This window comes from Tenrec ecaudatus, chromosome 5, assembly GCF_050624435.1.
Source record: "Tenrec ecaudatus isolate mTenEca1 chromosome 5, mTenEca1.hap1, whole genome shotgun sequence".
Classification (NCBI taxonomy): Eukaryota; Metazoa; Chordata; class Mammalia; order Afrosoricida; family Tenrecidae; genus Tenrec; species Tenrec ecaudatus.
In genome coordinates, this window is record NC_134534.1 from 16,975,337 (window position 1) to 17,119,515 (window position 144,179).

A 144,179-nucleotide genomic window follows, 5' to 3' on the forward strand; every position below is an offset into this window, starting at 1 on the left:
CCCTCATCTGTCTGGGAACTGCACAATTACTTCAAAGGCAAGTCTTACCTAGCCAGGTATGCACTGGTGCTAAACTTATTTCCCTTTTCAAATGGAGACATAAGCACTATTGATTAAAACACATATTGCAAAGAAATGTTTTAAAATTCTACTTATTTAAAATTTTTTCACTGATTCCATATCCCTGGTCCTAATATTACAATTATATTACAATTATTTTATAAGGTATAGTTTTGTTGTCAGCTACTGTTGATTTGGTCCTGACTAAGACACTGCCCTACAGACTGACAATTAGAACTTTGATGGATTGATTTCTGTCCCCCTAGAACAGTGGTTCTCAACCTTCCTAATGCCATGACCCTTTAATACAGTTCCTCATGTTGTAGTGATGCCCAACCATAAAATTATTTTTGTTGCTACTTCATAATTGCAATTTTGCTACTATTATGAATCATAATGTAAATATCTGATATACAGGATGTATTTTCATTGTTACAGACTGAACATAATTAAAGCATAGTCATTCATCACAAAAACAATGTTATTATATATTTTAAAATATTTATTTCTAACTAAAAATAAATGAAATTTTGTCTCGAAGCATGGTAACAGTCTTCATGCCGGGTACTCATAGGTGGGCATTATCTGCATGTGGGTGGACCCACCTAGAGGAGTGGTGTCTTGGTTCCAGAAATCATTGGAAATCTGACCCCTGTGCAAAGGTCATTCATCCCCAAAGGGGTCATGACCCACAGATTGAGAACCACTGCCCTGGAGTAAACACTAAATCTCAGCCTGGGGTGATCATCCTATTTGGGAATTAGCTTTCTGCTATGTTAATGAGACAATACTAGTGTTAGGTGTGTCTCAAGTCAACTTCTGAGATATAAAAGAGTGGATGATGCAAGCAAGCAAGCATTCAAACAAATGGAGGGAAGACATGCACTACAGCATGGTCAGACCTAGGGACTGCAGTTGAGACTATCCAAGGGCCTTCTTCCCCCAGAGCTAAGAGAGCCCTCCTCCAAAGCTGGTGCCCTGCCTTAGTTTTTGAACCTCCTAATTGTGAGAAAAATCCATTTCTGTTGGTTGAAGCCACCTGCCCACTTGTGAAATCTCCATTAAAGTCATACTGGCTAACCGAGACAGGGCCATTGTGCTACTTCAGGCTTTTGTTAACTGCTTTGTGAGAAGTACATCACCAGGCCTTTCCGTTGGGTCTGTTTTTCTTAAAGCTCCACTGAAACTCTTCGAACACTATAAATAGCTCCCCTGACAGAAAAAATGGGGGCTCCTTAAGAGCGCCATTGTTTGGGAATGGAATTTGGGTCCCCACACAGAAGGGATCTATCACCATGCCAGTCTTGCCCCCTTACAAGGCCTAGTTTACATACAGTGAAGTGCGCAAATGTTAAGGACACAATTCAATGACATGGTTACTCATAGGGCTGCTAGCTACAAGTTCAGCAGTTCAAAACCACTGGCTGGTCGGCAGGCTTTCTACTTCTGTAAAGTAACAGTCTCAGAAACCCAGAGGTAATTCTACTCTGTCCAATTGCAGTGAGTGAGAAATTTTTATTGTGGAAGCACTTTTCAGATTTCTATCTTAATAAATTACTCTTCCTTATTTTAGGTATTTCTCAATGGAATTCACTTTGTATTCATTTGTGTCTGGATATTATGCTCACCACAGTCTTTTTTTTGAAACCCATTCATGTCACTGCATACATCAGTAGTCCACTTATTTTCATTGGTGTCTAAGCTTTCATTCTATCATGGCATTAACATTTACTCATGTCTCCTGTTGAATGACATGTTCTTGTTTTCAGTTTGGACCATTATGAATTATGATGCTATAAACATTCCATAATAAGCTTTTTTGGTTAGACTCTGTTTTCATTTAGTTTCCTTGCATGGAATCTAGGAGTGGAATTCCTGGGTCACATTCTTCATGTCCAGTAATTTTCCAAAGAGCTTTTACCACTGGGCACTCGCACCCAAACCATGAGAATCTGCCCTAGTGTTGCCAACATTTGATGTTATAAGTCTTTTTTATTATAGTCATTGGAGTTATTGTCCAGCAATTTCATGCTTTGTTTTTCCTAGATGACTGACCAATGATGCTTATCATTTCATATTCTTTTTGAATTTTTATCAAATTCTCAAGTATTTTCAGTTATTTGTTGGTTATCACTCTTATGTCAGCTGTTCATCTTCATTATAATTTTTCCTAGTACTTTCTTTATGTCTTTTCTAAATAACATTTTTAATATTGATGAAGCATAATGTATATGAAGGAGCCCTGATGACATAATGGTTACGAGTTGGGCTGCTCACCACAAGGTTAGCAGTTTGAAACCAGCAGTCTCTGTACCAGAGAAAGAGGAAGTTTCCTGCTTCTGTAAAGCTCTGCAGGCGGCTCAGAAAACCACTGCTGTTCTATTTTGTTTTACAGGGTTGCTATGAGTCAGAATTAAGTTGATGACAGTGAATTTTAAAAGTTTTTAATGTGTGTATATATATATATATAGTGATTTATTTATATGTTTACAGAAGATATAGTATTACACTTAAAATTTTTTTTAGTATTACACTTTACTAATATAATATTACTAAAGAATCATGGTGGCACAATGGTTAAGCAAACTGTCGCTAACCAAAGGGTTGATAGATTAGATGCATTCAGTGGCTTTGCAGATTTGGTGATCTGCTCTTGTGAAGATTACAGCCTAGAAAACTTTATCGAACAGTTCTAGCCTGTCACATGGAATTACTGTAAGTTGAAAATCAACTTGATAACACCTTCCCACAGTAATATAATTGATAGATAATATCCTACAAAACTTTGTTTTCATAATATCTTTGACATATGCATATATTCTACCTATAGATTTACTTGCATGTGTATCTATCTCAGAAGATCTCTCGTGGACTAATGGTTGGTTGCACATTGGATAGCTAGTCAAAAGGCCGGGTCTTCAAAACTACTCTGTACAATGGTGGTTTCGTACACTCTTGTACAGCCACTCTGGACAAGAACGATGAGGATTTCTACTCCCATAAAGAGTTACAGTCTTGGAAACCTACCATGGCAGTTGTAGTCCTATGAGGCTGCTCTAAGTCAAAATTGGTTTGATGGCAGTGAGTTTGGTGCTTTTAGTTTGGGTTTTGGGTTTGGTGTTTCTGTCTATCTGTCTAATTTTAAAAAAAATCCTTTTTATGGTTAATGTTTTCTGGGTTCCTTCTGTGTAGTCTTTGATTTCAGGGATTCAAAGTTCATCTCCAACATAACTTTCTTAAAAGACTTTTGTTTGGTTACATAAAGGTTTACCATCCAACCTGAATTAATTATTACATAAGATGGGAAGATTGGGCAAAGGCAAATTTTTGTCCCAATCACAATCCAGTTATTCGGACACCATTTGAGAGGACTTTCCTCCTGCTTCCTCACATATAGTGACAATCAGTTGACATCAAAAGTGGCTGCCCCTGGATGCTCTTTCCTTTCACAGTGGTCTGTTGGTCTAGGCTTACACTGAACCACAGTGATTCTGTGACAAGCAGTGAGACCAGATAGAATAAGTCAGGTTTTACAGAAAACCGCTTGAAGGGGAATCGTATCTGACCTCCTCTGGCCTCCTTATAACCACAAGGCAGAGATCAGACATGCTTCCACCCTCCATCCTTCATTCCCTACTCCGACACCAACTTTCTTCCAAAGCTACTCTTCTTCTATGCTTTGACAATTCTTGGCTTGGCCATATTATGGGGGCTTATTAGGAAGTTAACAGGTTACCACAAATGAGGATCTATAAGCAGTAAGGATGCAATCACTGGTCCACAAAACTGCCTGGTCCTTACCTTCGCAGCCACATGGTCCTTTGGCCTCTGCCTCTTTGGGCCAGGAAACCTAAAATCGGGATTTCTCAGGGACTTCGTGGCTCTGCTTTCATTGCTGGTCTGCTGTACTCTCCTCTTGCTTTTCTCCCCGTATGGGAGGGTCAGACTGGCTGCTCTCCCCAACTGTATCTTCAGTGCTGTCCTCTGTAGAGCTGCCATCTAAGGAGTGGACATCATGTCCCTCAAGCTGAGTCTGGCCCTGCAGTCTTCTCTGTGAATGAGCTGCTCTGGGCAGGAATGTCGCCTTCAAGGATTATCACACAGGAATAAGGTTTACTTTCACTTGTCCTTTCCTGTGGAGACATAAACAATACCCTCCCCTTCGATGGATTTGTGCCTTGATCACCCATTGCATCTTTTTCCTTCCCCCACCCCTCTGAGGGGTGGGGCTGAGGGCGGGAGAGAGATCTTTCAGCATAGATACTATCTTTATCTTCTTCTCTGATTATGTATGTATCACTGGTTTTGGCCTGGCTCTTGACAGTGTGTCTGGTCCTCAGTCTGGGAACTGTGAGGCATGTGTAATTGCTCCTATGCCCCTTCTGTTGCTTGAGCTCATCTCAGTGGACTCATGTTGTACTTGTCCTTTTGTGCTTAGCTCTCTTAACTCAGCATAATATCCTCCAACTCTTTCCGTGAGACGGAGTGCTTCATATATTCATCACTTTTTTTAAGGATGTGTAGTACTCCATTGTGTGTATATACCAGAGTTTTAAAATCTATTTGTCTATGGATGGAAACTTGGGCTGTTTCCAATTCTTTGCCATTTTGAACTGCACAGTGATGAACACCGGAGCACATGTCTGGTCAAGGTCTGTTTCTTATTCCTTCTGATTTATGGCCAGTAGTGGAACTGCTGGATCTTAAGGTAACTCAATTTCCATTTGTTTTAGTTATCACTAAATCACTTTCCACAGTGGCCGTCCATATCTGCCAGACCACAAGCAGTGGGTGGAGTTCCTATCTCACCACAACCCTCCAACATTGGTTGCTTTCTGATATTTTGAGTTGGGCTATCTTTGTGGTGTTAGGTGGTATCTCTTTGTTGTTTTGATTTGCATTTCTGGAATGGCTGATAATTAGGAACGTTTTCTCGTGTTTATTGGCCATTTGGGTTTCCTCCTGTTTCAATCTTCTGTTTAGATCTTTTGCCCACCTCCTCATGGGGGGCAATTCTTTTTTTTTTCTTATTGTAAGTTTGAAAGGTTTCATAGATTTTAGTAATAACCTCTTTGTCTGATGTGTCATTGCAAAGTAACTTTTTCCAGTCTGTGGGTTCACTTATTACCCTCTTGATGAAGTCTTTTCATGTACGCAAGTGTTTTATCTTAATATGTCCCACTCGGCTATTTTATCTTCTTCTGGGTGTGTATCCTTCCTTATTTCTGATAGTCCATGATTTCCCTGGTCTAAGATTCTTCACTTTGTTCCAATTTTCTCATTGATGATCCTGATAGCTTGGGGTTGTGCCTTGAGGTTTGTGATCCAGCTTGAATTTGTGCTTGTGTATGGAGTGAGGTACGGGTCTTACTTAATTATTCTTCAGGTAGGTATGTTCAGGTTTTTCCATAGGAATGAATAATAGAATTGTAGGCAAATGGATCCACCAGGGAGCCTGTGTCCGGCCCGGGAGGTAAGCTTTGTGAGATGCTGGAGGCAGGTGCTTTGAAGTTCAGCAGGTCATTTGTCTTCTTGAGAGGCTGGTGCAAGGGGCTGCCTGGTCCAGCCCAGGCCCAAACAGTGAATATAATCACAGACAATCATGACTGCTGAGGGTTCTCTGCTGGTGAAGGAATTATAAAAATAGTAATTGATAATAAAGTAATAAAGTGATATCAGTAGTGTCTTACAACCTCAACCCATGGCTCACCCAATGTGTATCAGTAAATCTTCGATCTTTAAGTAGTTGCTGAGTTTATTCTGCCGACTTCTCCATTTGCTGATGCTCACTGAAGGGGAAATCAGTGTTATCAAAGTATTATGACTTGATTGTTAGTCATCCCCACCCTCCTATATTCATCTTTCTCTACCTATACCTCACAATGCTCTGACTAGCCAACTTGTCAAATGATGATCGCTCCTGGCGATTAGATTAGCATGGATTTTATTTTCCATATTAAGATCATTCTGAGAATGAAGGAAGACAGCATGACTAATAATTCTTTTCAGACAATGAATTTCTTGCATTCTGAGACAATTTCATTTTATAGTTTCAGAATCATGGAGTTTTAGATTACATGAGATTATAAAAGTCCCATACAACCTCATACCTAGAGATAGAACTTAGAGGTCACCAAGTATGGTCATTGAAGTAGGAATTCAAAGCAGAATCACCCTTCATGCTTTTCAAGACTCTCAGCAATGCCTAGGTCCCTTGTCCTTTATAGTGTCAGAATCTTTAGGGGGGCTTTGCGTATTTGCATTTGTTTCTCTCTTCTTAGATTCTCTGTTAGATTCAGTAGCTGGAAAACTCTGGTGGGGAGTGATTGCCTTTTGTGAGTGATTAAATTTGACAGCAGGAATAAAATTTTATTGGGGGAAATTTGTGTGTGTGTGTGTGTGTGTGTGTGTGTGTGTGTGTGGTGTATTTAGAATAACTGTGAGAAAGAGTCTTATTGGGTGTTGGCCAAACTAAGGACTTTATTAGAGGGAACCATTGTTGGATTTCAATGTTCTAGCACCCGAATCTCTTTCTTAGCTGAGAAGAATTCACAATAGTCAGTGGACAATAAAGCTTACCTATAACTACCGAGGTTGAAAATGCTGTAGGAGATTTGTAGATTCAAAGGGCTTTCAATGGCTGATGATTTGGGAAAGTATCTCACTATGCCTGTCTTCTGAGTCACATCTGTGTGGACTCAAATCTCTAACTTTTTGGTTGGCAGCCAAATACATCAACCATCCACACCAGCCAGAGACCTAATTGCATAGGTAAATGATTAACAGGAAAAATATAATGGAGAGAGATTAGATATTAAAAGTACTTAAGTCATAGAGTTGGCCTGTAAGATATGAGGAAAGTAACGCTTGATTGAGGTTAACGTTAATTTTCAATGGGTTATAATAGGCAGAAGCCAAGTGGATTATAGTGTGTATATAATATTCAGTGTCAGATGGAACAGAATATCCCAAGCAAACAGGTATTTAAGAGAAGGTTTCAAAAAAGCCCCATCGAGGAAGGGTTGATAGAGCATAATATGCTACAAAGACACTGGCTAAGTCAGCTGACTTTCAGAGTAAGAGCTACAGTCAATGGGGAAGTGAAGTGCTAAAACTTCAATGAGGCAGAAGGCAAGTCCATAAGGAAATGATAGGGAAGAAGGGAAAGCTGCAGCTCAGTGGGGCTACAGGATTCTCTAAGCTCAGCACATATACACTAATAGTAGTGTTCTACATCCTACAACCCACAAGGTGGATGGAACTGAAGCCAGTCTACGCCAATTGAGATGTGTTCAACACCAGGACAGGACTGACCTTGCAGGTGAAAGATAGTACTGACTAATGCTGAGTGAGTCTGAGAAGGGAAGGTTGACTTTTCAGCTCTACCTATAGTCTTTCAAATGGATTGGAAATGTAATATAGTCTAATGACCATGAACATCTGGATTTGTGATCTATTTCCTGATTGGCTACTGAAGTCTCTATTTCCTGAAGCCTCTGGCTAGGTGTGTAGCGTCCGCCCTCAACATTAGCACCTCAAGAAGTCCCATTAGATGCCAGCTGTTCATGATCTGACAGGACAACATAGTCCGTAGTTTCCCTTGCTTGCTGTCATACATTATACACACCCTTAGCCCAGTGGTTCTCAACCTTCCTAATGCTGTGACCCTTTCATATATTTCCTCATGTTGTGGTGAATCACCAACCATAAAATTATTTTCATTGCTACTTCATTACTGTCATTTTGATACTGTTATGAATTAGGCGACCCTGCGAAAGGGTCGTTCGACCTCCAAAGGGCTTGCGACCCACAGGTTGAGAACCGCTTCCTTAGAGCAAGCTATCTTGGGGAATTATGTTTTTACTTTTAATATTAATATTGTAATTATGGAAATAATTAATGCTCATTGATAATTTTGAGGTGATATTAACCTGTTTAGTATAAAAACATGAAACATTCTCATTTCCATTGGTTAAAAACAAATAGTTACCTGGTGTTCTATAAAGTTCTGAAAGAGAAGAAACTATTTGGCCAGGATATAGATTCCTTCTTTTTAAGGGAGGAATTATCTGACCACAGATTCTTATACGTCTTGAGATGTTTTGGCTTCAGAATATGGACTAGATAAGGGATGTCCCAATCATAGAAAATGACAAACGGTCATTCTGATGTTTCTCCCTCATGCTGTGCCAAACACCTGGCTATAGGAAGAGCTGGAGGAATGAACTTTCCTTTACTAATTTTAACAGGTATTTCTCCGTAGCAGAGTATTTGTTGAACATAAGTCTAATTGCCTTAACATTTCCAACATTGAAATGATTGGGTAAAGGTACTAGATAGTAAAAGAAAAATTACTTAGAGGAAAAAAATGAGAGTGAGTTTTCAAACCATGTAAATGATTAATTCCAAGAAGACAAAGTCCCTTGATGGCTAACTTTGCTTTAAATGTCCCCAAATAACTTGACTTTAGGCTGTAACTCTGCCTAGAGGCAGAGGCTTAAAGGATCTAGTTCACTCTCCAGGGCCCTTTGTGGTTGGGACTTCCATAATTTTCCTTCTCTTTGTCAGATGTGCATTGGTAGAGAATCCTGCTTTATTTGCCCAGATCAGGTGCAGAAAGCAGTTTTTGCCAAACAATTCCTGATGTTAAAACGTTTAAAATCTACTCGGATGCCTGAATTTCTTAGTAGAGGAGACAATTGAATTTTGAGTTTTAATTTTGAAAATAAGGGAAATCTATTCTCAGAAGTATTTTTCATAGCATCAGTTTACTCCAGAAAGTTGTTTACAATCTGATTCCATTCAATTACCTAGGATTTTCAAGTGAAAATATTTTGTTCTAGACACAAGCTGCTTTGAAGAGCAGACAGCTGAATCTTGGTTCACAGGTTGGTTAGGAATATAATGGGATGATCTAGTTATAATGGGTGTGAAGACTGGTTGGGGCAATCATTATGGTTATTAGTTCTAGATAAAGATGAGGGTGATTCACGAGAGCGGATGCATGTCTCAGTAGATGATGTGCATTTTGGACTGGGAAGGAGGAATACGTAATGAGAGGTAGCTCTCCGGGAGAGTAACACTGTCTAGTTATAGGACAGCATAGAAGAACAGGGGCACTCACTACTTGTCTGAGAAGATGGCTGGAGCAACAAATGGATACCAATAAGTATTCAATATAGAATGATCTATGAGTGAAAATATGATAACCCATCAGTGAGAATGATGCAGGGATGCTTTGTGGTTTCTTTGTCCCGGGGTTCTATGACAGAGCTAATGAAGTTTTAATGAAGCAGTGCATTAGGTAACACCAGAAGCATTAATTTAAACAGAAGTTTCATGAAAAAGTGGGTTCAATCCCACTTTTAATAGATAATGGAATTTTCCCCAAGAAGTTTTTGACACCCCTTCATTCACCATGACAGCAATGGTCCTCCATTTCCAATTTCTTTCCATTTCAGGATAAAAGGAGTTCTCCACTATGGAGATGAGGGAACCTCAGGTAATTACCGATTTGACATAAAACCCTAGTACTTGTACGAGTGTGTACAACTGTGATTTCCAGCAGTAGTCTATCACCAAGGCCATCCTTCACAACTACTGACCCTTCTCTGTGTCCATCTTAAGCATTTCCATCACCAGGAATCGTCAACACATTTTGATTGTGTGCCAGACTGTAGAAGGTGATAACTATCTTCAATTTTCTCCATTTGAATAATTGCAGGATCAATCAATCTTCCTTATAGGAATATGGATATGGTCCTGTCGTTGATAGAATTGTACTTCAGGATAGATTTTTAGTTCCTTTTAATATATCTTATTTTTAGTAATTTTATGAGTGGAGCACTTGTGTTTTCAAATAGCTTAAAATATCAAGTAGGAAGGGTTACTGCGTTTTGTATTTTTCACCATTCTCTGAGGCATTGAATGCAGTGTTAGACATGGACATCCAACCCATTTCAATGCTGAATGTGCACATGCTTCTCACACTGTTTCTCTGTGTCACGATTGTTACCATCGTCATTTCTAATGTTTGCAATGGAGATTAGTAGAGAAGATTAAGAACCTCAGGGTATTAGGTCACATAGATGAGTTATCCAATATTAAAATGTGAAACTGTACTACATAGGAAATAGATGTTACCACATATAAAATGTCCAAACATTGACTTGGAGAATGAAAGCAGTTTTCATCAATTTTATTTAGATGAATCATGTATCTGTTGATCCTTGTGTGTACAAGGATTAAGAAACAGGCAGCCTCACCTTTCTCCCCAAAAGTGACTAGTTGGTTTGAACTATTGACCTTGGGCTTATGAGCCCAATATCTAACCCACAGCACCACCAGGGTTCCTTGTCACCATAAAGAGTATTCTTAAGTACGAGTGTAAACTGTAGAATAATTTAGGATTTTATCATTTTAGTTGGGCATCTAAAAACATAATTCAAATTTCTTGGGACCCATTTATTCTTCTGTTTCAGAAAATAGGCACTATGTAAAAGCTTCTGGTTTTTGGATAAGAATGTTGCTGTCACTTGGAGAATAGAAGAGTTCACTGTGAAGTTCACGTCAGTCCTGTGGGAAACTGGTGCTGTCAGTTGAAAAGCAGTTTACAATGTATTACATTTTGGCAGAAAAAGACTTTCAGATGATCATAATAACATTTGAAAAATGGGGATTAAAATGGGAGGTCATCCTTTATGTAAAATTATGAGTTGATAAGATGAGAGAAAAGTTGTAAAGAATTATCTCATCATAAAGTTGTTATATGTTGAGTTAGGTGGTAAGCCTGAGAGAGGTAGTCTGAAAAATACATGAGTAGATATATAGAGAGAGTCAGAAGATGACATAATTATGAAGGTACAAAAAAGGACATTGAGAAGTAGGACTCTCAAAAAATATAAAATGTTACCATTCAAGGCCGCATGGTCTTTTTGTTGGATTGTTAGATGTTGCTAGGTGCCATCAAGTTGGCTCCAGCTCAGTTCCTGTAGGTGGAACAAATGAAACACCTCACAGTTGTTACTTTTGAGCCCATTGTTGCAGCCACTGTATCAACTCAGCTCTTTGAGTGTCTTCTTTTTAGCTTAGGTTCTACTTTACCAAGCACAATGTCTTATTCCAAGGTCTCCTCTCATATAACATGCTCAATGTGTTTGAGATGAAGTCTTGCCATCCTTTCTTCCATGGAGGATGTTAACTGTAATTCTTCCAAGAGACATTTGTTTGTTCTTCTGCCAGTCTGTGTTACTTTTAATACTCTTCACCAGCACCGTAATTCAAATACATTCGTTCTTGGGCAGTCTTCTTTATTCATTGTCCAACTTTCACATGCCTATGAAGTGAATGAAAATACCATAGTTTGGGTCAGACGCACCTTAGTCCTCAAGTGACATCCTTGTTCTTCAACACTTTAAAAAAGATAATATGTGGCAGATTTACCCAATATAACATGTATTAAGGTAATCATTATAACATATGATTTCTTGACGGATGCTTCCATGAACATTGATTATGGATCCAAGTAAAATGAAATCCTTGGCAATTTCAATATTTCCCTAGTTTATTGTGATGCTAAGGAGCCCTGGTGGCTCAGTGGTTATGTGTTGGGATGCTAACTGCAAAGTCAACAGTTCAAAACCAACAGCTAGTCTGCAGCTTAAAGATGAGGCTTTCTATTAGCATAAAGAGTTACAATTTTGTAACCTTACAGGGTCAGTTCTACTCTGTCCTGTAGGGTCACTTTGGATAAGAATCGACATAATGGCAATAAGGCTTTTGTTTTGTTACGATACTGTCATGCTGTTATGATAGTGTCAGACAACACTGTTCAGGTTGTGAGGATTTTGGTTTTGTTTATATTGATTTGAAATCTATATGGCTACACTCCTTGATCTTCAGCAGCAAGTGTTTGAAGTTCTCTTCCTTTTCAGTAAGCAAGATTGTGTTACGTGCATATCATAGCTTGTTAATAAGCTTTCCCCATAGTGATGCTGTTACCTTCTTCATATAATCAAACTTCTCGAATTAATTTTTCCATGTGCAGGTTGAGTAAGTATGATGAAATAAAATAATTCTGATGCACAGTTTCCTGGTTTTAAACCTCACAGTAGCCCCTGATTTTCTTCTGAAAGTATTCCCTTCTCTTGATCATTTTCTGGAATTCTCATTCATCTCAATGTTATCCATAGTTTGTAATGATCAACATATCTGACTCTTTTTTCACCATGAATAAAACATAAGTATTCTTTGCTTTGAGGGAAGAACCATCTGATATCAGCAACAATATCCCTTGTTCCATGATCTCTCCTTAAATCTGGTTTGAGTTTTTCACCACTCCCTGTTGATGCATTGCTGAAATAATTTTTGAATTATCTTCAGCAATATTTTCTTGCATGTGATAGTAATGCTATCTTTAGAATGAGCACAAGTGCGGATCTTTTATGGTTAATTGCTCTGGAAGCTGTCTTCCAGATATCTTGTCAAAGACTCTAGGTTTCCATACTTGTAAGTCCTACTTTCCTCTTTTCAGAAAACAAAAAACAAAACAGAAAAACCCACTCAGTGTCCTCTATCAATTAAAAACATTTGTACCATAACCCACAGTCCATGATAAGCTGTAGGGTTCTGGTTTGCTGACCTCCTGGATCGTTCCAGAACCCCGGGGTGTAGAACGGCCTATTTTGGAAAGCATTGGCATAGACAAATGGGTGCTTCCAGTGCTTCATCGGCTTGTTGAAACATTTCAAGTGACATCTCATGAATTCCTAGAGGTTCCCCCCAACCCCCATTAACTGGTGTGCTTAGTATGGCTTAAACTTCTTCTTTCCTTTGATATCATTGGCTTTTTATCAAAGGCGACCTCTGGAAATCCACCACTTGTCTGTCAGTTTGTAGCACTGTGGGTGCTTATGTGTTGCTATGGTGCTGGAAGTTATGCTGCTGGTATTTCAAATGCCAGCAGAGTCACCCAAAGTGAATAGGTTGCAGTGGGGCTTCCAAATTAAGAACAGAAAACACAAGGGGAATTGACTGCCCACTTTGGAGGAAGTAGCTACTGAAAACCTTATGTATAGCTCTGAAACACTGGCAGATACTGAAGGCCTAATGAATGGGAGGCAAACATTGTTGGACACAGTGCTAGAGGATGGACCCCTTGAATCAGAGAACCCCCAAATGTGACTTGGGAGGAACTGCTTTCTCAGAGAGGAACTCACCTAAGTGATGTGAATTGGTTAAAGCCTATGGAAGTGGAGACTTTGGGGTCTTCATGTGCTTATGGGCACTACTTAAGGTAAGGAGAGACATTTGGAAAAATATGCCAATGATTGGAACTCGGAAAGTGCAAAGTGAGTCTAGGAACATTGAACATCGTCAGAAATAAAAGGGAACATGTAAAGATTGATCTCCTTTGCATTAGTCAGCTGAAATGGATGGGTATTGGCCACATTGAATATGATTTACTATGCTAGGAATAACACCACCAAGAGGAATGACTTTGTATACATTGTCAAAAAAGGACATTGCAAATGTTTTCTGTAATAGATTATATCTCTCCACCCTCGAGGAAATCTAATTAAGACAACTATTATTCAAATGAATGCACTAACCCTAAAAGCAAGCAATGATAAAATTGAAAAACTCTACCAATGACTTAAGAAGGAAATTGATCGAATGTGAAATCAGGATGCATTGATAATTACTTGTGATTACAATGAAAAAGTTGGAAACAAAGAAGGAACAGTAATCGAAAATATGGACTTGGTGATAGAAATGAAGCTGGAGATAACATGATAACATTTTGCAAGACCAAAACTTTTTCATAGTAAATTCTTTTTTTCAAAAAACACAATAGATCACTATAAAATGGATTTCCACGGATGGAATACACAGAAATAAAATTGACTACATAATTGGGAAGGGATGATGGGGAAGTTTAATACCAGCAGCTAAAACCAGACCAGGGGCTGACTGTGGAACAGACCACCAATTACTCTAATGTAAATTCAGGATAAAGCTGAAGAAAATTAAAACAAGTCCACAAGAGCCAACATATATCCTTGAGTCTATCCCACCTGAATTTGAAAACATCTTAAGAACAGATATGATGCATTGAACACTAATGACAGAAGACGTGATGAAGGCATCAAGACCACCAGTCATGAAGAAAGCAAAAGATCATTTAAAAGACGTAAAACAGAGAAAGGACCAAAATGAATTTCAGAATCATAGAGTAGCTAACGAAAATGGAAGAAATGATGAGGTCAAAGGGTTGAGTACAATATTTCAAAGGGCAGCTCAAGAAGACAAAATCAAACCTTATAATGAAATGTGCCAAGAACTAGTGTTAGAAATTCAAAATAGAAGAGCAGGTTTAGCATATCTTAATAGAAGAGCAGGTTTAGCATATCTTAAACGGAAGGGAAAAATGAAGCCTTGCGTTTCAACATTGAAAGAATCTATGGCAAAAGTATTAAAGGATGCAGGAAGGAAATATCAGACAATGAAAAGAATATACAGTCACTGTATCAAGAGCAGCTAGTCATCATTCAACCATCGCAGGAGGCAGCACATAAGCAAGAACCAATGGTGCTGAAAGCAGAATTTCAGGCTGCACTGAAGGCATTAGCCAAAAGCAAACTTCCAGGAACGGATGGGATCACAAAGGAAATATTTCAACAAGCTGATGAAGCACTGGGAGCACTCATGGTCTATGCCAGGAAATTTTGAAGACAGCTACTTGACAAACTGACTGGAAGAGATCCATATTTGCACCCATGATAAAGTAGGGTGACCCAATGGAATGCTCAAAGCATAGTATAGTATGTCTGATATTGCAGGCAAGTAAAAATTTGCTTGGATCCAACAACAGTTACATTAGTACACTGACAATGAACTACCAGAGGTTCATGTCAGATTAAGAAGAGGAAGTAGAATAAAGGATATCATTGCTGATGTCAGGTGAATCTTGGCTGAAAGCAGAAAATAGTAACAAGATGTTTACTTGCATTTTATTGACTATGCAAGGTCCTTTGACTGTCTGAACCATAATAAACTATAGAGAATCTATAAATTTAGTGAGAATTCCAGAACACTTCATTATTTGCAAGTGGAACTTGTGCCTGGGTCCAGAAGCAGTTGTGTGAACCGGACAAGTAGACAATGTATGGTTTAACATCAGAAAAGGCATGTGTCAGGGTTATACTCACTCACTATACTTGTTCAGCCTATATTGTAACAAACAATCATAGAAGCTGGATAATATGCAGAAGAGTGTGGCATCAGGATGAGAGGAAGGTTTGCAAACAATCTGGGATATGTAGATGTTACAGACTTGCTTTCTGAACATGGGGAGGATTTGAAGCACTTGCTGATGGAGATCAGGGATTGCCACCTTTGGTATGTATTATGACTCAATGTAAGGAAGATAAAAATCCCCACAGCGACACCAACAGGTAACATCACGTAGATGGAGAAAAGGTTGAAGTTGTTAAGGATTTCATCTTGCTTGGAACCACAATCAATGTTCATGGAAGTAGCAGTCAAGAAATCAAAAGATACATTGCATTAGGTAAATCTGATACTCAAGACCTCTTCAAGTGCTGGAGAACAAGGATATTACTTTGAGGACCAAGGTGTGCCTGACTCAAGCCATGGTATTTTACAGTGCTTCACATGCATGTGAAAGTTAGACATGCCTAAGGAACCCTGTAGAAGAACCAATGTGTTTGAATTGTGGTGTTGGGGAAGAATATTGAAAGTATTTGGGGGGACCAGACAGCCTGGTAAGGAGCTGGAGCAGTGCCAATGAATGACCCATCATCCACTCCAGGTAAGTACAGTGTAGGTCACTTGGCCGGAAGGCACCTCACAACAGTTGGGATAAAATGGTCAGAGAAGAGGGGAGGGATGCTGTGTGCTGAGTGGTAGCTATGTGGATCTAGGGTGGTATCCTACCGATAGGGAGTGGCTCTGTCAGATGGATATGGCTTACTGATGGGAGGGGCAGCGTAGGAGAGGGGAGAGGGAATACTCAAGTTTGGGAAAACATAGGTGCATGTCTGTTGGGGATAGGGGAAGGAGAGCTGACTGTCAGGTGTGGGGTGGGGGGAGACTGAGGAGGCTTTTGGGGTCACTAGGTAGGGAGGGTCTTTAGTGATGTCCAATGGTAAGGCAGAATTGACCTAGGACATATGGGGGTATCCTAGTAACCCGGTTGGGTGCAATGGAATGCTGGGAAATTGAATCCTGAATCTTCTGGGTGCACGTCATACCACTGCAGCTGTAAGACCCCAAACAGGAACTGCACTGGGTGAACTGGACTCTACCCCAGACACACTTATAACCTGACGACGTAAGCTAGAAAACACACAGTGTCTGAGGTATAAGAAGACAGTGGTACCAAGAGCCGTGTACTATTGGCTGGTAAACAAGCAAGGTCTTGGTACATCAACAACTTACATGCTGTTTTAAGATACGTATTGGAGGAGAGGCAAGATGGTGCCCATGTAAGCAGCCCACACTGGGAGTTCCATGGCGATCAGTGAGCCCAGTGTCCAGAAGGACAAGCGGGAGGATTCTGGTAAGTGAAAAAAAAAACCCAAAACACGACACCGTTGAGTGGTTCCTCTGTCCAATAAGCAACCCTCTCCCACATCTACCTTTCCCCAGAACCCTGGAAATCTGCGACCTGATCCCAGGGAGTTCCCAATGCATACCAGCTGTGCTACTTCTGTATGACACGGTGGTCACCAACCACTGATTGCCACCCCCCAGCCTTGTCACCATGCTAGGAGCTAGATGGCTGCCCTGCTGAGTCCCCAACAGCTAGAGCTGGACCATCACACACTCCCCTAGTGGAACGACACCCTTCTCCCGTGGTTCCCCTTTCTCCATGTGACGGCAGTCCCATTTCCAAGCACTGGTCCCTTCCACCACCCACCCAGAGTCCCAGGATCTGACCTGCAATCCACCTGCAGTAAGTTTTATCACCTCTGCCTTCGGGGGCCTTCTGCACCATTGCCTAAGACAGCTCCACCCCTGCGGTAGCTGTGCCCACCATGCCTGTGGGGCGGGCACAATGCCCATCACTTTCCCACCTCTCCTGGCCTGCTGCTCAGAGAGTATATCTTTGGTCCAGAAGGCATCCTTTCCCAACATATAACCTTGTCGTGAAACTCAGGCAATCAGCAACTTGGTCCTTGAGATCCTTGGCCCTAGCCGACCACATTAAGTCAGACCCCACCACGACCACCACCTGCCAATGGGACATCTGTCACTGCATCTGGAGCTCCTCCCCTCCAGCCACCCACAACAGCAGTAGACAGTCACAGGCCAGCCTGGTGCTTCCTGCCTGCAGCAACAGCAGCAGCCCCCACCCTGAACTGCCACCCTGTGGACACTTTCCCCTGGCACCTGCACCAACAGTAGTAGGACTGTTTCCTGCCTTCCCTCAGCAACCCTTCCCATGGGAGCAAGGCCTCCCAACTATTGTCTTATATTAGGTGCCTTAAAAAAAGGCATCAAATCGTGGCCTGACAGCCCAGGCCAACTCAGTCCAGGGGCATACATACAGTGACCAGCCTCACTCCAGTCAATGAGGCCCCTCATCGCCATTGGCAACTGTGTCACTATGTTACCCTGCCAACACAGCAGTCTGACCCACCACTATAGTAGACCACAGGCAGCAGGACTCAAAAACACCCTTACTAGTCACACAGAGTAGGAGCACAGGGCCCCTTGGTCTCCCAGAAACATGGTGCTCAGCTCTATGAAATTGTCATGTAAAACAAGAAAACAGGAAAGACAATTCACAAAAGGAGAGCTAATGATGCTCATAGAAGAATCAAATGTGGATCTGACACAAAAAGAATTCTCAGAAAGCTGCTTGGAGTAATGCAGGAGATTGGGGAAGCAATGCAGAACAAGGACCCAATGATAAAGGAGAGGAAGTCTGTGATAGAGGGGATGAAGTGCATGCACCAAAGGGTAAACAGGAGCAAATAGATGAGGTAACAGAAACTATACACAAGATCACAAGTTTCACGAACAGACTAGAGGAGGCTGATAATTGTATTACTGATCATGAAGAGAATCAGGCAGAACTCAGCAAACAAGAGAAACATTCAAGCTAAATAATAAGAGGCAGCAGAAACCTGAGCTCAATGACAGTTGCTATGAAGAGGAACACTATTAGAATAATAGGTCTACCAGGACAAGACACAATGAAGAAGTTGACAGCTAAATTATCAAGGGAATTTCTGGAAGCAAACTCTCCCATCTTAATGAATGAGAATCAGGCACTCATACAGGAAGCAGCGAGTCTATTTTAGCAAATAGACTAAGCCCCAAAAAGAACTCACCAAGGCATATAATAGTTAAATAATCAAACTTCAAGTAAAAGAGAAAATTTTAAGAGGTGCAAGAGAAAGGAAAATGGTCACATACAAGGGCTCTCAGGTAAGAATATGCTCAAACCTTTCAGCAGAAACCACAAAGATGAGGAGAGAGTGGAGTACCATCTTCCAAAATCAGAAAGAAAATACCAACTGCCCAAGAATTCTCTACCCCGCCAAATGATCTCTTAAGATAGAAGGAGAGATAAAGGTCTTCCAGGACAAGGAAAAATTCAAAGAATATGCCATAAGGCACCAAACCCTGTGGTAGACCCTTGCCGACTCACTATGGTCAGAAGACCAACATCCACCAAGCATAAGCAAGAGACCACTGTATAGCCCAAGTCCATCTGGGAGCCAACATGCCATAACACTTACAAAGATAACATTGCCTCCAAGAGAAAAGAAGGCAAGAATGAAGCCCCACACACAAACACAGCACACTGATATGAAGGGAGATAGGAAAACACCCAACACAGAAGGCACAAGAAGACAGCAATGAATCGACAGATAGTGATAATAACTCTAAATGTCAACAGTCTGAATTCACTAATATAAAAAGCTAATATAAAAAGCTAGCAGATTGGACTGGAAAACATAACCCATCAATCTGTTGTCTGCAAGAAACAAATCTTCAGCTCACAGACAAAAATAGACTGAGTATAAAAGGCTGGCAGAAAATATACCAGGCAAATGGCAACTCTAAAAGAGCAGCAGTTGCAATCCTAATCTCAGACAAATTTGACCTCAAGGTTCAAACCATAAAAGAAAGACAATGAGGGACACTATATAATGCTCAAGGATCAGTAAACCAGGAACCAGTGAGCATAATAAATATATATGTGCCTAATGAGAGAGCCATGAAAGTTGTCAAGTAAGCTATTAAAAAGATGAAAAAAATAAATAACAGATTCAACAATTATAATAGGTGACTTTAATATACCAGTACCAGAGAAAGATAGATCACTGGGAAGGAATCTCAGCAAGGAGGCTACAGAGCTAAATATTACAATTAGGCAACTGAACCTGATAGACATGTATTGAGCTTTCCATTCAAATGCAAAAAAAATCACATTCTTTTCAAGTGCACATGACTCATTTTCGAAAATTGACCACGTACTGGGGCACAAGTCGATCCTGAGTAAATTCAGACACATATAGATTACTCAGATGTCCTTCTTGGAACACCATGCCATAAACCTGGAGATTAATGAAAAGATGAACAGAAAAACAAGGGCAAACAATTGGAGGATGAATAACGATCTTCTGTGACATGAATGGGTACTGGCCCAGTTTAAAGAGGCCCAGATTAGGAAGTTTCTAGAAACATGAGAATACAACATATCAAAATTTATGGTAGCGGTTCTCAACCTGTGGGTTGTTACCTCTTTGGGGTTCGAACGACCCTTTCACTGAGGTAGTAACTAAAATAGTTTTATGTTTGGGGGTTACCACAACATGAGGAACTATACTAAAGAGTTGTGGCATTAGGAAGGTTGAGAACCACTACCTAAAGGGATCCTGCAAAATCAGTTACCAGCATTAGCTTGATATCAATAAGTGCATATATTACAAAGGAAGAGAGACTTATGAGTGATACACTATCACAAAACCTCCAGCAGCCAAGAAAGAGTCAACAGAACCACCCCTCCAATAGCAATAGTAAAGAAATAATAAAAGTCAGGGCAGAGTTAACATTGAGAAGGCAAATGAACAATGCAAACGATTAATGCAGCAAAAAGCTGGTTCCATGAGAGGATCAACAGAATCGAAAGACCGCTGCCAAACCTAAAAGGAAAGAACAAACATCAGTTTCCGGGATGAGGGATAAAATGGGAAATAGCACAGACACCAGCGAGATTAAAATGATAATCACTAAGTACGATGAAAGACAGCATTCTAGTGACTTCAACAGTGTGAAAGACATGGAAAAACAATCCCTCCCTAGATTATCCCAGCTAGAAGTCAAGAACCTCAACAGACTGATATCAAAAGAAGAAATAGATATGGTTACCAAAAGGCTACCAACAAAAATAGCTCCCAAACCAAACAGCTTCACAGGATAATTCTACCAATCATTCAGGGAAGAGCTAACACCCATCCTCCACAAATTATTCCAGAGTGTAGAAAATGATGGCAAACTGATTTTATGAAGCCAGTATAATTTTGAATCCCACAAGGAATAGAGAACCACAGACCACTATTTGTAATGAACATAGACGCAAAAATCCTAAACAACATATTGGCCAAGAGAAAAAATGTATATAAAACATATCATCCACCATGATCAGGTAGGGTTCATCCTACGAATGCAGGGATGGTTTAACATCCTGAAAATCCAGAACTATTATTCGCCACATTGATAAGAAAAAGGATAAGAATCACATGATTATATCAATAGATGCAGAAAAAGCATTTGACAACATCCAACACTCATTCCTAATTAGGACACTCAAGAAGATAGGAATGGAAAGAAAATTCCTCAAGTTTATACAAGGTATCTATAAAAAGCCACCAGCCAACAGCATAGTCAATGGAGAAAACATGAAAACAATACCACTGAAAGGGAGGCCCAAAGAATGTCTCTTGTCCCCACTTATATTAAACATTGAGGTCCGAGGTAACAGCATAAGAAAGCGGAAGTACATTAAAGGTATCCAACTGGGAGAGGAGGAGGTGAAAATATCGCTATTTGCAGATGACATGATTCTGTAAATTGAAAATACCAAAAGCTCCACAACAGAGTACTGGTAGCAATAGAGGAATAAGGAAGAGTGGCAGGATACAAGATCAACAAACAGAAGTCTATCGGTTTGCTATATACATTGGACAAGACCATGAAAAAGGAGATCAAGAAGGCAGTACCCTTCACAATAGCCAAGAACAAACTGAAATATCTAGGGATATATTTAATCAAAACACAACCTAAAGACTTATACAAGGAAAACTACAGGACCCTACTACAGGAAATCAAAAGCAACCTCCACAAATGGAAGAATATCCGATGCATGTGGATTGGAAGACTCAATATACTAAAGATGACAATCTTACCAAAGGCACTTTATAAGTTTAATGCTATGCCGATTCAAATACCAACAACCTTCTTCAAAGAATTGGAAAAACTGACCACCAATTTCATACGGAGAGGGAAGAAGTCCAGAATCAGCAGAAGAACAATGTCGGAGGGCTCGCTTTGCCTGACTTTAAAGCCTGTTACACAGCCACAGTGGTCAAAACAGCATGGTGCTGGCATAATGACAGATACTCAGATCAATGGAAAAGAACAGAAATCCCAGAAATAACATCATCAGCATGTAGACAACTGATCTTTGACAAGTGCTTCAAAAACATCAAGTGAGAGGCAGATACCCACTTTAACAAATGGTGCTGGAAACAATGGATTTCCACATGTAGAAAAATGAAGCAAGATGTTTACCCCACCTCATGCAACAAGAACAAACTCAAGGTACATCACAGACCTAGAAGTAAAAACCCAACTATCTGGACCATCAACAAAGAAATTAGGACAATGTTTTGATATGTATTATATAGTTATCAGTGAAAATATTTCAGGTGATCATTTTCCCCCCAGGAAATGAGTTAGCAAGCAAATTACTGTCTGGAAGCACACAATTACTGAAACTGTCAGTTGCCTGGTTCTAGAATACTAGGTCTGAGTTCATGATCATAGTTTATGTTACTTCATGTGCAATATTGTGCTTATACATCCAGTTATCCGCCTCCCCCCCTATTAATTCAATAATACACAGTCCTTGTAATGTACATGTGTGGGGGCAGAGGAGCAATGACTCTGTGTGGGACAGTGTACTGTAGCTGGGTTCCTACAGTGGCAGAACTGTCAGACCATGTAACTACTCCGGTTCCTTCAGATTACAATGGTCCTTGTTTCAGTGCATCTTCTCACAGTTGAATCTATAATACGTGGCCCACACATTATCAATGACAGATCTCAAGAAAGTGGGCAACTTAACTTAGAAGTAGGAGGTGGACAAATATGCTCGATACAATTGATGTATGGAATGTTATAAGAACTGTAAGAACCCCCAATACAATGATTTAATAAACAAACAAATAAATTAAAATGTAGAGATTAGCTGACCAAAAAAGTAGGAGATGGACAGTTAAGTTTTTTGTGTCTTAATTTAATTAAATCTATAAGGTAAGATTTCTGTTTTTATTCTTCTTGGTAAAAGCAGATGATCTGACCAACCATATACATGTAGGAACATCCACCACTACAGATGTAACATTAACTCTTTCACCTTTTATAATCATCTGGTTTCCCTAATGTCTTCCTTAATACCCTATTAGCTAACTGACCTGCTTCATAGAGCTTATATCATAGGTCTATGTTTCAGTTAATCCTTTGTGATCATCATTAATACTAGTAAAGAGCCTCTTCAGTTAATTATCTAGAAAAACAATAACAATTTTAATTCAGGATCTGGCTCCCAGTATGGAAAGAGAGGGAAATATAATCCTTTACTTAATGTTACTTGAATGTGATTGATTGATGGATAGCTGGAAGGACTGTGCTCGCATAGGTAGGTGCCCAGTAGGTAGGTGTATATTGCTGATTTGAACTTGTACTTGTGTGCTAGTACAACTTCTTCATGATTTTTATGTGCACTGGACTGCTAACCACAAGGTCAAAAGTTTTAAAGTACCGGCCACTGCAGGGGAGACAGCTCAGGCTTCTACTGCCACGAAGGCTTACAGTCTCAGAAAGCCACAGCCACAGCTTGACTCTGCCCAGCCGGGTGACTAGGATTCAGAATCGACTCGATGAAAGTAAGTTTTGTTTTGTTCTTTTTCACATCTACTTTATCATTTGGACTCTCTCCATTCAACAGTTTTGATGGCTCTCCATTCAACATTTGGGTAACTCATTAGAGAACAGATTTTCTCCGGATGAACATAGATAATGCATTTTTCTCCTAAGTATGTTTTAAAAGCCATAGCTTGGAAAACCTCAGGTGAAATTGATTTCTTGGGCAAATTACTTGAGGAAGGGATTCCAAGACCACTTGTTTCTGGAGAAATTTTATTTCTTCCAGATCACCTGGAGCTCACACAAAGTGTAACCTGCCATGCTATCCAGGTTTCAACAGAGACTGATTGCTGTGTTTAGCCAAAAAAACAGAACAATGAAGTACACAAAACTCTTTTATGAGCTATTTATTCACTAGGTCAAGCCATCTGTTTGGTATTATGTGTTTGAATTTTGAGAATGCAATAAAAGCCAAGCAAAATTGAGGAAATTAATTCACCTTAAGAAATTGACCTTACCAACTTTTTCCAGAATAATACTTGCTTATGAGTAAATTACCTTTCATGTTTGTAGCAGGTATACATTTTCTGGTAAGTGTGTGTGTGTGTGTGTGTGTGTGTGTGTGTGTTTTCTCTCTCCAAATGAACTCTTTCAAGAATATATAGGCTGGCATAACTTGAAGTAGCCCTGAGCTACTTCTTGGTTTTTAAATTTTTTAAAAGTTGTTTCAGCTCAACCTAAATTAGGAAATCATTACTTGGAGCAAATATGTGGAACGCAGTACCATCGCACTTTTGATTTAATGAAGGTGCTCACTATTCTCCATGGACATCCTCTGCCTTCTTTGGAAACAAGACTATCCCTGCTAGCATCACTAGCTATCACATCCAGCACAGGCTAGATCCCTATATAAAATAACCATTAAGACCACCCCATAATCTATTCCTGTAAAATCTACAGCCTAGATTAAGGATCTGTGTTACTTTAGAGGTCAAACAGGATTGCTGTGAGTTGAAATAGACTTGACAGAACTCAACAACAACAATGTGTCTACTACTTTTGTCATCTTTTCTCATCATGAGGCACGTATGATACTTTTACATCATTAAACTCATAACTTTTCAATTACTTTTCTTCTTTCATGTACCACTGAAACATTTTAAATATTTCTGTATAGGCTTCACATTTAATGATATTTTAGAGGATCATATCATTTTGGTATCATTTATTGGTGACATGTAAACTCAAGTAATATACATAATTTATTCAATCATTTCCTTGTATTGGGAACCAAGATTTTTTTCTGGCTTTATTACTTCTTTCTGTTATGAACAACATTTTTATACATATGTCTACAGGGAGTTTCTTGACCAAAAACAGACTATTCGGGGGACTTCCGGGAAGATGGCGACGGAGTGACACATACCAGAGGGACTCTGCAGAAACGAGCCCAGGAGGAGCATCATAAAGATAAGTAGGCACAGACCCACGGGGTTTTGAGGGGCTGGGGCTTTTGGCTTACCTCAGTGGAAGCCGGCTGGGCTTGATTTTAGCTTAGCCACTGTATCTGCCAGATCCGGGACCATTTGGAGCCTGTAGTGGGGCTTGGTCTCAACACAGCCAATTTTCCCCTGCCTGCCTCAGGGCAGGGACAGGACCCTTGCAGTTCCACAGGCAAGGTTCGGGGTTCAACTACGTTGTTGCTTCTGTTTACATCTCTGCTCTCTGTTCCCACACAACCTTGGAGGGCTGCGCAGGGGCTCTTTCACGGCACAGCCACAGCTTGCCACGCTGCGTCTGAGCAGGGACTAAGCCCAAACCCTCACAACTCCATGGGCAGGGATCAGGGTTCAGCTACATTGCTGCTTCTGTTAACATCTATGCTCTCTGCCCCCCAACTTCTTTAAGGGCTGCTCAGTGACTTTCTTGCGATTCTTCTAGTGGCTCAGTGGTGGCCTGCCACTGGGGCTTGGGGCAGGGAGTAAGCCCTTGCAGCTCCACAGGCAGGGAGTGGGACTCAGCTACACAGTTGCTTTTGCTTTCCTTGCTTCCCTATATCCCTGCACAGTCTAAACGGTCTTACTTTTTAATTTTTCTCCTCCTCTTTGTCTCTGTCATGTTCTCTCACACTCCAATGTTGACCTACAGAACATTTCCTTTGCCCTAGGGCATTTACACCTGTGCCACACCCAGGTAGGTGAGCTCCACCCTGCATTCTCTCCAGGGAATTCCTGCCTATGTACCTGGGGGCATAAGGTAGCTCAGCCAACACTTATCAACATTACAAGCAATTGAGGAACTTCAGCCAAACCTCTGCAACACCGAGGCAGGCAACCAACCAGCTTACTGTGGCACTCCCCTGATAGGGAAGCCACAGGAGGATAAAATGGTATGTTAATCCCATAGTAAAATCAGCTGTAGGCAGTTTGAAGAAGCATTCCTATAAGTCCCCCAGAGAGAGCCTGGAAAATGGCACCTGGTCCCTCTAAAACAACTCAACGCAAACCGCCATTGGCCCCAATGACCTCAACGAAAAAACAGGAGAAACAAAAGGCAAAGGCAGATGTCCTGAACATAACAACATACATAGAAGGAGCAGACATTGAGATGCCACACAAAGAAATTGTCAGAATGCTGCTTGGAGTCATACAGGATATGAGGGAAACAATACAGAAAAAGGATGAAACGTTAGAGGAGATAAAAGCCATACACCAAAGGGAAATACAGGAGTTTAGGGAGGAGATAACAAAAAACAGCAGCAGAATCATGGTCCTTGAGAATCGATTGGAGGAATCAGAGCCACATCAGTGACTTGGAGGACAGCCAAGCAGACTTTAATAAACGTGAACAAAAATCTAATATGGTCATCAGAGAAGCTGAAGAAAACTTAAGAGCTATGTCTGATGCTATGAAGCAGAACAACATTAGAATTACTGGCTTACCGGAGGAAGAAACAACAAAGAAGTCATCTGCAACAATAGCTAGAGAATTCTTGGAGGAAAACTTTCCCAGCCTAATGAATGAAAACCAGGGAACCATTCAGGAGGCTGAAAGAACACCAGCAAGATTGAACCCCAAGAAGAAGTCACCAAGGCACATAATAGTTAAACTATACAACTTTGAGGAAAAGAAGAAAATCATGAGAGCAGCTAGGGAAAAACAAGCAATCACATATAAAGGTTCCCACATAAGAATATGCTCAGACCTATCAGCAGAAACTATGAAAAAGAGGAGAGAGTGGAGTAACATATTCCAAAAATTGAAGGAAAACAACGCAAATCTAAGAATACTCTACCCAACCAAATTATCGATCAAGATCAATGGAGAATTAAAAATCTTCCCAGACAAGGAAAAACTCAAAGAATACATTAGAACAAACCCAGCCTTACAAAAGATCCTTGCCCACTCAGTATGGGCAGAACAACACTCACCAAGCATAAATAAGAGATTGCCACATAGAACACCCTCATCCAGAGGGCAACAAAGAGAAAACAGACCCCAAGTTAGCAATGGCTTAAGGATGGAAAGAAGTCAAGAATGACACACACACACACACACACACACACACACACACACACACACACACACACCCCACACTGAGAAAGGAAAGTAGGAAAACTGCCAACACAAAAGGTATAAGATGACATCACATAGCCCGCAGATGGAGATAATAACCCTGAAATCAATGGCCTGAACTCAGGCATTAAAAAACGGAGACTAGCAGATTGGCTTAGAAAGCACAACCCATCAATCTGCTGCCTACAGGAGACACATCTCAAGGCTACAGACAAAAATAGGCTGAGAATCAAAGGCTGGAGAAGGACCTACCAAGCAAACAGCAATACAAAAATGCAGGGGTTGCAATCCTAATCTCGGATAAAATTGAACTCAAAGTGTAAACCATAAAAAGAGATAACGAGGGACACTATATAATACTCAAGGGAATCGTAGACAATGAACCACTAAGCATTGTCAACATATATTCCCTGAATGAGAGACCAGCTGAATACGTCAACCAAACACTCCAAAAGATTAAGAACGAAATCACAGACTCGACACTTATAGTGGATGACTTCACCACACCACTCACTGAGAAAGATAGATCACAGGGAAAGAAACTCAACAAGGAGACTAGAGAGCTAAACTCCACAATTAGACCATTTGACCTGATGGATATTTACAGAGCTTTTCATCCAAATACAAAAAATTTCACATTCTTTTCAAGTCCCATGGCACATATTGGAAGATAGACCACATGCTGAGGCATAAGGCAAATCTACATAAATTTAAGCACATCGAAATAATACAGACCTCTCTATCTGACCACTGTGCCATAAGACTGGAAATCAACAAAAGGAAGACAAAGAAAATAAGAGCAAACATTGGAGGATGAATAACTCTCTACTGCAAAAGGAGTGCGTACTGGCACAGATCAGAGATGAAATTAGGAAATTTCTAGAAACCAACAAAAATGAGCACACGAAGTACCAAAACTTATGGGACACAACAAAGGCAGTCATCAGAGGAAGTTTCATAGCAATACATGCACTCTTGAGAAAGGAAGAGAGACTCATGATTGATACACTGGCACAAAATTTACAAAAACTAGAGCAGAGTCAGCAGGACAATCCTACTAATACCAAAAGAAAAGAAATTATAAAAATCAGGGCTGAGATCCAGGAGAGGGAAAATAAGAAAACTATGGAAAAAATTAATATCGCTAAAAGTTGGTTCTTTGAAAGGATAAACAGAATCGATAGACCACTGGCAAACCTAACCTAACAAATCTCAATAGCAAGAATAAGGGATGAAAGAGGGGTGATTACAACAGACCCTAATGAAATCAAAAGGATTGTTACACAGTACTATGAAGGATTGTACTCCAATGAATTAAACAATTTGGAAGACATGGACAAATTCTTGGAAAAACAATCCCTCCCTAGACTATCCTCGGTGGACATCAAGAATCTCAACTGACCCATGGCAATAGAAGAAATAGAAAAGGTCATCAAGGGATTACCAACAAAAAAAATCCCCTGGGCCAGATGGCTTCACTGGGAATTCTACCAAGCATTTAGGGAAGAACTAACACCAATCCTACACAAACTTTTCCAGAACATAGAAAAAGATGGCAAACTCCCGAACTACTTCTATGAATCTAGTATAACTCTGATACCCAAACCGGGCAAGGATCCCACAAGAATTGAGAACTACAGACCAATATCCCTAATGAGCATTGATGCAAAAATCCTTTACAAAATACTTGCCAACAGAATACAAAAGTATATAAAACAAATAATTCACCATGACCAAGAGGGATTCGTACCAGGGATGCAGAGATGGTTCAACATATGAAAGACCATTAGTATTATTCATAACATTGACAATGAAAAACTATAAGAACCACATGATAATATCTATAGACGCAGAAAAAGCATTCGACAACATCCGACACCAATTCCTGTTTAAGACACTTGCAAAGATAGGAATGGAAGGAAAGTTTCTAAAGACAATACACGTTATATATGAAAAACCAACAGCCAACCTAGTAGTCAATGGAGAAAAGACTAACACAATCCCACTGAAAAAGTGGACCAGACAAGGATGCCCCTTGTCCCCACTCCTATTTAATATCGTGCTGGAGGTTTTAGCTAACAGCATAAGACAAAGAGACATCAAAGGTATTTGTCTGGGGAAGGAAGAGGTGAAATGATCATGATTTGAAGATGATATGATTTTAAATATGGAAAATCCCAAAAGTTTGACAAGGGGAGTAGTGGAAGCAATAGAGGAGTTTTGCAGAGTGGCAGGATACAAGATCAACAAACAGAAGTCCATCGGACTGTTATGCACATCAGATAAGACCACAGAAGAAGAGATCAAAAAGGCGGTACCCTTCACAATAGCCAAACACAAATTGAAATATCTAGGGATACACCTGACTGAAAAAACAAAAGATCTATACAGGGAAAACTATAGACCACAATTACAAGAAACTAAGAGCAGCCTCAACAAATGGAAGAATATCCCATGCTCCTGGATTGGAAGACTCAATATAGTTAAGATGTCAGTTCTGCCAAAAGCACTACATAAGTTTAATGCCATCCTGATACAATTCCCTCATCTTTCTTCAAAGAAATGGAAAAACTCATTACCAACTTCATATGGAGAGGGAAGAAGCCCAGAATTAGCAGAGAACTCCTCAAGAAGAAGGACACCGTGGGAGGGCTTGCTTTACCTGACTTTGGCACATACTATGCAGCCACAGTTCTCAAAACTGCATGGTATTGGTACAATGACAGATACTCAGACCAATGGAAAAGAACTGAAAACCCAGAAATAAAGTCATCAGCATACAGACAGCTGATCTTTCCTAAGGGCCCCAAAAATATCAAATGGAAAGCAGATGCCCTATTTAAAAAGTGGTGCTGGAAAAAATGGATATTTACCTGCAGAAAAATGAAGCAAGACCCTTATCTCACTCCATGCACAAGAATAAACTCAAGGTGGATCACAGACCTTGAAGTTAAATCCCAAACTATTAGGGCTATCAATGAGGGAATTGGGACCAACTTGAGAACTTTGGCACCGGGAATACACAGGCTATCAGAAATAGGGAAGGACACACACAGAGGAGGCACAAATTGACAAATGGGATATTCTGAGGATAAGACAGTTGTGTACATCTAAAGAATTCACCAAGAGAATAATAAGAGAGTCCACAGACTGGGAAAACATCTTTAGCAATGACACATCAGACCAAGGCCTTATTACTAAAATCTACAATACTCTGCTAGCTTACAAAAAGAAAAAAAAAAACTAATAGCCCACTTGAGAGGTGGGCAAAGGACTTGAACAGAAATTTCACAGGGGCAGAATTCTGAATGGCCAACAAACATATGAGAAAATGTTCCTGATCTTTAGCAATAAGAGAAATGCAAATTAAAACAACAATGAGGTACCACCTGACACCCTCAAAGGTAGCCCAATTAAAAAAATGAGAAAGCAACAAGTGTTGGAGGGGCTGTGAGGAGACAGGAACTCTCATCCACTGCTGGTGGACCTGTAAGTATGTACAGCCACTATGGAAATCAATCTGGCGATATCTAAAACAGATGGAAATATAATTACCATATGACCCAGTAATCCCCCTATTGGGCATATACCCAGAAGAGGCAAGAAATAAACCAAGGCCAGACATCTGTGCTCCAATGTTCATTGCGTCACAGTTCACAATTACAAGGAGCTGGAAGCAACCCAAATTTCCATCAACTGACACGTGGATTAAGAAACTGTGGTATGTACATACAATGGAGTACTACACATCACTAAAAAGCAGTGACGAACGTGTGAGGCACATAGCGGCTTGGGAAGAACTAGAGGTAATCATGCTAAGCAAAGTAAGTCAGACACAAAAGGACAAGTACAATATGAGCCCACTGAGGTAAGTATTAAAAAAAATGCAAAAGGGGCATAGGGATAAAGCTACTATATACAAACATTTTTTGGGGCGAGGACTGTGTAGTATGGCAGAGACCAGATCAAGTCCAGGGATGCACATGGTAGACAACTGGGGAGAAGGTGGGGAAAGAAAAATAAAGGATGACTATAAGGAAGAAAAGGAGAGCAGGGCCATGGGGCACTAACCCACCCAAGGGGAGGGTATTGTTTATATCTCCACAGGGAAAGAGGGGCCAGACTTCAACCCAGTGCCTCAAGGTGTGAATGCAACATTCTGGCATGGAGTAGGGAACCAGTGGAGAGGACTGGGAGGCTGGTCTCAGCACCAAAAATTAAGTGAATGCCTGCCCCTCCCCCCAGAAGAATTTGTTCCAAAAGATGACATTGATTCTGCAGCTCTGGGAGAGGAACATGTCTGATCAGAGCGCATGGGAGCAGATGAAGGGGGAGGAGGAGAGAGTAGAGCACAGCCTGGCCCACCAGGCCTTGAGGATGATGTTCCTGATTGGAGCAGCCAGTCCACAGAGAGGACAACATGGCTGGCCCCACTTTGGGACATAATGCCCCTCAATGACCCATGGCGCTACAGGGGACAGCACCGGAGACGGTGTGGGAATTGCACCTGACTTGATCCCACCACATCAAGGCGAAGCACTGGGGGAGTGCAGCAGAACAGTGGGGGAATGGGGTGGTGGGGTCCCCAGGGAGTGCTGGGGGTGGACTTTGGGGCCAGGGCATGGTGCCCCAACAGAATGGACCGAAAAACACTCCTAAGGGCCAACGAACTATCCTTGAACGGACTACAAGCTTTTCTTTCTTGATGTGTTTTGTTTTGTTCTTTGTCAGTGGTTTGCTGTTGTTGTTTTATTGTATACTGTTGCTTTGTTTTCCTCTGTCTTGTTTTTGTGCATGTTATTATCTCCACAGGTCTGTCTAAATAAGATAGGCTGGATGAACTATCTGGGGGGAAAACAACGGGACCGACAGTTCCGGGGGGACTTGGGATAAGGAGAGGTGGGGTGGGTAAGGAAGTGGTGTTAACAAACCCAGGGACAAGGGAACAACATGGGATCCAAATTGGTGGTGAGGGGAGAGTGGCAGGCCTGGTAGGGAATGATCAAGGGTAAGGAAACATAATGAAGAGGTATAGCTGTAACCCAGGTGGGGACGGAGCATGCTAGTGGGGCAGGAGAAAGGTCAAGGGAAATAGAGGAAAGAGCTAGGATGCAAAGGGCATTTATAGAGGTCTAGACAAAGACATGTACATGCAAATATAAATGAGGATGGGGAAATAGATCTATGTGCCTCTATTTATTAAGGTGGCGTAAGGACCTTGAGCCTCTACTCAAGCACTCCCTCAATGCATGAATACTTCCTTCTATTAAATTGGCATTCTATGATGCTCACCCTCCCGACACAACCGCTGAAGCCACAGTGAGTGAAAAAACAAATGTGGTGAAGAAAGCTGATGGTGCCTACCTATCAAAAGAGATAGCGTCTGGGGTCTTAAAGGCTTGAAGATAAACAAGTGGCCATCTAGCTCAGAAGCAACAAAGCCCACATGGAAGAACACACCAACCTGAACTAAAAATCATGTCATTGGGTGCACACCACCATGATACGATCGCTGAGGACAAACGGGTGCATAAGCAAATGTGGCGAAGTAAGCTGATGGTGCCCGGTTATCAAAGGAGATAGTGTCTGGGGTCTTAAAGGCTTGAAGGTGAAAAAGCAGCCATGTAGCTCAGAAGCAACAAAGCCCACATGGAAGAGGCCCACCAGCCTGTGTGATTACGAGATGTCGAAAGGATCAGGTATAAGGCATCATAAAAAAAAAATCTTACCATAGTGAATGAAGGGGGAAGTGCATAGTGGAGACCCAAAGCCCATTTGTCGGCCAATGGAGATGCCCTCACCGAGGGTTCAAGAGGAGGAGATGAGTCAGTCAGGGTGCAATGTAGCACCGATTAAGAATACAGCTTTCCTCCAGTTCCTAAATGCTTGCTTCCTCTCCCCCCACACCCCCCTCACTACCATTATCCGAATTCTACCTTGCAAGTCTGAATAGAGCAGAGGTTGCAGATAGGAGCTGAAGGCACAGGGAATCCAGGGTAGATGATACCTTCAGGACCAGGGGTGTGAGGGGTGATGCTGGGAGGGTAGAGGGTGAGTGGGTTGGAAAGGGGGAACCGATTACAAGGATCTACATGTGACCTCCTCCCTGGGGGATGGAAAACAGAAAAGGGGGTGAAGGGAGACACCGGACAGGGAAAGATATGACAAAATAATAATTTATAAATTATCAAGGGCTCATGAGGGAGAGGGGAGCAGGGAGGGAGGGGTAAAAAGAGAACTTGATGCAAAGGGCTTAAGTGTAGAGCAAATGCTTTGAAAAAGATTAGGGCAAAGAATATACAGATGTGCTTTATACAATTGATGTATGTATATGTAATGATTGTGATAAGAGTTATATGAGTCCCTAATAAAATGTTAAAAAAACTATTCTCAGAGGACATAAAAATCAATTGGCACAACAATACACACATACACTCACAAAATTCATCATTATGCTTGATGAGTAGTGGCTGGGGGCTTAAAAGCTTTTGAGCATTAAGTCTGAAAATAAGTTCATCCCATGGCTTAATTTTCAGCCATTCAGTAGACAACTCTGTAAAAGTAGCGATAACACCAGGAAGGTACACACACAGACTAATCAACTATTTGAAATGTAAAATGTCAACATTTACCAAGTTTCAGGACCTTTTACCAAAGTTCAGAAGGGTCAGGAAAGAAGGAGGAATAGAAACAGAAACACCAGGAGGACATAAGATGTTTCATTGTGAGGATAGCAATCAATAGCGTGAAACAAACTGTGTATGAATTGTTGAGTAGAAAACTGATCTGCTCTGTACACCTTCACCCAATTCATTCTAAGAAATTAAGAAACATATACAAACACGCAAGTAGTCATGCGCTAAAACTGTTGGTCTCTCACCATCCAGATCAGAGTGAAGAAAATCAAAGATACGTCCATGGAAACAATTAGTGCAAAGGATTAATAGATCACATCCAAACACCAGCCTCCATCACTGTGAGATCAGAGGAACTACGTGACACCAGGTTACCACTACTGATTACTGTGAAAGGTAATGCATGAAAAATTCTTGATAGAATGTGAGAAATATGTGAACTAAACCTCAAGTTCACAAGCAAATACCAGGTTTACTGCACTACTAGAAGTGAGTGGAGCCCCCGAAATGATGGTCCTTAATTACCCTTCAAGCCTGCAACTCAGCTAACCACTGTGGCTTAGTGTTTTAGCCAACAACAGACAAGTCGATAAGGGGAATGAAAAGAGAGTGATACACTCTTTAGAATCCAATGGCTTGCTTGTTGGATTTCTCGGATTTCCTATGTATAGGAATAGATCACCTGAAAATGTGGTTTTACTTCTTTATCTCCTCTAATCACTAGGGGGGTGAGGAAGGAATTATGTTTCTCTCATTATTAACAGTCGTCTGAGTGCCAGTGCAGTTTGGGTGGGTTCTTTTTGTTCTTGTCCCACTGAAAAACTGCTTGCGATGATTAAAAATGGCCAAACTTAATTTGGCCAGTTGGCATTTCTTGTTCAAATTTTGTTCAGTTTTTCTTTTAATTGGTATTTGATCTACTTTTTATCTTTTTCTTTGAAGCTCAAATTTTCATGATCATCATCCATATGTGTTTTACTTTTTTGGTTTTTATTGTCTGTAGAGGTATGGATTGTCTATCTGCTGACTTTCAAATCTTGTATTGACCACCAGAATGTGTAGAATTTTAATGCTAAGTATTTTCATAATTTTACAGATGCTTAAACTTAAATTTTAAAAATGGCCTTCATACCATATGTAATACAGGTAAACCTAAGACATGGCTTTTAATTTCAAATTCCTTCCAATCTGGATGAGGAAATAATAGCATTTTTAAAATGAAAACTTGGTATGGGATTGGAGCTGGCAGCAAGTAGGCAGCCTATAGAGTTAGGGATCATAGGATTTTGAACACTAGTAGCTCACAATGGTAAGAATGATAACCGAAAACCCAATGCAAAGGTACAGATAAATGGTGAGCAAAAAGTTACACACAATCTGTGATGTAAAGAAAAGATGAAGCTGCCAGTTCACAGCTTTTGAAAAATGTTTTTTCTCTTCTAAGGTTGAATCTCCCCGGTGTTTTTTTCTCTTGGTTCCTGTCTAGCAGTTGTACTGAGTGCTTTCCTATTTATAAGCAGTCAATATTCTGCATCTTTTCCTACAATTATTTATGAGATTTTCTTCATGGCAGCCTGCATATGTGCCTACTTTGAGACCTGGATCGCCCACTTCCTGGCACTATCAAGGACATGGAGAAAAGGTAAGCTTTTTTTTTGGTGAGATGTGAATATATAGGCTTTGTGACTATGTGATGATTTAGCAGATGGATATTGAAACAATATATATATATATAATTTGTTCTTAGGTTCAATATACATATTCATTCTTGTTAGATGCAATGGAGTCTGTCCCATAGAAACCCTATGCACCACAGACCGAGACACTGCCGGTCCTGCACCACCTTCATCATTGTGACTGAATCCATCATTACAGACACTGTATAAATCCATGTCCTTGATAGTCTAGTTGGTTAAGGCTCATACACTCCCTGCTGTCGAGTCAATGCTGACTCAGAGCAAAGCCCCCGTAGGTTTCCAAGATGGTAACTGTTTATCGGAGTAGAAAGCCCAGTCTTTCTGCTGTGAAACTGCTGGTGGTTGCAAACGATCTTGGTTTTTGAATTTTGGTGGTAATCTCTCTAAGATTGAGTCATTCTTCTGGGTATATTCTATATGCTTTGCAACTACAAGTCAGATAAACCAGTTCTTCTGTCTTTCATTTTCACTGTCATCTTTCACATGCATATGAGAAGATGTGGCTTGGGTGAGGCGCATCTTAGTCATCATATCTTTGCTCTATACATCTTTAGAGAGATTTTGTAGCAGATTTTACCACTGCCATCTTCCTTTAAAGTTCTCAATTCTTTCATGGACATTGGTTATTGATTGATCCAAGCAGAATGAAATCTATGATGACTTCAATTTCTCTTTGTTTATCATGATGCTATTTATGAGTCCAGTATTTTTTTGTTTTCTTCATGTGTGATCCCTACTGGAGGCTGAAGACTTTGACCTTCATCATCAAATGCTTTCAAGCAGGTGTCTAATTCATCTCATTTTGAATTTAAAGTCTTATTCTCCTGATAGTCCTGCTTCTGGGATTAGCTGTTCAGTATGCTGATTAAATAAACAAAGTCAGAGGTTACGAGCAGGGTGCACAACTTTTCCTATTGCGAATCGCATGCTCTCACTTTGTTCTCTTCCAATCACTGCTTGTAAGTAGAGTAACTAAAAAGAATAGAAGAAATAATGAAGTAAAATAGTCGAAAAGTTCAAAGGCCAATTCCAGAAGACAAAGTAAAGCATTATTATGAAGTACTCAAGGACTTGGAATTTGAAGAACAAAAAGGAAGAACAGACTTAGTATGTCTCTAGCTGAAAGAAATGAAAAAAATACAAACAAACAAACCTTCAAGCTTCAAGTTGAAATATTAAAGAATTCTTTAGGCAAAATAATAAATGATGCAGGGGCATCAAAATAATATGGAAGGAATAGAGTCACTATTAAAAAACAAGGGAAGAAATAAAAGAAATAAAGAGAACAAGAGGAGCATATGACCAAGAATTCATGAAAGAAGAAGTGCAAGATGTACTGAGGGGATTAGTGAAAAACAAGTCTCCAGGCATTGACAGAATACCAACTGAAATATCTGAACAAACAGATGCCATGGTAGATGTGCTCACTAGTCTAGGCCAAAAATTTAGAAGACAGCTACTTAGTCAACCAGCTGGAAGATATCCGTTCTTGAACCTATTCTAAAGAAAGGTGACCCCAAAGAACAAGATTATTGAACTACATCACAACATCTTTAATGTCGCATGGAAATAACATTTCTTTGAAGAAAATGCAAAATTAGATATAGCAGTACCTCCAGAAAGAGCTGGCAGAAATTTAAGCTGAATACAGAAGAGGGCGTGGCCTGAGAGATTACATTGCTGATGTCACACGGATCTTGGCTGACAGGACAGAAGTCTAGGAAGTTGGTTACTTTTGTTTCATTGACCATGCAAAGACATTCAACTGTGTGCATAACAGCAAGCTATGGATAACATTGGGGAGAATGAGAATCCCAGAATGCTTACTTTTGCACATGTAGAACGTGCACACAGATGAAGAGGTAGGCAATAAGAGGAAGGTGATACTGAATGGTCTAAAATCATGAAAGCAGTATCAGTATTGTGTTATTTCACCATACTTATTCAATCTATATGCTTAGAAAACAAACATGCCATTCGAGAGGAGGAGCCTTGTTTACAACCTGTGATACACAGAAAGTGCTATTTTTATCAGCCCTGGCAGCGGTGTGAGCCTGGAAGTCTACAGATGAGCATCTCCCTCACAGGCTTGAGCCTTTCTGGACTGACCCACTTCCATAACTGTGTGAGTCACTCCTTCCATATCAACTCACGTGTCTCTAGGTGCTATTGAGTTTGCTCTCACTGATCGCACCCTACATGCAACAGAACTGCCGGGTCCTGCACCATCCTCAATAGTTCTTATGTTCGAGGCCCTTGTTGGAATCACTGTGTCAGTGCATCTTGTTGAGTGTCTCCTCTTTTTTTTCCTGCCCCTTCCCTTTACCCAGCATGATGTCCTAGTCTAGGGACTGGTCTCTCCTGACAACATGTCCAAAATGTGTGAGACATACTTCCAAGGATCATTAGAGCTGCACTTTTCCCCATAGAAATATATAAGCTAAAATATCCATATATATCTGAAGCAAATGCACTGAATGCAGTTTGAATGAATTATATGAATGGCCTCAATGTCCAGCTCCAGCTTTCGATATTCATGGGCCTTTCTTCCAGGCTGGTTTGGAGTCCTTATTGAAGGGGCTAAGATTATTTCTCTCCACTTTATTTTTGTGTCTGCCCATCGGTCAGGAGGATATCCGGAAAATAACACATTCTAAGCCATAAAACGGACTTTCAAGCTCCCGTTGCTGTTCACAGTCTGCAACCAGGACATGAAAGCAGAGAGGATCGAACGTGCAGGAACATTTCTACATGCCCCTCTCCAGTACAGTGGAAGGCGAAGGGCACACTAGGATACAATTCCTTACTCATGGAAGAGACCCAAGTTAATGGAGATAATGAAATGGCGGAGTGAAGAAAGATAGGATGTTCTCTCACCTCCACGATGACTGAGTAGACTCTTGAGTTTTGGTCTGAGACGTGAGCATAGCATGAAGTCTGGGTGCTGGAAAGCACACACCTGGAAAGAGGAGGTACTTACAGAGGATCGGCCGAAGCAGAAGACCTGTCATAAAATCAGCCTATGGCTGGATCTGCCTTTGGCAGAATTTACCATCCAACTTTACATTTTGCCAGACTTTTTAGATTAACTAACGGCCCCTTGAAATCTTTTCCCAATTATATGTCTTCAGTAAACCCACTCTGTTCAAATATTTTCTCTGACTCTTGTCTGAATTTTGTCCCTCACACGAGTAGAACAAGAACCAAGGAGTGGAGAGGCTTGAAACTAAGAGTCTCGTCACTGTAACACAAGCACGGTGTCCATCTTCAGGAACTGGTCTTTCCTGACATGATGATGCTAGGCCGTTGTAGCTGTTGCACATGCGCATTGATGCAGGGAGATTTTGCAGCATTACACTGCAGAGCCAGGCTGCATCCATCACTTTCAATGGTATCAGTGTCGTTGTTATCATCCCCGTCAGACCACACAGTTTCAACTGTAGGTAGCTTGGCCGTCTTTGGTTGTGTCCCCTCAAGAACCCTTATCTTTATCTTCTTCTTCACTGAGGAAGACTCCTCCTCTGACTCCTTCAGGCATTTTATGAAGGGTGTGGCTTTGACACGAATTTCTTTAGCAAGTTCTTTTAATTTTTGTATTTAAAGATCATTTGATTGGGGGATCTTAAACAGGTCTTATAACAATCCATACATCAATCGTATCAAGCATATTTGTCCATATATTGCCAGCATCATTTTCTAAACATTTACTTTCTATTTGAGCCCTTGGTATCAGCTCCTCTTCCTGCCCCCCATGACCCCTTGATAAATTATAAATTATTATTATTTTCGTGCCTTACACTGATCGCTGTCTCCCTCCCCCCACAGTTTATGTTGTTCGTCCACCGGGGTGGTGATGGTGGTTATGTGTTGATCCCGGTGATCGGTTCCCTCTTCCACCTGTCGTCTCCCACCTTCCCCCTCCCCTCCTGGTATTGCTACTACTCCCATTCCTGTTCCTGGATTCCCGTGCAGTGAAAGGCAGGACTGATAGTGGGGGATGAGGAAGCCTCAAGGAAACAGAGGGATATGGTGTATTTCATCAGTGCTTTACTGCGCCCTGGTTGACTCATCCCTTCCTTGTGACCCTTCCGTGAGGGGATGTTCCATTGGCTAGAGATGGGTTTGGGGTCTCTGCTCCGAACCTCTTCGCTCTCAACAATATGTTTTTTGTTTGTTTGTTTGCTTGTTTGGGGTCTTCTGATGTCTGTTAACGGATCCCGTCGACACTTCATGATCGCACAGGCTGGCGTGCATCTTCCATCTGGGCTTGTTGTTTCTCTGCTAGATGGCTGCTTGGTTAACTCCAAGCTTGGAGAGTTCGTTTGTGGTCTTTTCTGACCAGCTACAGGTCACCCACATGACTCCTTCCTCCCACAGGTCTGCACCAGACCTTTCCTTCAAGGTGTGCGGGATCTTGGAGAAGAGCTGAGCTTGATGCCTCACCACCACACCCTCCAAACCATGCAGAAGGTACTCGTATCTGGGCCTGATTGTTCTCGTGACAAAATCATAAGACGTTCTGCCTGTGCTTCTTGATTTGTTGCCTTCTCTTCTCATTACAAAGAACCTTAATCAAAACAAGAGGGACCACAGCTTTCACGTCCAGTCTTTGTACTTCAGCAACCATTTGCCAGATGAGTCAATAAGCTGTGCTCAACATCACAACAGTTTCTACGGCATTTTTCCCTAGCAGAACACAAAATCTCATGGCCACACGTGGTTAAATTGGCCATCACAAAAATCGAGGTTTGAGTGAAACTACTTTTTATGAAAAAGTTCACTGTGACCAGAGAGAAACTTCCCAGGCAACACTACTGGGTACTCTAATTCAGAGCAAGTTGCTTGATGATCACCTAGGGAGAAAAATGCATACTATGAATGCCCCACCCAGCAGAGCTTTCAGATGGTGTTTTTTGGTACTCTCTTGTATGTCAAGCATGCCTTGACAGCCATAGGCCTTACAAGAATTATGTATTGTTTGCTGTTTTGGATTGATAGGCAGATCTGTTTCAGGATTCTCTTATTCAGGACAGAGAGCACATTTCAAAAATCATTTTATTGGGGGCTCATACAACTCTTATCACAATCCATATACACATCAGTTGTATGAAGTACATTTATACATTCATTACCCTCATCATTCTCAAAACATTTGCTCTCCATGTGAGCCCCTGGCATCAGCTCCTCATTTCCCCCCTCCCTCCCCGCTCCCCACTCCTTCATGAACTCTTGATAATTTATAAATTATTTTGTCATATCCTACACTGTCCAACGTCTCCCTTCACCCACTTTTCTGTTGTCCATTCCCCAGGGAGGGGGTTATATGTAGATCCTTATAATCGGTTCCCCTTTTCTACCCCACCCTCCTTCTACCCTCCTGGTATTGCCACTGTCACCACTTGTACTAAAGGGATCATCCTCCCTGGATTCCATGTGTTTCCAGTTTCGATCTGAACCAGTGTGCATCCTCTGGTCTAGCCAGATTTGTAAGGTAGAATTGGGATCATGATAGTGGGTGGGGAGGAAGCATTTAGGAACTAGAAGAAAGTTGTATGTTTCATTGTTGCTACCCTGCACCCTGACTGACTCATCTCCTCCCTGAGACCCTTTTGTAAGGGGATGCCCAGTTGCCTACAGATGGGCTTTGGGTCCCCACTCCACACTGCCCCTCATTCACAGTGATATGATTTTTCTTTCTTTGATGCCTGATACCTCATCCCTTTGACACCTCATGATCATGTGGGCTTTGTTGCTTCCGAGCCAGAAGGCCGCTTGTTTACCTTCAAACCTTTAAAATCCCAGATGGAGAGCACATTTTTTAATGACTCTGTCCAACATGTCTTACTGCTTATTCACCTTGTGAGCTCCATTAACAATGTAACGGTCATTCTTAACATGAAACTGGGTCTATACTCCCAGCTCTCAGCCAAAATGTTTGGTGGGATACATTGGAGACCAATTAAATGCCTTACAAGGTCAACCATGTTGACTCTGACTGTCTTGATTCAACTTCCTTTGCTCTCAACTTTAGCAATCAGACGGTAGCATCTTGCAGTGATTGAACTGGTCTGACACATTCTGGTTGAAGTTGACAGACAATTTTGGCTTATAGTGGCCCTCTCAATAAGATGAGGAGATCTTGATTGCAATTTTTCTTTTTTTGGTATCTACTGTCTAGAGAAGAAGGGATTGCAAGCATTCTCAGTCTCTGACATGAAAACATTTTCTCCACTGAGGCTGTAAGCCTCTGGATTGCATGTTATGTTTCTGCAATACAGGTATCAATGGCTGCACAACAGCTCAGTTATTTCAGATAAGCACATAAAGGCAACACTGCTGGCCTGGGATTGGGGTGAAATGAGGCCCAGGGTGCAGGCACAGAGCAGGTGTACAGTGCTGCAAGAGCTCAGGGGGGACCTGCAGACAGAAAGCCTGGAGTCAGGGTGCCCAGCACAACGGCACCACAGTCCTATCTCTGGAATTAAACTTCAAAGACAGATTTGTTTGTTCTTCGGTAGTGTATAACACTTTAGATTTTAATTTTTCAAAAAGATGATAGATAGATAAAAGAGTTTTAATAAGAGATAATGATTAATCCAGGGAAGTTAAACAATGTTTCAGTTGTCTGAATCCTTGGTGATGGGCTACCAGAGGTGAAGTATTAGCTCTTTTGGAATGGATTTGAAGCGGACTTTATTTCTTAAGCCACAAATACTTAGCATTATTTTCTTCATGTGCTTCCTCCACGTCTGCTTCTGATCATCTGCAACAGAAAACGCATGCAGGTAGGTGTTAATCTCTCTTTGTTTAAGTCAGCGCATTAATATAGAGGCAGCAAAAGAGGCCAGCAGATAGCTTCTGGGCTTTACTTCCATGAAGTAAAGGAGTAGCTAGCTGCAACCCAAGGGTTTCAGCTCTAGGTTCTTGGTTCTTTTTGGAACTGTGGCTTTAGGCTTGCGATTTCGCCAGGACATTTTTTTCCCTGCCTTATTCTGATGGTGATATAAATTTTAGTGAACACTGCAAGGCTCCAGGACCTATGAATAAATGTGAATGAATCATTCCACTCTTGACTGCCTTCCTCTATAACCCCTTCTGTATTATTCTCTGCCTTTCGGGTTACTTGAGTAACTTGGTGTTCTTACTAGCCCCTGAGAAGTTTGATCATCAGTTTTGTATCTCAGTACTTTGAAACCTTCTGGTTTATCTGCCTAGAATACCCATCTCCGTCACTCTACTTCCAGTCCCAGTTCCTCGGATATTTACTTACCAGATTAAGAAGGTGCAATCCTTAAATAGCCAAGGATCTCATTGTTCAATCCCATCAAAATACCTTATGCTGTTTATCCACATCACAGAGCAAACATGGTGTAGTTGTTACATTATGACCCTCACCTATTTGGTTAGAGATCTTCAAGAGGGCAAGCGAATAGACTTTTCATGAAAACTCTTTTCTGAGGGATTGGCAGAGTACCTAACTCTGCATGTGAGACATGTTGCCCCGAATGAAGTCAAAATAAATCTTCTCACAAAGACTGGTGACGAATATCACTGTATTGATAAGCTATAGAAAATAAATGTCAATCTTTAAAATATAGTACCTAAATTCATCAATGATTTCTTCCTTTGACTCTGTTTTGCAGGACTTTAAAATCATTTGTTCATGAAAGATTTTAATTCATTCCTTTTGTACTCTTTTCTAGTTCAGAAGACCAGCTCATTTAGCATGGCTTTTGATGAACTTCTGCAGCATGTTGGTGACAGCGGCCGGTTTCAAATTTGGAACATTGTGCTCTGTATACTTTTAAATATTATGTCACGTTCTCATATGTTCGTTGAGAATTTTTCAGCGGCCATTCCTGCTCACCGCTGTTATGTTCAGCTCCTGGACAGCCCCATACCAGAGACCAATGTCACTTTGAATATGACAGCTGAAGTCCTGTTGAGGGTCTCCATCCCGATGGACTCAAATCATAAGCCAGAGCAGTGCCGTCGGTTCCGTCAGACTCAATGGCAGCTCTTAGATGCCAATGTGTCAGCCACCAACATGACTGAGCTGGAGACAGAGCCCTGCTTGGATGGATGGATTTATGATCAAAGTGTTTTCAAGTCTACCATCATAACTGAGGTAATCAATGAATGGCCTACAGTGATGGCCAGAAGTGAATTCAATGTGGATTTAGGATAAATCCACTGGACTTGTGTGAAGGTGTACAAGACATAACCGGAAACTTGCATAAAGCATCGAATTAATAAAAAGAGAATGGGAACTAAGAATGTTGAATATGTAAATGCTTATGTTCCTTGAAGTGCTTTTAGGAGCCTGGGGGCACAAGCAGTTTGCTTTCAGATGCTAACAAAAGGTTAGTGAGTGGAACCCACCTGAGAGAAAGACAGGTGGTCTTCTCCTATAAAAATTCTGGCCCAGAAAAAACAAGAAGCACTTCTCTATGACATTAATGGGTTGCTATGTGTCAGGAACTAACTCAATGGTGGCTGATTATATGTGCTTTAGCATGCAATCGTTTTAATGATTTCAAATGTATGTGGCTACTGGATTAGGTTGTATAAGCCAAGGTACTTAAACTATATAGACCTCAGTTGTCTCATGAAATCTGGAAGATTCATTAGGTCCAGTGTTGACTGTGAACAAGTGAAAGCTATTTATTCAGATTATGAGATTGAGCCTCTGGACTCTAGCTTATAATATTGTATCTGCGTATTTCAGTTTCCTTATTTAAAAATTATGACTCTTAAAAGGGAAAAGAGTTATATCTTAAGTTCTTAGGAAAACTCCACTTTAGTGTTATTTTTGTCATTGTTAAGCCTATCAGATTGTTCCAAATGTACAGCAACCTCATGCACCAGAGAACAAAGCACTGCCGACTCTTATGTCATTCTCATAGCTATGTGTCTGGTCATTATAGAAATCTATGTGTCACTTCAACTTACTGAGGGTCTTCCTCTTTTTCACTGACCTACTACATTAAGCATGATGGCCCTCTCTCAGGGACTGGTACCTTCTGATGGCTCGTCTGAAATACATGAGAGAAAGCCTGCAATCCTCACGTGCAGGGAGCATTCTTGCTGATAGATTTGATCATTCTCCTGGCAGTATATGATGCTTCTAGTATTCTTCAGCAACACTCTGACTCAAAGGACCATTCTTCTTGGTCTTTCTTATTCATTGGCTAGTTTTTTTCCTCTTTCTTTTATCATTTTATTGGGGGTTCGTACAGCTCTTGTCACAAACCATACATACATCCATTGTGGCAAACAATTTGTACATTTGTTGCCATCATCATTCTCAAAATGTTTTCTTTCTACTTGAGCCCTTGATATCAGCTCCTCACTTTACCCCTCCCTCCCCACAGCCCCCTTCCTCATGAACCCTTGATCATTTATAAATTATTATTTTGTCCTATCTTACACGGTCTGATGTTTCCCTTCACCAACTTTTCTGTTGTCCATCCCCCAGGGAGTAGGTTATGTGTAGATCCTTGTAATCAGTTCCCTGGCCTTTCTATATCACACCTTCCCTCCACCCTCCAGGTATCACTACTCTCACCACTGGTCCTAAAGGGATCATTTGTCCTGGAATCCCTGTGTTTCCAGTTCCTAGCTGTACCAATGCACATTCTCTGGTCTAGCCAGATTTATAAGGTAGAATTGGGATCATGATAGTGTGGGTTAGGGATAGGAAGCATTTAAGAACTAGAGGAAAGTTGAATGTTTCATTGTTGATACCCTGCATCCTGATTGGCTCATCTCCTCCCCATGACTCTTCTGTAAGGGGGTGTCCAGTTGCCTATAGATGGGCTTTGGGTCTCCCCTCTGAACTCACCCTCATTTACAACAATATGATTTTTTTGTTCTTTGATGCCCGGTACCTGATCCCTTCAACACCTCGTGGTCACACAGGCTGGTGTGCTTCTTCCATGTGGGCTTTGTTGCTTCTGAGCTACATGGTTGCTTGTTTATCCTCAAGCCTTCAAGACCCCAGGCACTTTATCTTTTGATAGCCGGGCACCATCAGCTTTCTTCACTCCATTTGCTTATGGACACATTTGCCTTCAGTGATCATATTGGGAGGGTAGGCGCCCACTGATATGGTTTTTTGTTCTTCGATGCCTGATACCTGGTCCCTTCTACACCTCGTGGTCACACACGATGGTGTGCTTTGTTGCTTCTGAGCTAGATGGTTGCTTGTTTACCTGCAAGTCTTTAAGACCCCAGACGATATATCTTTTGATAGCCAGACACCATCAGCTTTCTTCACCACATTTGCTTATGCACCCATTTGTCTTCAGGGCTCGTATAATGGAGGTGAGCACACAATATGATTTTTTGTTATTTGATGCCTATTAGCTGATCCCTTCGACACCTCGTGATCACGTAGGATGGTGTGCTTTTCCATGTGGGCTTTGATGCTTCTGAGCTAGATGGTTTCTTGTTAACCTGCAAGCTTTTAAGACCCCAGAAGCTATATCTTTTGATGGGAAGGCACCATCAGCTTTCTTCACCATATTTGCTTATGCACACATTTTGCTTCAGCGATCGTGCTGGGAAGGTGTGCATCGTGGAATGCCAATTTAATAGAACAAAATATTCTTGCATCGAGTAAGTACTTGACTGTCCTTCTGCTGCCTTAATACTAAACCTATAAATATATGTATGTAGATCTATTTCCCCATCACCATAAATATATTTACATATGTACATGCCTGTATTTAGACCTCTATAAATACCTTTTGTCTCCTAGTTTTTCCTCCATGTCCTTTTACTTTCCTCTTGTCCCACTATCATCCTTAGCCTTCATTTGGATTTCAGTAATTTCTCTTGGTTACCTTGCCCTTGCTGAATCCTTACCAGGCCCCTCACATCCTCCTTGCCACTAATTTTGGATCACTTGTTGCTCCCTTGTCTCTGGGTTGGTAAACACCACCTCCTTTCCCCCTTCTGCCCACTCCCATGTCCCCCCAAAACCATGAGTCCCATTGTTTTCTTCTCCAGACTGTTCATCCAGCCTATCTTATCTAGATAGCTCTGCAGAGATAATAATATGCACCAAAAAACAAGGCATAGCAAGACAAAGTGACAAAAGGGAACAAACAATGACAACAACAAAAAAAAGAAAACCAATGACTCAGAGAAGAGTAAATTAATTAAAAAAAAGAAAAAATTAAAAAAAATTTTAAAAAGAAAGAAAAACCTGTAATTAGATCAAGGTCCGATTTTTGACCTCTAGGCATGTCCTCCAGTCAAGTGTGATGGAGTGCCACTCTCTAGCCCCAAAGTCTATCCTTTGCACTCCCTCGGGAACTCCCTGCTCTCTTCCCCCTCTTGCTTTGCTGCACGTGTTTAGTGTTTTTCCTCAGTGTCAGGGGGTCAGACCAGGGCAGTGTTGTCCCCTGTAAGGCCATGGGTCAGTGAGGAATGTCATGTTTCATAGTGGGATAAGCCATATGGTCCACTCTGTGCATTGGCTATTTGTACCGGGGATATCATCCTCCAGGTCAAATGGGCCAGGTTGAGCTCCACTCTCTCTTCCTCCCCCTTGTTTGCTCCCATGTACACTGATCAGACATGTCCCTCTCCCTGAGCTGCAGCTTAAGTGCCATCCTCTAAAGTAAATTCTTCTATGGGAGGGGCAATTGTCCACATAGCTGGTATTAGGACTGAGCCCTCAGGCCACTCCACTGGCTCCCCTCTCCATAATGGCATGCTGCATTCGCATCCTGGAACACTGGATTTAAGTCTGGACCCCCTTACCTTGTGGAGACACAAACAATACCCTCCTCTTGGGTTGGTCAGTGCCCTATTCCTCCGCCACATCTCTCGCTTTTTTTCCTTTCCTCCCCCACCCCCCTTTTTAGTTGACTATGATTTGTTCTGGCCCCTGCCATACTACCTGAACCACACCCCTGGAGTGTTTGAATACAGTACCTTTTTGTCCTGTGCCCCTTTTGCAGTTTTCTTTTTTTATAAACTTACCTCAGCAGACTCATGTTGCACTTGTCCTTTTTGCTTGGCTTACGTCACTTAGCATTATTTCCTCTAGTCCTTCCCATGCAGTGATATGCTTCATGAGTTCATCTCTGCTTTTTAGTGGTGCATAGTACTTCATTGTATGTATGTACCACTGTTTTTTAATCCATTCATCTGCTGATGGGAATTTGGGTTGTTTCCAACTCCTTGCAATTGTGAACTGTGCCACAATGAACATTGGAGGACATATGTCTGGCCGTGGTTTGTTTCTTGTATTTTCTAGGTATATGCCCAAGTAGGGGGATTGCTGGGTCATATGGTAGCTCAATTTCCACCTGTTTTAGAAATCACCAGACCAATTTCCATAGTGGCTATACATACCTACAGGTTCACCAGCAGTGGTTGAAAGTTCCTATCTCACCACAGCCTCTCCAACACTTATTTTCTGATTTTTTGAATTGGGCTATCTTTGAGGGTGTTAGGTGGTATCTCATAGTTGTTTTGATTTGCATTTCTCTTATGGCTAATTATCAGGAACATTTTCTCATATGTTTATTGGCCATTCAGATTTCAGATTCTGTGAAACTTCTGTTCAGGTCCTTTGTCCACCTCCTTAGTGTACAGTTAGTTTTTCTCTTATTGTAAGCTTGCAAAGTAATGTAGATTTTAGTAATAAGGCTTTGGCTGATGTGTCATTGATAAGGATGTTTTCCTAGTCAGTGGGCTCTCGGTGAATTCTTTCAATGTACACAGGTGACTTATCTTCAGCATATCCCACGTGTCTATTTGTGATTCCTCTGTATTTGTATCCTTTTCCTTTTTCTGATAGCCTATGTATTCCCTGTGCAAAGGTTCTCAGGTTTGTCCCAATTTCCTCTTTAATGGCCCTGATTTGGGGGGTTTAACTTCAAGGTCTGTGATCCACCTTGAGTTTATTCTTGTGCATGGAGTGAGGGAAGTGTCTTGCTTAATTTTTCTGCAGGTAGATATTCATTTTTTCCATCACACTTTATTGAAGATTGCATCTGCTTCACATTTGATATTTTGGAGGCCCTTATATTGGCCTGTAGTTCTCAATTCTAGTGGGAATTTTGCCTACTTTAGGTATCAGAGTTATATTAGCTTCCTAGAAAGAGTTTGGGAGTTTTCGTCTTTTTGTATGTTCTGGAAGAATTTGCGTAGGATTGGTGTCAGTTCTTCCCTGAATGCTTGGTAGACATCTCCTGTGAAGCCATCTAGCCCAAGGGATTTTTTTGTTGTTGGTGATCCCTTAATAAACTTGTCTATTTCTTCCATTGCTATGCGTCTGTTGAGGTTCTTAACATCCATCTGGGATAGTCTAGGGAGGGATTGTGTTTCCAAATATTTGTCTATGTCTTCAAAGTTGTTGAATTTGTTAGAGTATAAGCCTTCATAGTACTGTGTAATTATCCTTTTTTTTTCCATTAGGGTCTATTGTAATGTCCCCTGCTTCATCCCTCATCCCTTCAATTGTTGTTTCTTCCTTCCTTTCTTTAGTTAGGTTTGCCAGCTGTCTATCAATTGTTAATTCTTTCAAAGAACCAACTTTAAGCTGCATTAACTTTTCCATAGTTTTCTTTTTCCCCTCTCCTGTATCTCAGCTCTGATTTTTATTATATCTATCCTCTTGCTTTTAGTAGGGTTGTTCTGTTGGCTCTGGTCTAATTGGTGTATATTTTGTGCTGGCATATAATGAGTCTCTCTTCTTTTTTCATTATGCATTTATTGCTATCAGCCATCCTCAGATAAATGCCTTTGTTGTATCCCAAAGGTTTTGGTACATCATCTTTTCATTCTCATTGGTTTCTAAAAACTCCCTGATTTCATCTCTGTTCTGGGTCAATACCCACTCCTTTTACAATAGAGAATTGTTCATCCTCCAATTGTTTGCCCTCTTTTTCTTCACAGTCCTGTTAATTTCCAGCCTTAAGGCACAGTGATCATAAAGAGATGTCTGTATAATCTCTATGTGCTTGAATTTACTTAAGTTTGACTTGTGTCCCAGCATGTGGTCTATTTTTGAATGTGTGCCATGTGGGATTGAAAAGAATGTGATTTTTTTGCATGTGGGTAGAAAGCTCTGGAAATATCTATAAAGTCAAGCCATCCAATTGTGCTATTTAGATCTGTAGCCTCCTTGTTGAGTTTCTTTCCCAGTTATCTGTCTTTTTCAGAGAGTGGTGTATTAAAGTCACCAACTATAATTGTTCAGCCTGTGATTTCATCTTTCATGTTTTGGAGTGCTTGATTTACAAGTTTCGTGGGTCTCTCATTGGGCGCATATATATTTATTATGCTCACTGGTTCTTGGTCTACTGCTCCCTTGAGCATTATAAAGTGCCCCTCCTTTTCTCTTGTTATGGCCTGTATTTTGAGGTCAATTTTGTCAGATATTAAGATCTCTACCTCTGCTTTTTTTTAATTACCATTTGCTTGGAATATTTTCCTCCAGCCTTTAAGTCTTAACCTGTTTTTTGTATGCAAGCTTGAGATGTGTCTCCTGTATGCAACAGATCGATGGGTTATGTTTTCTGAGCTGTTCTATTACCCTCTGTCTTTTAATGCCTGAGTTCAGGCCATTGATATTCAGTGTTATTACATCCATCTGTGGACTCTGTGATGTCATCTTATACCTTTTATGCTGTGTATTTTCCTACCTACCTATCTTATCCGCTTGTCTTGTGTGTGTATGGTTTATGTTTGCTTACTTTCCCCTATTGAGCCAATGCTATCCTGGGGCTGTTTCCTCTTTGTTGCCCTGTGGGTGGAGTTGTTCTATGTGATTATCTCTTATTTGCCCTCAGTGTGTCGATCTTCTGCCCATACTGGATTGGCAAGGATCTTTGGTAGGGCTGGGTTTCTTTTTATGCATTCTTTGAGGTTTTCCTTGTGTGGGAAGACTCTTACTTTTCCATCTATCTGCATAGATAATTTGTCTGGGTAAGTATTCTTGGGTTTGTGTTGTTTTCCTTCATATTTTGGAATATGTTAATTCATTCCTCCCTCTTCTTTATAGTTTCCTCTGATAGGTCTGAACATACTCTAATTGGGGTACCTTTATATATGACTGTTTGCTTTTCCCTAGGTGATTTTATGATCTTCTCCTTTTCCTCATAGTTGGATAATTTGGTAATTATTTGTCTTGGTGACTTCTTCTTGGGAATCAGTCTGGCTGGTGTTGTTTCAGCCTTCTGAATGGTTGCTTGGTTTTCATTTATTAAGCTGGGGACGTTTTTCTCTACGAATTCCCTTGCTATTTTCGCTGTTGATTTCTTTTTGGTGTCTTGTTCTGGTAGTTCAATTATTTTAATATTGTTTCTATTCATAGGATCAGACAAAGCATTCATATTTTCTTCAGCTTCTCTGGTTGTCTTATTTGACTGCTTTTACCATTTACTGAGGTCTGTTTGGTTATCTAGGTCATGGGGATGAGTCTCTGCCTCCTCAAGTCTGTTGGCAAAGTCTGTCAATTTGCCACTGGATTTTGTTATTTAATCCCTTAAGTCTTTTGTTTCCATTTGGTGTGTTGCCTTGATCTCCTCTATCATTTCATCCTTTTCCTGTATTGCTTCCCTCAAATCTTGTATGACTCTAAGCAGTATTCTGAAAATTTCTTTCTTTGCAGGTCATTATCTGCTTCTTATATGCACATCGTTAGGTTCATGATTTCTTCTGGCATTGTCTTCTACTTCTGCTTTTTAGTTGAGGCTGTTGGGACTGGTTGCTGTTTATGTGTTGTTTTAGAAGAACTTGGAGCCATCTTACAGAATCAAAGAGGACTGGGCTCTCCCTTGGGGGACTCATATGACTGCTTTTATGAACTACCTGCCAGTGGCTGTACTGAGAGGTCAGGCTATCATTATGTCTTCCTCTGGTTTCACTCTTACTCTAGCCATCCAGTATTCCATTATGTGGAATGTGAATTGGATAATCCTCTCATGTGACATTGGTTGGGTTGTTTTGGGCTGAGGAGGGCATTGCTTCATTGGCTGATCTGTAAGTAGACCTCATGGTGCTTCAAGCACCTCTGGAGGCCTGTGGTGTTTTCCTCTACAATTGGAGTGCCGAGGAGGGTGTGTGGGTGTACCCTCCTTGGTGCAGAGCACTGTAGCTGGCAGGGGGAATTAGAGAGATTGCCTTGGAGGTTGGGTGGACGTTCCCACAGTAGCATCGAGCCACACCAGTGGTGGGCAGGAGTTTCCCCTAACCACTTTCAGGGTCTTGGGGTTTAGGCTGGAGTTCTCCTGACTGTTTGAAGGGGAGAACCCCTGATGCTTGGTGTATGGAAGAGGACCGGTGTGTAAAGTCAACAAATGTGGGTGGGAGCTCCCCTAGTTGGGCCTTCAGAGTTGCCTCTGGCTGAGGAGAGGTGCTTGGAAGCTGTTAGTGGCTTGTGAAAGGGAAGAAAGGGAGAGGAGAAGAAGAGAGAAGGAAAACAAAACTTGAGCAAAAATGCCAAGCAACCTAACACCAACTCTCACACACACAACTAAAATGCACAGACTAAACAAGGGTGAAAACAACAAAAAAAAAGCAACAACAAAACAGGAGAACTGAATCTGCTGGAACTGTAGCACGAAAGAGAGAAGTGATAGAAGAGGAGAAAAAAATGAAAAAGTGAAAGAAGAACAAAAAGAAATGAAGAAATAAAGAAAATTAAAAAATAGATCAAGAGATAGCTGAACCCCATGCCATGTTGTGTGTAACACTGTCTCATGTTGTGTGCAGTGCTGTCTTCGGGAGCAGGCTGTAGTTCCACCCACTGGGTGGGCAGGGTTGCCCTAGGAAGAGGGTAGGGGTCTGGACACCAGCAGTGGCATGTGGAAGGACAGGGAGAGGAGAGAATCATAAAAGGAGAGAGAGGAGAAGAGAACAAAGAAAGAGAGAATAAAGAAAGTAAAAGAGAAGAAAGAGAAAGAAGGGGAAAAACTCAACTGTGCTCACTACGATTGGTTGTGATGGTAAAGAGAAGAAAGAGAGAATGAAGAAATAAAGAATAAAGATATCGCTGATTCCTGGTTACCTGAAGTGAGGCCTAGAGGGGTTTAAACCTTGCCTCACGATGGCAGGTTGGTGTGCCTTTTTCATGCAGGGACCCAGTGGTGCTGGGTGGAATTTCCCTAGTGGGCGAGATCACCTTACAGGACTGACAGAGGCTTCCTGACAGTGGCATGATGTAGATGGCTGTCACAGCTGCCTCATGTGGTGTGCAGCACTCCCACAGAGGGCTAGGTGGAGTTCCCCTGGTATTTGGAATTATCTCCTCCTGGCAGAGGGTAGTGACCTGAAAGCCAGTAGTGGCATATGATAGGAAAAAGAGGGAGCGAAGAGGAGAAGGATCAAAAAAGAAAAAAAAAAAAAACAGGGAAAATTAAGAGAGAGAATACACAAAACAAACCTGATCCCGTTGAGGCCGACTGTGATGGGAAAGATAGAAGTGCAAGCTAGTAAAGAAGGAAGAAATAGAGTGGTAAGTAAGGAGATAACTGAGACTTTATCACCTGTATGTGGGGCTGGAGGAGTTCCAACTTTTCCTCAAGGCAGAGGGGTGGTGTGCCTGTTTGATGTAGGGTTCCACAGATCCTGGGTGGGATTACTCTCAAAAGCAAGATCACAGCAGCAAGCCAAGCTTCAGTTCAGCACCACGTTATTGAGTGCTGGAGTTCATTAGTACACCTGCCTTGTGCTGTGTGTAGCACTACAGCAGAGGCAGAGGGGTGGAGTGTTCTCACAGCCCCATGTAGGGCTCCAGGACAGGCAAGACCCATATGTGTGTAGAGTCACTGAGAGGGAAGCTGGGCCCACTCTCCTATCTAGACTGCTGGTGTCCTACTAGAGAGCAGAGAATTTTATTTTTCCCCCCTGGCCAGCTAGAATAGAATCAAATTAAACTGTCTCCCTGGCTCTGGGCTCTCATTGTCTAGTTTTGACAGGTATATGAGGCAATCAAAAACACCAGGGTTGGGTTTAAGGCCACTTAGTCTACCCTGATATGTATCTTTCCTGGTTCCAAACCTAACAGTGGCCCCTTTTTCTGTTCCAGTGACTGCCTATGGATTTATATAGAGGTTTCAGATGAGCATAATTCTCTTTTACATTAGTTGTATATATACTGCTGCTTGTACTATTTTATTGATGAATAAGTTATTTCAAATTTAATGTTTTGTTACCAAAAGTATAGTTTTGGGAAATAACCTAGTATGATGCTTCCAGTAGGAGTGGGTTTGGGGGCCTAGACTACTATGGATTCATCTCTTCACACAATGTTTTCACTCTGGGCCAGTTAGTGGAATATCTATGAAACTACCCACACCTTCATTATTCATACTATCTTTAAAAAGGTACTGCATTTATTTAATTTTTAACCTCTGAAAAGTCAAAAATTTAAATTTGGAAATTTAAAGCTAAACTTACTTTTGTTTTCAGATTAAAAATAATCTTATGTCTTCCCGCTCAAAAGGAGACAAAAGGTTGTTAGCAGGGATATATTCTGTCTGTATTAAAAGATCATCATTTACTCTCCCTTTTGGGCAGACCCAGCGGTCTCTGGGAATTCCATCTGTTGTAGATGGATCCTCATTTAGAGTCGTTTCTTTATATGTATGGATTTATAATTCTGTCTTCCTTTTTAATAAGACACACCAATTCCAGCACAACCCATTCACATAGCAAAAGAAAACTTTACTTCTCAGGAGGATTATTTTCACAGGTACAAAGGTTAGGACTTCAATTGAGGCAAGATTTAATTTATAACACAACCCACTCTTATAATTTTTAATACTCTAGTATTATGGAAAAACAATTTCGGTATAAAAAATTCTCCATACTATAATTTATACTCTGCTTACTGATCATTTGGAATGCCTTATTTTAGCCTTCATCTTGCAAATCAAAAGTACTTTACTTTCAAAATTGTTGTCATTATTATGAGCTTAAGATCCTAGTTGGATCTTACAGCTAGTTATTTGACTAAATTTAAAGGAGAAATAAATTGAAATTATCTGATTTGAAGAAGAGAAAAAGGAAATGAACAAAGAAATAATTTTTATTTAAATTATTGCCTTGCTGCAAGAGGGAGGTGGGTAAAAAATGATGGAGTATAAGATATTGGGAGGATTTCAAGAGTTAAGGTTTACAGAAATAAATGCTATTATATACATAATTCTGTTACAGGGGTGGCCTACGAGTAGATGCTGAGAGATATGCAGGCTGGACAAATGTGGGAGGGAAAGTTGGACCATGCCTATGAATATATAAAGATATTATAGAGCAAAGCTGTATGTGTAGGCCTATGTTTGCTGCAAATGTATCCATAAAAGCGGTGAAACATACTGGAAGCAAAATTATAAATACTTCTTAGGTATAACAAAACTCTTTGAAGGAATGACTCATGGACGTGGGGGATGAAGACCATAGTCTTGGGGAACAAGGTCTTTTGACATAAAATAGTTCACAAAGACAATGCTCCTATATCCTGTTCAGGTATGGAGGGTCTGGGGTCTTTAATGATGGTGAGTAGTCATCTAAGATGCAACCATTGGTCTTTATCTACCAAAATGAAAGGAGACTGATGGAAATAGAAAGCCATGGAAACCATAAACACAATTGACTAAAGGACAACAAACATCAGTCTCCATGATGACCCTGAGATCAGAAGTAGATGATGCCTGGATTCCACTACCAAATTCTCTATAAAGGATCACATTAGAAGGTCCTGTGGAGTAGTGGGAGTAGAAAAACATAGAACAAAACGTAGCTATAAAAGACACCCGTCTCACTGTTCAGGTAGCGTAGTGGTATCCTGAGACAATGGTCCTTACCCTTCAGGTCTAGAACTAAACTCAGCCCTGTGCTAAAATAACCAATCATTTAAGAGAAAAATGGCAGCATTTACTCAAGGACACGGTTCAGAGGGTTAAAAAAGAAAGAGGAAACATAGAGGGAGTGTGATACGTACATTGTGGGGATTGTAATCAATGAGTTCACACAAAATGCATATGAATTGTTGAATATAAATAGATATACATGCTAGATGCCTTCCCCCTCACCACCATCCCAGCTTAATTATTACTTTGCTTTGAAATTTTAGGTAACTACTGTAAGCCGCTCTTACTTAGCCCCTGAGAATGTAAGCATCCTCATGATACGAATAACATTTGTCTTGATTAGATCTATATTAACAGATCCTAAAATGATACCTAGAAAATAGCACATAGTAAAATCTATACTGCTGCTAACAGTGTAAAAATACACAAAATAGTCTTTGGTTATTAATTATGATTTCTTAAATGCGATTGCATAAGACTTTGCTTCTTCTTCTTTCTCTTTCAGTGGGACTTAGTGTGTGATTTTCGGTTGATGAAATCCCTTTCACAGGCCATCTACATGACAGGTTTACTTATGAGTGTATTCACTGGAATAGTTTCAGACAGGTAAGTCTAATTTAGTAAACAAGACACTTGCTACGTATCCCCTAAGTATTTATAATGTGAAATATTCTGTGTAAATCCTTATCAAGAGGGATGCACATTAAAGGGAAACTAAGAAATACAGAAGATATGAACCAAATAATAAAGATGAACATGGTTCAAGATAATGTGAAAATTTGGAAGACTAGACTCAATAATACAAATTTATCAGACTTACAACTTGAAATGAACCACAAAAAGACATTGCTAACTTGATTAATCTCAGGTGATCAAACAGGAATAATTAAAAGTGGAGAGGTAAGTGATTCTAAGAAATGGTGAGTAATAAAAGTTGATTGATAAAAAGTGGAATAAAGGGAATAATTAAATACAAGGTAAAGAAGCTGAGATTGTCAAGTGTTCTGAATGCTCATTTATTAATTCTTATGTTTATTATAGTAGGTAAAACAAGCAGAAAGTTTTGAAATTCTATTTCTGTGTAGGTGAGGCTGTTTTAAAGGATATGGCATTCTTAGAATATCAGCACGAGAAAATTGATTTGGTAGCAGTTTGCAAAACAATCTGATAAAGGGACAAAAATATAAGTATGAAGATTGAGAAATTGTTGGCCGATGGGTGTTGACTTGGGTGGAGTGGAAGATGGTAGTCTACAGGAGGGAGAAGGGATATCAGGGAGTGGAAGAGGGTAAGCGGATGGGGGAATGGTGTTGAAGAGTAGTTTAAATTGTTGAATACAAAGTTGATGATCTGAAGTGTAAACCCCAACTAACTCACAATTTAATTTTTTTGTTAAAAAATTAAAAAGGCGGCCTGCAGGGTGCAGGGTCCGCCTCCATTGGTGGTCCACCAATGGAATGTTCTACCAAAGAAAGCAATGTTCAGCTTCAAGTTCATCTACTATTATGCGATTTGAAAGGAATGTTCAGCTTTAAGCATCAACTATTATACTATTTAACTTTTGAAACTTAGACCTGGCCTTTTAATTTTAAAGTAAAAATGTTTTGTCACTCAAAAAAAAAAGAAGTGGAAATTTGTCCGTGTGAATTGGATTAAGGTAATAATATAGAAGATGAAAAAATATGTAAATGACAATGACATCCTCAAGGAAGTAAGTTATTCATTAAATGGACATTGATAGAGGAGAGAACTCTAAAATAGGGCAATATTCAAATCGGTAAAATTAATTTTGTTGGGACAGAAAGGGTAAGGTGGTTTATGCAAATAACAACTTTAATTTATCTAAACATTTTAGTCAAGAAGGACGACAATATTGAAAATGCATAAATAAAACATGTATCCTTTAATTTATGACAGAGAAATAATAAGAAATTACAACGGGGCAATAATGAAGAACTGGCTAAAAGATCTCATATTGAACATGGGGATCCTGATTTTGCCATTACCTGTGAGATATCCATTGTTTTTGTGCTGTGTGGATTATTTATCTTCTTTTTAAAATGGTGTAATTATTACATCTGTATATCAGTTGTTTAGATAGAATGTGATAATGTGGTAAACAAGTTAATTATAAAATATCAAAAGTCAGTGAAAAAGCTGGTAATACAGCTTTGATTAATGATGAAAGGAATAAGATACATAACAATTGGAGAGATAAGAAGGAGAGCTACCATAGGTCATTCATGAGTGGCATTTTGTTCTTTTGTTTTACATAAATGTATGAGGAAGGTATCATAAAAATCAGTTACTGGAAGAGCAAGCTATTCCCAAACTAGATTCTAAATAATCTCCTAAATTAAAGTAACAATAATTTCCTTCCTGGTTAAATATCCCCTAGGGAGTCATCATTTGGGAGACACATTTAGTCACTAAATCACCCAGATATTTTTTCCCCATGAGCTGTAGGACTAGTGCGGCTTGGAGCAGTTGATAAATTATGAATGAAAGTAATTGTCTGAAGTTTAAGATCTTGTCTTACCAAAAATACATTTTGGGGAACTTAACTGAGTAGTATGCTCACACGAAGAGTAGGCTTTGGGGCCTAGACCACCATGGAGTCCTCTTCATAGCTTGTGTTCACACTGGGCTATTTAATGGGAGCCCATATGACACTTTTGTTATTCATGCTTTCTTTAAAATTTACTATTTTTATTTACTTTATGGTACTGGAAAGCTCAAATTGGGGAGTTCAAGGTGCACTGTTTTGCCGCAGCTCTTATTTTCTGGCTCTCAAGTGTCTGCCCGCTCAAAGGCAACCGAGGGACATGACCTAGGAAAGCTGGATGAGTCCAAGAATTGATGCAATGTTCTCTTACGTAACAAATACTTTCTGCGAGGCTAGTTGTCATTGTTGGACTAATTTAGCTGCTTGCATGACAGAGCTGGCCGACGGCCAGTGTTGCTCCTCTCTTGCCTGCTGTCTGGAGCCATTGGTACCTGCTGTTCCTTTGCTCCTACTTTCCCCACTTACTGTGTTTTGAGATTCCTGATGGCAGCTTTTGTGAGCACCATTGAAAACGCCAGCATTGTATTTGGTAAGTTTACTTTCGTCTGTGCCCATGTTGAAATGCAATTTTGAAGACGTCTCTGTGACCCGTGAGTTACTCTCCTGGATTTCCCATAGGTGTTGAATGGAGTAACTCCAAAAGGCGCCCTACCATCGTCGCAGCCGTAGGATTTGCGTGGAGCACAGGCCAGGTGTTGCTGGGTGGACTGGCTTATGTTTTCCCGGATAGGCATATGATCCAGTTGTTCATCTCTGTCCCTTATTTCGTTTGCTTTCTGTTTTTATGGTATGTGGATTTTGCTACTTATCAATATTCACAAGATTGATGCGAACAAAATTTTGGTTATTTCTTCTAAGCAATAGTTTGTCACTAGTCTGTACTTAGGGTAGTCATCTAGCAATACTGAATGAAAACATGCAAGAAAGAAAACTTTGTTTTCTAAGTATACAGCTATGTAGAAAATGTATTAGATCAACTAAATTGATAATTTAATTCTATTAAACCTTTTTTTAGAGGCAAATGATGATGACATATAGAAAATGCTCCAATAATAGCAAACACTATAAAATCTTTAAGTAATGTAAAAAAGTAACTAAGGTCTCTCTCTCTTTTTTGGTAAATCATTTTATTAGGGGCTCATACAACTCTTATCACAATCCATACATACATCAATTTTGTAAGGCACATTTGTATATTCATTGCCCTCATCATTCTCAAAACATCCATTCTCCACCCAAGTCCTGGAATCAGCTCCTCATTTTTCCCCTCCCTCCCGGTTGTCCCCTCCCTCATGAACCCTTGATAATTTATAAACTATTATTTTGTCATGTCTTGCCCTGTCTGATATCTCCCTTCACCCACTTTTCTGTTGTCCGTCCCCCAGGGAGGGGGTCATATGTAGATCCATGTAATCAGTTCCCTTTTTCTAATCCACCCTCCCTTTACCCTTCCAGTATCACCACTGGTCCTGAAGGGATCATCCTCCCTGGATTCCCTGTGTGTCCAGTTCCTATCTGTGCCAGTGTACATCCTCTGGTCTAGCCATATTTGTAAGGTAGAATTGGGATCATGATAGTGGGGGTGGTGGTGTAAGCATTTAGGAACTAAAGGAAAGTTGCATGTTTCATCGTTGTTACATCGCACCCTGACTGCCTCATCTCCATGAGATCCTTCTGTAACGGGATGTCCAGTTGCCTATAAATGGGCTTTGGGTCTCCATTCCGATCTCCCCCTCTCCATTCACAATGACATGATTTTTTTTGTTCTGAAGACTCCTGATCCCTTCAACACCTCGTGGTCGCACAGGCTGGTGTGCTTCCTCCATGTAGGTTTTGTTGCTCTGAGCTAGATGGCCACTTGTTTACCTTTAAGCCGTTAAGACCCAAGACACTATATCTTTTGATAGCCAGGCACCATCACCTTTCTTTGCCACATTTGCTTATGCACCCATTTGTCTTCAGTGATTGTTTCAGAGAGGTGAGCACACGATGATATGATTTTTTGTTCTTTGATGCCTGATAACTGATGCCTGCAGTACCTTGTGATCATGCGGGATGGTGTGCTTCTTCCATGTGGGCTTTGTTGCTTCTGAGCTAGATGGCTGCTTGTTTACCTGCAAGCCTTTAAGACCCCAGATGCTATATACTTTTGATAGTTGGGTGAGCATCATAGAATACTAATTTAATTGAACAAAGTATTCTTACATTGAGGGAAGACTTGAATGGAGGCCCAATATCCATCTGCTACCTTAATAATAAACTTATAAATATATGCACATAGATCTATTTCCCCATCCTCATATATAAATATATTTGCATATGTACATGCCTTTATTTAGACCTCTATAAATGCCTTTTGCCTCCTAGCTCTTTCCTCTAGTTCCTTTGACTTTCCTCTTGTCCCACTATCATGCTCAGTCATTTGGGTTTCAGTAATTCCTCTTGGTTACATTACTCTTGATCATGTCCAGCAGGCCTCCTACACCCTCCTCACCACTGATTTGGATCACTTGTTGTTCTCTTGTCCCTGGGTTTGTTAACACCACTTCCTTTCCCTCCCCTCCCCCTCTTCTATATTCCCCTGGAACTTTCGGTCCCGTTGTTTTCTCCTCCAGATTGTTCATCCAGCCTATCTTATTTAGGCAGACCTGCGGAGATAATAACATGCACAACAACAAGACAGAGCAAAACCAAGCAACGATATACAACAAACCAATGACAAAAACAAAACACAAGAAGAAAGCAAAGCTTGTGGTTAGTTCAAGGACTGTTTGTTGGCCTTTAGGAGTGTTTCCCAGTCCAGTCTGCTTGGGCACCAAGCCCTGGCCCCAAAATCCACCTTCGGCATTCCCTGGGACCTCGCTGCTCCATTCCCTTGCTGTTCTGTTGCACCCCCTTTGTATTTTGCCTGGGTATTGCGGGATCAGATCGGGCGCAATTCCCACACTGTGTCTCCAGTGCTAATTTCTCTCTTTATTTGGAAGTAAAACCCTTTTATCTTTCAGTTTTCTTCTTTTTAATTCATTAACTGAGACCAAGTACTTTTAATGTATGTTTAACTTTTAGGTGCACAAAAAAATAAGTGGAGCATTTCTCTACACACCCCATCTTATGCACACACATATAGACACTTCCCCCTAATATTAGAAGTGTTCATTAATGTGATACATTTGTGATGCATTTGCTTAACCAAAATTGAGATAACTTGATTAGTGAAATGCCATAGAAAATATTAGAGTTTATTTTTTCAGTTGTAGAGTTTTGTGGGGTGGAACAATGTCTGAGGGCAATTTATCTATCATGATTGTATCACTCTAGTTTCAGTGCCCTAAAATTTCCTGATCTTTTCCTTATTCAGTCTTTCCACTGAGAATGTCTGACAATCATGCATCGTTTTACTGGTTCTGTAGCTCTGCTCTATCCAGAATGCACATAGTTGGGCTTAGGTGAGAGGTTTTAGAAGAGTTTATGGGAAAATTCAATTTTTCTTAAACAAAATCAATGCATTTTGTTGTATGCAATATACTATCAACCAAACCTTTGATCAACGCTTTTCTGCACAGCCATGCCTTTAATAGCCAAATATTTTAAGAAGGGGCGGTTGTGTGTCAATTACGTAAGTGAGAAATACTGAGGAACACGGTCCCACAGCTAAAACGACACAGTCATTTCTCCCCAAAGAGCAGAGTCGCTTTAATGCCTCTTTGTTTGAATGATTGCTTTCTTATTCACTGAAAAATTTTGTGAAGCATTAGGAGCAACAGGAGGGGTTGCCACCTTGATTATATCCATACAGGCCATCTCAACTGTGAATTTTTCTATATGTTCTAAGGTGCAATAACCCCTAAAGGCTGTCCTACATCCCTTACATTCATAGGGTTTCTCTCCACTGTGAGTCTTGACATGTCTAGTGAGTGCTGAGAGCTAGCTAAAGGCTTTCCCACTTTTCTTACCATTACCTTTTAACTCCATATGTTCCCCACAAATGCTTGGTGCTTGGTGCTGTTGAGTTTGTTCCAACTCCCAGTGTCCCCGTGTACAACAGGATGAAGCACTGCACAGTCCTGTACCATCCTCGCCATCATGGCTACGCCTGAGGCCACTGTGGCAGCCACTTCGTCACTTTATCTCCTTGAGGATTTTTCTCTTTTTCACTGACCTTCTGCTTTCCCAAGCATGATGTCCTTCTTTAGGAACTGGCCACTGGAGACAACGTATTCAAAATATGTGAGATTAAGTTTTGCTATCCTTGTTTCTAAGGAGCATTATGGTAATATTTCTTTCAAGACTGATTTGTTTGTTCTACTGATAGTTCTCAATAGTTTCAATATTCTTTGCTAGCACTTAATTCAAAGGAATTATTTCTTCTTAAATCTTCCTTATTAGTTGTATAGTTTTTGGGCGCATATGAGCTCACTGGCATCAAGTCAATTTCTACTCCTAGAGACCCAGTGAGACAGTGCTGTTGTTGGTAGGTGCCCTTGAGCTGGTTCCTACTAATAGTGGCCCTGTGCACAACAGAACAAAGCACTGTCTTGTCCTGGGACACCCTCTCAATTGTTCTTATGTGTGAGCCCATTGATACCAGCCAGAGGAAAACAGCTTAATTTAAAATACATGGATTGGGACATGCACACCTGTGTTTCAAAGTGACGTCTTTGCTTTGTAACGCTGCTCCACAACTCACAGCTAAACTCACTGCCATTGCGCTGATTCTGAAAGGAGCCTTCAAGGTAGAGTGAATTATGTGTTGGGCTGCTAACTGAAAGGTCAGGAGCTCAAAACCACTAACCACTTTGTGGGATGAGACTTTCTATTCCCATAGCGTACAGATTTACAGTCGGAAACCCACAGGGGCAGTTCTACTCTGTGCTCAAGGGGTTGCAAAGATTACGAATATGACGTGGCATTCTTGGCTGGTGTAAAACCCAAAGCCACTGTCATTGACTACATTCTGACTCACAGGAGCCCTGTGGCACCAAGCAGGACTGCACCATGGGAATTTTGAGATGGTAAACCTTTACTGAAACCGATGTCCACATCTCACTTCCATCAAGGAGTGGTGGATTTGAACCGCAGACCTGGTAGTTCGCAGCCTCACTCTATCCCAGTGCACCACAAGGGGTACTTATTATATAGAGAACAATTCACAGTTGAGATGGGCAATCCCTTTCTCATGGTTCCAAATCAGAGTAGTCTTCTCATTTCCAAGGTGTAACACGGAAAAGATCAAGGCAGAACTTTGGTAGGAAGAAGTAGATGTAGTGCTCTGTGAAATTCTGAGAGGTTTAAGCATGGGCAAGATGCTTTATTTCCATGAGCTACAGGGCACCTCTCTGCACTGAAATGGGACAATTTCCACATCACAATATATCTGTCTTCTTTTATACAGTGGGAATGTAGAGTCTGCCCGATGGTTGATTGCAACGGGAAAAACAGAACGAGCATTAAAAGAACTCCGGAAAGTTGCCTGGATCAATGGAAAGAAAGATATAGCAGAGAGTCTGACAATTGAGGTAAGAATGGAATTGCTACTGTCCTTTGAATCCTATTCTTGACACTGCCAACACATCAGAAAGTTGAATGAAGCCAGACATCCTTCAGCTGTATGGGAGCGAATGTGGTGGTTCAGTGATAGAGTTCTTACCTTTTATCCCAGAGACCTGGGGTTGATACCCACCCAATGGTGTTCAAGCACAGCCACAAGTCATCCGTATCAGTGGAGACTTACATGTTGGCTAGATTCTGAAGAGGTTTCAGCAGCGCTCTCAGGCTAACACAGACCAGGAAGAAAGGCCTAGTGAACGATTTCTGAATAGTCAGCCAGTGTAAACCTTTGAATCACAATAGACTCATCCCATAAATGAGGTATCTACCTGATTGCAGCTAACAGCAAGGGCAACATTAATATACGTAGCCAAGAAATATAGGAAGGAAGTGAAGAATCAGATCCTGCCTGGTATTAATCCTCTTTGGCTATATCTTGCAAGTGTGCATTTATCATTTTAAGAACATTCCTGGAATTTAAAAAGGATTAAGTAGGAGAATTGCATGTGTCCAGCTGGGTATTCTTGCTGCGTTCCTCTGAGTATAAAAAATAAATGAGTGATCTGTGACCACCTCCAATTAGGCTCATGACTAGTCACTGTTGTAGTCACCTTATGGATTTGTATGGGTTATCCTAACATGTATTAACATGTACTTTTCAGGATCTAAACTTCTAAGTGTAACTCTTTTTTTTTCTTTTAATTTTGGAGATTTTGAGATCCACAATGAAGGAGGAGGAAGAGCCTGTCAGGAAACACTTCACAGCAATGGAGATCATTCTAAATCCTCTCATTCGCAGGACAGTATTTTTCTTCATCATTTTATCGTAAGCGATTTGCTTTTCTGGTCACTCTGTTCCACACACAGAACAGTCATGGGGTTGTGCTAAAGGGTTTGGGAGTGTTAGTGTTAAGGGCATGCCAGGTTTTCCCAAAGTGAGCGCAATGAAAGTTATCCCAAAAAAGAGGAAATATGCTGTTTGAGATCAAATCATTACAATAAGACCAGCTATGTTTCCCAGAAACTAGAGAGAATTCAATTAAGGCAAAAAACAAAAACAAACAGATCATATCAGGACAATATTTCAGTAAGTGGAAGAAAAGGGAAAGACGGGTTTCCAATGAAACGATTAATTTCATTCACATTAAGTAATATCGACAGCATACCCTTTGGATTATATTTCATAAAACTTAAACCACTTTTTGACCACCATTGAACATTATAATATTTAAGTACATCTTGGTACTTAAGTATGCTAAATTATTTAGGATATGATCAGTGTTATTATTATTTTCCAAAGCAATATATTTGGGTATCATTCATAATTAATTAATAAAATTAAATTCTTGAACACATTTGTATGGACATGTATTGTTCCCTCCTCCATGTACTTCCTTAATAAATGTTTAGTGGATGACTTATTATTTTTCTCTACTTTCTCACACAGGTTTTCAACAACTTTAATTCTTGTTGGCCTACTTCTGAATTTGGAGAGTTTGGGGACGAACCTATTCCTGAATCAAGTTCTCCTGGGGGTTGTGGATTTCCCAGTCAGAGTGCTGAGTTATTTTGTAATTCGACATGTCAACCGCCGCCCTTCGATAATGGTTTCCCTGTTTTTATCTGGGAGCCCTATGTTAGTCAATTTATTTGTGCCCAGAGGTGAGATTCCCTTTGATTAAAATATCCTGAAAGATTAATATCATTTCTACCAGGAATTGACAAAAGGATCATTAGCAGTGTTCATACACTGAATAGCCAGTACTTACTTACCCTATATTTCCTCTTCTTCCATTTCCTCCACTCTCTCTTATAGTCCCCAAGATGTTCATTTATTTACCCTTTTGTAAATAGCAGTGTGGGTCATTTTTGGACTTTTGTATTTACTTTTTTTAACTTGCTAACTTACACATTTTAAAATCATTTTATTAGGGTCTCTTACAGCTCTCATAACAATCCATGCATTCATTGTGTCAAGCAAATTTGTACTTATGTTGCCATCATCCTTTTCAAAATATTTTCTCTCTACTTGAGCTCTTCGTATCAGCTTCTCCTTTTGTTCCCCTACCCTCCCTCCCTCATGAACACTTGATAAATTATAAATTATTATTATTAATTTCATATCTTATACCAACCGCTGTCTTCCTTCACCTACTTTTCTGTTCATGCTCCTGGGGGTGGGGGCAGTTATACATTGATCATTGTGATCAGTTCCCCCTTTCTCCCCCCCACCTTCCCCTACCTACATGGTATTGCTACTCCCATTATTGTTCCTGAGGAGTTTATCTGTTCTGGATTCCCTGTGCCTAGAGCTCTTATCTGTACCAGTGTACAAACTTTGGTCTAGCCAGATTTGTAAGGTAGAATTGGGATCATGGTAGTGGGGAGGTGGGGGAGAGGAAGCATTAAAGAACCAGAGGAACGTTATAAGTTCCATTGGTGCTATACTGCACCCTGGCTGGCTCATCTCTTCCTTGTAACCTTTTTGTGAGAGAATGTCCACTTGTCTGCAGATGGGCTTTGGTTCGCTACTTAACCCGTTCACATCTATATGATTGTCTGGGTCTTCTGATGCCTGACACCTAGTCCCATCAACATTTTATGATCACCCAGGTTGGTGTGCTTCTTCCATGTTGGATTCATTGCTTCCTAGCTAGATGGTCACTTGTTTTTCTTCAAGCCTTTAAGACCCCAGATGCTATACCTTTTGATAGGTGGGCACCATCAGCTTTCTTCAGCACATTTGCTCATGCACCCATTTTGTCTTCACTGTTCATGTTGGGAAGGTGAGCATCACAGAATTCCAGGTTATTAGAACACTTGTGTTGAGGGAGGACTTGAGTAGAGGCCCAATATTCATCTGCTACCTTATTATTTAACATATGATATCTATATAGAGCTATGTTCCCACCATTATATATTTTTACATATGTATGTGTCTGTATTTATACCTCTGTAAAAGTCCTTTGCCTCCTAATTCTTTCCTCTATTTCTTTTTACTTTCCTCATGTCCCACTATCCTGTTTGACCTTCATTAGGCTCCCAGTAATTTCTCTAGGCTACATTGCACTTGATCAACCAGGCATCCTACATCCACCAGGCATCCTAAGCCCTCCTTGCCATCAATTTTTGATTGCTTGTTGTTTCCTAGTGCCTGGGTTTGTTGACTCCTCCTTGTCTTCCCCCTGTCCCCCTCTCTCATGTCTCCCCAGAACTGTCGGTCCTGTTGTCTTCTCATTGGAATAGTTTATCATGCCTATCTTATCTAAAGAGACATATCAAAACAAAACAAAACCAATAGTAACAACAAAAAAGAAAAGCCTATAAGTAGTTCCAGGTCTGTCCATTGATCTTTCTGAGTGTTTTCTGGTCAAGCCTGATGGGGTGTCACATCCTGCCTTCACAGTCTATCTTTGGGATTCCTCAGGCACTTGTTGCTTTGCTCCACTTGCTGCTCTGTTGCACGTCCTTCATGTTTCACTCAGGTGTGGTGGGATCACATCAAGTGCAATTCCCACTCCGTGTTTCCAGTGTTGTCCCCCATAACACTGTGAGTCAGAGAGGGGATGCCGTGTCTCATGGTGGGGCCAGCTCTATGGTCCTCTTTGTGCATTGGCTGCTCTGAGCAGGAATATTGTCCTCGGGGCTTCCTAGGCCAGGTTGAGTTCCACTCTCTCTTTCTCTCACCTTCCCTCTTAGTTTGCTCCCGTGTGTTCTGAGCAGATACGCTCTGAGCTGTAGCTTCAGTGTTGTCTTTTGTAGTTCATTCTTCTCGGGGGGGGGGGGTCACATAGCTTGGAATGGGGCTGGCCCTGCAGACCTCTCTATTGTTCAGTGCTTCATGCCAGTATGTTGCTTTCAAGTCTTGGCATGTCAGGTTGAGGTCTGATGCCCCTCTCCCTTTCCTGTGGAGATATAAACAATACCCTCTGCGTGGGTGGGTTAGTGCCCTGTCCCCCAGTACCCAGACCGCCCCCCTTTTTTCTTTTTCCCACCTTTTTTGTTGGCTGCATATGTATCCCTGGGTTGGGTGGTACACCTGCCAGAGTGCCTGGACTGCACCCTAGGGATGTGTACGTCATAGTAGATTTTCCCTTATTCCCCCTGTGCTTTTTTAAGCAAACCTCAGTGTACTTATGTTGTACTTGTCCTTTTGTGTTTGGCTTACTCCACTTAGCATAATTTCCTACAACTCTTCCCATGCAGCGATGTGCTTCATGCATTCATCACTGCTTTTTAGGGATGTGTAGTACTCCACTGTATGTATGCACCATAGTTTTCAATCTATTCATTCACTGATGGAAATTTAGGTTGTTTCTGACTCCTTGAGATTGTAAATTCCTCCACGATGAACATGGGGGAACAGATGTCTGGCCATAGTCTGTTTCTTGCCTCTCCTGGGTATATGGGCAGTAGGGGGATGCTGGGTCATATGGTAGCTCAATTTCCATCTGTTTTAGAAATCGCCAAATCACTTTCCATAATGGTTGCACATACCTACAGGTCCATCAGCAATGGATGAGAGTTACCATCTCACCACAGCCCCTCCAACACTTTCTGAATTTTTAAAATTAGTCTAGCTTATAGGGTGTTAGGTGATATTTCATAGTTGTTTTAATTATCATTTCTTTGATAGCTGAGTATTGGGAATATTTTCTCATATGTTTATTGGACAGTCAGATTTCTGCCCTTGTGAAACTTCTATTCAGGTCCATTGCCCACCTCCTCAATGGGTTATTAGCTTTTTTCTTATTGTAGGATAGCAAAGTATTGTAGATTTTAGTAATAAGGCCTTTGTCTGATGTGTCATTGGTAAAGATGTTTTCCCAGTCTGTAGACTCTCTTATTACTCTCTTGGCAAATCCTTTCTATGTACACATGCGTTTTGTCTTCAGTATATCCCACTTGTTAATTTGTGCCTCTTCTGTGTTTGTGTCCTTCCATATTTTTGATACCCTATGTATTCCCTATGCCAAAGTTCTCAGGTTTGTCCCACTTCCCTCTTTGATGGCCCTAATAGTTTGGGGTTTTATCTCAAGGTCTGTGACCCACTTTGAGTTTATTCTTGTGCATGGAGTGAGGTAAGAGTCTTGTTTCATTTTTCGGCAGGTAGATACCCATTTTTCCCCCAGCACCACTTGTTAAAGAGGACATCTGCTTCCCATTTGATATTTTTGGGGCCCTTATCAAAGATCAGTGGTCTTTATACTGATGACTTTATTTCTGGGTTTTCAGTTCTTTTTCATTGGTCTGAGTATCTGTCATTATACCAGTGCCATACTGTTTTGAGCACTATGGCTGTATAATAGGTGCGAAAGTCAGGTAAAGCAAGCCCTCCAACTTTCCCCTACAGAGTTCTCTGCTGGTTTGGGGCTTCTTCCCTCTCTATATGAAGTTGGTAATCAGTTTCTCCAATTCTTTGAAGAAAGCTGGTGGCATTTGAATTGGGATAGCATTAAACTTAGAGAGTGCCTTGGGCAGGACTGACCATCTTTATTATATTGAGTCTTCTGATCCATGAGTATGAGATTTAATTCCATTTCTGGAGGCCACACTTGGTTTCTTCTCTGAGTGTTCTATAATTTTCCTCCGACAAATTTTTTGGGTTTTTTGGTCAAGTATATCCCTAGAAATTTCCATTTGTGTTTTGCTATTGTGAAGGGCACTACTTTTTTGATCCTCTAGTCCATGGTCTTGTCTGATGTGCATAGCAGCCTGATGGACTTCTGTTTGTTGATCTTGTGTCCTGCTACTGTGCCATATTCTTCTCTCACTTCCAGCACTCCCCTTGTGGAGCTTTTGGTATTTTTTTATATATAAAAAACATTATCTGCAAATAACTACAGTTTCACCTCTTCTTTCCCCAGATGAACCCCTTTGATGTCTTTCTGTTGCCTTATGTTGCTAGCCAGGACCTCCAGTATGATGTTAACTAAGAGTGGGGACAAAGACATTCTTGACTGATCCCCTTTTTCAGTGGGGTTGTTTTGATCGTTTCTCCATTGACTTTTCTCCATGTTGGCAGTTGGTTTTTCACATTACAGCTTGTATTATATTGAGGGATTTTCCTTCCATTCTGGGATAGGTAGGTTTATTGTGACAACCTGGCCAAAAGGAACATGTGAGATTAATAAAGTCACAGTTTGATTGGAGGGCAAAGGGATCAGTGGCTTGGAAAGCCCTGCCCCCCTATGTGTTGCTCTCTGGTGACTGGACCGGCTTGGAGCTGCTTTAGCTTGTCCTCTAAATGAGCCCTCTGTACTGCTGTGTTGACTAAGTAGCTGTTATATTACTTCATGCAGTATATATCTATCCTCTTGTGTGTATACATATATACATACATATACACACATATGTATATATATATATATATATACATATATATATATATATATATATATCATAAGTGTCCTGGTTTTGTTTCTTTAGAGAAGCCTGCCTAACACAATTGATACCGGGAGTGGTTCTAGAGAAACAAGAGAATAAATATGGGATTCTCAAATTGGCTCTCCAGCCTGATTAGGCTTAACAGAACTGATAATGTTGTCTCTCCCCCTAAAAGCTTGGATAAGTTGGCCACTATTACTAGAGAGGGTGTGTTAGTCCATGGTGCAAAGTCTCAAAGCTAATATCCACAGTATCATCACCAATAGATAAATTGCTGGTGAAAAGAGAGGCTCTGAGTGAAAATATCGTGTGTCTGATATTTACCGGCAGTTTTGTCAGGATAAGAAGTCTAGGGAAGCTGGTTAGCTGGTCTTCATGAAAATAGGAAATATGATCAAGCAAAGGGATAATCTCAGAACCTCAAAAGCACGTCTCAAGTGCTGAATAACGGACCTAAAAGCTCTTGCATGTTTTACAAAGGAGAGTCTTCTCTCCTCTAGTAATAGAGCTGACATTGCCGAAAACCAAATCCAGAGTCTCATCACACAAGTAGCTGAATTACAATGTCAGCTGAATGGCAGGTGTAGAACAGTGGCTGATTAAAGTAAGAGCATTAATGGCAAAGAATTGGGACCTTAAAACATGGGATGGGACTATATGGGCTCATGATACGGAAGAGGAGGATATTGAGACCCTTGAGTTGATTGAGCCAGCCCAATCAATAGTTTCACCCCTCCCACTTGAGGAAATTAATCCACTATCAGTAAAACAAGTCTCACTTGAGCATATTAACCAAATTATTCAAGCTGAAATACCAGGCGGGGCTGCATCTGTAGCATTGCCTGGGGGAGATGCCTTGCAAGATATTGCTGAGATCCCCCAGGAAACACCCCCACCACCCATTATTTCCTCTAGACAAATAACTAGAATTAAGTCTAAGAAAGTTCCTAAAGGTGAGGTTCAGATGATGACTCAGGAAGAAGTGCGCTATACTCATAAAGATCTGCTCGAGTTTTATTTATTAGCGGAAGCCTGGGGAATATCCCTGGGAATGGTCACAAAGGGTGTGGGATACTGGTGCAAGGAATGTAGCATTAGACCAGTCTGAGTTTCTTGGTATGGGACCCCTAAGCACAGAGTCTTCCTTTGATGTCTCAGCAAGAGAGGTTAAGAGAGGATTGAACAGCTTATCTGGTTGATTCACTGAAGCATGGGCTGCCAGGTAGCCTAGATTAGACCAACTTGATATACCTGGCCTACCTTGGCACACTGTAGAAGAATGCATCCAAAGGCTTAGAGAAATTGATATGTTGGAATGGATCTATCAGAATAATCCCACAGACCCGAGAAATGAGTGCCCTGAGGAAATACCTTTCATCAAAACCCTAAGGAACAAGTTTGTGAAGTTGGCACCAGCATCTCTGAAGATTCCTGTAATTGCTGTTTTATGTGCACCAGGATTAATTGTAAGAACTTCTCTAAGTGAACTCCACCATTTGCCCACAATGGGCCCCGTGGTGGTAGAGGGCAGGTGTCAGGGTAGACAGAGACAGTGTGGACCTGGTTATCCTAACGGACAGCAAGGTTTCAGTAGTAATCAAAGCAACCTGCCTCGTGTGGAATTATGGCATTAGTTACTTAGTTAGTGTGTCCCTAGGAGTGAAATATGTGGGGAACCTACTAAATATTTATGTCATCTATACAGGAAGAAGAATGTTAGATCAGGAGGATAGCAGAACAGAGTCACGGCCACTCAATCAGTTCCCAGAACTGAGCCAGTTTACAGACCCACAACCCATCAAATAAGGGGGAGGCCAGGTCCCTTTGAAGGAGGACCCTGCTACATCACCGAAGGTCTATACTGTTAGTCTTTCTTCTAGCCTTCCCCAAAGGGACCTGTGGTCTTTCACAAGAACAACTGTTCATTGGGGGAAAGGAAATAATCAAACTTTTGGGGGATTATTGATTTCTGGCTATGAACTGACACTAATTCCAGGAGACCCAAAATGTTTTGAAGGCCTGCCAGTCAGAGTGGGGACATGTGGAGGTCAACTTATCAAGGGAGTTTTAACTCAGATATGCCTCACCATGGGTCCAGTGGGCCCCCAAACCCATCCTGTCATTATCTCCACAGTTCCAGAATACATCACTGGAATAGACATACTTAGTAACTGGCAGAATCCCCAAAATGCATTCCTGAAATGTGAAATAGGGCTCTTATGGCAGGAAAGGCCAAGTGGACACCATTAGAACTGACATTGACCAGGAAAATAGTAAACCAAAAGTGATACTGCATTGCTGGGGGGATTGCAGAGATGAATGCCACCATCAAAGATTTGAAGGATGCAGGGGTGGTGATTCCTACCACATCTCTGTTTAACTCATCTACTTGTCCTATAAAAACAAACAAAACCACACAGAAAAACCCCAGATGTATCCTGGAGAATGATAGGGGATTATTGCAAACTTAACCAGGTGGTGACTCCAATTGCAGCTGCCATTCCAGATGTGATTTCATTGCTTAAGAAAGTTAATAATTTTCTTGGTACTTGGTATGCAGCTATTGATCTGGCCAATGCTTTCTTCTCAAGACCAGTCTTCAAGGACCCCCAGAAACAGTTTGCCTTCAGCTGGCAGGGGCAGCAATGCACTTTCACAACTTTTCCCAGGGGTACATCAACTCTTCCGCCATCTGCCATAATTTAGTCTGAAGGGAACTCTTCCACAAAATGTCATACTCGTCCATTGTACTGATGACATTAAGCTGATTGGTCCCACTAAGGAGGATTTATCAAAGACTCTAGATTCATTCGAACGGCATCTGCGTGCAAGAGGTTGGAAAATCAACCAGGGAAGATTCATGCACCCTTCACCTCAGTAACATTTCTAGGGGTCCAGTGGCGTGAGGCATGTTGAGACATTCCTACTAAAGTGAAGAATAAGCTATTGTATCTACCCTCCTCTCTGAATGGGCAAAGTGTAAAGACAATTGTGTCTCATGTGAACGCTCACCAAAGGGTTATCTCTGAAAAGGAGGACTTTAACAATCAAGTGGATGAGATGACATGTACTGTGGAGAATGGTCCTCCTCTTTCCTCTGCCACTATCCTTGCCCAATGAGCACCTGAACAAAGTGGACATGGTGGGAGGGACGGAGGTTATGCATGGGCACAGCAACATGGACTTCCACTCACTAAGGCTGACTTGGTCACTGCTGAGTGCCCCATCTACCACCAGCAGAAGCCCACATTGAGTCCATCATACAGGACTTTTCCTCAGGGAGATTAACCAGCAAGCTAGTGGCAGGTTGATTATATAGGACCACTTCTGTCATGGAGGGGGCAGCGTTTTGTTCTTACTGGAATAGACAATACTCTGGGTATGGATTTGATTGTGTGCCTTTAAACCAGCTGCCAATATAAAGTGTTCTGTCTCCAATAGCCAGGATTCATGGGTCCAGGAACCTATAGGTGGAAGCTGAAGTGACACCACTCACGATTACTCCTAGTGATCCACTTACAGCATTTTTCCTTGCTGTCCCAGAAACCACATGCTCTTCAGGCCTGGTGGTCCTAATCCTGAAGGAAGGAATAAGCTGCACTCATTCCACTGAACTAGCAGCTGAGAATGTCACCTGGAAACTGTGAGCTCCTCATGCCTTTTAATCCACAGGTCAGGAAGAGTGTCACTGTACTGAGTGATGTGATTGATTCTGATTAACAAGGAGAAATTGGACTGGCGCTATGGAAATGGAGGTATAGAAGAATATGTGTGGAATCCAGGAGATCCTTTAGGCCATCTATTAGTACTATCATGCCCTTTGATTAAAGTAAATGGTAAACTACAGCAACACAATCCTGATAGGCATCTAATGACCCAGACCCCTCAGGAATGAAGGACTGGGTCACCCCACCAGGCAAAGAATGACAGCCAACTAAGGGGCTCGTTCAGGGCAAATGTAATTCAGAATGGGTAGTAGAAGAAGAAGAATGGGTCAGTTATGACCTTGTGATCAATTGTAAAAAAGAAGTTTGTGATTGTCAGTTTATCTTCTTTATATGTGTTTATTGAATATATTTCCTTTGTTTATTTACTATGTACCAGATACAATTAGATTCAGTGTGTTTTAATTTATATATATGATAGATATCTGATGGTAGGTGTAAGTGTCATTTCATTGATGTCTAGCAATTGTATATGGTAAAGAATTGTGTGCAGGTGCGAGGTTGGCAAGGGTGGACTGTTATAGGTTTATTGTGCTAAACTGGCCAATAGGGACATTTGGCATTAATAAGGTTTCAGTTTGATTTCAGGACCAAGAGATAAATGACTCGGCAAGGCCTGCCCCTGGCTCTCCTACTCTCTGGTGATCGGACCAGCATATGGCTGCTTTAGCTAGTCCTCTGCCTCAACCTGTGAGTTATACTACCTATGGGACAGCCATCCCATGGATTGTGGCACTAGACCTTTGAGACCTGCTTCGCTACGCTGCTGGTGTGTACATCACTTGAGCTTGAGGCTTGGCTGGTGGATCCTGTTGTCTTGCATTGCATGAGCTTGATATCCCATATGGGACTGCTTTGCTAAGCTCCTGAGCTGCTGACTGTTAGCCACCAGCCCTGCTGTTTGCTGCCTGTTGGCAGACTCTGCCTGAATTGCCCGTGGGAAGGCTCAGCTGTGTGCTTCCTTGACCTTGGACCCAGTGGCCCTCATGAGTTGAAGGACTTCCAGTATATTAATTATTCCATGGAAGTGAGTTGAACTGAGCTTTCTGTACTGCTGTGTGGATTAATTATCTGTTATATTACTTCATGCTATACATATCCATATATATAATCATAAATGTTCTGGTTTTGTTTCTCTAAATATCCCTGCATAACACACATTCCAATATTCTTGTATGTCTTAAACAGGAATTGGAGGTTGTCAACTGATTTTTCAACATTTGTGATAGATAGTTTTATTGTGCCAACACGGCCAATGAATACATGTGGGATTAATTGAAGGGTGGAGAGATAAATGGCTTGACAAGCCTCGTCTTTTTTGTCTGTTGGTCTTTGATGACAGACCAGTTTGCTGCTACCTTACCTTGTTCTCTGCCTCAATTTGTAAGCTACACTCTCTGTGGGACACCTAACCCATGGACTGTGTTGCTGTAGTTTGAAGTTCCTTCAAGACCTGCTTTGCCATGCTACTGGACTACACATTGCTTGAACTGGAGACTGTCGGACCCTGTCATTTGGCTGACTGTTGGTGACCTGCCTCATTGTTTGCTGCCTGTGGCCAGATAGCCTGAATTGTTCTACAGCGGACTTTACCTGGTGGCCCTTAAGACTTGAAGGACTGCCAGTGTATTAGCTGTCTCACAGAAGTGAGTTGCACTGAACCATTTGCACTGCTTTATTGATTAACTTTATTTCCTATGTTATATATAGCTATATAAATATATATAAACTCATTAGTATCCTGGTTTTGTTTCTCTAGAGAACAGCTATTGATATTATTATGTGGTTCTTATAATTTTTCATTTCAATGTGGTGAATAATGCTAATGGTCTTTCCTATATTGAACCATCCCTGCATTCCTGGAATGAATCCCACTTGGTCATGGTGAATTATTTGTTTTATATACTTTTGTATGCTATTGGTCAGTATTTTGTTAGGGATTTTTGCATTGATGTTCACTAGGAATATTGGTCTGTAGTTCTCAATTCTCTGAGATTCTTGCCTGTTTTAGGTATCAGGGTTATACTAGCTTCATAGAAAGAGTTTGGGAGATTTCCATCTTTTCCTATGCTTTGGAAGAGTTGACGCAGGACTGATGTCAGGTCTTCTATGAATGCTTTATAGCATTCTCCTGTGAAGCCGTCTGGCCTGGTGGATTTTTTGTTTTCTGTTGATATGGGTCTATTTAGATTCTTAATATGCATCTGGGATAGTCTAGGGAGGGATTGTTTTACTCTTTGTCCATGTCTTCCAAGTTGAATTCATTGGAGTACAGGTCTTCATAGTATTGTGTAATTATCATTTTAATTTCATTAGCATCTGTTCTAATAGTCCCTATTTCATCCCTCATTGTGGCTATGGAAATTTGTTCATTCTTTCTTTGCTTACATTTGCCAACAGTCTGTCAATTCTGTTAATCGTTTCAAAGAACCAATTTGTAGCTGCCTTTATTTTTTCCATTGTTAGTTTTGTTTTCCCTCTCATGTATCTCAGCATGGATTTTTATTTCTTTTCTTTTGCTATTGGTATGATTGTCCTGCTGACTCTACTCTAATTGCTAATTTTGTGCCAACAGGTCAATCATAAATCTCTCTTCCTTTATTATGTGTGCATGTATTGCTATCAAACTACCTCTGATAGCTGCTTTTGCTGTGTCCCACAGGTTTGGGTACTTCGTAGTCTCATTTTCGTTGGCTTCTAGAGATTCCTAATTTCATGTCTGACGGGGTCAGTACCCTCTCCTTTTTCAATAGAGAGTTATTCATTGTCCATTTGTTTGCCCTTGTTTTCTTACTCGTCCTTTTGTTGATTTCCAGACTCATGGCATAATGGTCTGAAAGGGAAGTCTGTATGATCTCTATGTGCTTGAATATACACACTCAACTTGTGTCCCAGCATGTGGTTTATCTTTGAATATGTGCCATATGGGCTTGACAAGAATGTGAATTTATTTTTGCATTTGGGTGGAGGGAGAGCTCTGAAAATATCTATCGGGTCAAGTCGGCTAATTGTAAAGTTTAGATCTGTAGCCTCCTTGTTAAGCTTCTTTCCCTGTGACCTATCTTTCTTGGAGAGTGGTGTATTAAAGTCACCTACTATAATTGTTGAGTCTGTGATTTCTTTTTTCATATTTGGGAGTGTTTGATTGACAAATTTTGCAGGTCTCACATTTGATGCATATATATTTATTATGCTCACTGGCTCTTGGTTCATTGTTCCCTTGAGCATTGTAGGCCATATGTAATTGTATATAAGTTGAATTTTTTAGCACATTTTTAACACAGTTTTTGTGGTAAAATTAGGTGCTTCAGCTGATATTTGGGTTGGCTTATGTTGAAGTATATAGGTTAATTCCCCTCCTTATCTCTTTTTACAGCTTGCATCTTGAGATCAATTTTTTATGAGATTAGGATTGCAACCCTGATTTTCTTGAATTGCCATTTGATTACTACCGTATGTACTCGAATATAAGCTGACCCGAGTATAAGCCAAGGTATATAATTATTACCTGTGAAACCAGAAAAATTTACTGACTGGAATATAAGCCTAGGGTGGAAAATGCAGAAGCTATTGGTGAGTTTCAATAATCAAAACAAATGAAAATAAAATTACTAAAAACTGAGACATCAGTGGGGTAATGTATTTAAATATTTATGTTAAATAAAAACTTAAAACAAAAGGACAAGTCATTTAACATTAGTAAACCAGCACAGTAAGTGGAAAATAGGTTCAACAAAAACAATAAGGTAACAAGGATACCTTAAGAGTACTATTCCCTGAGCTCAATCAGCAACCAAGCTAAAATGTAGAGTTAAAATCCTTCAAAACTGGAGTCCTCATTATCTGTATCCCAACCCAGAGCTTCAGCTGGTGTGAGATCATCATAGACGATGTCCTCACTGAGATCGCCATCATCACTGCTGTCATTTTCATACAAAGTGCAGTCTTCACTGCCATCCCTAGCATTACTAATACTACATTTCTGGAAGGCACGTAACACCATGTCTTCTGGAATGTCTTCCCATGCATCTCAAACCCACTTTGCTATTAACTCCATGTCAGGCTTCATGAGATTTCCTCCTTTTGTTAGTTGGGCTTGACCAGATGACATCCATTCATGCCACATCCTTCGCGCACGATCTTTAAAAGGCTTATTCAAAGATACATGTCATAGGATGGCTCTGATTGGTTAGATGTGACTAAGCAAACATTCAAAGCCCTGCAGTGTCAGTGGTGCTTTGAATGAACAGCGGAGAAAAAGGCAATCGCCTGTGAGATAACGGGCGCTTGTCCCTTTACCTCGGGGGGTGCCCAGCGAGATGTTACACCTCGCTGGGGTACCACTGACCCGTGTATAAGCCGAGTATACGCGGTATATTTTTCTCTAGCCTTTGAATCTTAGCCTATTTCTGTCTGAAATCTTGAGATATGTGTCCTGTAGGCAGCAGCTTGATGGGTTGTGTTTTCTAAGCCAGTCCACTAGTCTTTGTCTTTTAATGGCCAAGTTCTGTCCATCGATATTCAGAGTTATTACATCCATCTGTGGACTCTGTAATGTCATCTTATACCTTTTGTGTTGGGTGTTTTCTTACCTCCCTTCCTATCAGTGTGTGTGTGGTTCATTCTTGACTTTTCACTGTTTCACTGTTGGGCCAATGCTATCTTGGGCTCTGTTTTCTCTTGGTTAACCTCTGGGTGAAATTTTTCTATATGGTGGACTCTTATTTGTGCTCAGTGAGTGTTTTTCTTCTACCCATACTAGGCTGGCAAGGATTTTTTGTATGACTGAGTTTCTTTTAATCCAATCTTTGAATTTTTCCTTGTTCGAAAAGACTCTTGCTTCTCCATATATCTTGATAGATAATTTGGCTGGATAGAGTATTTTTGGTTTTGCATTATTTTGTTTCAACTTTTGGAATATATTACTCTACTCTGTCCTCTTCTTCATAGTGTCCGCTGATATGTGTGCATATATTTTTTATTTTGCTGTGTCCGCCTCTAGCTGCTCCTATGATTTTCTCCTTTTCCTCAAAGTTGCATAGTTTAACTATTATATGCCTTGGTTGCCTGATTTTTGTTCATTAAGCGGGGGAAGTTTTCCTCGAAGTGAGTGGTTCTTAACCTTCCTAATGCCAAAATCCTTTAATACAGTTCCTCATGCTGTAGTGACCCCCAACCATAAAATAATTTTTGTTGCTACTTCAAATTGTGATTTTGCTACTCTTATTAACCATAATGTAAATATCTGATATGCAGGATGTATTTTCATTGTTACAAATTGAACATAAAGCACAGTGATTAATCACAAAACAATATGTAATTATATATTGTGAAATATGTATTTCTAATTACAAATAAATGGAATTTTGTCGTGAAGCATGGTGTATCATGGGTAACAGTCTGAATACAACAACAGTAAACTACATTGCTACATTTTGCAATAGTATGTGTAGAAAGCCAACTTCAAGCACTGGGCATCCCCTTACTGAAGGGTTGTGGGGAGGAGAGGAGCCAGTCAGGGTGCAAGGTAGCAACCATGAAACAGGGAGGCGCCAGGTCTAGAACCGCTGCTCTGGGGTTTCCCTCTCACACTAGCCTATCAGGATTATGTAGTTTAGGGGTCAGGTTGGATGGCCCTCTCAGTGGTCAGACTTTGTGGTCAGCGTGTGGCACACCAAGTGCCTCTTGGTCTCCATTGGGGCCATTTGCAGCAGTGCAGGCCGCAGTCTGATGGAAAGTGCCCGCTCCTCCTGGGAGTGTGAAACTCAGGGGATGTGGGGGTGCTCTGTTCCTGGTTAGAGGCACGGCGGTTGGTGGGGGGCAAGGCTCCAGCTGTATCTGTCACCTTAGTGTGCAGCTCTACTGCTGGGAGCACAGGAGGCGGTGAGTGCTGGGCAGAGAAGGGCAAATGCCGTTGTAGGAAGAATGCTGATATTGGAAGAGGAATCTGAAAGCTGGAGTTGGGAGGGCCCTGTGCCATTTGGGACGTCAAACCACAGATGCAAGAGCCTCTGCTGGGTGGGCAGGGCATGGACAGACGGCCTGGGTGGTAGCTGTGGGTGGGGTAGGGGTGGTGTGTATCCGGATAGAGGCCCTGCAGGCAGGTGGGCAGGCAGGAAAAAGTCCCCAGTTGTGTTTGCAGGCTTAGTGTGCAACTCTGCTGCTCCTAGCACAGAGGACTGGGGAGCACTTGGTAGAATAGGGAAAGGGGAGGAAGGAGAATGCTGGTCTTGGAAGAGAGATCCGCCAGCCAGCTGCAGGGGAAGGCATGGCAGCTGGGGGTGATGGCTATTGTGGGGACTGCAGCAATGCAGGTGGCGTGGGTTGGACCAGTCCCTGCAGTGGGCCGAGGTCCCTGGGACTCTGAGCGGGTGCTGGAGATGGGGTGGACGATATCGTGGGGATTAACTGACAGCATTGGGTCCCCTACTTGGCCATAAAATCGCCCTCACCAATCTCCTGGGACCTCCCAGCATGAGCTGCCTACCTGGTTGTCATTTTGCCTACCTCCTAAATTCTATTTTGTAATCATCTTTCTCTGGATTGTCTTTTCTTTTTTTAACTCATTAAGTTGAACACTTAAATAATTCATTTTCAGATTTTGCCTTTTAAAAATCTAACTATAGGGCCATATGATATCCCTAAATATATTCCTTATACTTCTTTCTATTAGATCTAAATTTTGGTTTTTCATTTCTTTTAATATTAAATCATAAAATATCTTTTGCCCCATGGGTTACTTAGGAATTTAAATACTAGTCTTTCATTATCTATGTTTGATTTGTAAATTAGTTGCATATCAATTCTTAAAGATACCTTAGAAATTTGCTAGTAGCAATAGATTAATGCTTATGGTTTATCACATGACCGATTTTTGACAATGTTCCAAGGAAACTTTAATTCTGAATCATGTGATATAGTGTTCTATGTATGTTAAACACACAGCTGTTTTAATTAATTTTCACATCTTTATATATTTACTATTTTTGACTGATAAAGAATTATGAGTTTACTGAAGTCCATATCTCCTTCAAGTTCCAACAATTTGCCATGTGTAATTTCATGTTTTTCACAAGTATATCTGTTCATAATTTCCCTCAGCATAATGGTCTCCCAGTTCACCTATGTTAACAAGTGGTTCACAAATTTATTATATTATGTGTGTATGCACCACAGTTTATCTATTCATCGATTGATGGACACTAATGTCTTGCCTATCTTTTTGCGATTGTGAAAAATATGTGATGAACAGAAGTGTGTCTATATGTTTGTGACATTTTACTTATTTATCTAGGTTATATACCCACTAGTGAGATTTCGAGATCATATACTCAAAAAACTCACTGCCCTCTAGGTCTGACTCGTTGTGATGCTATAGGACAGGGTAAAATTAACCCTGTGATTTTCCAGGTCTGTAACTGTTTACTGGATTGGAAAGCCACATCTTTTTTCCCATGGAGAAGCTGGTGAATTTGAACTGTTCACCTTGTGGTTAGCAGCTGAAAGCCCCATATTTCTATTTCCAACTTTTTATTGAAGTACCATATTGTTACTCGGTGTTTGTACTAATTTAAAGTCCCATAAACAGTGTATGAAAGGTCTAATCTCTGTATCACTCCTGCCATTTGTTTGTTTCTTTCTATATTTTGAAAAACTTTGCTTTTAATACTGGAGTGAGATGATATTACTTTGAATATCACCTGAATTTAGAGAGCGTCTCAATTGCAGACTTGTTTGCACTGAACACTAATGACTAAAGACCAGATATGCCATAGGTGACAAGACCTTATATATGAAGAAGGCGAAAAGTGATATATAGCATCATTATGAGAGGAGACTGACTCAAGGGTACCTAAGAAAAATAATTATCTTATTGATGGAATTCACTACTAAAGCCACCTGGATTAGGAATTACTTTTTGTTGGGAGTATTTTTCTTTTTTTTATGAGTCTGTTCAGATTTTCTACATCAATCTTTGTTAGTCTGGGCATGTAAAATCTTTCTAGAAATGTGTCAATTTCTTCAAATTTATTAAAATTTTTAGCGCACATTTCCCCATAGTATTCTGTTATTATTCTTTGAATTGGTCTGTTCAGATACTACTAATTTCATTTCTTGTGTTACTTGCATCTTTTCCTTTATTAAATTAGACAGAAGTTTATTCATTTTATCCATCCTCTCAAACAACTAACTTCTAGTCTTATTTCATCTATTATTTCTCTCTTTTCTGCTTCATTGTTTACTATTTCCTTTCTTCTGCTGACTCTAGGCTTTTTCTGATGTTGCTTTCCTAGTTTTTTGAGTCATTTGATTAAGTGTTGATTTTAGATCTTTCATATTTGTGTGAATTTTAGAAAATTATTATAAATTGGCCTTCAAGATCTGCCTTTGCTGTATCTCCAAGTCTTTGGTATGTAATATTTTCATTCTAATTTGATTGAAATTATTTTGTGTGTCATTTTATTTCCTAATTGGTTCTAAGCAGGATAATTTTCAGGTTCCATATATTTGATTCTTTTCCTCTTGTTCTTTCTGTTATTGACTTCTAAGTTCATAATGCCACGTGTTAAGGAAGTGCTTCGAATTATTTCACTAAAAAAATAAGTATCGAAGCTTGCTTTGTGGCCTAACATATGCTATGCTCTGTAGAATGTTCTGGAGATTATTCTTTGTTCTTTGAAGAATGTACTGGAAAATAATATATATTGTTCTCTTGTTGGGTGGAATTTTCTGCATATATATGAGGTCAAGTTGGTTGAGAGTTTTGTATCTATGTTGAGTTTCTTTTCAGTTGTTCCATGCTTCCTTGAAAGTAGTTTATTTGATCTTCTATAATTATTGTTTTTAGTGATATAGAAGGTTGTTGTGGTAGTTATATAACAGTTTGTCAATTTGAGAGGATTGAGAGTGAAGGGGTGGACTCTGGCCTGTCAATCAGGCCATAGCCAATGAGGCCTCTGTGTGGGCATAGCCTTCTCCTAAGGATTCTGGGAACTCCAAACTTCTGGGAATGCCTCCTTGGAGGCAGGAGACTCTCTCTCTGCTCACTTCCTGGGAGATATTGTAGCTGACAAGACAAATGGAACTTCACTAGTGCCCTGAGCTGGAGCAGCCACGTGGAGACCTCTGCCAGCGCAGAGATGCTGACAATGCCACTGGATCCACAAGACTTCCCAACCACTGATCTGTGGTCTTCCTGCATTCGGTATCATAGCATGTATTGCCTGAATCTGAAGAGGAATTTTTGGACTGGTATCAGAGATATGGGCTAATATCCAACTTATGAACATGATCTAGACTGATCTGAGATGTTTTCTTAATATTCAATTGCTCTTGCATATAAGCCTCTTTCTTATGCACATATAAATGTTAATGAATTTATTTCTCCAGTCTACCTAGACAAACACAGTTGTTTACAAAGAAGGAGACACTCAATGAGATGAATTTACACAGTGACAATGAGGCAGTAAGTAGAAGAATATACACTTCTCTCTGTACACACTTCTGCCCCTTTTCACTGGTGTGGGCAGCAGTGCAACCAGTTATTAAATCCTGTCCGCATTCAATGCAAAGGGCCTGGAGTCTAGTACTTTACCATATTTTAATTAACTACTAAAGTGTTTTCTCTAGTGTATTCACTATTTTATATTTCCAGCAACAATGTAAGAGAATTAGGATTTCTTCACATCTTCACCTCAGTGTTTCATATGCTATCGTTTTATTATAATATGTTTGTAGGCAGAGTAGAAGCCATGGCAGTGCAATGGTTCCGAGCTCAGAAAGTCATTGAAAAGTAGATGATTTTAACCCACCAGCTGCTCTTCAGAAGAAGATACGGTAGACTGCTTTAATGATGATTCAAAACGTGAGAAGACTTAGGGAGAAGTTCTCTTTTGTCCTGTTGTGTCTGGGTGAGTCTAAGAGGTTTGGGTTTGTTTGCTGCTGTTGTTATTTTAAAGCAGAGTAATGTTGAAGTTGAAGTAAACATTTTCCCCAGAACCTAACTTCTTGGAACTTTATCCTGATCTGCCAATTATTAGATATGTAATCTTTTAATAAATTACTGGGCTGTTATAGACTTCAATTACTTCATCTGAATAATCTATATCTTAGTAGTATAGAGAATATTGATTAGTTGTGGGTTTGAATGAGTTAAGTCCTTCAGAGTGCGGAGAGCATAGCTAGAATGTAATACCTGCTCAATAATGATTAGATATTATTTTACTACTATTCACTGGAACGAGTAGATCCTTTGATTATAATTCAATATGGATTTTATAATTATGGCTCTATCTGTGTTTTACTATACTATTTTATAATTTTGAAAAAATATCAATGTTCTCTTTAAATATTGGAATTCTTGGAATCAAATTACCTATATTGTAAAGGTTCTTCCCTCTTTTTAAGTCAGTTAACTAGTTTTGATTTGTTTTACTTGGTTCTCTGCGAACAGTAGCCTAAGTATTTTCTTTTTCCTTTATCTATTTTTTAAATAAAAAAAATATTACTAATTGGGAGTTAATACATATCTCTCATAATTCAATCACATCAAGCAGAATTGTACAATTGCTACCACACTCAGTTTTCAAACATTCTTTTTCTTCATGGTCTCCTTAACATCGGTTCCCTTTTACACCCCTCTCACCCCCTGAAACCCGTGTTCTACTTGCTCTTTCTGTACCTTAATCAATCTTGGCTTTCATATACCGAAAAACAGAAACCATAACACAACTCTAAGAGGGTGACCGCTGATGACATAACACCTTTGAAGTACTGAGATACTCCCTAATATGAACAATAATAAAACACAACAAAACAAAATATACAGAAAAGCCTGAAAACTGAATCAGGTAGTGTGCATCAGAAGGGTGGGGGTCAACTGACAGAGTTTTAACTGTTCAAGTCTGATATATATCTTTGATCTTCTATACTCATCTCTCCACTGCCCTCTGTTTGGTAACCCCTTGCCTCCCATCCCTCAGTTGTGGGTAGAAGGAGCTCACCAGAGGCAGTCTCCACAAATGCAACTTAGGCTCCATTGTCATCTCTAGCCTGTGAAAACCGGGCTCTCACAATTTGGGCTCTGCTACTAATCCCTCCTTGGACTTCGGATTACATGGTTTACAATCCTTAATGACCAATGACGATGTGGTTCTTCCATATGGATCAGCTGACATCTCGCTTAGATGGATGCTTGTTTGGAGGCAAGCTTTTAAGAACCTAGATGGTATTTTATTTGATAGTCGGGCACTATCTAATTTCTTCACCACATTTTGCCATAGTACCTATATTTTCTGTGTTCCCTTCCTGAGGGCCAGCATTGAGCATGGCCATGATGTAAGAACGAATTATTCTTAAGTTGGAGCTAGCATGTAGTGTGAGCTCAAAACCCAGTCCTGGATCTATGGGGCTTTGTTTTTCTTTTATTATCATTAGTATTTGTGCTTGTTGATACATATGTCAAATCATTCCATAGTTCAATCATGTTAAGCATAATTGTACAATTGCTTCCACAATCAGATTCCCAACATGCTTTTTCTTCCTGGACTTCTTGACATCATCTCTCTTTTACCCCTGCCCCTGCTTCTACACCACCCCCACCCCACACTGGAAACGTTTTACTACTTGCTCTCCCTATAGGTTCATCAGTCCTGGCTTGGCTTTCATTTACTGAAAATCAGAAAAACATATAACACAACTTCCAGAGGGTGACCACCAATGACATAACATCGCTGAGATACACCCTAATATGATCAAATAAAAACAACATAAAACAGAATTTCCATCATAGGTTTGCCAGAATAAAATCTATGTTAATACAGCATGTAGGGCCTTGAGGTGGCAAGACCTTATTTATCACCTACCAAAAGTTCACTAATGTGGTACAGGTATGTCTGAGGGAGAGCCCGCTTCACCCAGTGTAGTTCCTGCATGGGATCTCACTGATGCAGCCTCTAGAGCATGTTGGGTGCCTGGAAGATGCAGGATTCAGTGTCCTAGCACTCTTCAGCACCTAGCCCACGTGCCCAGGATGCAAGCACAGCCCAGATGGATGTGGCCCATTCAGTGCATCCCATCAAAGACACTCCCCCACCTAGTGTCACCTAAAGTATTTTCAGTCATTCTTCCCCACAACTTGAGATCATTCCTCCATCTTTCCCTACCAACAGACATGCATTTTTGTGTCCCCCTGATGTGCTTGCTCCCTTTCACCTCTGCTGCATTGTTTTTTCCTTAAGTATCTCTCATCCTTCTGGTAGGCTTTCCACTGGTTCGAGGGACCTCATCATAGATTTACATGGCAGCCTCTCTGTAGGCAGCATCCCCTTCCCCTCACTTGACCATTTGATACCAGCTGACAAGAGGCACCCTCCAGCAAGTGACCTTCAAAATATGTACCTAGAGCAGATGGCGTATTGTTCATTGGCATCAGCCAGGCTTTCTACCAGGCTGCCTGGCCCCCAGCCAGCAGACTGATGCCCTACAAACCTGAGCGTGTGCCCATTCTGCTACTCATACAGTATTTGTCCTTTTGTGTTTGACTAACTTCACTCAGCATAATCTTTCTGACCCCTTCACATCTTCAGATGCTTCAGTTTCATTGCTGTTTTTTAGGGATGTGAAGTATTCCATTGTGTGTATATACCAGAGGGTTATTTTTTAAATCTACTGATGGGAATTTTGGCTGTTTCCAACTTCTTGTTATTCTGCACTGTACTGCAATGAACACGGGGGAGCAAACGTCTGTTCATGATATGTTTCTTATTTCTTTGGGGTCTATGCCCAGTAATGGTATTGCTGTGTCATATGGTATTTCAATTTCCATGTGTTTTAGATTTCACCACATTGTCTTCTACGGTAGTCTGAGAAGATGGATTGAATGATCTCTGTTTGAATTTTCTCCAACTTGCTTTATGTCCCAGTAGGTGATCTGTTTAGACTATGAGCCATGTGCATTGGAGAGGAATGTGCTTATGTTTGATATTCATTGCAGAGCTCTGTAAATATCTAGGAGGTCAAGTTGGTCGATTATGCTGTTCGGATCTTCTATTTCTTTATTGAGTTTCTTACCTGTTGATCTAGGTTTCTTTGAGAGGGGTGTATTGAAATCACCTACTATAATTGTTGATTTGGTAATTTCTCTTTTCATCTATTTGAGGACTTGGTTGATGAATTTCAAGGGCCTTTCATTGGGTGCATAAGTTTATTGTGGTTATGATTCTTGGTCTATTGATCCCTTGTGCATTATCTAATGCCCATATTTGTTTTTCGTTATATTGTGCACCGAGAGGTTTATTTTGTCAGAGATTTATTGCCACCCCAGCCTTTTTGGATTGCCATTAGCTTGGTAAATTTTTCACCAACCTTTGACTCTCAGTCTATTTTTGTCTGTGAATTTGAGATGTGTCTCCTGAAGGCAGCGGATTTATAGAGCTTGTTGTCTAATCCACTCTCCTACTCTTTGTCTTTTGATTGGTGCGTTTAGCCCCTTGACATTCAGTGTAATCTTGTACTATTTGTGCTTGATATTTTCATTTATTCTTCTTTTATAGAGTGGTGTGTGTGTGTGTGTGTGTGTGTGTGTGTGTGTGTGTGTGTGACAGGAGTTTATTCTTGTCTTTGTTTCTCCACTGGATCTTTAATGTTTTGGGTACTATTTTCAGTGTGTTTGTATCTGGGTGGTGTGGTGTTCTCATGTTTGAGAGCTGTGGTTGTTGGTTTTCTGTCCATAATGAAATGGAAAGTATTTTTTGTAATGCTGGTTTTGTTTTTATGAATTCTCTAAGTATTTCCTTGTTTGCGAAAACTTTAATTTCTTCCTCAAATTTGATGGAAAGCTTTGCTGAATATAGGATTCTTGAATTCCGGTTGCTCTTTCAACTTTCAGAATATGTTGCTGCAATTTTTCTTTCTTGCATGGTCTCCATGGAGAGGTATGAGGTTATTCTTATTTGTTTACCCTTATATATGACTGCTTTTTTTTCTCTAGCTGTTCTCATTATTCTCTACTTTTCCTTGAAGTTGGACAATTTGACTAATATATGTCTTGGTGTTTGTTTTGCTTTGCTTTTTGGGGGTGGGTGGGGGTGTTAATCTATTTGGTGTTCTGTCTGCTACTTGATTGGTTATCATTACCTCCTTTGTGATATTGAGGAAATGTTCTTCCAAGAATTTCCTTACTATTTTAACTATAGACTTATTTCTTCCTGCTCAAGTAACCCCAATAATTTGAATATTATTTTATTATCTTCAGGCTTTCTTAAGATTCTTTTGTGTTTGTTTGATTGTTTCTTTCATTTGCTGAATTCTGTTTGATTGTCTTTGAGTTTTCTGGCTCAATTTTCCATTTTTTGCATTCTATTGGTCAGATCTTGTACTTTCTTTTTTATTTCTGCTACATCATTCCTTAACTCTAGAATGTCCTTGGGGTGTGAGGTTTCTAGTATCTCCATTTTTCATCCATTTTCAGGATTGATCCCCTAATGCCTTGTAAGCCCCTATGCATAATTTTCTTGTCTTCTCTACCTGGAAATCCAAGGCTTCTGTTTATTCCATTGGGGTTGGGTAATTTTCAGTAGCTGGCTTTTATTTGTCTAGTTTTTTTTTGTTTTGTTTTGTTTTGCTGTAGCTGCTGGTTGCTGTTGTATGTGCCACCTAGTGATTGAGCTATTGGTTATGCATAGGCTCTGGGTTATGCAGGGGTGGGAGAGGTTGGCTTTTTTTTTTTTTTAAGAGGAGAATCAGATAGGTGCTGGAAATCATATGGTGTTTAAATCAGGAGGGAGTGTTAGCTGGGTGAGTAGGAGGAATCAGATATAGGTGCTCGGGGGTATCAGTGGTGATACTAATCATAGGGAAGTCCTGCTAAATATAGTAATGTTTGATGAGTTGGAGAAGATCGTTGTAAGAGATAAGATGTTACTTGGTAGGTTATAAGAGAGTGTGTGTTACTGAGGTGGAAGAGGCAGGGTCTCCAGGTAATGGTGGTTGGGGTAGGTGAGGGTTATATTGCATCTACCAGAGTCACGTAGTGACCTGTGTAGTAGGTAGGGACAGTGAAGCCCTTTTGTTACTGTGTTTATACCAGGGGGCCCTTTTATTGTGGATTTATGCTCCACTCAGAACTTCCTTATTTGTGGTCCCAGGATGGAAATAGGCTATTATATGGGGGCCCAAGGTGGAAGGAGCAGAGCAGCTTCAGATCAGGGAGGAGTTCTGCCAAGTGCCTACACAAGGGAGGGAAAGGCACCAGGAACCCAGAAAAGTTGGATTCTGCTTCCACTGGCGGGAAAAGTTTTGTGGTTTTCTTTCTCAAAAGAAAATGAAAACAAATCTAATACACTGTTGGAGCCTGCTGCAGGTTCAAGTTGTGTTCCTGGCATACTGAGGCCGGATCTATTTTGAGATAGCTGGGTTTACCTATCCAGAGAGCCGCACTCTTTCCCAGGAGAGGAGGAAGGGAGAGTCCTGTAAGGAGCATAGCTATGGAAGCACTATTCAGCTAGCCACTTCGGGCTCCAGCATCTAGGGCTTCCAGAGATCTGGACTGGACTTGGGGGGCAGATTGTCTTGGTATGTTTCACTGTGTTGACGGGCTACAGGACTGGGGCCAGAGGGAGGGCGATGGTGTTGGCAGTCACTGCCTACTGACACTGCAGTGGTCCAGGAAAGGTAAGACTGGGAAGGCACGTTAAGTAAGAAGCACCACAGCAAACTCCCCTGAATCCTCCATAGAAGAAAATCAGAACGGGGGATTTGAACACAAACCAACCAACCAACCAACCTGAGTCCGATTTCCCAGAGTTGGCCTCCTCACCTGTCGACCTGCTGGTCCGACAATGGGCGCTCTAGGTGGGTGATTCCCTATTGCCACCATCTTCCATGAAGTCTCCTGAGTATTTTCTTTAGCATAAATCTTTATGCCTTAGTAGTACAGTGATAGGCCATGTTTTTTAATAAGGAAGTTAAATATTTCAATGGTTTTTGATGCTTCAATGTCTTAAATCCTGACATAATAGTTAATGGCAATATAAACTCTTTCTATGTGTACAGGAAAACAGATGAACAACAGTCGTGAAAAGATGCAACCAGATTATTTTTACTAGAGAACTAAGAATTCTGAACAATTTTCTAGAAACTATTAGGCTAATTTTCAAAATGGGAGCTAAATTGTGGCCTTTAAAAAATTTCAGGAAATGAAGCATTGTTAATTACATATTGTGCTTGGCCAGGTTTTCTAGACAAATAAATCCAGTGACATTCATATATGTATTAAAAAGAGCATTATAGCAATAAGTAATTGTATATCAAGGAGGCATCCCAGCCCAATCCAACTCAAGTCCATAAACCTGATACTATTCCATAAGTCACATTTATGACTCACGTAGTTGCAGGCTGATGACACAGAAAGGTGAACTAGGAGGAAGGTAGCTCATAGGTCAATGAGTACAGCATTTTGTAGATCCAGGGTTGGTGAGAGCATGGCAGGGCTGACAGTTGTCAGGGTCAATCAGCTCACATAGGGCTGCCCTTGGAGGCAGGAGAGTTCCAAGGTGGAGGAGCAGAGACAGGGAGTCAGGTTCCCATTTTGCCTTCTTCTAAAATGGACACATCCCAAGGAGGACCTGATTAAGTCTGTGACCTGATTTACAGGTTGGGACTCTGCCTCTACATTTCCTTGAAAATTTAGACTGACATACACTCATCTAACTATCATATATATTATTAAAATTAACTAATGCCTTCAGAATATTCTATGTTTTCCCCAATCTTGTAGAGATTGTCTCTGGTGAGATAGTGACTGACCTAGTGTTACCTGGAAGGTTACCCAGCAGTCACAGGAGTGGGATTCTGTATATTTTTTACAGGAATCACCTGTCACTCCAAAAACTCAATATACTTAGAACAAAGAGATGTATTGGACCTGACTTTGAGGATCTATACTCTACAGTTCAAAGTTACCGGTTCCTTTGACAGGTTATCTTCCCCACTGAGTTGGCCAATAAAAAAACAAAGTAATTCAACTGCAAGGCATGAGGTGGTTAGCGACCATACAATTTCCATTGTCATTTCATTTAGATAACTGACTGGGTCAGATAGTAATTGTAGCAACTTTTGACATCTTGGTGATGCTAGTCTCAGGTTTCGATAACTCCCACTCATGTGGAAAGCTCAATGGTGGTGTCTCTCAACTTTCCGCTCGGTTACATCTCTTGCTAACATCTGAGTTTTTCGACACTAGTTAAAGCAATCCTCTGAATCACATGCTTTTTTGTTGTTGTTGCAAATAACTAGTGTGCTTGATTTTCATCCCAATGACTTGTACGATATGGATATTAAAAATACATTATTTGATGAATTGATTAAATTAATGTTCTACATAAGTTAAACATCTATTCTAAAATTTTCTTTCCAGAAATGTCCATGGTACGCCTTCTTTTGGGTATGCTGGCAAAAGCATCTATCTCAACCCTGTTTATTCTCTGCATAGTCTTCCAAAGTGAAATCTCAGCAACAACACTCAGGTAAGGCAGGATCCTCCCGACGATGGATTAGCTTCCACAGAATTATCCCAAGACAAGGAAGAATAGTGAAATAATTAGAAAAAAGATCATTTGTAAGGTATTCTAGGAAACCATCAGTGTGCGGTATTATTTAATCTATGGCAGAATTTTCTATCAAACTGAGTTTTACTTTAGCATTGTTCCAGTTGCCTTTTCTCTTACAATTTTCAATCACAAAGAGTACTATAATACTAAGGGAAATTTAAAAAATCACCTAAAGCTCCATTATCTTCATATACCTACGAGGGCCATGGTGGTGCAACAGTTAAGAGCTGGATGGCTAACCAAAAGTTGATCATTTGAACTCACTCAGTGACTACTTAAGGGCATGAACTAGCAATTCACTCCCATAAAAAATATAGCCTAGGGTACTCTATGGAACAGTTTTTCTCTGTTATAGGAGGTTGTTAAGAGTTGAAATCAACTTGACAGCACCTAACAGTGACAACAACAACAACAAATGTGTATCTAATACTTTTGTCATCTTTTATTGTCATGTGGCATATTTAAAACAATAGTTTTATGTAATTAAAATCAAAGCTTTTAAATTACTTTAATTTTTTTCACTTACCACTGAAGTTTTTAAAGTATTGTGTGGACCTCATATAATTATGTTGAAAACCATGATATCATTTTGATACTATTTAATAATGTTCATTTTAAATCAAGTAAATACACACAATTAACCATTTCTTATTGAAATTTGGAAAAATTCCCGTTTCTGGCTATTATAACTAACATAATATCCACACAGGTAGTTTTCAGATTACCTGGAGTTAATTTTGTAGGTCAAAATGTAGGACTGTTTTTGGAAGACATCGACATTACTTGTCACAGCATATTCCATAAAAAAGTTCTATACTACTTGTTGAGTAGTAACAAGTATCTTAAAAAATCGTAATTAAACATCTAAGGTGCACATACTATACTGGAGTTCAGAAGGGTGAAGGAAATCAAAGATGCACAGAATCAAGTGTTCAAAACAAAGCACAGGCCATGTTAACCTCAACCTCTATGACCCTGAGACTGGAGAGGGAGATGAAATCAGACTACACCTGTTGACCAAACTAAAAAGGACTGGAGTAGGAGGGTCTGAGTAGAGGGAGAAAAATATGAAACAAGATTAAATGTCATAAAACAAGCTAAATCTATTGGTTTGATATGATATTGTGGGACCTTTGAGACTATAACTCTTTGGCACACCTTAAGTCTAAAACTGAACTCACATCTGTAGCACAGTTTTCAGCCAGACAATAGACACATTTAATAGGTGAACAAAAAATAATAGGAGAGTACTCATTCCTCAGAGCCATCAACTACCGAGGATCAACATGGCAGTATGTGCCTAAGGCAAAGATGAAGAAGCAGGCAGGGTTAGGAAAGGAGGGGGAATGGGAAGCACAGTGAGAGAGTGGGCTGAGTTGTGTTACATTATCGACATTGCAATCAATGACCTGAAACAAAATGTGTCTGAATTTTTAAGTGGAACATTGATTTGCTCTTTAAACTTTTAACTTGGTTAGACAAGAGGCTGTACAGTGGTACAGATAGGACCTGGAAACACAGGGAATCCAGGACAGATGAACCCCTAAGGACTAGTGGTGAGAATTCTGATACGGAGAGGGTGGAGGGAAGGGGAGCATAGAAAGGGGGAATCGATTACTTGGATCTACATATGACTTCCTTCCTGGGGAATGGACAACAGAAAAGTGGGTGAAGGGAGATGTCAGGCTGTGTAATATATGATAAAATAATAATAATTTATAAATTATCAAGGGTTCATGAGGGAGGGGGGAGTGGAGAGGGAAGGGAAAAATGAAAAATGAAGAACTGATTCCAAGAGCCCAAGCAGAAAGCAAATGTTTTGAGAATGATTAGGGCAACGAATGTACAAGTGTGCTTTACACAATTGATGTATGTGTGGATTGTGATGAGTTGTCTGAGCCTCTAATAAAATGATTTTTAAAAAAGTTAAACACTAAGATTATTTGCGGCCTTTTGAAATACTTTGAAATTCTTTGCAAATTTCTATGCAAAGAAATTTGGAAGGCAGTTTGTTACCTGACTAATTGGAAGAGACTGAATTTTATCCATTCCAAAGAAAGACGAACCCACAAAATGTGGAAACTATAGAACAATATCTTTCATATCACAGACAAGTAGAATTTTGTCGAAGATCGTTCAACAATGGTTGTAGCAATACATCCGTTGAGAGCTGCCCGAAATTCAAGCTGGATTCAGAAAAGAGATGGTAAAAGGGTTCTCAATGCTGTTGTCAGATGGATCGTGACTGACAGCAGAGATATTTACTTGTGTCTTATTAATGCAAAGTCATTCTGCTTGGTAGATCACAACAGACATCGATAGTAGTGAGAATAGGAATCCAGAACATTTAATTGTGCTTATGGGGAACTTGAACAGGGCTCAAGGGGAAGTTTTGCAAATGGAAAAAGGAAGCATTGTATGGTTTAAAATCAGGAAAGGTGTATGACAGGGCTCTATCCTCTCACCACACTAACTCAATCGGTGTGATGAGCAAATAATCAGAGTAGCCGGTTTATATGAAGGAGAATGTGGCACCAGGATCGGAGGAAGGAGTTGAAGCTCTTGCTGATGAAGATCAAGGATTGCAGCCTTCAGTATGGATTAAATCTCAATGTAAAGAAACCAAACTCCTCAGAACTGGACCATTAGGTAGCATTATGATAAATTGGGGAAAGTTTGAAGCTTTCTAATATTTTGTTTGACTTGGATCCACAAGTAATACGTATGGAAGCTGCATTTGGAAAATATGCAGCACAAAACCTCTGTGAAGTGTTGAAAAGCAAGGATGTTACTTTGTGACAGACCCAAATCATGGCATTTTCAATTGCTTCACATGCGGGTGAAAGTTGGGCACTGGATCAGTGAATCAGGAAGACTCAAGAAGAATCAGTGCATTTGACAGAATGAGTCTGGCTTTGGTTATAGCAATTTTCCTGGAAACATTTTCCTTCCACCAAATATTACTAAATGCATAGCATTTATTATAATTTTGTATTATTCTATACATTTTAATGTATATATTGTTTCCTATAAACTTATAAAATTGCACTGTGATGCTAGTGAAGGTTTACAGAGAAATTGGTTTTCATTTCCACACACGTGTTTTGTTTCACAACACTGATTGCAATTCCTGCAATGTAACAAGGGTACTCTTCCCGTTTCCTCCCCTGCTTACCATTTCCCTTGGTCATGTCTCAGGGCTTTCTTCGTTCTGATATTTATCACTGGGCAAATGCTACCCTTCACACCTAGTCTGGCTAATTATTCTAAGGAGTACCTACTTCGCTGACGCTATTAACTTGCCTTATAGGCCTTTCTGCAGTTGAGTTGAATGTTGAGCTAAAGGGTGAGATACATTTCAGTCCTGAAGGGTAATTAGGGACCAAAATCTCTAGAATTCCGCACCACCACTCCCTCTTCAACTTGTATGCCTGCTCTACTTTACAATTTTGAATTTTATTTCACATGTGTCTCCAGCATTTTCCATTTTGCTCAAAAAATCTCCATCGATCTCCAAATGCTCAAAAAACCACTACCATTGAATCGATGCTGACTCATTATCTACCCCATAGGACAGAAACGAACTTCCCCTGTGATATTCTGAGACGGCAACTTGTTGGAGAGTAGAAAGCACTGTCTTTCTCCTGTGGAGCAACTAGTGGTTTTGAACTGCTGACCTTATCATTGGCAGCCTAGACGTAACCACGATGGCACCAAGTCTGCTCCTCATTCTCTCTGGGACCTTCTATTGTGTTCTTTGTCAGAGAGGGTGGTAGAGATAGCTGAACACTATGCAGTTCTGGACAATGGATCACGGGGGATGATGTCCATGTGATCCATTCATCCTTTGGTATAAGTATTTTCATGTTTCTTTTGTTTTGGATGGGACAGAACAGTAGGTCATCAGTTATCGCAATGGTATGTGCTGTCCACTGAGCCTGTGATCTCAAGCTGCTACCACCCTCAATGACTCATTCCTTCGAGTATTTGATTGTGGTTTCAGAAGTCTTCATAAATTTCCCTTCTGGGTGCTCTACTATATTCACAACTACATTAAATACATATATGGAACTATCTTATCTATGTACATATCAATCCATCAATTTCCTCACAAATCTTTATTTGACGTTTCTATTCATTTACTCAAAGGTTATAGTCATTACCCTTATTCTACCTCAGATTGATTCTAGAAATGTGTCCATTTCTTCTAACTTTTCAAATTTATCAAAGTACAGTTATTCATACTATTCTGTTAGCATCCTTTTTATTTTGGTTGGTTTGGGTGTAGCATTACCTATGTAATTTCTTGTTCAGATTATTTGCATCTTCTTTAATTGGTCAAGTTTGCTATTGGCTTTTCAAGGTTATTACTCCTAGAGTTGTGGATTATTTCTATTGTTTATCTACTTTTTGTTTCATTTATTTCTTCTAAAATGTTTATTGTTCCCTTTCTTCTGATGAATTCATATTATTATTATTATTATTGCTGTTCTCTTTCTCATTGTTGGAAATATTGGATAAAGATGTTGATTTTTGTTCTTTCTTCCTTTTTGTGTTTTCATATGCTTTAAGGTATGTGTTAGTCTGGGTACATTAGAGAAACAAATTCACAGAAACTCATACGTATAAGAGAGAGTCTTATATAAAGGGTGAGTGCACATCAAGAAGATATTCCAACCCAGTGCTGCCCAAGCCCATAAGTCCAACATTAACCCATTAACCCATACATCCAACACCAATCCACAAAGTCCTCCATCTCTCAAAAGACAAGCAATGATGCTGACTGCAGGAGGAAAGACGAATCAGTGAACGTGTAAGCATCTCAGTACTGGCAGGGGTCTCCTCATGGCTGCTCCAGAACCCAGGGCTGCATTGGGATATGTCCATGTGGCTTCTCCTCACTTGCAGGAAGTGAGTCTTTTCAATTGAAGCAGGGACCTGGCTAAGGCAGCTGCACCCTGGTCCGACCATCACAAAGCAAGAGACCTGAGAACTAGAAAGGCAAGGCTCACGGAACCATTTATCCCTGCGCCCTTCAATTAACCCCACATGTGTTTATCAGCCAGGTTGGCACAATATACTGTAACTAACTCAAGGTGTTTTTGTATCTCTTAGCTTCAGATTATAGTCTGCCATTGCTGGTTCTCTTTCCAAAAATTGCCTTTAGCATTCATGAAAGGTTTATCTGGCTACTAAAACTCCATTAATTTCTATTCACCTGGAAATTTCCTAATTTTACCATCATCTCTGAGAGGCAATTATGTTCATGTACAATTCTTTTCTGGTAATTTTTATTCTTTTAAGCTTTTATATTTTTCATAATATTTCCTTTTTCTGGGATGATTTCTGTTGATAAGTTAGAGTTTACTTAGATTAGATCTTCCTCTAGGTAACTTTTCACTTTTCCTGAGCTGCTTCCTGGGCTTACTTTGTGCTTTATTTTAGAAAGTTTGACTCTAGTAGATCTTGGTGGATTTTGTTTGGGTCTCTGTTTGATTGAGGGTTTGCTGAGCTTCTTGAATACCAGCATTTTCATCATTTATGATAGTAGGTAAATTTTCTTCCAACAAGTCTTTGACAATTTTGTTTCTGCTTGATTACATTTTTAAAAACATCTATGAGGGGATTTCCCCCAAACCTGAAATTTTGTCAAAGTTATGAATGTAATATTTTGTACAAAACAACCTCATCGCTTTCAAAGTACTCTCCATTAAGTTTAATACGTTCGTCAAGTCTGCGATTCCATTCTTGGAAATATTTCTTCAAACTCTTCTGTTTGGATGGCTGACAGTACCTTCCTCATTTTTTTCTTTACCTCTTCTAAGTCAGCAAAGTGTTGTCCTTTCATGGCCCTCTGCATTCACGGAAACAAAACGAAGTCACATGGAGTGAGGTCAGGTGAGTAAGGTGTGTGGGTCAAGAGATGCAGGCTATTTTATTACCAAAAACTGGTGTACTGAGATGACTGTGTGAGCAGGTGCATTGTCGTTGGGGCAAAATCAGTGCACTGACTGCCACAAATCAGGCGTTTTTTGGTTGCACATTTCTATGTAATATTTTCAGAACCTCTAAATAGAAAGCTTGATTAATAGTCTGACTTGGTAGAATGAATTCCAAATGCACTAGTAGTCGACATTTTCATTTGTCTGGTAAGTTGATAGATGCCCAGAATGAGGTTTGTCATCAATTGATATTTCATCTCTTTTGAAATGAGAAAAGCACTTGTACTTACACTTGCATTTTCCCCATAGTGCTGTCCTTGTAAGCTGTGTTTAACACCACAACAGTTTCTGCAGCATTTTTCATCATCAGTAATCAAAATTTCACAGCTGCACCCTGTTCTCTTAAATTGGTCATCACTTAATGGAGTTTTGAGTTAAACTGCTTTTATAAAAAACATTCACTTTGACCAGAGAGATCCTTCCTAGGCTACGCCATTGAGTGCACTGACTCAGAGAAAATTGTTTGATGCTTGCCTAGCAGAAAAAATGCTTACTATGAAAGATCCATCCAGTGGAGCTGTTTTTCCCTTTTGTTGGGGGGCAGTATATACTTGTATTTCTGTTTTTAAATTCCAATCACACATGTCATTCCTAGTTTTAGGCTTGGTTTGCAAACAAAACCAGTGCCGCTCATGTGTGTGTACACACATACTCATATGTGTGTGAAATGGTTTGTATAGTTGAAGAGACTACCAAGGCCCAGTTCTGTGATTCTGAGCATCAGATATCAGGCTGGAGGCTTCTCCTGAATCTTGACTCGTGTACCTATAACAAACTCAAAACAAACTCACTGCCATAGAGTAAATGCTGACTCAAAGTGATCTCCTGTGGGTTTCTGGGACTGTAATTGTTCATGAAAGGAGCTATTGGTAGTCAGGGCTCCTTTATGCACCTATAGGAGTTTGTTAATCTGAGATTGGCAGACCAGTAGGCTACTGGACAAGTATCAGGCTGCTGAGCTACAGGCTGAAGTGGCAAAAACATTCCCAGAGCAGCAGGCAATATAGAAGGCTGTTAACTCAAATATCAAAAACCAATGGTCAAATGATTAGCACCAGGTGTAGGATACAAAAGGATAAAAATATTTAACGAGCTTTATCAGATTGAATATGTATATTTGTTGTGGGGAAAATCCCCCAAGAATTAAGGTCCAACCAAGTAGCACACAAACTTAATCATTACAGTTTTCTGGATGGTCTTCTACCTAATTCTTAGACTTTGCTGATTGCTATTTTTTTTCTGACTATTCCTTTATGAGATATGAGTAAGGAATATATTTTCTATATCATGAAGTCTGTACTCCATTGATTCAATTTTGATTATTTGCCCTATCAATGTGTTTATATTTCTGAAAATATGAGTAACCTGGATTTAGAGTTGCTGTTTGCGTCTGGTTTCTACTTTTCCATGTATTTTGTCAACTTGTCCTTGTACTACTTACAGAATTTTGTAGAATTTGTTTGTTTTTTATTTTGTCTATAATTTCCTTGGCATGATCTTTGTTTTCCTTGATTTCATTTGTAATCCTTTTAGGGCTCCTAAATATAATTAAAAAAAATTCTTACTACTTAACTCCAATTGAATTTTTTGTAAACTATTTTTATGTAGTTTCTCCTAATCTGCATTTGTTCTCCTTTATCCTTCTTTTGAAGCATTTTGTGGAAAATTTTCACTTTCTTTTGATTCCATTTTTCCATAGTTTTTGAAGTCCAACCCTACATTTCACTTGTTTCTGGGGTCATTGCTTTACAAGATCTAGGCAGTCTTCCTAGTCTACAATTTTGGATTGACCATCAGAGAGTCTGTAGATTAAAAAAATCATTTTACTGGGGGCTCTTACAGCTCTCATATTTCATACATCAATTGTATCAAGCATATTTACACATATTGTCATCATCGTTTGCAAAACATTTTCTACTTGAGCCCTTGGTATAAGCATCTCTTTTTACCCCTTCCTCCTCCACCCTTCCATCCTCAGGAATCCATGATGAATTATATATTGTTATTATTCTTTCATATCCTACACTATCCAATGTCTCCCTTCACCCTACATTTCTGTTATTTGTCCCCTTTTTTGGGGGATGGGCTATATCTCCAACCTTGTGATGGGTTCCCCCCTTCCATTCCCTAACCTCCTGATATTGCTGCTCCCATTACTGTTCCTGAGGGGTTTATCTGTTCTGAATTCCATGTGTTCAGAGCTTTTATCTGTACCAATATGTATTCGTCTATCTAGCCAGATTTGTAAGGTAGAACTGGGTCATTGTAGTGAGGGGCGGGGGAGTGGAGGAAGCACTCAGGAACTAGAGGAATGATTTATGTTTGTTTCTTCAGTACTATACTACGCCTTTGTAGAATCATCCCTTCCTTATCACCCCTTCTGTGGGGGGATATCCAATTGTCTACAGATGGGCTTTGGGTCTCCACTCCAAACCTCCTTGGTCACGTCAATATAGTTATTTGTTTTGGATCTTTCGATACATGATACCTGGTCCTGTCTACACCTCATGATCCCACAGGCTGGGGTGCTTCTTTCATGTGGATTTATTTGCTTCCCTGCTGGATGGCTCCTTGTTTAACTTTAAGCCTTTAGAGTGTGTAGATGTTTAATGCCACGTTTTATTGGAAGTTCACATATGTTTATACATAATATAACAATGGCATTGGTACACTATTTAATAGAAATACATCTAAAGTGTTGCGTCTAACTTCAGTTTTTCCTGATCTGGCTGACAAATAAGACAATATTTCTAAAATGAAAACCCTGTGTGGCATAGGATCTGTTAGGAAAATAGGTGACTTATGTAATCAGTGATCATAAATTTTAGAATAGTCCATGGTGGTAAGGAAAAGTTCCACAGAAAGTACAGAGAATATGGGAGATAAAGAAAAGATGGCATTTTCAGTTATAAGATTCTGAATTTTTTTTCCCTTTTTTAAGGTCAACTTTCCAAAGCTTTGTTTTATTTGGTTCACGATTAGCATCACTACTGGGTGTTTTAGTGCTAATAACCAGACAATATTCTACATATATTCCCGTGGTTATCTATGACACATTCCTATTGGTGTCTGGCATATGTGTCTACTTTCTGCCGGAGACATGGAATCTTCCACTTCCCGAGACAGTTGAGGACATGGAGAAAAGGTGAGCTTCTTTGTAATAGAGCTGTGTGCGAATAGCTGGACTTTGTGACAGTGTGAGAACTTAGCCAAGTGGTTCTCAACCTTCCTCACGCCGCAACCCTTTCATACAGTTCCTCATGTGGTGGTGACCCCCAACCATTAAATTATTTTCATTGCTGCTTCATAACTGTAATTTTGCTAGTGTTCTGAATCGGGCAACCCCTGTGAAAGGGTCATTCTACCACCAAAGGTTAAGTTTTAGCTCATGGACATTAAAGCAGAATATTACATGATTCTACAACGTTGAAGAAGGGAAGGTTCTGGTCCACTCACATATTATATTAAGCATTATTATGTTTAATCAAAATTAAACTTTCCCAAGTAACAAGCACACACTTGTCTTAGGAATATAGGCACTTTGAAGCCTAATTTTAAATTTGCTTATGTGTTGATACTCAAGTCAAAAGTAGTTCCATCGTTTGCAAAAGACAGTTATGAATGCTGTGGTCCCTACCAATCTAGGATATGGAGAAGTAACAAGGAATCTGAAAGAACTTCATACACTAAAGAGCAGCACAAATGCATGGATTTTGTCATGAAAATATTGAGATTTATTGCAACCATTTGCTTCTATCTCTTCTGCTTCTTTGACCACAGGAACAGGATCAGGAGAAATCAGAGCAGACACCGTGAAGACCATCACGTCCTAAGGAGCCTGAGGAATTCTACACCAGAGGGATCGAGCTAGGAGGACTGCTACACTATGTTTCTTTGGAAGTTTTAGTTATCTGTGCATCCCTTGAATGAAATTGTTTGCCGTGGAGTTAAAGATTTTAAGATTAGTTTGAAATAGGAACTTTCATTAAAAAGCTTTTCAATCCAAACACCATAGCTGTATACAATGTTATGTTCCTGGTAATGAAAACCCCGATGACAAGAAGACTGAGAATGGTGCTGCCTGTGATCACTGGTGTGAACATGAGTGTGAGTATGTAGAATTCTCACTAAGAATTCAATGAGATAGACCTAAAGCAATAGTGTTTTTCACATGATAGACACCGTGTATTGTCTAAATGTGTTGAAGGTCTTATAAAATAAACATATAGTTATAAAATTGAACATGGTCCCTTCCCTTAACTTTATTTTCATTCCTATCTTTTCTCTATCATGATGTTGCTTATTGGATCCAGTTGTATAGTGTAATCTACCCCGATGGCTGTAGTCTTTGGTATACTCTGTCCTTTGTCAAGATCTATCTGGCATCAGCAATGATATCTATCCATGTTTCCAACTCCTCTTCTGAATCAAGTGTGAATTTCTGGAAGTTCCCTGTCAATATACTGTTGCAACTGTTTTGAATTATCTCCAGCAAATTAATTTACCTGTTCTATTAGTGATATTGTTCTGTAATCACCTTACTTCCTAATGAATAAAAATATTGATGTTTTCCAGGTGTTTTACCAGTTTTCTTTTTTCTTTATTTGTTGGCACAAATGAGTGAGTGCCTTCAGTATGATGTCTGTTGTTGAAACATTTCCATTGATATTTTCTATTCTTGGAGCCTTATTGTGATTGTTTTTTGCCAGTGCTTTCAGTGGTTTGAACTTCTTCCAGACTTCAGTAACCTCAGTTCTTGATCATATGCTACCTTTTGAAATGCTTCAACTTCAGTCAACTGTTTTTGGCATGACTCTGTGTATTCCTTACATCTTCTTTTGATGCTGTCTGTATCACCCAATATCAACCTATCAGATCCTTCAATACGGTGACTTGAGGCTTGGATTTTTCTCTAGTTCTTTCAGCTTAGATATGCTGAACATACTCTTCTCATTTGATTTATAACTCCACTTCCTTCATTATAATAATTTCATTACTTTTCCTTCTTGATCATCCCTTTGAAAACTTCTATCCAAATTTTTCACTTTATCATGTTTTCCACTTTTTAAAACTACTCTTAAGTTTAAGAACAAATTTCAGAGTATCTTCTTTTTTGTTTTTCTTCCTCCCCACCCCAGGGATTTTTAAAATGATCTTTTTGGTTTTTGTTTGTTTTGTCCATGCATGATGTCCTTTAGGGCATCCCAAAACTCATCTGGTCTTCGGTTATCAGTGTTCAATATGTCAAATCTATTCTTGAGATGTTTTCTAAATTTAGGAGGGATGTTGTATTTTGGCTCCTTTGGAGCCAACTTTTATTCAACTTTATCTTAACTGTGTCTATAAGTAATTTATATTCTGCTCAATAGTCAGCTGACTTTGTTCTTATGAATGATAATGAGCTAAAGGTTCTTCACTGCTTCTATCCACAGACGTAGTTGATTTGTATTGTAGCTATATTCCACCTGGCAGGTGAATAGTATCTGAGTATGTGGTTGAAAAACAAGCCTCTCCAATTACTAGATCATTGGTCTTGCAAAATTATAGCAATGCTATATTCAGCATTAGTGCTTGTGATTTCCAACTTTTGCATTATAATCACTAGTAATTATCAAAGCCCTTGATTGCATATTTGATCAGTTCCCGCCTATAGAATTTGTTTAAAACTTTCAACTTCTTCATTGTTGTCATTAATAGTTGCTGCATAAATTTGAATATAAGTCCTCTGGACAAATCTTTGTTGTAAGTATACGTTTGCTCTACTAACCCAATGGTGTTTTACTTCAGGATAAATCTTGAAATGCTGCTGACAGTGGATGTTACACTGATCTTCAACCTGCCATTTGTAGCTTAATTGACCATATGATTATCTAGTTCCAAAAGGCCAATACCCATCCATTTTAGTTCACTAATATGCAGTATGTAAATCTTTATGCATTCCATTTCATTTTTGACAACCTCCAGCATTCTTAGATTCATGCTGTTCACATCACCTATTCCTAATATTGTTGGATATTTGCAGCTGTTTTTTCTCACTTTGTATCATGTCACAGATGCAATTACAGTCCTGAAAGCTTTACTCCACACAGGTCCTAAAGGTCAACTCCACGTCAAGGAGAAAATTCTTCACCAGTTGTACATTGAGTATCTTATAAACTGAGAGGTCATCTTTAAGCATTGTATCTGACAAAGTTCTGATGTTATCCATCAGGTCTTCACAGGCTCCCATTTTTTTAAATTGATCGCCAAGTGCTTCTTCATAGTTCACTTTAGTCTGAATTTCCACCGAAATCTTTCCAGAATGAGTAACCCTGATGGGATTTGAACTACTGGTGGCATAGCTTCCAGCATGACAGGATCAATCGCAACAACATGGTATGATAAATTGACAGATGAGCTGTGAAAAAAATGCTGGGAGATACAAAACCGTGTCTGCTTTTATCTACCTCTGGGACCTTTCCCTAAAGCATTTCAGTGGGTCTCTTTCGGCTCCATGGATATTGAATTGAAAGACATTTAATTGTCAATGGAGCTAATTTTATGCTATATATTTGGCAACTCCAAAAAGAGCTCTGAACTTTTAGAACCTTAGCTATTAGGGCAAAGTTTACCAGCCATCACCAATAAATAGTGATTTGGATATATTTTAAACTCCTTATTGATAGTTTGAAGGTTCTATCACCAAACTGTAGATCAGAATATATGCTGTGAATTCACATCAGATAAATAAGATCATTGGCATTAGCAGTAATAGATATATAGGTTTTATAAGTAAGTGAATAATGAGCAATTTTAATTATTAAGTTCTACTACAGTTTACTTTGTGGTAGTCAGATGTTTGCCACATGACATACAATAAATATGTGCTTCTTTTCTTTTTTGATAGATAATATTACATAATTTGTTGAGAGTTATTAGGTGGTATTGCCATATATGTCTATTAAATTAAATTTATCTTACTTTTATCTTTACATTTTCTGTGATTTTTAGCTAATTGATCTAACAAATTGCTGAACAATGGTGTTTAAGTAACTCACAGAGTGGAGATGAATCTATTTGATTCTTATATTAAATTCTTCAACTTTTGCTACATATATATATATTAAATCATTTTATTGGGGGCTTATACAACTCTTATCACAACCCATCCATATATCAATTGTGTCAAGCTCATTTGTACATTCGTTGCCCTCATCATTCTCATAACATTTGCTCTCCACTTAAATCCTTGGTATCAGCTCCTCATTTTCCCCCTCCCTCCCTGCTCCCCCTTCCCTCATAAATCCCTGATAATTTAGAAATTATTATTATTTTGTCATGTTGTATACTGTCCAATGTCTCCCTCCACCCACTTTTCTGTTGTCCTCCCCCCAGGGAGGATGTTATATGTAGGTCCTTATAATCGGTATTGCCACTCTCACTGCTGGTCCTGAAGGGATCATATGTCCTGGATTTCCTGTGTTTCCACTTCCTATTTTTACCAGTGTACATCCACTGGTCTAGCCGGATTTGTAAGGTAGAATTGGGATCATGATATCATTTAAGAAATAGAGCAAAGTTGTATGTTTCATTGTTGCTACACTGCACACGGGCTGGTCTCCTCCCCGTGATCCTTCTGTAAGGGGATGGCCCATTACCTATTACCTATATATGGGCTTTGTGTCTCTAATCTGCACTCCTCCTCATTTATAATGATATGATTCTTTTGTTCTTTGATGCCTGATAATACCTGATCCCTTCAATAACTTGTGGTCACACAGGCTGGTGTGCTTCTTCCATGTAGGCTTTGTTGCTTCTGAGCTAGATGGCCGCTTGTTTAACTTCAAGCATTTAAGACCCCAGATGCTTTATCTTTTGATAGCCCAACACCATCAGTTTTCTTCATCACATTTGCTTACGCACACATTTATCTTCAGTGACCATATTAGGAAAATAGGCACACAGTGATATGACTTTTTGTTCTTTGATGCCTGATACCTGATCCCTTCGACACCTCATCGTCACACAGGCTGGTGTGCTTCTTCCATGTGGGCGTTGTTGCTTCTGAGCTACATGGCGGCTCCTTGTTTACCTGCAAGCCTTTAAGACCACAGATGGTATATCTTTTGATAGCTGGGCACCATCAGCTTTCTTCACCACATTTGCTTATGCGCACATTGTCCATCTGCTGCCTTAATACTAAACTTATAAATATATGCATGTAGTCCTATTTCACCATCATCCTATATAAATATATTTACATATGTATATGCCTGTATTCAGACCTCTATAAATACCCTTTGCCTCCGAGTTGTTTCCTCTATTTCCTTTTACTTTCCTCTTGTCCCACTATCATGCTCAGCCTTCATTTGGGTTTCAGTAATTTCTCTCGGTTATAATGCCTTTGATGAATCTGTACCAGGCCTCTCACTCCCTTCTTGCCACTAATTTTGGATCACTTGTTGTTCCCTTGTCCCTGGGTTGGTCAACACTACTCCCCTTTCCCCACTTTCCCCTCTCCCATTTCCCCTGGAACTATCGTTCCCATTGTTTTCTCCTCCAGACTGTTCAACCAGCCTATCTTATCTAGATAGAACTGCGGAGATAATAATATGCACAAAAAACAAGGCATAGCAAGACAAAGTGACAAAAGAGAACACAACGAAGATAGCCACAAAGAAAACCAATGATAAAAATAATTGATTAATTAACAATGAGAAAAAAACAACAACCTATAATTAGTTCAAGGTCTGTTTTTTGACCTCTAGGAGTGTCCTCTCGTTGAATCCGATGGGGTGCCATGCTCTGGCCCCAAAGTCTATCCTTTCCACTTCCTTTGGGACCTCCTTGCTCTGCTCCTTCTGCTGCTCTGCTGCGTGCCTTTAGTGTTTTGCCTCGGTGTGGTGGAGTCTGACCGTGCCAGTCCTGACACTGAGTTTCCAGTGTTGTCCCCTATAGGGCCATGGGTCAGAGAGGGATGTCGTGTCTCATAGTGGGATCAGCCAGATGGTCCACTCTGTGCATTGCCTGTTCAGAATGAGGATATGGTCCTCTAGGCCTGGTGGGCCAGGATGTGCTCCACCCTCTCTTCCTCCCCATTCATTTGCTCCTGTGTGCTCTGAGTAGACATGTCCCTCTACCCAAGCTTCAATTTCAGTGCTGTCCTCTAAAGTAAATTCTTCTGCAGGGAGGGGCGGTTGCCCACAAAGCTGGGATTGGGGCCAGGCCCTCAGGTCCCTCCACTGGCTCCCCTCTCCATGCTGGCACACTGCATTCACTTCCTGGAACACCGGGTTTAAGTTTGGTCCCTCTTTCCCTGTGGCGATATAAACAATACCCTCCCCTTGGGTGGGTTAGTGCCCTGTTCCCCACTACACATTTCTATCCTTTTTCCCCCTTTCCTCAATCCCCCTCCATCCTTTGTTGTTGGCTACCATATGTACCCCTGGATTTGGTCTGACCCCCACCATACTACTTGGACCCCACCCCAAGAGTGTTTGTATACCGTAGCTTTTCCCCTGTACCCCTTTTGCATTTTCTTTTTTTAAACTTACCTCAGCGAACTCACGTTGTACTTGTCCTTTTGTGCTTGGCTTACTTCACTTAGCATGATTTCCCCCAGTTCTTCCCATGCAGTGATATGCTTCATGTGTTCATCACTGCTTTTTAGTGATGCATAGTACTCCATTGTCTGTATATACCACAGGTTGTTTTTTTTTTTAATCCACTTGTCTGTTGATGGAAATTTGGGTTGTTTCCAACTGCTTGCAGTTGTGAACTGTGCCACGATGAACATTGGAGCACAGATGTCTGGCCATGGTTTGTTCCTAGCCTCTTCTGAGTATATGGCCAGTAGGGGGATTGCTGTGTCACATGGTAGCTCAATTCTTTATCATAATGACAACAAGCTTTCTTTAAGTGCATATTTAGTTTTACTTCATTAATAACAACATCACTCTTTTTAATCCATGAAACATGCTGACTTGCGTAACTGTAAAAATGGTGTGTAGGCAATGTCTCGCCCTTCAGCCTTTACCAGGGATAGAGAGAATTACTTATGAAGAAGAGGTCAAGAATGCCTCCACCATCAATGTTTTTTGACATCTATTGCACCAACTTCTTATCCCATGACACTCTCTACCTCTCTGCTGGGTTTGTTAGTTAGTGTAGCCACATAGAACTCAGACCCTATTCACAGTTATGGGGTTAATTGAGGCATGCGACATGTTACACTTCAGGATAAGAAATTACTTTGGGTACAATTCTTTAATCAGGATAGGTTTTCACAACCTGAAGACACGCCCAGACCCTGTGGTACAAGTCCTCCCTCTGCCCTACTCAGGCAAGTATTAAATTCTCCTTTCTCTTCTGCTAACAAATGGCTACTATGTCAACAAACCTAGGCATGAAGATGCTAAGCTCTAGTAGAAAACCTAGCTCCCAGTCAAAAATGCCTGAAGACATTTCACTCTACCAGATAGCCTTCTGCCCCAAAGCCTTCTTCATTCTCCTTCCATCTTTGGAAAGTACCATCTCTTGTGGGTCTCTTGTTTCTGCTGCCACTTCTTTGTCAGTGATTGTTGTTGTTTGTTGCCTCATGCAACATCACGTATTTCTGTTTTCTGAATCAAGAGCAGGTGTGAAGCAGTATATGATCCACCTTTTGGGTTATTCTTTCTTGATGGGAGTGAAATCCTACTTTCCACCTCTGGGATGGCTCACTTTGAACTTACCATGATGGCAAAACTGACTAATCCCCACGTTAGGGTTCCATGTACATTATTGGCATGGTCCCACCATGCCCTTTATTTGTATTATTAGGAAGCAGTCCAATACTCTAGATGGGCCCAGGTACCTTGCTTTTGTGTAGTCCCATCCTGTCATTTGGTAGGAGTTAGACAATTTATAGCTAGAAGAGCCATCTTAAGAAATCCATAGAGGCAGAATGACGCTCAGCATAGTCATAGGACAATGGTTTTCCTACAGTGAAATAATATATTTAATAAACTTGTTAAACATGGAGGTTCTTTATGGAAGGGTCACGGGGAGGAGATGAGCCAGTTAGGGTGCAGTGTAGCAATGATGAAACATACACCTTTCTCCTAGTTCCTAAATGCTTCCTCCTCCCCACTATCATGATCCACTTCTACCTTAAAAATCTGGCTAGCCCAGAGGATGAACACTGGTACAAATAGGAACTAGAAACAGTGAATCCAGGATGGATGATCCCTTCAGGACTAGTGGTGAGAGTGGTGATACCAGGAGGTTGGAGGGAAGGTGGGTTGGAAAAGGGGAACCAATTATAGGGATCTGCATATAATCTCCTCCCTGAGGGACGAACAACAGAAAAGTGGGTGAAGGGAGATGTCAGACAGTGTAAGATATGACAAAATAATGATTGATAAATTATCAAGGGTTCATGAGAGAGGGGGTGGGAGGGTGAAATGAGGAGCTGATGCCAGGGGCTTCCATGGAGAGCAAATGTTTTGAGAATGATGAGGGTAACGAATGTACTAATGTGCTTTATACCATTGATGTATGTATGGATTGTGATAAGAGTTGTATGAGCCTCAGGTAAAATGATTAAAAAACAAACAAACATGAAGGCTCTATGAAGACCACTTAGATAATTAAACATCTTATTAACAATGTTTAGGGGTACCCATTACTCTACCAAAAATAAGTAGGAACTCTTAAAATAAAAGGAAAGCTGTGAAGGTGTCTAGAGTGGGGCTTTCAGCTGGTTAAGGAAACCTCAGGGAAGCAAATAAGGTAAAAATAAAAGCTAGCAGCCCTCTGAGTGAGATGTCCACTAAGACCACCTGGAAGAAACACACCACCATCCAGCACTGAAGGATTGTGAAGTTTATAATGTGAAGTCAAAGGGGGGATTAGTATCAGAGCCTAAAGTGTGAGAATCTGGTTTGCAGATTCTCATGACAGTGAGAGGCCAAGGTCCATTTGTGGAACTACACAGCAAACAAGCCTCCGGTGCTTTCCCTGTACACACAATTGAAGGAGATAAGGAAAGGGGTCACTCAGCAGAGTGCATTAGAGAGTTGGAGTATAGACGATCAACAGTTAAAACGTTGTCAGCAGATTCCCTCTATGATGCATGCTGGACCTGATCTGGTTTCCAAGTTTTTCTGTATTTTTGGTTTGCGTTGTTTTTTGGCATTTGTTTGTATATATTAGGGGGTATCTCAGAGGAATTAGATCACTGAGAGTCAGCCTCTTGATGCTGTGTGATATGTTCTTTCATTTATCAGTATATGAAACTCAGGCTTGATGAACCTATACAGATAGCAAGTAGAATAAGGGATTCGGGGGGAGGGGCATACAGTGGTGGTGGCATGGGGAAGGGAAGATGATGTCAGGAGTCTATGTAGATAAGAAATATTTGGAACCTGTTGTAGCAAATGTACAATTCTGCTGAATGTGATTGAACTATGACATGATATGATTTGTGTATTAATTCCCAATTTATAATAAAAAAGGACCAGAAATAAGACTTAATGTACAAAAACTAAGGAACCCCAATGGCTTAGTGGGTTATGTGCTGGCTAACCACAAGGTCATCTACTTGACCCCACCAGTGGCTGTGTAAGAGAAAGAGGAGACTTTCTGTTCCCATAAAGACCTAAAGCCTCAGGACCCCACAGGTAAACTTCCTTTCCATCCTTTAGCATGGCTATAAGTAATTGACTGACCCAGCAGTGAGTTTGGTACAATAAATAGACATTCCAATGTTATGAAACCCCAAATGGGTCTGTTGTAGTACAAACTCTTTTATTAAAATGAAAACTGTCCAGTTTTATAATAAGACGGCATAACTTCTCCATCCGTGTATAGGAACTCTTCAAAGAAAAGTGGGCTTTTTCTTATAATGAAACTTGAAGTCAAGCTCAGCTCTGAAACATTCAGCCTGAATCATCCATTGACTTCTACATATCAAAATGTGGCTTTAAAGGCTTACTGCCTAATTTGCCGAAAATTTTAGATCTTCAAAATATTTATGAAAATTGCGATCAAGTCTTATAATTTCAACACTCCCAGTCGCCCACACATCTTTCACACATGTGCCTTTTCAATTTTTAAAAAGATTTTCTACTCTTCTCAAGTTGGCTTGGCTTTGCAGTAGACAACTTGTAGTCTTTATATATATTGCAGTTTCCCATACCAAAATGAGCAACCCACTGTTATTTAATCGATTTTAATTCATAGTGATCCTATTGTCCCTTTGGGTTTCCGAACCTTTAAATTTTTTAAAGGCTGCAGAGTGACGGGTGAATTCGACTGTATGATTGGCAGCTCAATGCATAGCTAACTAATTACCATGGGCCCATGTACAGCTTCCTTGGGAAGCCTCTTAATGCCTAATTATTTTTTCAAATATTTCTTACCTTTTTTGGTCTTAGCCCATAATTTGTAGATCTGAATTATCTGATCTTTAAAAGTAGCATGCTAAATTAATTAATTCTATAACTTAATAGCTAAAAATAGAGTCAAACATCTTATTTAGAGACTGTCCTGTTAATGCACTCTGTTACTTGGAAGCCCAGGACAACGTTCTGCTCCAGGTTTTCTGCCTTCAGCACCAATATCTCCACGACCAGAGACTTTGACACGTATTCTTTTCCCAGAGCTCATCTTAAGACAATCCGCTCCTACATCTGCTCACCACTGTTCTGTCCAAGTCCTAGGCCATTTCACATCAGAAATCAATGTCACCTTGAACATGGCACCTGAAACCCTGCCGAGCGTCTGAAACCAGAGAAGTTAGCCAGTTCCGTGAGACCCAGTGGCAACTCTTAGACCCCATTATAGCATGAACCATCAGGACTGAGCTAGAGACAGAGCCATGCCTGGATAGATGGACGTCTGGCCACAGTTTAACATTGTAACAGAAGTGAGTATCAGCATGGGTAGGACCACTTTGGTGATTCACTGTGGAGCAGGGCACAGCATGAAGCTTGCCTATCACATCGAATTCATAGGAAACGGGGATAAGAATGAACTGTTTTTCATTTTATAAACTGTGTCTCATGATAAATATTTTTGAGCCTACATGACACATGCAGTGTGTGAATGGATGCTGAGAAGCTGGCAGTGTGAACTGCCTAGCACCTCCATGAAATAAGAAGCTGGTGATTTGTTTCCCCATGAAGATGGTAGCCAAGAAAATTCTACAAGTAGGTCTATTCTGTAGCAGACGTGGTGGCCACATGTGGTGGTCATGCGTGAACCAACAGCAAACAAGAACAAATGCCTTAACTTTGACTTCAAACATAAATTTTTGTGTGTGTTAAACTGTAGAGAGTTTACTTAAATTTTATGGCCTCATTTTCATCGTGGCATTTAGAGACTTCATGAAGGAATTTTTTTTTTTTTTTTAGGCAAAGAAGTGAAGCTATTTACTTAGATTGTATACTTTTGATTCTCAAGGTTCTGGCTTACAAAATTGCATCTTTCAGTTTTAGTATTCTTATTTTCAAACTATCATTCTTAAAACAGAAACAGGAGTGAAGCCAGGACTAAAGTGAAACTTTCCTTTGAAATTAAGACTTAGTGTTTCCATTTTAATAGTGAAAGTCTAAAAATAAGAACACCAAGAGTGCCTTAGGTATTAAAAATGTATTTTCAAAAAACCTTGCTTGCAACGTGAAGTATCTGGTTCACCTGCTCTCAAAGAGCAGTAGTGAGACATACATCAATCAATGCCTACAAACTATTTTAGCAGCAATTAAATCTGTGCAGTCATTTTTGTCCAAGAGGCCTTTCTCACCTCAGATAGCTGTTTTCTGAACCCTGATTCTTCACTCCACCCCCATCACCCAACCTCAAATTAGCACTAATGAGACTTCACCTAATGTATCAAAATAAGTAACATTCGACAACAAACTTCTAAATTTTAAATTTTGAATATTTAATCATGATAAATAAAGGCAAATTATATCCCTTTCATTAGAAATTCAATGAACTGTGGTTATTCTATATTTAAAATTTTTTATATTTTATATTAAAAACCCTTTTTATTGTGACTTAGGTGAGGGATTTCAGATAATCATTTTTTGTATTAAACAGTTAAAGCAAATTATCAAACTTCCCAAATTCTTGCTCTGTCCTTCCTCTCTTTTCCCCTCTTCTCCTTATTCTAGAATGTGGTCTTCCTCTTGAAGCAGCACCATTGGTTCTTGCTCGCATGCTCCCTCCTGACATGGAGGAGTGTTCACTATCTCTCTTCAGTACAGTGACTGTGTATTCTTTCGATCTTCATACTTTGTCTTCTACAGCTGCCCTTCGAAATGTTCGTTTCTGCTCTTTGACTTTATCCCTTCTTCCATTTGCTTTAGTTACCTTCCAATCGGGAGCACATCTCAGAATTCCTTCTGACGCCCTCTGGATCTTTTCTTTCTTTTAAATGACCTGCTTTCTTCAGGAATGATGTTTTTGATGGCTTTCCACAGGTCTTCTGTCATTAGTGTTCAATGCATCAAATCTTTTCTTGGGATATTCTAGAAATCCAGGTGGGATAGATTCAAAGTGGACTAGTTTTAATTGTCTTCAGCTTTATTGTGAACTTATATATAAGTAATTGATGGTCTGTTCCACAGCCATCCCTGGCCTAGTTTTTGGTTGTTGATATTGAGCTTCTCCATTGTCTCTACACGCAAATGTAGTTATTTTGATTTCTGTGTAATTCATTTAGAGAAGTCCATGAATATAGTTGCCTTTTGCATTGCTGAAAAAAGGTATTTGCTATGAACAAGCCATTGGTCTTGAAAAATTCTATCTTGTGATCTCCAGTTCGATTTCTATCATCAAGTCTTTTTTTTCCCAACTACTCTTCCTGCTATTTTCTAGTTTTTGCATTCCACTCACCGATAATTATCCATGCATCTTGATGACATGTTTGATCAATTTCTGGCTAAATTCATTGGTAGAATTCTTCAATCTCTTCATCATTAGCTTTTGTTATTGGTGCATAACATTGAAAATAGTTGTACTGATTGTATTTCTTTGAAAATGTATAGATATAATTTCACCACAGACAGCATCACACTTCATGCTGGACTTAGCAAGATCCTTTCTGATAATGAATGCCACACGATTCCCTTTGATTATGTTATTCCTAACATAGTGAATCATAAGATTTTATGATTCAAAATGGCAATACCAGTCCATTTCAGCTCATTAGTGCCTAGCATATTGATATTTATACATGCCATTTCATTTTTAATGCACCCCATGTTCCTAGATTCACACTTCACACATTCCATGTTATGATCATTAGCAGATTTTTATATCTGTTTCTCCTTACCTTCAGTCCTGCCTTATTAGCACATGAAGATCCTGAAGTTTCCATTCCCACAGCTTTACACTACTCACGCCACCTTGTTCAACTCCACTTCGAGAAATCAATTCCTCCGAAGTCACATTTTGAGTGCCCCCGTCTTGAGCGGCCCACCCCCTGGGACTATCTCTGACCATGTCCTGCTTCTATTCACTCGGCTCTCAGTATCTGACAATGTTTTGGAGCTATGCACAAAAGGGTTTCAGTAGCTCCTTCCTCTGAAGTGGGGAGCTGAGTCCTATGGTGTCTGTTCTCAGTGTGGAAGCTCTCCGGAAACCTGTTCACATTGGGTGGCTCTGCTGGCATCTGAAATACCAGCGACATCACTTCCAACATCATAGCAACACACAAGCCATCGCAGTATGATTCTAAATGTTTATTCAAAATCTCTCATTTCCCCTGTGTATGTAAACACCCTCATGATATGGACAATATCTATTTTGATTGGCTCTGTTACCATATCCTAAAATGACACTTAAAAATTAGCACACAGTCACTTCTAAACACCTGTAAACAGTGCATAAATATATAAAATACATTTTCAATGATTAACTATGATTTCTCAATACCTGGCATGTTTCTTATTCTTTATGTTTCAGCAGGATTTGGTGTACGATTCTCATTTGCTGAAATCACTTTCACAGACTGTCTACAGGGCAGGCTTATTGATGGGTCCTGGAAGTGGAGTCATTTCTGAGTGGCAATTCTCCTTTAGCTAACAAGGGGCTTCTTCTGATCTTCCTATGGGATTCTTTGTAAGCTCTGGTCAAGAGGTATCTATATTAAAGGCAATGTAAAAAGATAGAAAATAGAAGCCAAATAGTAAGGATAGATATAATTCAAGCTAACAGGAGGATTTGGAAGATTAGAGTCAGTTATAAAATTTTACCGAAGACTTAAAACTAGAACCCAAATGAATGGGAAGACATTGGTAAATTGATTAGTTTCAGGTTAGAGTTTAGGAATAATTGGAAGGGGAGAAGTAAGTGATCCTAAGAAACAAAGTGTAGCAAAACATAATTGACGAAGAGTGCCCAAAAGAGAAATAATTAAGGATAAGGTTAACAAATTGAGATTTTTATGTGTTTTGAGTACTACTTAATTTATTTTTATTTTCGAATTTGATAGAGACAACCAGATAATTTTTTAAAGTATTGTTTGCATGTCAGTCTGTGTATGTGTGCCTACGTTTTGATGGATACAGCATGCTTAGTGAGGTAGTTAGTTTATTGTGACAACCTGACCAGTTAATGCATGTGGGGTTAATTGAAGGGCAGAGGGATAAATGGCTCGGCGAGCCTTGCCTTTCTCATTCTCAGGTCTCTTGGTTTCTGATGGTCGGACCAGGGTGCAGCTGCCTTAGCAGTTCCCTGCTTCAGCTGGCAAGACTGACTTCCTGCAAGACATCCCTGAGGAGAAGCCACATGGAACTACCCCAATGCAGCTCTGGGTGCTGGAGCACCCGTGTGGAGACTCCTGCCAGTGCTGAGATGCTTACACGTTCACTGACTCGGCTTTCCTCTTGCAGTTGGCATGATTGCGTCTGTTTTGTGAGATGGAGGAGGGCTCTGTGGATTGATGTTGGACAAATGGGTTAATGTTGGACTTGTGGGGTTGGGCAGCACTGAGTTGGGATGTTTTCTTGATGCGCAGTTAAAATTTATATAAATCTCTCTCTTATACATGAGTTTCTGTGAATTCTCTAGAGTACCCAGACTAATACACTTAGACTATCAATTTGGGAGGCTTATTGAGTGGCACTTGTCAACACAATCTGATAAAAATAGAACAGAATGAGAAATGTGGAGACTCACAGAGAGCTGAAAAATTATCCACGGGCACCATGGGAAGGGGTTGTATTAGTTTAATGAATAGTGAAAGTTCAGAAATCAAAAGATTACAATGTTGTTCAAAGGGAAGCAAACCATTCAATAAGTGGATATTGATGGAGTGCGAAGAAGGGAAATCTAAGACAGGGTATCAATCAAGATTGGATGAATCTTAGGTGGGACAGCAACAGACAGAGTTAGGTCATATACGACTAGAATAAGATAAATAGGCATTAACTTCCCATTTTCTGTGTATTGTCATCACCACTGTGGCATGACAGTAAAAGGATAAGATATTTCAACAGGGTAACAACGAAGAGCCCAGACACCAAAATCGCAGGTTCAACATGTGAATCCAACCTCTGCTGTTCCCTGTCAGATATCTCTTTTAGACCCTGGGTATCATGTGTCTTATTTGTAATCTAGTATTGATAATCCGTAGCTTAACCTTCGTGAACTGAATGCGATAATAGGTGTAAATAATTAATGATGGAAATTAGTTATGTAGTAAAAATCTGTAAAGCTATTAATATTGTTGTCATGACTGACAAACAGAATTGGATACAGATATACAGAAGGATTGAGCATGAGAGAAACCATAGGTGATTACAAGAGTAAATAGTTCATTGTTCTTTTGCCTGGCAGACATATATGGGAGCAGGTATAAATACATCATGTAAAATCACTTCAATAAATAGCAAGCTATTCCCAAATTAGGTTTTAAATAATCTCATAAGTATAAGTCACCCCCAAATCTTGTTGTTGTTGAAAATCACTTTGGGAGGGAGGAGGATCATCACTTTAAAGACATGTTCTTTCCTAAGATTCTTAAACAATGTGTTCCCAATGAATTGTAGGCTTGCTGCTTCTTGAATCCTTAAATAACTTATGAGATGAAGTAGTTATCTGAAGTACCACATTAAATATGTGTTTGGGGGAAACTTAGGCTAACAATATGCCCCGCCTGAGAGTGGGTTTGGGGAGCTAGTACTTCCTGTGATACCATTGATGGCGGTCTTACTGAGATACCTGCTTGCATAACAGAATTGTTTGAAAGCCAGTGTTGCCGCTTGGTGGTCTGCTGTGTGGAAACTGGCATCTGCTATTCTTCCACATCCAATTTTACCCTCTACTGTTCTCAGTTCCTGCTGTCAGCCTCCATGCACAAGTTCAAAAACACAGCGTTGTATTTCGTGAGCTTATCTTTCTCTAGATGCTTGTGTTGAAGCGAAAAATTGAAGTTCTTTCTGTGAAATGTTATTGACGCTCCTAAATGTCCTTTAAGGTTTCGCTTGGAGTTCAGAAAAATGGCAGCCTACAGTCATAACAGCCCTGGGACTGCCAGAGAGGGCAGGCCAGGCGCTGCTGGGTGAAGTGGCTTATGTTTTCCAAGACTGGTACATGAGCCAATTGGCCATCTCTGTTCTTTATTTCTCTGACAATTTTCACACACACACAAAAGAAGCTGGAAATGATACTTAAAAACTAATCTATCTTCTTACCATTTAGTAAACAGTTTTAGAACCTATAGATGCTAGGAGTATATTCAAACATTTGATTTATATCTTGATTTTCATGATGTTATCTAGTACCTTACCAGTTGTGAAACATTTGGAAATCTCAGCCACGACAAATGGCGGTAAGGAGTAAATCGTGTTGGACTTTGGCAGCGTGTGAAGCTGGTAGGAATTGTTACAAAGGGTTTCTTCCTTCCTCTGTAACCATTTCATGAAGCTAACTCTTTAATTCTGACTGTCTTTCATTGTGAGGATTTTGAAATCCAAAATGAAGGCAGAAGGGAATACAGCCAGGAAGTATTTCATACTACAGGAAATTCTTCTTAATCCTACCCTTTGTTTTCTGGAAAGTGGTTTGCCCTTCCATCCACCCTTTACTTACCAAATCCAAACCAAGCTTAGTGCCACATGAGGTTTCCTATTAATTTTCCAAGACTCTAACTCTTTAGAGCAGTGGGCAGCCAGCTGGAATGTCCACAGTGTAGTCAGTAGCCCCATGCCTAACCCGCAGTGCCCCCACAGGATCATGCTAAACGTTTTGGAGGTGCCAGATTTAAGGGCATGCTAGTTTTATCAAAGTGGGGGATATGCAAACCTTAGTTGGAAAGAAGAAACAATTCCTACGGTATCGACTGTTCAAAATGGGATCAGCCCTGATGGCATCGTGGTTGCAAATTGGGCTGCTAATTGCAAGGTCAGGAGTTTGAAACCACCTGCAAGCTTCGAGGGAGAAAGAGTAGAACTTCTATAAAGAGCAATCTTGGAAACTCACTGGGGCAGTTTCTACCCAGTCCTTCAGCATTGCTCTGAGTCAACATCGACATAATGCAGTGAGTTGTTGAGAAGGGAAATCACCAGGACAAAGAGGCAGATGGGATCCAAAAAGATTCCAGTAAATGGAAGCAAAGAGAGAGCTAGATTGGCAACAAAGTGAGGAATTCCATTCATATTAGTTAATAGTTGGCAGCACAATATCCAAATATATTTTATTAAAATTTAAGTCAATATTTGTCCACCAATGGACGTTATAATATGTAATTACATCAAGTGTGCTAAACAAATTTTGAATGATTATTGTTGGTAATAGAATTATTATTTGTGACCAGAGGTGAGATTGTCAGTATTTGAAATAACCTGGATTGTTTATATCTTTGCAATTAGAAATTTACCACTAGGAATTAGAACAAAATTCATAATGTAAATATCTAATATTTACTTATTAATCCACTTTGCACTCTGCCTTCTCTCTAATCTTTCAGTTTTTCTATTTATTTATTCTTAAATATCAGTTTTGCTCCTTTGTATTATTTTATTTCTAGGGTATTAAATTCCAATTCACTATCTAATTTCTTTGGATTTTTAAAATTCTTTCTCTAAGTTGAACACTTAAATAATTAATTTCCAGATTCATTTTACTTAATACAAACAATAGGAATTTAATATCCCTAAAATATTACTTATAAATATTTCTATTATATCTAAAATTTATTCTTTTCATTACTTTTGATTCTAAATATACTTTTAAAAATCTAATGATTTTTATGCCATGAACTATTAGTTAACTCTAGGGTTTAAATGAGTGAAGACTTTCAGAATGCTGAGAGGCTAACGGAAGTGTGCTAATTGCTCAACAATTGTTAGATATTATTTTCCTATTATCCACTAAAATGAGTTTATGTTTTATTCATAATCCCATGAGGGTTTTATTTTTATAATCATCATTTGTATTAATTTAGCACTGTCTTGAATTTTTAAAAATAAATTCTGGAAAATCATCAATTTTCTTCTTAAGTATTGCATTTTCAGGAATTCAGTGAAATATATTCCACTCTCTATGCTTGTTTCAGAGTTTTCATATTTTTCATTTATATTTCTGTGAAGGATATTCAGAATAGTTTTTTTCATTTCTTTCTTTTTTATTATTTTTTAAACATTTTATTAGGGACTCATACATCTCTTATCACAATCCATGCATATACATATATCAATTGTATAAAGCACATCTGTACATTCTTTGCCCTAATCCTTTTCAAAGCATTTGCTCTCCACTTAAGCTCTTTGCATCAGGTCCTCTTTTTTTTCTCCCTCCATTCCCACTCCCCCCCTCCCTCATGAGCCCTTGATAATTTATATATTATTATTTTGTCATATCTTGCCCTGTCCAGCATCTCCCTTCACCCCCTTTTCTGCTGTCCGTCCCCCAGGGAGGAGATCACATGTAGATCCTTGTAATCGGTTCCCTCTTTCCAACTCACTCACCTTCTACCCTCCCAGTATCTCCACTCACACCCCTGGTCCTCAAGGTATCATCCACCTGGATTCCCTGTGCCTTCAGCTCCTATATGCACCCGTGTACAACCTCTGCTCTATCCAGTCTTGCAAGGTAGAATTCGGATCATGGTAGTTGCGGGGGAGGAAGAATCCAGGATCTGGGGGAAAGCTGTGTTCTTCATCGGTGCTACGTCGTACCCTAACTGACTCATCTACTCCCCTAGACCCCTCTGTGAGGGGATCTCCAGTGGCCAACAAATGGCATTTGGGTCTCCACTCTGCACTTCCCCCTTCATTCACTATGGTAAGATTTTCTTTTGATGATGCCTTATACCTGATCCCTTTGACACCTCGTGATCGCACAGGTTGGTGTGCTTCTTCCATGTGGGCTTTGTTGCTTCTGAGCTAGATGGCCGCTTGTTCACCTTCAAGCCCTAAAGACCCCAGACACTATCTCTTTTGATAGCCAGGCACCATCATTTCTTTCACAAAATTATTATGTCTTTATTGCACTATATGCTGCACAAGACCTCTTTAAAGTATTGAAATCCAGGTTACTTTGAGGAGTTAGGTGTGCCTAATCCACCATGGCATTTTCAGGTGTCTCATATATATGTGAAAGTTGGACATTGAATAAGGAAGACTGAAAAAGAATTGATGCCTTTGGATTATGGTGCTTGTGAAGAATATTCAAAGTACCATGGATTGCCAAAAGAACAAACAAAGATGTCTAGACGCAACGAAGGCAAGATTTCAAGATTTCATCTCACATATTTAAAAAATGTTGTCCAGAGAGACCAGTGCCTGGAGAAGGACATCATGCTTGACAATTCTGACTCATAGCGAATATATATACAGGGTTGAACTGCCCTTGTGAGTTTCTGAGAGTGTAAATCTTTATGGGAGTAGAAAGCCCTGACTTTCTTCCTCAGAGCTGCTGGTGGTTTTGAATTGCTGACTTCGTGGTTAGCATCTCGACTCGTAGCCATTACGCCATGAGGCTTCCTTGGTAAAGTCAAGAGGCAGCTAAAAAGAGGAAGACCCTCAACAAGATGGATTGACACAGTGACTGCCACTATAGGCTGAAACATAGGGACGTGTGACATCACATATGTGTAAGAAAGGGCTTTATATCAAGAAGTAATTCTATATCAACAATCCATCCCAGCACAGTCCAACTCAAATCCATTCATCAAGTACTAGTCCATAAGCCCCTCTTCAAACTCATGCAGCCACGTGCAGTGAAGCAGACTGCAGGAAGACCACAGGCCAGAGGATGCAGAGTCCATGGATCTAAATTCAGTGGAAACAAGTCAGGGTTCCGGTAACTCTCTTGGTGGCCGATTAGGCAAGAAGGCCAAGGCAGTGAGAGAGAAGGGTTATAAAGGAGTCTCCTTATAGGACCCCCCCAAGGAGGCAGCATCAGGCTTGGACCTAATTGATCGGTTGGACTCTACTACATTAAAATTTTTTTATTAATAAATAATTTTGTTGGGTGCTCTTACAGCTCTTATAATAATTCATACATCAATTGCATCAATCACATGTGTACATATGTTGTCATTATTGCTTTGAAAATATTTTCTTTCTGCTTGAGCCCTTGGTATCAGCTTCTCTTTTCCCCTCCCTCTCCTACCCTCCCACCCTCATGGATCCCTGATAAATTAGAAATTATTATGATTTTCATATCTTACACTGTCTGTGGGCTGTCTCCCTTCACCCATGTTTCTGTTGTTTGTCCCCCTGGGCAGGGGAAAAATGTGTTGTATGTTGATAATTTTAGTCAGTTCCCCATTTCTCCCCCTTTTCTCTCCACCTTCCCCCTGTCCTCATGGTATCGCTACTCCCATTACTTTTCCTGAAGGGTTTATCTGTCCTGGATTCCATGTGTCAAAGGCTCTTATCTGTACTAGTGTACATGCTCTGGTCTAAAATGATTTGTAAGGTTGAGCGGGGGTCATGATACTGGCAGCGGGAGGCGAGCATTAAAGAACTGGAGGAATATAGTACTTTCCATTGATACTATGCTGCACCCTGACTGACTCGTTCCTTTTGTGAGGGAATGTCCAATTCTCTACAGATGGGTTTTTGATCTTCACTCCAACTCCACACTCCACTTCAACATATATATTGATGAAAACATATTTATATATATAGTTTGCAAATATGTTTGCATCGATATATTTGTTTGTTTGGGGCCTTCTGATGCCTGATACTGATTGTGTCGACACCTCATTGTCACACAGGCTGGTGTGCTTTTTCCATGTAGACTTTGTTGCTTCCCTGCTAGATGGCCGCTTGTTTAACATGAAGCCTTTAAGACCCCAGACACTATATCTTTTAATAGCCAGGCACTGTCAGCTTTCTGCACCACATTTGCTTATGCACATATATGTTAAGTATTAAGGTAGCAAACGGACATTGGGCTTCTACTCAAGTACTCCCTCAATGAAAAAACACTGTTCTAATAACCTGGCATTCTTTGATGCACACCTTCCCGACATGATCACTGAAGACAAAATGGGTGAATAAGTAAATGTGGTGAAGAAAGCAGATGGTGACATACACCATCAGTCGGACAGTGTTGTCCAACTAACATTTGCAATATCACACTTGTCCTACCTGCTCAGGTAGATCAACCTGATCTGTTGAAACCAGACCAAAACCAAATATAAGGTTGGAACAAACCAGTACATAATTAAGAAATACATACATTAACTGCAAACATCTGGCAGACAGCAAACAGTTTCAAGTGAAAAAAGGAAAGCCACAAAGTGGCAGAAGTAAAGAACAAAGAACCAGGAAATCTCCTCCAGGAAGAGGAAAAAATGAAAATCCCTGCTAACAAATTCAAAAGGAATACATAAGTAAGGCCTTCAAAGGAACATGGTCCTTCAAGCACCTTGATTTCAGTCTCCAAATACAAAAAAACATTGATGTCATTTTGAGGAAGTAGGTGTGCCTGGCCCAAGCCATGGTATTTTCAATGGCCTCGTATTAAGAGGGGAACCCTCCAAACCTGAATTTTTTTTAAAGCTATGTATTCATTTGTTTTGCAAAACAACCTTATCACCCTCAAAGTACTCTCCATTGCACTTCATACATTTATCAAATCTGCGATTCCATTCTTGGAAACATTTTTTCAAACTCATCTGTTTGCATGGCTGACAGGATCTCCCTTGTTTTTTTTCTTCACTTCTACATCATCAAATCACTGCCCTTTCATGTCCCGCTTCATTCACAGGGAGTAAGGTCAGGTGAGTAAGGTGCATGGGGCAAGAGAGGCATGCAGCTTTTTTGCCCCAAACTGGTGCACTGAGATGGCTGTGTGAGCAGGCGCATTGTCATGGTGGCCAAAACAATCTTCTCTCTGCCACAAATCATATCTTTTTTGTTGAACACTCTTACACAATCTTTTCAGAAATATCTAATAGAAAGCTTGATTAACAGTCTGACTTGGTGGAACCAACTCCAAATACACTGCAAGTTGACATTTCCATCCATGCTGGAAATTGATGGATGTCCAGAGTGAGGCTTGTCATCAATCAACATTTCACCTTAACAATCAACATTTCACCACTTATACACTTGAGTTTTTCCCATAGCACTGTCGTTGTAAGCTGTGTTCAACATCACAACAGTTTTTTGGCATTTTTCCTGAGCAGGAAACAAAATTTCACAGCCACACGTTGCTCTCTTAAATAGGCCATCACAAGAAACGCGGTTGAGCAAAACTACTTTCATGAAAAAATTCACTCTGACCAGAGAGAATCTTCCCAGGTGATGGCACTGGGTGCATTAAGATGGAGTGAGGTGCTCAGTGCACAATGTGTACTATGAAAGCTCTGCTCTGTGTAGCTCTTTTCTGTTCTCTTCTTTTCTCGAGGTACCCCCTCATCTGTAAAAGTTTGGCATTGAATAAGAAATGCAGAAGGATTGATGCATTTCAATTGTGGTGCTGGAGAAGGCTATTGAAAGTACCATTGAGTGCTAAAAGGGCAAACAAATCTGTCTTGGAAGAAGTATTGTTCCTTAGAGGCAAGGATGATAAGATTTTGTCTAACGTACTTTGGACGTACTGTTGAGAAACCAATCCCTGGAGAGAATCTCATGCTTGGTAAAGGGAATGACAGTGAAAGTGAGGAAGACCATCAATGAGATAGACTGACACAGTGACTGCAACAATAGCATCAAGCATAGGAACACTTGTGAGGATCGTGCATGTGTAGGTAGTATTTTGTTCTGTTGTGTTTTGAGTTGTTATGGGCTAGAATGGATTTGATGGCACCAAACATCACCAAAAAGTATGAAAAATAAATTTTCGTGTTGTTTTAATCAAAAATTTTACTTTGGTCTGCATCATCTAGAACACACAAAATCTCGTGTCTTGTGAAAAGTGGCTTTACAAATATTTTCTAATCGTGCTATTTATATGTGATAGATTGTATTTTTATAGTTTATTATTATGGGCTTATTTGTTTTGTTTTTTCCTAACATCTCAGGTAAAGCAACACTGTTCTCCGACATCTAATGTTTTCCCATTTGGTTCCCCATCTCTTTGACCTATGTCAGTACTTCTGGCTATAATGGCTCAATGTCATTGAAATTGAAGATTGAGAAGACATGCTTCTGTGTTAGGGAGAATGCTTATTAGAATGCTCTCTGGGGTTTTTTTGAGGCTAAGTTTTTATTTCCTTGTAAAATGATTGCATTTGCCCCCAAATAAAACTCAGAGGCCCAAAGGGGCAGCGAAGGACAAAGAGAAATGGGGACCCAAAGAGTGCAGTTACATTGAGAGAATTCCAACGGAGGTTATGAAACAAGTTTTGCATACATTGTTGAGTAGAAAAGGAACTTTCCCTGTGAACTGTTGGTCTACTTACAACTCAACGGAGTAATTCTACTACTGTACAGTGGTATTGAGTTGGAATCAACTTGACAGTCAGTGAAATACTTATTATTATTAACACTACTACAACTGTTAAAGGGAAAGTGTGTCATTTTTCAGGGCCATAAATAATAACATGCAACTGAGCTCTTTTATTGGAATTAAAAATACTATTTAATACACAGTGATTAAAATCAATCAGTTCTTAAGAGAAAAAGTACAGTTATAAATCATATTAAAAACCAATTTAATTGAAATTGCCCACATTCCTATCAATGAGTTAAGGTATAGATACATATATTGTGGTAGTAACATGTAAGTACAATATGTATATTGATACAAAAATAAAAGATGATAAAGTACTGATACATTATGTAATGTTTATTGACCTCAAACACTTTGTTCCAAATGAAAAGATCCAGACACAAAGGGTATTGTATGACACATGAAATGTCCAGACTAAGTAAATTAATACAGATAGCACATCTATATTGGACTGTGGGGAAAGGGAAAATTGAGAACCTGTTCAATAGGTAAGGGATTCTACTGTGACATGATGGAAATGTTTTGGAAATAGCAATGTGGCTTGTACAATACTGTGGAAGTACTAAATGTCATTGGATTGTTCACTGTAGATGGCTAATTGTGTGTTGCAACTTTCTCTTTCATAAGCTGTATTTAATAAGTTGGTTCATAAGATGTAACAATAGAGAGTGAAGATGCATTCCAATCATTCCATATGATGTCCACAGAATCCATCCTTACAAAGTAGGTGGGGTCTCTGTCATTAACTCATTTCCAACCCAAGGATAGGAAAATTCTTGATAGGGTAAGTCGACATGGCAGCAAATAATTAGACAGAGACGAAGAATACCTTGGAGATTCCCTGAGGGGCCCAAATAGTTTGCGCTTCTCCTAACCAAAATGTTAGTGACTCACACCCATCAAATGGTGCCAGGGGAGAGCGAGGTGACTGTGTGTCTAGAGGGATGACAATGAGGAAATCCTATAAGCACAGTTCTGCTCTGTAGTCTACGGGCTACCCCTGCGTTGGTGTTGATGGGAAAAGGGCCTGTGTGTTTTTTCAGGATGCGCTGCACTTTGGTTTCCCTGAATTAATTCTGGAGTAATATTTATAATGAGATGTCAAGGACCCTTCTATGTTATTTGATTAAAAAAAAGATAAAGGCTAGCTCAAGGCTTACTTTTATAAACAGCTTGCAGCCAAGTGACTTTCAGTTTTCCAGGTAAGTTCTCTAAGGACTTCCTTAGCACTCTGTACTTTTTAAGACAACATTTTCCTGTTGTTTTCTGGTACCAAGGTCCCTGTAATGTTTGTCTCTGGAAAGGAAGGAGAAGAAAAAGTTATGTGGAATACAATTTCATTTTCAGAATAAAGCATTTGATTTATACTTTCTATAAGAATGTACCAATTATCTTCTTAAAAGAAGTGGCTGAGGCAGAACAAGTTACTTCTACACTACAGATGAACATATTAGATCCCATAATTTTCAAAGAACTTATCCAAGGTAATATGGCTGTTATTATTTTCAATAAGGGTATGAGCCAACACAGATTTACTCAGAAAAGTATCTTGTTTTGCAATTTCTATTCTAGTTTTTGCCGAGATAAAAAAGTAGAGGAGAATGAATGAATCAAATGGGAATTAGTTGTTCAGAGACGTCCAAGGAGGATTACGGCATTTTAAAACCAACCTTCACCTGCCTCACTTCTCCTGTGTTGGGAGTGTCGAGGAGACAGTCATCAGTACACTTTGAAATATTGAATATGAGTTGATGAATGGTAGCCATGTTGGCAGAGGGAGGGGAACCACAAACTCACTGCTCTCACAGAAGGTGCTAACTTACATGAGACCAAGTCACATTCTATCCAGCAGCCACTTCCGTTGTCCAAATTGTGGGCCAATGGTTGGGTTTAACAAGCAAATATTGGCTGAAAACTTAAATATTGTGAGTCGTCAGCACATCTCTACTCGAACAGAGCACAATTATGACAGAAGTTTTTCACAGGTGCGATCAGTAGGCCCAAGTATCAGTTATCTCTGAGTGGGTTTGAACCACCAACCTTTCAGATCATAGTCCAGCATTCAGGGTTTCCTGAAAGCTGACATAAGGAGCAGTTTATGCAGCAAGGACAAAACCTGTTTTGCTCCTTCATGGAACTATTATTCTTTGTCAATTCTGCGAGGATAAAAGAAAATAAAGACCCTTTTATTTTTTTTGTGGGGGCCAGTATTTGAATTGGTTTTATTTAAATTTTTACAGAAGCCCGATTAAAGTTAAGTGTGTCATTATAAGTCAAATTAACAAGGTCTACCAAAATGCACACACAATGCCCAAATTCTTTAAAAGCAGCTAGTATTTTCTTGTTTTGCATAAAACATGCATTAATATAAACTGCCTCACCTTGACCCAAACCAGTCACTACCAGAAGAGATGGACCCGTACAATTGCTAAGAAACTGGTTGTGAACTAAAGGGTTAAAAAAGTTTCTGGTTAATGTCCAGGAAGGGAAAGTACCTGTCTGAAAACCAGCCCTTCAGCCCTGGGGGGTTGCTGCCCAGACTAGGCCTGTCCTGTCAGGGGAAATAAGGAACCTTCTTGTAGTTAAGCTGTGCATTTGGGAAGGTAAAAACAAGCTCAGGCCACAGAGGTAAACAAGTAGTGCAATCCTGAAGAGGCACAGAAATTCTCAGCTTTGGAAAGAGGGTTGTCAAGCCATTGTCTCTCCTAGCTGGCTCTCTCAGGCCAGTCCAGTGTGTAACATAGCTCCACAGCCAGGAGCCCTGCCCACCCACAGCTGCCAAGATGCACCCCAGGAGGCTTCACACAGCACTCAGCGGTGTCACATTGTGCTCCGAGGCCCTGGCTTGTGGGAAATCTCATTCCTTTCAGCCAGAGACTGTGGGCACTCATATATGACAAACCAGCTTACACGGAGGAATACTAAAGTACACGTGTGGCCGGTGCCTCAAGACAAAGGTACATTTGTTGTTTGGAGTTTTCTCTAGAACCTAAACCAGACAGCCAGAAAATCTCGGTTTTTGGTATCATTAAGGCTAGTGCTTCACAGAAAAAGACAAGTATAAAGTGAAAAATTACACCCTAAATGGGAAAAGTCACTCTGGTTAGCTCCACAAACAATTCCATCTACAACTCTACCTGTGATGATGGCGAATGTCCCACATATCCCAATGCTCTCGATAATAGGAAGCAGTGGAAACCCTTCAGGAATGGGTGAGACTATTCTAGATGGTCTAAATACGGATGTTTTGTCATACTTTGGTGAAATCACCAGATCAGAGGATAATTAAAATGGTCTTCCCAGGTACTTAGAGAATACAGGGCGTACACATGTTTGCGTATGGAATGTGAGCTTTATTTTAAAAGTTAATGGGATTTTACGTTTTCAGAGATATTTGAATTCAAAATAAAATTCAAAGCTCAAAATAAAAGAAAAACAGGGCACAAAACAAAACACTTGAACATACACAAACAAGAAAACAATTATCTACAAAATTAGAGTGCTATTATAAAATAAGAAAAGAAAAGGAGCTTTCAGAAGTTATGAGTACTCACTAAAATAATTGGGAGGATAATCAAAGAACTTACCAAAAAGCAACAAAATAAAACAATAGAATTTTCAATACACAGGAAAGAAGAAAAATCGAGATGCATTTTAGTGGGTTCTGGAGTGGAAGGATATGAATAAAAAATGAATAAATATATTCTTCCTTATAAAAGTTTCCTGTAATTTCTGGGAAGGAGTTTCTGGTAGTGTCTTGTACACACACACACACACACACACACAGAGAAAGAAATTCTGTATTGAAAAAAGTTCTATAATATGCTTAAAGAATTTTAGTATCTTCAACTTATGCAATGATGAATATAAAACACCAGGGATAAAGACAATTAAAAATGATTCAAATGAGGAAAAGCAAAACAAATACACATAATTAGAAATGAGAATGACCAAAAACTTTCCAACACTTTAAAACAAGTCATTGCTTCAAAGATTGAAGGAATATACATTCCAATGTGCATTCTCTAATTTGAGTGTAAAGCTAGTATAAATTTATTTTCTAGCTAGCAATGTTCAAGAAGTAATTATTTCTCTTGGATTTACTAATTTACACCCTTTTGCTTAACAAAAGAGAAAACTTAGTTGCAAAGAAGACATGAGATTCCAAAGCAGGTTATTCAAAGAAGAGTTGTGGAATGGACTTTAAGAGGTTGGTGAGAGGAGATTTGTGGCTAAACTACACCAAGCATAAAGATCCACTGGGTAAGTCTGAAGCTGGGGAACAGAAGGGTGTCCAGAGAAGATAGCTTTAGGGAGAGACAGGACTCCCAGAGGCTATGATTTCTGTTTGAGCATGCAGAAAATCAGTTTGATTCCACAGACAATCACTAGATTGAGAGGCTGAAGGAAAGGTGGTCAAGGAAAGAGGTATGCATGTAATGATATTGTCTCTTCTTCCATATTTCTAAATTAATAGGTAACATCTCAAATCAATGAATCAAGAAAACCATGCTATAAACAATAATTAATTTGCAAATAATTTCTACATGTTTAAATAAGCCATGTCCATTATGAGACCTGCCTATGGATAACCTTGAGAAGAATCGGAATTCCAGAACAAGTAATTGTGCTCATGTGGAACTCATACATGGATCAAAAGGAAGTTGTGTGAACCAAACAAGGGAAACCTGCATGGCTTAAGGAATGGTGTTCAACAAGGTTGTATCCTCTTACCATACTTATTCAGACTGTATGCTGAGCAAATCATCTGAAAAGCTGACTTATAAGAAGAATGTGGCATTAGGATGGGAGGAATGCTTATCAAAACCTTTATGTATAATGATACAACCTTGCTTGATGAAAGTGAGAACCCTTGAAGTGCTGGCTGATGAAGGTCAAGGATTGCGAACTTTAGTATGGATTAAAATTCAATGATGAAAAATACAACTTTACTCTAGTTCCTAAATGCTTCTTGCCCCGCCCCCCTGCCCCCACTATCATGATCCCAATCCTACTTGCAAGTCTGGCTAGACCAGAGGATGTACACTGGTACCGATAGGAACTGGAAACACAGGGAATCCAGGGCGGATGATCCCTTCAGGACCAGTGGTGTGAGTGGTGATGCTGGGAGGGTAGAGGGAGGGTGGGTTGAAAAGGGGGAACCGATTACAAAGATCTACATGTGACCTGCTCCCTGGGGGACAGACAACAGAAGAATGGGTGAAGGGAGACGTAGGACAGGGCAAGATATGACAAAATAATAATTTATAAATTATGAAGAGTTCCTGAGGGAGGGGGAAAGGAGGGGAAAATGAGGAGCAGTTGCTAGGGGCTTAAGTGGAGAGCAAGTTTTGAGAATGATGAGGGCAATGAATGTACAAATGTGCTTTACATGATTCATGTATGTATGGATACTGATGAGAGTTGTATGAGTCCCTAATAAAAAGATTAAAAAAATAATAATTTGGAAAAAATTAAAGAAGACCAGAAGTTCTCATAATTTGACCAATAAGTAATGCCAGGATAAATGAAGAAAAGGTGAAAATTGTCAAGAATTTTGGCTTGCTTGGATTCACAGCCATTGCTCCTGGAAGCAGCAGTCAAGAGATCAAATTACTCATTGAATTTGGTGAATCTGCTGCACAAGACCTCTGTAGAGTATTGAAAAGCAAGGATGTTACTTTAAGGACTAAGGTGTGCCTGACCCAAGCCTTGGTATTTTCAGTGGCTTTATATGCATGTGAAAGTTGGATATAGAATAAAGAAGTCTTAATAAAATTAATTCATTTGAATCATGGTGCTGGAGAAGAATATCGAAATATTAAAATACCATGGACTTCTAAAAGAACAAACAAATCTGTCTTGGAAGAAGTATGCCAAATTAGGCAAGGATAGTGAAAGTTCATCTTACATCCTTTGGACATATTGTCAGGCGAGAGCAGTGCGTGGAGAAGGACATGTGTGGTAAAGAAGAGAAGGTCATTGAGGAGAGAATTGACACAGAGGCTGCAGATGGGCTTACATATAGGAGCAATTGTGAGGATGGTGCAGGGCTCGGCAGTGTTTCCTGCTGCTGTGCCTCAGGTTGCTATGCGTTCGGACCCACCCCATGGCACCTGAGAACAGCACCATATAGTGTGACTTCTAGTAAATGCCAGAAGAAAGCTAACTAATTGGCAATGGTTTCTTCTGGAGTATAGGACTTGGCAGTAGGTGCAATAACAAAAGAGTATGGCAGCTCAATACTAGTCTTAATAAAACAAACAAACAAACAAACACTCCCACTGCCCTCAAGTCAATTCCAACTCATAGTGATCCCAGAGGACAGGGTAGAGCTATCCTTAGGGGTTTCTCAGGTGGGACTTTTCACTCTTACAGGTTTCCACTTTGCTACACATAGATTGTCGGCAAAATTTTAAAGCAAGAGAATTCATTCAATCCCTAGCTTTAGTTATGGAATCCTCCATTTCGACAACACAGAATTCACTTTTAGGTTTTGCCTGTTTGCTTTAATTAATGCATGCTTTATATATATATAAATATCTATAAATAGTATTTAAATAAAAGTTGAAGCCAATTTTTACTCTCACACACCCACATTCATTCCCAAGCTCACGCTCACGCAATGATAATCTACGCAGAACTGCCTCATACTGTTTCCAAGGCTGTGATCTTAAAGGAAGCAGCCGGCCACACTTTCTCTGAAAGTAGGTCCAAACAATGGCCAAATAACTGGCCAGAACCATATTATGAAATATATACATTTTTATGAAATAAATGTATGTCTATAAACTAAAGGTTGCCCTTTAAGTGTATGTTTTCCACTCCTATGACTTTGTATTTTCTTTCTGTGATTTGATTTTTCGTGTGTGTGCTTGATATTACACTCTGAAATCTGTGTGTTTTCTATACAGATTTTATGCATGTTTCTTACCGGTCTTCATTTATGTTCTATATAAATTTTTTAACTTACTTTTTTCCTATTCCTATACCATGAGGTCATTCTTAACCATATAATTTATTGCTGGGGGATTTGGGGGATTTCATCTAATATATTAATTACATAGAAATTATTGAGTCATAAAGAGGCACAGTAGGGGGCACCCCCAATGGAATTGCACTGGGAGAGTAGAGCTTTCATACGTACTATGCATTTTTCCTGCTGGGAAGCATTGGACAACTTACTCTGAATTAGGGCAACCAGTGGCAATGCCTGGGAAGGTTATCTCTGGTCACAGTGATTTTTTTTTTTTTGTTGAAAGCAGTTTCACTAAAAACTCCATTTTTGTGATGGCCAATTTAAGAGAACAGCGCACAGCTGTGAAATTTTGTTACTTGCTCAGAAAAACAAATTTTATTTCTTGCACAGAAACTGCTGTGATGTTGAACACAGTTTACAAGGGCAGCACTATGGGAAAAACTCAAGTGTATGTATGAGTAGTTTTCTTATTTAAAAAAAAAGGTGAAATGTTGATTGATGACAAAACTCGTTCTGGATGACCATCAACTTCCCAAACGGATGAAAATGTGGACTCACAGTGCATTTGGAGTTTGTTCTACCAGGTCAGACTGTTAATCAAGCCTTCTACTTAGAGGTTCTGAAAAGATGTGTAACAGCGTGTGACAAAAAAGACCTGATTTGTGGCAGATAGGGAACTGATTTTGCCACCATGACAACACACCTGCTCACACTGCCATCTCAGTGCACCAGCTTGGGGCAAAAAACAACATGCCTCTCTTGCCCTATGCACCTTACTCACCTGACCTCACTCCGTGGGAATGAAGCGGGACATGAAAGGGCAGTGATTTGATGAAGTAGAAGAGGTGAAGAAAAAAATCGAGGGAGGTGTTGTCAACCATGCAAACAGGTGAGTTTGAAAAATGTTTCCAAGAATGGAATCACACATTTGACAAATGGATTAAGTGCAATGGAGAGTACTTTGAAGGTGATAAGGCTGTCGTATAAAAAATGTAAATACATAGCTTTGAGAAAACTATTTGAATGCATTTGTGGGTATCCCCCTCCTATATTCCATTGTACCACATGCCCCTGGATTTGTTTTAAAAGAGAACAAGGGAAGCTCCCGCTCTCTTTCATCTTCACCAACACTTGGTCATGTCAGATTTTGACATGTCCATTGGTCTAATGACTAGTCAGGCCTAGGTTAATTTGCATTTTCTGATGATTAAGGAAAGTTCATGCATTTTAATAGATATTGAGTGTTTTACCATCATTTTAAATTTTTACAAGAATATGAATTGAGATTCGACTCACCGTTTTTCCACTTCCTTGATGGTATCAGGCAGTGGACAATTTCGAGTCTCTGGTAGGAAGTAGATACACATGCAGGCCAATAATGGAACTATTCCATATAAGATCTTGGGCAAGGGTTCGAAGTAGTTCTTGGTGACCAATACCAAAGTTCCTATCGTTGCTCCGAACCTACTAACCAGTGTAATCATCCCTTGAAGAGTAGATCTATGAAAAGAGAAAACCAGAGCTTTGTAACGAAATCAGAGTAATTATCCCAGTTAGATGGCATAATTCTATTAGCATTTATTTGTGCATAAATCTCTAACTAAAAATGATAGAGGCAAACTTTTGTGACTTGGATGGTTATTTGCAAGTTTTTAAGACCCCCAGACCTATATAACACTAGGTTGTTATACAGCAGAAGTAAACACATTGTTAGGACAATTAATTAGGGTATCTCATGAAACCATGACCCTAAACTTCCAGCCACTCTTTGGCTTTTGTCATCGTTATGCACATATCTATCATGTAACATTTGCCATTTCAATATTTTACAGGTGTGCAACTTCTAGATAACAAGTTCAGTAACCTATCTGTGTATCCCTAACCCTTCCTTAATCATTGCAATTACTCCATCACTGTTCATCCCTCCGTACCCAGTCCCCTCTGTCCCATTTCTGTTAACCACTTTGGTCTCAGTACACTTGACATTTAACATTTTTTCATATAAGTGACATCAACTGGAGTAGCAGAGTGAAGGGAGTCTTGGGATAGGAGAAGGAAATAGACTATGTGGATAATTGTCTCCATTAACAACCTCCATCTTTTCCATGACACCAGAACTGGATGGTATCTGGCGACCGTTCCTGAATGCTTTAATCAAGGTTCTCTAAAGGAATTCCAAAGTCGTCTTAAGACAAGACAGTAGCTTAACTAGTAAACAATGTCTGCCTTTTTATTGTTACCCACTTTTAAGAACTATGTGGGGATCAGATTGGCCGCAGCAACTAAAAAAATAGATAGAAAACATTGTGGGGCTGTGAGTTTATATTAATGGGGAGAAGGGCCTCGGAGAGGAGGTTGAGAAACATTGCACAATTTGAAGGACGTGATCAATGTATTTGCATGGCAAACAGTGTGAAAGCTGTTGGAATGGTGAGCAGCGTGTGTATATTTCACATGATAAAATAAATAAAAATTATTTAAATGACAGAATGCATATTTAGGAATGTTTATTTGCATGAAATAAACCCTCTTCCCCATGACTAGGTTGAAATAAGTCAACAAGAATCTGTTACTTAAACATTAAATGCAAGATTGTTCCCTAACTAAAAACTAAATGTCACTGCTATGGATGGAGCTGATTCCAATGCTTAGCCACTCTATAGGGAGAGCAGACTGCTCCAAAGGTATGTGAGGCTGTCAATATTTATGATAAGACAACCATGTCTTACTCCCACCGAGTTTCTTAGATTTGCACACTTGAATTTTCAGTCATCTTTTGCAATGCCTAACCCATTGTATCACCATGTCTTCTTCCAAGTGTGTTACTATGACCCAAAAGCCCTAAATGATCAATCATAACACGTATGGCCAACCATAAGATACACCATTTGCTTGCTGCATTCCAAGCAATAGATCCTTATTGCAGTTTCTTGACCATTACAATATTTTTTGTTTGTTTGTTTTCTGTTTCTTTTTCCCCTCCAGGGAAGTTCTTTTGGGTTTTTGGTTTGTCCTATAGATACTCTGTGAGAATATCTCATAGGGAATGGGAAGCACATGTCTTGCCTTGTTTTATTCTTAAGCTCAAACACCGTCTCTCCAATGGATGAACTCTAACAGGGTGTTATCTGCCCATGCTGAACAGAGTTAAGAGCCTGCGATTTTAAAGCAGATAGGCCTCGGGGAATAGAACACTGGGTGAAGACATGGAGTCGGGGAATAGGACACAGGGTGAAGACATGGAGTCGGGGATAGGACACTGGGTGAAGACATGGAGTCGGGGAAAGGACACTGGGTGAAGACATGGAGTCGGGGAATAGGACACAGGGTGAAGACATGGAGTCGGGGAATAGGACACAGGGTGAAGACATGGAGTCGGGGATAGGACACTGGGTGAAGACATGGAGTCGGGGAATAGGACACTGGGTGAAGACATGGAGTCGGGAATAGGACACTGGGTGAAGACATGGAGTCGGGGAATAGGACACTGGGTGAAGACATGGAGTCAGGGAATAGGACACTGGGTGAAGACATGGAGTCGAGGAATAGGACATTGGGTGAAGACAAGGAGAATGGGAAAGGACACTGGGTGAAGACATGGAGTCAGGAAATAGGACACAGGGTGAAGACATGGAGAGAAGCATGTGCAAGGGCGAGGCTGAAGCAATCTCGTGATTGAAGGCACTGAGTCAGAAGATAGTGTAGGCATGTTGTTGCTGGCCATGTGGAGGACAGGGGAAAAGTCTAGAGAGTCAGTAAATTACTTTGGGAAAGATAAGTGAGATATGATGTGACGCTCATAAGAAACAGAGAGCACAGTTGACTATCACTGAACACTGAAAAATGTGCCAGGGGCCAAGCTTAAATTATGTTTACATCCTAGGAGGTACTGACATTCCTTTCAGAAAGCATTCTATTTAACCCGATGGCAATCACCTAGAAATTCCAAGTTATCGGGTTGTTGGCTTGCTTAGTAGGGATTGCCTAACCCCTGCCTTTCTTACCTCAGTCCGGTAGGTATGAGTTCATGGCTGTAGATCACACTCAGGTTGAAATATATTGCCACAGTTCCCTTTCCCACCATGGCAATACCAAGACGCAAGTTTGTCATGTCTGTGAACAAGAAGTTGAAGGACAGCAATTAGTGTCCCTAGAATGATGAATGATAAAAGCTAAGTCTCAATAATTTATGCAGTTAAACCTTGGCTTTTAATTTGCACCACATTAAAAAGCAAAGCTCTTCAATAATAAGAATATTGTAAGACAAATTTTATTCCAATTGTGTAAACTTACCAACTTACCATATTGTTAGCATATAACTTTCATAGCAAATAGGAAACTGATGAAGGAACTACACAGTTTGAAAATAGGTATAAGGCATGTGCTATGTGCTTAAAATATAGTGATTGTAAAGAACCATTTTCATTGGTCAAGTACATAATGTGATTTAGCTACTTGATACACCAAAACACAAAATATAACATCAACAATCCTGACTCCTCAGGGTCTCAATGTCTGTGATCATTCATTGTAGATCACCAGGCCTGTCTTCTGAGTTACCTCTGGGTATTTGAACTACGGTCTCTTTGGTTGGTGGTCTGGACTTAATCGTTTGTGCCAGCTAGAGATTCCAGATACTTTATTCCACTGCTCAAAACCCTGTGATAGTAGTAGTAGTGGCTGGCAGAGACTGTGTTTGTGCTAAATAGTGTTAACAAGCCAACAGACGCTAACTGTGGAGAGCTGGGCACGGGCATTCTGTCTAACTCCTTCTCTTACCCCTTTTCTCTTGTGTTGGTGCTTCCTCACCACTTTACCTTCCCTGCTGGGCACTGCGACCATGTTGACAACCCCTGCTTGGTGCAGTGTCCTGATACCTTGTTTTTAAAGAAGTGTGATGTATCATAGAACATTCATAACAGAAAAAGGGTTAGATTGCTCAGCATCCAAATCTGTTGGTTCCCTATGGATGTCTCTTCCGAGCCTATATTCAAATTTACTACACATGATTCTATGAACAATCGAATCATTCATTCAAATTGTCCTTATTTATTTCAGTCAAGATTTAACACTTTTTCAACTCTCTTTAAACCTCTTGTTAAAAAAAATCTCCCTAATTAATGTTGTGGAGGGATGGTTAATTTAACCTTCCTAATTCATGATCTGGGAGCCCTGGTGGTGTAGTGGTTATGCACTTGGCTCTGATCCCACCAGGCGGTCCAAGAGGGAAAGAGAGGGCCTTTCTACTCCAACAAGAGTCACAATTTCAGAAATCCACAGAGCAGTTCAATTCTGCTCCATAAGGGCCGCCATGAGTCAGAATTGACTCAACGGCAAGGGGAGATGGACTCTTCTCTTAGTTTCTCAGGGGAAGAAAGAAAACAGAAATATATGTGTTCAATGACTCATTCTCTATATACTTTATCGATCTTTGAAAATCATTGATTTTATTTGTGTTGTTGAGAATGCACACAGCAGACACCTGCCAATCGAATAGTCTCCACATGTCCCATTCAGTGATATTGTTCAAAGGGTGCAATCTGCTCGTCCATGTTTTCTCAGTCATTCCTCCTCATCAACATAAAATATGGCTAGGTTGCTGCCCAATTTTTTGAGATGCTAATTGCCAGTTTGATCTCATAGACCTAGGTATTCAAAGAGTACCATGCTTTAATTGATCTATGTATCTACTTCTGTGCTAATATTTACTTACCCAAAGGGAAATGGTTTATATTCCTCAAGATCTTTTCAGCTAGTTACATAAATGCACTCTTTCTCATTAAATACATGACTTTAACCTCACTCTAGTTTGAGGGTGCATGCCCCCACTCTTTTCCTGTGCTTTATGAACTGATTAAACTTCCTCTCCTAGCACACAAACACACACACACACATCACACACACACACACACACACACACACACACACAGAACACACACCGTTCTCGGCTCCTTATGTTGGTTTATAATGTGCTTTACATTGAGTTTTTTTTTCCTAATGTTAGGACTTTTATTTCTTGAAGATTTACTTATAGAAGTCTAAATAAATATAATCTATTTATACTAATATAAATAAAATTATTTGTTTATCCTAATGCCAGTAATGTAATATAAATACAAATATAAATAATATAGTATTTATACGATTAGCATAAGAAAGCTTAAAAATCTCTCTCTTTCGAGAGAGAGGGGGAAGATGGCCGACAGGGACACCCGCATACTCTGAGAGCTCCTCCAAACAAAGCGGGATTGGCGACCAGGTAGCTGAATAGTAAGAGTCTGGTGAGTGAAATATCCCCCTGGGACAGCACCCCAGTCCTACCCCACGTACTTGTCCGGAGCAGGGGTCTAGGTCAAAGAGGACCGGACTAGTGGGACATCTCTGGCCACTAAGCTGCCGTGAGCTCACTGGCGACCGGCTTAGGCTCCATCCCCAAATAGACGCCAGCCCAGAGCCACTTGCCTGCCCTGCCTACTCCAGCGGCCCACTCCCCACTCCCCATACGCGGATCTCCACTGGGAGAGAAGCTTTCCTCTCCCGCAGTTCCCCTCTCCCCGCAGGGCAGCGATCTGCCCTCGGGCCCACGTCCCTCCCTCCATTCATCCAAGCTCAGGGGAGCGGACCCGCGGGTTGTCTGGCGACCCCCACGGGGACCATCCACCCGCACCGCTGCTGCGGACCTCTCCACCTGCCCTCCGTGCACTGGCCTCCCACCCCCGCCCGCCCCCGCCAGCCCCTGGCAGCCTAGCGCCAGCTCCACTCCTGGCGGGGACCCTGCGCTGAGCACTTCCCGCCAACAGGAGCCATAGCCCAACCCGCGCCTGTCCCGGACCCTGAGCTTCCGCGGAGCGCCGCGCCCCGCGCTGCTGAGTCTGCCCACCAAGGGCCCCCCCCTGCGCAAGGCACAAGAGTAGGTGCCCTCCCCAGGGTGCTGAGGGGACCCCGGCAGCCGCGACTCTGAGCCTGAGCAGAAGAAGGGCGCCATTGCCCCCTGCGGTTTCGCGCCAAGCCTCTTTTGCGGCGCCATTACCCCCCGCGGTTTCGCGCCAAAAGGGCGGAGAGCGAACACCATTGTTCCCTGCAGGGTCCCGCAGCTGCCTGTGCAGCTATCCAAGGGGCCTCTCCGCGCCCACTCACAGCCCGGGCAGATCAAACACTCCATCTGCAGTGGAGCCTGGGTCTCGACTTTGCAGTCCCTGAGGAGCCATCAGTGAGCTCCAGCCAGCTCTCACCACCTGGGGCCCTGTTGGGTCCCCAGTGCCAGCCCTAAGCCTGCCGCAGCCCGCCCCAGCCACCCCAGGAGACGGCACAGTGGCCTGAGCCTCCACACAATAAGGTTACCCCTGTCTCCCAGAAGCATGGGGCCTATTAAAGGATCAAGGAAAAATCAACAGACCACATCACTCCCAACAAAAAAATCAGAAAAACGAGGCACTTTAACAGACCTAACGTCACTCATAGAAGAAACAGATATAGATCAGCCACAAAAGGAAATCTTCAGAACTCTGCTTGCAGTAATACAGGAGCTAAGAGAAGCAAACCAAAATAAGGATGCAACGATAGAAGGGATGAAATGCACAATAGAGGGGATGAAGTCCACAATAGAGGGGATGAATACTATCCACCAAAAGGAACTGCAGAAACTAACAGAGGAGGTAGCAGATGCCACACAAAAGGTCACAGAAGCTATATCTAGGCTTGAGGAGGCTGAGAACCGTATCAGTGAACTCGAGGACGCTCAAACCAAACGAAGCAAGCGAGAAAAACAATCAGATAGGAAAATTAAAGAAACAGAAGACAGCCTGAGATCAATGACAGATGCTATGAAGAGGAATAATATTCGAATAATCGGTCTACCGGAACACAACATAACACACAAATCGACCGCCAAGATAGCAAAGGAATTCCTGGAAGAAAATTTCCCCAACCTAACAAAGGAGAATCCGACTCTCATACAGGAAGCAGAGAGGACGCCGGCTAAGCTAAACACCAAGAAGAACACGCCAAGGCATATAATTGTAAAATTATCCAACTTAGAGGAAAAAGAGAAAATTCTTCGAGCATCAAGAGAAAGGAAGACAGTCACATACAAAGGAGCGCAGGTAAGGGTATGCTCAGACTTATCAGCTGAAACCATGAAGAGGAGGAGAGAATGGAGCAGCATCTTCCAAATTCTGAAAGATAAAAATGCCTCCCCCAGAATCCTATACCCTGCCAAGTTATCCATTAAGATAGAGGGTAAGATAAGGGTCTTCCAGGACAAGGAAGAACTCAAAAAATATACTGCAAGTCACCCGACCCTGCAGAACATACTGGCTGACTCACTATGGCCAGAAGATCAAGCTCCAACTAGAACCTCCAGGAGACCACCATATAGCCCATCTCCATCTAGAAGCCAACATGCCAGCAACACGTACCAGGACAACACGGTCTCAGATGGAAAAGAGGACAGGATAGAAACCCTCCACTCAAACGCAGTACACTGATATGAAGGAAGATAGGCAAAGACCCAAAACACAAAACAGAATATGGCAACCATGAAGCCAGAGATTGTAATAATCACTTTGAATACAAATGGGCTCAATTCATATGTTAAAAGAAAGAGGCTGGAGGATTGGATTAGAAAACATAACCCATCAATCTGCTGCCTGCAAGAGACACACCTTAAGCAAGCAGACAAGCATATGCTGAGAATAAAGGGCTGGAAGAAAGTTTACCAAGCAAATGGTAACTCCAGGAAGGCAGGAGTGGCTATCTTAATCTCCGACAAAATGGATCTCAAGATCCAAAACATAAAAAGAGACAAAGAGGGACATTACATAATGCTCAAAGGCTCAGTAAACCAGGAAGCAATAAGCATACTGAATATTTACGCACCTAATAATGGTGCGGCAAATTTCGTCAAACAAACTATTAAAAAAATGACAGAAGAAATCACGGAAACAACAATAATAGTGGGGGACTTCAACACTCCACTATCAGAGAAAGACAGGTCACAGGGAAAGAAGCTCAGCAAAGAGGCCAGAGAGCTAAACAATGTAATTAGGCAACAGGGCCTGATAGACATCTATAGAGCCTTTCATCCAAAAGCAAAAGGTTTCACATTCTTCTCCAATCCACACGGATGTTTCTCAAGAATAGATCACATGCTGGGGCACAAGGCCAGCCTGAGTAAATTCAAACACATAGATATTATCCAGACGTCTTTCTCAGACCACCATGCCATAAAGCTGGAGATTAATAGGAGGGCACCCAGAAAAGCAAGGGTCACCAATTGGAGAATAAACAACGATCTCCTGCGACATGAATGGGTTAAGGTCCAGATCAGAGAGGATATCAGGAAATTTCTAGAAACTAATGAGAACGAGCATACAACATATCAAAACTTATGGGACACTGCAAAGGCAGTTATCAGAGGTAGCTTGATATCACTGAATGCATACATGAAAAAAGAAGAAAGGCGTATGACAGATATGTTAACACAAAACCTCCAACAACTAGAACAGAGTCAACAGAACTACCCCTCCAATAGCAAGAGAAAAGAAATAATAAAAATCAGGGCGGAGTTAAACCAGTGGGAAGACAAAAGAACAATGCAAAGGATTAACGCAACTAGAAGCTGGTTTTATGAACGAATTAATAAAATTGACACTCCCCTGGCAAAGCTTACCAAAGATAGAAAGGAACAATCATCAATAGCCAGGATAAGAGATGAATCAGGGGCAATAACAACAGACCCCAATGAGATAAAAAGGATAATCACAAAGTACTATGAAGGTTTGTATTCTAATGAATTCAGAAACCTGGAAGACATGGATAAATATTTAGAAAAACAATCTATCCCTAGATTATCTGAGACAGAGATCAAGAACCTCAACAAACCCATAGCGAAGGAAGAAGTAGAGAGTGTCATCAAAAACCTACCAAGGAAAAAGGCCCCAGGGCCAGATGGCTACACAGCAGAATTTTACCAAACATTCAGGGAAGAGCTGACACCGATCCTCCACAAAGTATTCCAGAACATAGAAAAGAACGGCAAGCTCCCAAACTCATTTTACGAAGCCAGCATTACTTTGATACCCAAACAGGGAAAAGACCCCACAAGTGTAGAGAATTATAGACCAATATCTCTAATGAACATAGATGCAAAAATCCTTAACAAAATATTGGCCAATAGAATACAAAGGAACATCAAACATATCATTCACCACGACCAAGTAGGATTCATCCCAGCGATGCAGGGATGGTTTAACACCCGAAAATCCATCAATATCATACACCACATCGAGAAGAAAAAGGATAAAAACCATATGATAATATCCATAGATGCAGAAAAAGCATTTGACAACATCCAGCATCCATTCCTAATCAAAACACTCATGAAGATAGGATTGGAAGGTAAGTTCCTCAAGCTCATACAAGCTATCTATGAAAGACCAACAGCCAACATCATAGTCAATGGAGAAAAGACAAGAACAATACCACTGAAAAAGGGTACAAGACAAGGATGCCCCCTGTCCCCTCTTCTATTCAATATCGTTTTGGAGGTTCTGGCTAACAACATAAGACAGCGGAAGGACATCAAAGGGATCCAGTTGGGAGAGGAGGAGGTGAAACTATCGTTATTTGCAGATGACATGATCCTATACATTGAAGACCCCCAAAACTCCACAGTTGGAATACTTACAGCAATAGAGGAATACGGAAGGGTAGCAGGATACAAGATCAATAAACAGAAGTCGGTAGGGTTTCTATACACATCGGACAGGGCCATGGAAGAGGCGATTAAGAGGGAAGTACCCTTCACAGTAGCCAAGAACAAACTGAAATACCTAGGAATATACTTAACAAAAAATACTAAAGACCTATATAAGCATAATTATAAAACCCTATTACAGGAAACCAAAAGTGACCTTCACAAATGGATGAAGCTCCCCTGCTCATGGTTAGGTAGGCTGAACATAGTAAAGATGACAGTTCTTCCTAAAGCACTCTACAAGTTCAATGCTATACCAATCCAATTACCATCAACCTTCTTCAAAGAATTGGAAAAACTGACCACCAACTTCATATGGAGAGGGAAGAAACCCAGAATTAGCAGAGAACTCCTCAAGAAGAAGGACACAATTGGAGGACTCGCCCTGCCTGATTTTAATGCCTACTACACAGCTACAGTGGTCAAAACAGCATGGTACTGGCACAATGATAGACACTCAGACCAGTGGAAAAGAATAGAAAGCCCAGGAGTAAAATCATCAGCATATAGACAACTGATCTTCGACAAGGGTCCCAAAAACGTCAAGTGGGAAGCAGGTGCCCTCTTTAATAAGTGGTGCTGGAAACAATGGATATCCACATGTAGAAAGTTGAAACAAGACGTCTACCTCACCCCATGCACAAGAATACACTCAAGGTGGATCACAGATCTAGAAGTCAAACCCCAAACCATCAGGACCATTAAGGAAGGAATCGGGACTAATCTCAGAGCACTGGCCCAGGGAGCACATAGGCTCACTGCAACAGGGAAGGGGACACACACAGGTGATCTGGAAATCGACAAATGGGATCTAATAAGAATAAAACACCTGTGCACCTCGAAAGACTTTGCCAAGAGGGTGACAAGGCAACCCACAGACTGGGAGAAGATTTTTAGTAATGACACGTCAGACAAAGGGCTCATTACTAAAATCTACAACACCATCATGACCTGCAAAAAGAGGAAAACAGTTAACCCCCTAAGGAAGTGGGCAAAAGAAATGAGAAGAACTTTCACTAGAGAGGAGATCAATATGGCCAATAAATATATGAGAAAGTGCTCGAAGTCCCTTGCCATAAGAGAAATGCAAATCAAAACAACCATGAGATACCACCTAACACCCCTGAGGCTAGCCCAGATCAGTAAATCAGAGAGCAACAAGTGTTGGAGGGGCTGTGGTGAAATAGGAACCCTCCTCCACTGCTGGTGGTCGTGCAGATTTGTACAGCCACTGTGGAAAGCAATCTGGCGATACCTAAAGAAAATGGAAATCGATCTACCTTACGACCCAGCCATCCCTCTACTGGGCATATACCCGGTTGAAGCAGCAAATAAAACACGACCAGTCATATGCGCTCCAATGTTTATTGCGGCACAATTCACAATAGCAAAGACTTGGAAACAGCCTAAGTTTCCATCGATAGACGAGTGGATTAGCAAACTTTGGCACATACACACAATGGAGTATTATGCAGCATTGAAAAGCACCGATGAGCACATGAAACACGTTATTTCATGGGAAGAGCTGGAAGGAATTATGCTAAGCGAGGTAAGCCAGTCCCAAAGGGACAGGTACAACATGAGTCCCCTGAGGTAAGTACAATCAGCATGACAGAAATGGGGCATTAATCCACCCAAGGGGAGGGTATTGTTTATATCTCCACAGGGAAAGTGGGACCAGACTTCAACCCAGTGTCGCAAGGTGTGAATGCATTATCCCGGCGTGGAGGACGGAACCGGTGGAGAGGTCTGGGAGGCAGGCCCCAGCACCATAAATTAAGTGGATTCCTGCCCCTCCCCCGAAAAGAACTTGTTCCAAAGGACGACATTGACCCTGCAGCTATGGGAGATGGTCATATTTGACCAGAGCACACGGGAGCAGATGAAGGGGCAGGAGGAGAGAGTGGAGCACAGCCTGGCCCACCAGGCCGTGATGATGATGTTCCTGAGTAGAGCAGCCAGTCCACAGAGAGAACAACATGGCTGGCCCTACTATGAGACATGATGCCCCTCAGTGACTAAGGGCGATACAGGGGACAGCACCGGAGACACAGTGTGGGAATTGCACCTGACCTGATCCCACCACACCGAGGCAATGTACTGGGGGAGTGCAGCGGAACAGCAAGGGAATGGAGTGGCAAGGTCCCCAGGGAATGCTGAAAGTGGACTTTGGGGCCAGGGCGTGGTGCCCCAACAGACTGGACTGGAAAACGCTCCTAAGGGCCAGCAAAGATCCCTGAACTAACTACAAGCTTTTCTCTTGTGAACTGTTTTGTTCTGTTCTTTTTCAGTGGTTTGTTTTGGTTATTTTGTTGTCCGGTTATATACTGTTGCTTTGTGTTCCTCTGTCTAGTTTTCGTGCATGTTAGTGACTCCACAGGTCTGTCTGAATAGGACAGGCTGGATGAACTATCTGGAGGAAAAACAACGGGACCGACAGTTCCGGGGGGACTTGGGGTGGGGGGTAGGGGGGGTAAGGAAGTGGTGTTAACAAACCCAGGGACAAGGGAAAAACATGGGACCCCAAAGGGTAGAGAAGGGGGAGTGGCAGGCCTGGTGGGAAATGATCAAGGGTAAGGTTGCTTAGAGAAGAGGTATACTCTAGCCCAGGTGGCAATGAAGCATGGTAGTAGGGCAGGAGGAAGGTCAAGGGAGATGGAGGAAAGAGCTAGGAGTCAAAGGGCATTCATGGAGGTCTAGACAAAGACATGTACATGCAAATATATATAGGAGGT

General features: G+C 40.4%; 1 protein-coding gene and 1 pseudogene across 1 annotated transcript; one reads left to right on the forward strand and one right to left on the reverse strand.

Annotated features, from left to right (window-relative positions):
- Nucleotides 1–38,422: 38,422 nt before the first annotated feature.
- LOC142448594 (eukaryotic translation initiation factor 5 pseudogene) lies at nt 38,423–39,782 on the reverse strand (annotated as a pseudogene).
- Nucleotides 39,783–42,881: 3,099 nt separating this feature from the next.
- On the forward strand, nt 42,882–90,744 carry LOC142448595 (solute carrier family 22 member 22-like). Its single transcript, XM_075550541.1, has 6 exons — nt 42,882–43,283; nt 55,496–55,596; nt 62,949–63,072; nt 63,814–63,929; nt 64,551–64,765; nt 90,632–90,744. Exons 1-6 carry the CDS (start codon nt 42,882–42,884, stop codon nt 90,742–90,744), a joined length of 1,071 nt encoding a protein of 356 aa, XP_075406656.1.
- Nucleotides 90,745–144,179: the final 53,435 nt, after the last annotated feature.

What these genes read in the sequence shown, in the direction of transcription:
- LOC142448595 (XM_075550541.1), top strand. Translation starts at nt 42,882, where the DNA reads ATGGCTTTTGATGAACTTCTGCAGCATGTTGGTGACAGCGGCCGGTTT. An exon ending in AGTCTACCATCATAACTGAG is followed by an intron (nt 43,284 to 55,495) that starts GTAATCAATGAA and finishes TTTCTCTTTCAG; the next exon opens with TGGGACTTAGTGTGTGATTT. An exon ending in ACTGGAATAGTTTCAGACAG is followed by an intron (nt 55,597 to 62,948) that starts GTAAGTCTAATT and finishes TCTTTTATACAG; the next exon opens with TGGGAATGTAGAGTCTGCCC.